This window comes from Natator depressus, chromosome 1, assembly GCF_965152275.1.
Source record: "Natator depressus isolate rNatDep1 chromosome 1, rNatDep2.hap1, whole genome shotgun sequence".
Taxonomy (NCBI): Eukaryota; Metazoa; Chordata; order Testudines; family Cheloniidae; genus Natator; species Natator depressus.
Genome location: NC_134234.1, coordinates 260,670,439 through 260,813,688, shown reverse-complemented (window position 1 = coordinate 260,813,688; position 143,250 = coordinate 260,670,439). Strand labels below are relative to the sequence as shown.

General features: G+C 45.3%; 4 protein-coding genes, 1 long non-coding RNA gene and 1 other non-coding gene across 7 annotated transcripts; 3 read left to right on the top strand and 3 right to left on the bottom strand.

Moving 5' to 3' along the window:
* The first annotated feature begins 8,373 nt into the window (after positions 1 to 8,373).
* LOC141986185 (retinoic acid-induced protein 3-like) lies at positions 8,374 to 12,995 on the top strand. Its single transcript, XM_074950439.1, has 3 exons — positions 8,374 to 9,441; positions 10,498 to 10,556; positions 11,301 to 12,995. Exons 1-3 carry the CDS (start codon positions 8,511 to 8,513, stop codon positions 11,391 to 11,393), a joined length of 1,083 nt encoding a protein of 360 aa, XP_074806540.1. The 5' UTR covers positions 8,374 to 8,510; the 3' UTR covers positions 11,394 to 12,995.
* Positions 12,996 to 43,839: 30,844 nt separating this feature from the next.
* HEBP1 (heme binding protein 1) lies at positions 43,840 to 52,511 on the bottom strand. 2 transcript variants are annotated; one of them, XM_074941774.1, is made up of 4 exons: positions 52,384 to 52,511; positions 50,802 to 50,940; positions 49,189 to 49,369; positions 43,840 to 46,016 (listed from the first exon to the last, which is right to left on the bottom strand). In XM_074941774.1, the coding sequence occupies exons 1-4, from the start codon at positions 52,459 to 52,461 to the stop codon at positions 45,845 to 45,847; spliced, it is 570 nt and encodes a 189-aa protein (XP_074797875.1). In that variant the 5' UTR covers positions 52,462 to 52,511; the 3' UTR covers positions 43,840 to 45,844. The 2 variants fall into 2 exon arrangements, with proteins under 2 accessions (XP_074797875.1, XP_074797876.1); XM_074941775.1 differs by having other exon boundaries at positions 52,453 to 52,493.
* A 9,894-nt stretch (positions 52,512 to 62,405) lies between these two features.
* On the bottom strand, positions 62,406 to 74,632 carry LOC141986182 (uncharacterized). Its single transcript, XR_012639222.1, has 3 exons — positions 74,214 to 74,632; positions 63,754 to 63,890; positions 62,406 to 62,632 (listed from the first exon to the last, which is right to left on the bottom strand). It is a non-coding gene; the product is annotated as an uncharacterized LOC141986182 (long non-coding RNA).
* Positions 74,633 to 82,577: 7,945 nt separating this feature from the next.
* On the top strand, positions 82,578 to 111,293 carry FAM234B (family with sequence similarity 234 member B). Its single transcript, XM_074941773.1, has 13 exons — positions 82,578 to 82,722; positions 92,701 to 93,093; positions 94,256 to 94,354; positions 96,581 to 96,769; positions 98,746 to 98,876; positions 99,679 to 99,826; positions 100,234 to 100,375; positions 100,978 to 101,121; positions 103,973 to 104,054; positions 104,218 to 104,373; positions 106,552 to 106,669; positions 108,553 to 108,776; positions 109,133 to 111,293. The coding sequence occupies exons 1-13, from the start codon at positions 82,686 to 82,688 to the stop codon at positions 109,136 to 109,138; spliced, it is 1,869 nt and encodes a 622-aa protein (XP_074797874.1). The 5' UTR covers positions 82,578 to 82,685; the 3' UTR covers positions 109,139 to 111,293.
* Positions 84,345 to 84,449, top strand: LOC141981140 (U6 spliceosomal RNA). Its single transcript, XR_012637682.1, has one exon. It is a non-coding gene; the product is annotated as a U6 spliceosomal RNA (small nuclear RNA).
* A 615-nt stretch (positions 111,294 to 111,908) lies between the features above and the next one.
* Positions 111,909 to 124,637, bottom strand: GSG1 (germ cell associated 1). Its single transcript, XM_074941771.1, has 6 exons — positions 124,530 to 124,637; positions 123,003 to 123,321; positions 119,137 to 119,184; positions 116,071 to 116,223; positions 115,523 to 115,634; positions 111,909 to 112,685 (listed from the first exon to the last, which is right to left on the bottom strand). Exons 2-6 carry the CDS (start codon positions 123,319 to 123,321, stop codon positions 112,373 to 112,375), a joined length of 945 nt encoding a protein of 314 aa, XP_074797872.1. The 5' UTR covers positions 124,530 to 124,637; the 3' UTR covers positions 111,909 to 112,372.
* Between the last annotated feature and the right edge of the window lie 18,613 nt (positions 124,638 to 143,250).

Genomic DNA, 143,250 nt, shown 5'->3' with positions numbered 1-143,250 from the left:
CACTGTTGACTCATATCCAGCTTCTCGTCCACTGTAACCCCTAGGTCCTTTTCTGCCGAACTGCTGCCGAGCCATTCGGTCCCTAGTCTGTAACGGTGCATGGGATTCTTCCGTCCTAAGTGCAGGACTCTGCACTTGTCCTTGTTGAACCTCATCAGATTTCTTTTGGCCCAATCCTCTAATTTGTCTAGGGCCCTCTGTATCCTATCCCTACCCTCCAGCGTATCTACCTCTCCTCCCAGTTTAGTGTCATCTGCAAACTTGCTGAGGGTGCAATCCACACCATCCTCCAGATCATTTATGAAGATATTGAACAAAACTGGCCCGAGGACAGACCCTTGGGGCACTCCACTTGGGATGGCATGATGGGGGGGTTAGCTCAATGGTTTGGGCACATACACACTTTTAGGAAGCTTCCGCCACTCCTGCTCCCCACACTGGGAATCATACTTCCAGCTCAAAGTGTAGAAGTACCCTTAGGTGCCTATGTTCCATTGAAAGTCAATGGCACATAGGTTCCTAAATCACTGAGGTGCTTGTACAAATGTTACCTCACATTTTCACAAGTCTGTACAGCCCTTTGGGTGCTGAAAGAGTTATTCATAATTTGTGTGGCATCCTGGAAAATGTCATCAAACATGACACTGTACCCTAGTGAGGTTCGCTGTCTCTTTTAAATACATGTAATTAACTTTCCACTTATATCAGTCATGCATTATATATTATGCATATACCCAGGAATAGAGACAGGTGAACTTCAGATGGTTCAGAGGGTTGGTTCAGATAGATACAAAACCAAGATCAGTTCTGTGAAACATACCCTCTTGGGTCTGGAGAGTTGGTGCTGAAATCTTCTTGAGAGAAATCCCCTTTCCTCTCCTGTGATTTTCACTATTGCCTGCTTCTTTCCTAACTCACCAAAGCAGGGACCTACAAGGACTGATTTTAAGAAACTTTAAATCCCTTTTCTTAAGTGTACACTGAAATGAAATTGGGATGGATCAGTGTAACTCTCTGATCATTTGGACGGGCACCCCTCTCTCCCTCCTCCACTATATTAGTGTTGGCCAGAAGTCAGATGATGAAAATACAAGTGGACTTCATGGGAGTGTCAGATTTTCAGGTAAGGAGCTGCCTTTTACTGTGCATCTCTTACTATGTATGGCTGCTAGCGTGCTGAGACCACAGCCTACCATGCTGACCAACATTGTCGCATTGTTTCCTTGTACTCCGCTATCTGCCTGGCTGTATCCATCCATTGGCTCTTGTCTTATACTTAGCGTGTGAACTATTTTGGGACAGGACCATCTTTTTGTTCTGTGTTTGTACAGCTTCTAGGACAATGAGGTCCTGGTCCCTGATAGGGGCTCCTTGATGCTAGGAAAATACAAATAATAAATAATAGTAATAAGATCCAGTGCCTTGCATGATGGGGCCTGATCTTGGTTATGGCTTCTAGGTACCTACTGTACTGCAAATAATAATGAGACTATTCCCAGGAAGCACCATTCAAACTAAATAACTCCATAAATAAAATGAAATAACGCTCACATTCCAATTACCCTGTTGACCTTTAGACAGGCTCCTTGTTATAGGTGTGACGGTTCAGAGCAAGACCCTGGGAGAGGATATTTGTCATGGAGACCTCCTGCGCCCTGAGTTATAGTTTTTATCAGAGCAATAACTGTGGCAAAGTGATTCAGATTCCTGATAGCGCACGAGGCATTGTCCCCAAGTCCTCCTTTTATTGGGGCACCAGAGCTGAGTAACGGGAAACTCCTCTTTCCAGGGAATGATTATGGGCTTGTGGGTGCAGTCACAGGTTATAGTGAGAGGTAGTGGCCATGAAGGAATCGGAAGCAAGGGAGGTCTGAGGTGGTCTTATCTGTGGACCTAGCTACATGACAGAATTCCCCTCCCTGCCTGGGACAGAAGAGAAGGGAATTCATCTCGGTTTGGAGTCAGAATCAGAGGGATACAGAGTACAAGGGTCAGAGTACAGTTTGAAGGGTCATTCTCATCACAGGGTTTCTTGTACTTACAACCCTTGCCAGTGATTAGCTCCATGGCAGGGAAGCATATGTAGGTATGATGGCGTGGGGCTGCACTGTTATGCTTGCCCTAAGGGCTCCCACAGTCATCTGCCCTGCTGGTGCCAGGACTCTCAGGGAGGTGCAGTTTATCAGTTGCCTTGATGAATAGTATTTGATTCATTCCTGGGGCTGGGCCTGCCTGAGGTTCCTCCACCCAGCTGCAGGGTGATTACCCCACTGACATCAGAAGTTTTTACTTCATCTCCTGGCACCAGGACCTTATTTTCATAACAGCACCAGGAGTAGTGGAACTGGAATAGGCGTGTCCCACTCCCCGCCCTCCCCATCCTGGTTACTTTTAAAGCTGCCCTTAGAGAATGAGTGCAGACCTGCTGCTTGCCCGAGATTACAGGAGCTGCCTGGCATTACTCTCCACCTGGGTGAGGTAGGAATTTCCTTCCTTCAGCCACTATTTCTGAGGTCTCAGCTTTCATACAGAATACCGATAACGTAATTCAGAGCTGCGCAGCCAAGGCTAAGCTATGGGGTTGGGGTTTGCTAACAGCCTCCGAGTGGAGGCAGGGAACTCAGACCTTTCTCAAGGGTGACCAAGTTGAACAGCCTGGTATTGTGGACAGAGCCTTGGCTGGGGAGTCTGGCTTCTGTTCCTGATCCAGCCACTGACCTACTGTGTAATTTTGGACAAGTTACTTTGCCTTTCTGGGTATGTCTACACAGCCTTTTGGAGCCCATGGCAGCTAGCCTCCCAGCCCAGGTTGCCAGACTCAGGCTAGCAGGGCTCCTGCTAGCACTATAGCTGTGTAGACATCATGTTGAAGTTATGGCTCAGGCTGGAACATGGGCTCTGAAGCCCACCCCCTTGCTAGACTCCCTTTGTGACTTGGTTTCCCCACCTGTTACCTAATAATAGTGCTTTCTTTCCGTGCAAAGTGCTTTGAGATTGACAGAGGTAAAGCCCTTATAAGTATTGTATATTACGGTATTAAAATGAGCGTGTAGTGGGGAGCAGACATAATCCCAAGAGAAAAGATTTAGAGGGGTCATGTCTCATCCCCTTCAGCTCAGAGGTGTCCCTGAATCTCCAGCCTAAGATGTGGGGGACAGAGGCATACACCCGGAAAATTTCACACACACACACACACTCTGAAAAGGGTGCCTTCCCATTTTAAAAGAGATGTCAGGTCTCAGGGATGGCTGTGGACTGCTGTACATATCAATGCTATTACACAAGTAATCACTGATTATAAAAAATATGTGTGAGAAGAGAAATTAGCAGGTGACTTCTGACCCCCATCTCAAAAATTTTAGAACTCTTCCCATCCCATCTGGTCAGAGCTTGGCCAATGCTGGGTGCTGCACTGGTGAATCTCTAATATTTCTTTCACTACCAGCGTGTGCTGTTCAGTGTATCTCATTGTCTGCGTGTCTCATGCCTGTGTCTGTGTCCCACGCTTGCTCTTTGCGATCTCCAGCTGTCTGTATATTGTGCCTCTGTCTGTGTGTCTGCTAGAGCTGGTCAAAGAGTGAAATAATCTGAGGTGTGAATATTTATGTGAATACAAGTGTTGAATTTACTTCCCTGAAATTCACGTTATTCCTTACTCACATGTGTTTGGACAACTGCCAGGCATTTGTACAAATAATCAGAAATCCCCAAAGTTTCATGAATGACAATTCATCTGAAAATCTCCAGTGGACATGCATTATCGGGATTCACTATTTGTGACTGGTCATTGTCCTGTTTAAAATGGTTCAGCCCTCCAAGTCAGGAATAGAAACTCTACTTTATGACTTAGGTAGCCAAACACAGAGTAAATAGCCCTAGGGAGTAGCTGGAAAACATCCTACAGAAAGAAAATTCGTCATCCCAATTCACAAAATACATTAGAAACAAATCAGGATTAGCTTGTGAACAATTTGCTAACCAAAGGGATTAAATTCATAAATAATATTGTTTGTAGTGACTGTGGTAATTCAGGTTTCAGAGTAGCAGCCATGTTAGTCAGTATTCGCAAAAAGAAAAGGAGTACTTGTGGCACCTTAGAGACTAACAAATTTATTTGAGCATGAGCTTTCGTGAGCTACAGCTCACTTCTGAATGCATCCGATGAAGTGAGCTGTAGCTCGCGAAAGCTTATGCTCAAATAAGTTTGTTAGTCTCTAAGATGCCACAAGTACTCCTTTTCTTTTTATGGTAATTCAGTCAGTTCTGGTGTCTGGTTTAGTGGTAGGATCTGTGGAGACAACATCACACCACAGTGCTCTCCACCTGGTACCAGTGGCCTTGATTCTATTCTCCCCAGTTGCTTCCCACGGACTTCCAGATTTCCTGTATATTTACATACTTATCACTTTTTTAACCATTGTTTTTTTAGAGACCAGTACATTTTGCATTTCCCTGAATGTGGGGTGAGATGCTGAGAAGAGATACAATACACCATTACCAGACAGTTCACCCTGGGGCATGCATAGGTGTGCTTCATGTGAAATTCAAGGGTCCCACCCTTTGTTGGATTTTCTATAATTTTTTTTTTTAAGGACTCAGTCCTGTTTCATTGAAGTCAGCGGAAAGGATCCCAGGACTGGCCCACAAATGGAGAAAATGGTCTAGAGAAAACAAAACCGTGGGCAGGGGATTGCACCTAACAAGGAACATCATGGGATCACTCAATATTTCTTTACATGTCAGAAAGTAGAGTGCAAAGGCCATTTCCCCCTTTGAAGTCACTTTTAAGACTTGATAATAACAACAGAGCTTGAGCATATTGGGGTGTTAGAGACACATCCTACATAGGATCTTGAACTGCGGACCCTCAAAGCAGCATCACTACTGCCTGACACAAAGAAGAATGTTTCTGAGATGTTAACAACATGAGCACAGACACTCTCTTTCAGGCCTCCAGCCACTGTAGGGCAATGGGGAAGCATTTGGGGTGAACAGGTCTCCTTTGTATGTTTTCTATTACCAGACTGACATAGAAATAATAGAAATGTAATGCAGGACTAGAAGGGACCTTGACAGGCCATCTAGTCCAGTCTTCTGTATTAAGGCAGGACTAAGTATTATCTAGACATGGGGTTCTCAATCTTTTTCTTTCTGAGACCCCCCTCAACATGCTATAAAAACTCCAGGGCCTGGGGGAGGGATCAGGGGAGGAGGGAGGACTCGGAGCTCCAGGCCAGGGGTGGGAACCTTGGGCATAGACATAGTTTGACTTCTGTTTTGGGGGAGCAAGGGCCAGCGGGCCTTGAGCCACCTCCACTCCCTGACTCACCTCAGCAGGCCACCCAGCCTGCCTGGGCTGTGCAGGGACGCAACCAAAAAATTTAATTCAAAGTGGGGATTCAACTCAAAAAGTTTGAAAACCACTCAGGGTGCAGGCAGGAGGGTAGCTAGGGGCTGTGTACAGATGGGGTGTAGCTAAGGATGCAGGCAGGCGGTAGCTAGGGGCTGTGTGTGGGCAAAGGGGTAGCTCAGAGCGCAGGGAGGGGGTAGCAAGGGGCTGTCTGCTGGGAGGGCTCCCATTGCGGTGGCTGCTCCCTGAGGGCTCTGCTGGCCTGGAGCCAAGCCCCCCTGCCCAGGCAGCTCTTACTGGCTGAACGAGCAGTCAGAGGGGGCTGGGAGCTGTGGAGCAGCCACAACCCTGGGCACCAGCAGCAGATGGGGGAATGCCACGACTGCCTGCTCCATGGCACCACCAGCCAGAGGAGCAGCTGCCCCGCACTGCCTGGCTCCAGCTTCCCCTCTGTCTATGACCTGGCAAGAGGGTGGGGCCTGAAGGGGGCTGGGGGAGAGGAGGAGGTGGTGGGGTGGAGCTGCCCCAGGACTGCCCCACTCTGGGTAAGGCACTGCAGTTGTGGTGGCAACACCCTCGTGCCCCCTCAACTCTGTCCATGGGCTCAGGGCGTCTGCCTGCATCGAGGCTTCAGCCCCACGCCGCTCCCAGCTTCAGCCCCGCAGCTCCCAGCTTCAGCCCCACGGGGGAGGGCGGGGAGCCAGGGCTCAGGGCTTCAGCCCCACGGCTCCCAGCTTCAGCCCCGTGGGGGGGAGCTAGGGCTCAGGGCACTGGGTTTCAGCCACGGTGCCCCGCAGCCCCCCTGAAAGGGCTCACAGACCCCAAGGGGGCTGTGGACCACCAGTTGAGAACCGCTGATCTAGACCATCCCGGAGAGGTGTTTGTCTAACCTGTTCTGAAAAACTTTCCAAAGAAGGAGATTCCACAGCCTCCCTAGGTAATCTGTTCCAGTGCTTAACCACCCTGACAGTCAGGAAGTTTTTCCTCATGTCTAATCTAAACCTCCCTTGCTGCAATTTAAGCCCATTGCTTCTTGTCCTGTTCTCAGTGGTTCAGGAGAACAATTTACCACCCTCCCATTCATAACAACCTTTTACATACTTGAAACAGTTATCATGCCCCCCCCCCGTCAGTTTTTTCTTCTCCAGACTAACCAGCCCAATTTTTCCAATCTTTACTCACAGGTCATATTTTTTAGACCGTTCATATTTTTTGTTGCACTTCTCTGGACTTCCTACAATTTGTCCACATCTTTCTCAAAGTGTGGTGCCCAGAATTGGACACAGTACTCCAGTTGAGGCCTTATCAGTGCTGAGTAGAGTGGGAGAATTACTTCTCGTGTCTTGCTTACAACACTCCTGCTAATACATCCCAGAATGATGTTTGCTTTTCTTGCAACAGTGTTACACTGTTGACTCATATCTAGCTTGTGCCCCCCAGATTCCTTTCCGCAGTACTCCTTCCTAGGCAATCATTTCCCATTTTATATTTATTCAATTGATTACTCCTTCCTAAGTGGAGTACTTTGCATTTGTCCTCATTGAACTTCATCCTATTAATTTCAGACCCTTTCTCCTGTTTATCCAGATCATTTTGAATTCTAATCCTGTCCTCCAAAGTGCTTGCAACCCCTCCCAGTTTAATTTAACTGTCATCCCCTCCCAGCTTAATTTAACTCCCATCTATCTGACACTGTCTACACAAGAAGTTTGATCAGTATAACTGTGTCACACAAGGGTGTGGATGTTCCACACCTCTGAGAGATCAGTAGTTATGCCAACAGAAGTTTGTGGTTAAGACCAGGACTGAGTAATTCTTAATTTTTTCTTTCCTGTGTTAGCCTCAGATCCTGCCCCTACTGATGTTCACTATGTTAGGCCTTGTCTGCACTGGCACTTTACAGCGCTGCAACTTTCTCGCTCAGGGGTGTGAAAAAATACACCCCCTGAGTGCAGCAAGTTCCAGTGCTGTACAGCGCCGGTGTAGACAGTGCCCTAGTGCTGGGAGCCGCGCCCCTTGTGGAGGTGGGTTTTTTAGAGCACTGGGGAGAGCTCCCTCCCAGCGCTCTGCCGCGACCACACAAGCCACGTTAAAGTGCTTTAATGTTGCCAGTGTAGACTTCGCCCTGAGTCATCCAATCACTGTTAACCTTTCTGAAAAGTGAAACAAAAGAGGAATTTAACACTCTGGCCATTACTGAATTTATGTTATTGTCTCTCCCTCCTCACTGAGTAATGGAGCTACCCTGTCCTTGCTCTTCTCTTGCTTATAGTATATTTGTAAAATGTTTTCTTGTTACCCTTTAGGCATGAAAAATAGGAATTAGTTTGTGCCCCTTGGTTGCTGGCCTTCCCCAAAACTATTTAGGTTGGCCGGGAGAACAGTAAAAGGAGCTATGATGGAGGTATACAAAATAATTAAGTGAATGAAGAAAGCTAATTGAGGGCTTCAGGTCACACAGTCCTATCAAGCAAGGACAAGAGGGTGCTTTGAATAAGACAACAAAGTGAAAACTAACAAAAAACAACTCCATTTTCATGCTATGTATAAGTAACCTTAGCAACTCATTGCTGCAGGGCTATGGAGGCAAATACTGTAGCTTAGTGAATTTCAGGAAAGGATTAAGTATGTCTATGAATAACAATAATGCCTGCAGTTCCATTACCAAGGATAAGAGTTGCAAGGCTTATCAATCTTTATGCATCACGGCATTCAGCTAGAGTCCAGAAGAAAACTCTCCCCGTTAGAGTATTGCACAATTAGAGACATTCTTAGGTGGGGCTAGGGAGTGATTCACATTCCTCTAAGGTCTGCTTGGCACCTGCCACTGTCAGAGATGTTATGCCAGACTAGACCAACCATTGGTTAGTTGTCATGAGGTAATTCTTACAAATAGCCTGACTTACAAATAGAAATAGGTATCGGATCCTATCCTCCTTCTTTCCCCAGCTGCTGTAAAACTTAACAAGGTTTATGCTACATTGGTGTCTCAACTTCTTCTGCAGATCTTTGGAAGAATATTCATAGAGTCATAGAGTTTAAGGACAGAAGAGACCACTAGATCGTCTCGTCTGATCTCCTGTATATCGTCGGACACCAGCACTACCCAGCTCCACACGCTAAACCCAACTCCCAGCTGAGAGCTGTTCTGTGAGTCACCATGGCTTCCATACCTCGTCCAGGCTGCAACAAGAACATTGACTCTGACTATTATTTACTCTGTGACACTGAACAAGCCTGGGGCATCGTCCTGGAAACACTGGCTACAGCTGGTGTCATTGTCACCATCAGTTTCATTCTCTTGCTACTCATCTTCATTGGTAAGGTCCAAGACTCCACCAAGCGAAGCATGATCCCTATCTATTTCCTCTTCCTCTTAGGCACCCTAGGGATCTTCAGCCTCACTTTTGCTTTCATCATTAAACTCAATGTCCGGACCGGCCCCACCCGCTTCTTCCTCTTTGGTGTCCTCTTCGCCCTCTGCTTTTCCTGCCTCCTGACCCATGCCTTCAACCTTGTCAAACTGGTGAGGGGGAAGGCCCCCTTTTGCTACCTGGTATTGCTAGTTATTGCCATTAGCCTCACTGTAGTGCAGATTATTATAGCCATAGTGTATGTAGTCGTCACAGTGGCCAGACAAAATATGAACTTTACTCAGATGAGTCCAGAACAACGCAATAGCGACTTTGTCATGCTTCTGATCTACGTGCTCCTCTTGATGGCGCTCACCTTCCTGGTCTCCATGTTCACCTTCTGTGGGACATACAAAGGCTGGAAGAGGCATGGAGCACACATCTATGTCACTGGCCTGTTCTCCATAGCCATCTGGGTGGTGTGGATCACCATGCTCATGCGAGGCAACCCAGAATTAAAGAAACAGCCCATCTGGGATGATCCTGTCATCAGCATCGCTCTGGTGTCCAACGGATGGGTCTTCCTGATGATGTACATGGTGCCTGAATTCTGCTTCTTCACCAGCCCACGCAATCCTGAGGACTACCCTCCAGAAAACTATTCTTACCAACCTAAACTCATGAAGCAGAGCTTTGGAGTGGAGAACCAAGCCTATATCAAGGAGGAGACCACAACAGGTATGATGAAGTGTATTGTTACATAGCATCCTTGCTTGCAGTGCCATAGAATGCAGAAGAGAGAGAGAGAGCACCAACCATGAGTTGGAAGGTATAGAGTCGTTTTAAGAAGGGATTTGAAGACGGTAAATGACGGAAAAGGGAGAGTTCCAGATGGATGGGGAAACCACAGGTGAAAGAGAACTTCCCAACCTGGACAGAGGGAAAGGTTATGGACAAGAAGGAGGCTAAGAATGGGGGAGAGGAGCGAGCGAGCAGGAGATTACATGAATATCAGGACACAGAGGTGATCTGGGAGGGACCCTGTTGAAAGTTGGGAAAACCAGGAGGGTAAACATTCTGGGCAGTTTTTTTGTTTGTTTGTTTTTCACTAGTATCAGCATTGGGGACTTGCAGAGCTATCCAGATCACTCTGGTAAACTGTTCCTCCCAGTTCTGATCTAGTTTCCAAGACCCACTTAGAAAATAAAATTATCTGGGGGTGAGGGAAATCTTTTCTGTGGAAATTTCTTTTCCAGTGGCACAGGGCCAAATCACATGTCAGTTCATGCTTCCCAGGGCCAAGGGTAAGGGAAGTGATCACTCGCAGGTGTGGGTCTGCTGGTCAGAGTACACTCATGCCCTGGATGGCAGACTCCCATGGCAGTCTCCCAGGAATTTATTAGGGAAAGGACATGCCCTCCCACTGAACACTTCAGTGGGGTCATGCAGTATGTGTGTGTGTGAGGAGCTCTGGGGTGGAGGGCTCTGTTGAAGTCTGCATACGGGAGGATTTTTTGTGTGTAGGGATCTGGGATGTGAGGAGGACAACAGCTATGGAAGAAGAGAGAGTAATTTCAATGCCCCTAGCCCTAACATGTCCTTTTACTTAAGATACTTCCCATCAGTCTCTGGTTGATAAGAAAATGGGAAACGGTAAAATCACCTGTGGAATTCACACTCTTCCTGCCTGCTGGTTACCTAGAGGACAATCAGAGGCAGTTCTCTATACACCTCTGTCATGGTGGCACAGTGACACTTACTGTCTGCCTTCGTCTCTTTTCCTTTTTTTTTTAGGCCCAGGATACAACGGGGACACACGCTACATCCCACATTCTGCTCACTTTCAGATGGAGGTAAAGTCATCCCTTCCTTCATCTATTTCACCAGGGAAATGGGATGAACAGGATGCTTTATATGAAGCTGCCTTCTGTATGGGATAGGCAGAGCTGGGCGGGCCCTGGGGCTGAGGAATCTTTGGTGGAATTGGGGTTGATGTCTTCATTTGGCGAGAGGGTGGCCCCGTCTGAGTGAGGCTGTGGTGTATCCCCGTTCACTGTTCATTGGCTATTGGGAGTGGTAGTGTAATCAATCCTGGGCAGGCGAGGGGCTGTTCCTAAATTGTGTAACACATAATTTTGGTGACTGTCAGGACCCACTACTCACCCCCTTGGAACACTGAAACAAACATGCAAAATTAAGGACCCATCCATCCCTAATGCAATGTGTAACTTACGGACAGCCCCCTACCTGCCTCAGTGAAAACTCACTATCCCACCAGGGATGATAGAATCTGTCAGAGCTGGGCTAGGCCTAATAGTTCATGTCTTAGCCATACTCCCTGCCCTGCACATGCCCTGCCCAGTACAGGATTGTTCTCCATAGTCTATTCTAGAGTACTTTGTTCAGTCCTGTTTCAAAGGGCTCAACAAGCAATGTGGCTTCTGTCATTTCCCTTGGGAGACTGCTCCACAGCCTAACAGCTTGTGCTCTCAGGAAGTGTTTCCTGATACAGTGTACCAGGTCCCCTTTTACTCATTCTCATCCCATTTACTCTTCTCCAGCTTTGATGTTTGATCGTGTGATTGTTTCCTTTTCAGAGCCTCAAACCCCAGCAGGAGTTCTCCATCCCCCGGCCTAAAACCCGGGTCAGTCCATACGAGAATTACACCGGTGGGCAAGGCACCAAGTAACAGCCCAGTGATGAGCCAAGAGACAATGTACAGGCAGTAGGGGCTCAGGGAAAGGCCATTGCTTCTATCCTGCTAAACAAAGACAGAACCAGACTGCTAGGACTGCGGCTGATGAAAGGGACGGGCCCTTTTTCTTCCCCACCTCCCTTTGGCTTTACACACGCAGCACTTTAATTTCCTTACACTCATCCAGCAGAGCACTTTGAACATAAATCCCCCTGCCTGCCCCTGTTCACTCAGTTCCCTGCCCTCAGTCATGTGACTGAGCTCAGCTGTTCTTGTCCAGAGGCAATGGGTTCCTGATAGCACCAGAGCTTCCTGCTGTAAGGCCCAGAAACCAGGAACCTTTTCAGCAGAGACTTTGACCCCAGGCCACTCAGTCCTGATCACCTTGGCATTCTTGTGCACACTGCCGGCTGGTAAACTGAAACAAGCAGAAATTTTCAGCAATCACCTTCCGACTGCCTCCCCACCCAGGTACCAAAGTCTCATGTATTGCTGAAAGTACCTGACCCATACAGCACTGATCCACCCAAGTACTGCAGCTTCTCCCATCTCCAGTTCCATAGCACTGACTCACAACTAGAGCTGGCTGGCAAAGAGAATTCTTTCTTTCTTTCTTTCTTTCTTTCTTTCTTTCTTTCTTTCTTTCTTTCTTTCTTTCTTTCTTTCTTTTATCCCAACTTTATCCCCCAATAGAGCTAGTTGGAAAATGGCAGGGGGGGAATTAATGAAAAGTTTTGGGGACATTATTTTTCACTGAAATTTTGAAACCTTCCACATTTCCTGACCAGCTCTCCTAATAGCTCCCTCCGTAGACATGCTGCTCACCACTGATTCCCAAATTCTGCCCCCAAGACAACCTTCCCAGCACTGACCACCAGCACCCCCACATTGCTCCTTCCCAGCACTGATTCCTATTCCCTAGAACTCCCATCTTCCTAACACTGATTTCAGTGTCCCAGACCTCCTTTCTGAAATTGACTTCTGGTTCCTTCCAGTAGTGATGAGTCTGCAGAGTTGACTCTTCCTGGAGTCTGCGATGCATTTTGTAAATAGTCTTGTTTGCATTTATATATAAATACACAGACATCTCCAAGTGAACAGGCTTGGTATGTTAGTGGCTGACGATTCTATATTTATTTAATACTTTGTATGCGGAATATTTAATAAAAGCCTGGCTCACAGAAACTGTCATTCTTCATCAGTGAAATGAACCTTCTAGTGCAGTGGAGGAGTAGGGGCCAGTATTTGTCATTTGTGACACTCCATGGGTTGTAGTGAGAGAGTTGGCACAAGTCCCCACCCTGCTCCCTCTGTGGGGCAACAAGCACTGACCCCCTTAGGAGTTGTCATTGTGGATCAGGGTTAACTTTGTAAGGTGATGCGCTGTTGGAGAAGAAGATTTAGTAGTACTGGCTTCTCTGTGCTATTGTTCCAGACGGAAAAGGCAATTCAGATTGCCCGTTGCCCAAGAAATGAAGAACTCTAGAACCAGGCCCTACAAGATATGTGTGCAGAAGGCTGCGAGCATTGCAGCTTTGGATGTGCATGTGTGTGGGTCTGGATTATATTATTTGTGTCTTGTTCCACACTGAGCATACTGTCAGAATGTAACTAATAATAAATAAGAAGAAATAATAATGTGTATCTATTTATTTCAGTTTATAAAAATGCACCTGTCTAATGCTCTGGGCACATGTATCATATTTATTGAAAAATCTACAGACTGCGGCTAGAAGCCAATGTCCTAATATGCAGAGACCTCCTGGATTCCCCATCTCCCCCTATTTACTCAACCCTAAACGCAATCCTATGTACACTCACACTCTAGAAAACACCTCAGGAAACAAGTAGGCCTTGCAGTGTCAGCTGAAGTCAACAAATTCAGGCTCCGGAGAACCAACAGAAGAAGCAAACTCCACAGTAGTGGACTCCTCACAGTTGCCTCCTTCTCTCTAATCCCCTCACAATTAAACCAAGGGAGCTGTTATCTGAAGCACCTCAGATAATCTTAATTTCTGTGGTTTTAAAACAAAGGCCATGTCTGCATTAGCAAAATTCAGACACGTAATTCACAACCAGCGCTAACTAGCAATGGTGGAAATGCTAATGTAAACCAGTCTCAGGTGTCTAACCATGGTCAGAGCCCAGTCTACACTAGCATTTCACCTGCTGCTTTCAGCAGTGGAGTTGCACTAGTGAAGAATCACAGGTGCAAATGTTGCTAGTGTTGACACACTTGGATAGACGTGTGGTCTCTTAAGGAAACCAGGACATAGCCCAATTAAGATTTTATTACTTAAAATAGATACCTGGAATTGCACACGGAAACCAAGGGTTGTCAGAACTATGTGCGTGTGAAGAGTGAGTAGGTTAGTAAGTGTAGAGAGAGGGAAACCAGTTAGGGATTGTAGTGTGCTAGAATACTGTAAATACATATAAACCAGGGAATTGCACAGAACCTGCCTGTTTTATAAAGCCAGCCTATCGTACAATTTAGGACCAAGGACAAGCATGGCAGTCGGCAGAGCTTCACATCATGGGCCCAGGACATCCCGGAACCAAGGAGAAGAAGGGCAGGGTGGTATTCCCAGCACTCATGCAAGTGCTGGGAATACAGTGCAATGGGAATAAGAAGAGGCGTTACAGGGCTTCATGCACACATGTAATAGGTGCAATAAAGACTGTATGTTTGTAAGGCCATGATTTCTGTGACAAACAAAAGCTGTGACTCATAGACTTTAAAGCCAGAAGGGACCATCATGATCATTAAGTCTGACCTCCTGCACATTGCCGGTCACAGAACCTCACCCAGCCATTCCTGTAATAGACCCATAACCTCTGGCTGAGTTACTGAAGTCCTCAAATCATGGTTTAAAGACTTCAAGTTACAGAGAATTCACCATTTACACTAGTTTAAACCTGCAAGTGACTTTCAGAGTTTGTTGTCCGTTTTTAATTAGCTACTGAGCAAGACTTATCCATGGATTCCTCACTTATCCGTGTCTTAATGATCTCTGAGCTATCTGGGAAAGACCGAAATCTCTGACTAGTCTAGAATGCAGCCACTCACCTTCTATGTGAGATAGGCCAGACTGAGCGCATGAGATCTGTGCTCTACTCTCCATGCTGGCAGCCAATCAGCTGCTAAGTGAAATTCAAGATATTTGTAGGTATATGCAAGGACCAACGTGGATGAGGCCCCACATTACCTTAAGTTCTAACCCCAACCCTCCATGTGACCTACAATCATCCAGAATGATGAAACGTGATGTCTCATTGCTGAAGCTGGCAGGTGAAGGAGTTAGGTCATTCTCAATAACAATCCGGGGCCTTTCAAATTGGCTCGTGCCAGAAAAACCACTTAAGTATGAGCCTAGACATTTAGAGTTGGAAGATGCATCTCTTTCCACTGATTAAGAAATATAAAATCCTGGGAGCTTAGCTGACTGGGCTGGTAATCAGAGAGCAAGAGAGAGTATTTGTGCATTTGTCACACATTGAGCTGAGCCTTTAAGCAAAGTTCACGTCCTAGCTCTGACTTGTGCCTATTTTCTTCCCAGATCAAGAGAATTCTGGGACTTGTAGTCCAGGGACCACTGTAGTTGTAGACCTCAGAGCAAGGCCTCTTCGGAAAGGAAGTGAGTTAAAGGATAGCCTCTTTTCTCACTCTGAGAGTGTGTCCTGGAGGGAGACGCTGCACTGGTTGTTGGAGGAACTGCAAGCAGAGACAAACGGCTGGGAAAGGATAACCCAGGACATGATGGTGTTTGGTGGACAGATCTTGGAAGGGATGAAGAACCCTGGAGGAACGGAGAACAGCTTCTATCCACTTCCAGGTATCAAGGGGAGAATAGTTGAAGGTGCAGGGACCTTGGAAGAAAGGCTGACAGAGGCTGACAGAGACATGGAGACATTTTGGCATTTATTTTGGACTTTGTTTAACCCTAAAACTGGAGGACACTTTACTTTGGTTGAGGGCTAAACAGGAGAGGGAAACTGAGGCACAAAAGAGGGAAACTGATGCCAAAGAGGTAAGCCACCCTCTTGTTGCATAATGGAAGACCTTTTCTTCTGTGAACTTGCAACACTGAGGAGTGTCATCTAACATGCAGCAAATAACTCAACAACCCATCATGAAAGGTTCTACTGTTGTTAATGGTCGTTGTAGCCAACGCTCAAAGGTATCAGGTATATTTAGGATATAGAGGTGAAATATAAGTATTGATTAATGTTGTAACAAAGGGCCGACAAGCCTCCGGCCTGTAAGATATTTAGCTTTGCCAAATTAGGCCATCAGACTTGGGCTAAATTAGCATAAGTAAATTAATAATACACCTGCTGAGCTTGTGTCTATGTCTGTGATACGCCGAGTGTCTACGAGAGATCAGCAGCCACCCCAAGATGACCGGTGGTAGGTGGGGTGAAGTGTTAAGAGACTGCCTTAGGGTAAGCAGCTGTGACTATGGTGATAAGGTGACACAAATGTTAATGAGTATCAGGGGAACTAAGGCGTTATTCTCTACAGTGGCAGCAGTACTCTTGGGGAAAGACTGGCCAACTCTATTTCCCCCCCGTTGTCAGGAGTCTTCAAAGGAAAGCTCTGTAGTCCTCCCCTAGGACTAGGCCATAGTACAACAGTCGTCGCTGCTTCCTCTGGCTGTGTTCAGACTGTTAATCCTGTGCTGGGGAATCTTAGGTGTGACGTCACAGAGGCTGGAGCGTCAAAAGCTCCCTAAAAGTGTGGGGCGGGCACCAGTGCCTGAACTGTGGCTCCGCCCCCTGAGGCCCCGTGCCTCCCCCCTGCCCCTTCCCCCTGAGGCCCTGCCCTCATGCCGCCCCTCCCCCCAAGCCCACCTATTCCCCCCAAGACCCCACCCTCGCGCCACCCCTTCTCCCTGAGCCCCCTCCCTTGCACTCCCGCACCGCCTCTTCCTGCGAGGCCCCACCCCTGCTTGCTTCTTTCCTCCCCTCCCGCACATTGCTCGCCCTTATGGCCGGTAAAAAGTGATGGCACCATGGTCCCCTCCCTGCCCCCCCCCACCCCCAAGCATTGTTTCTAACTTGGCTAGGGAAGTTCAGTTAGGATTCAGGCTTGGCGCACAGAAGATGAGCCCTACGGGTTGACTTCAAAACAGGAAGGTGAGGGCCAAGTCGCTGGGGCGATGGAAGGAGACTGTGTGGGGAGAACCTGAGCTGCTTTGTAATCCTCAAGAAAGGAGGACTGGAGACTCCATTTGCACAGCTCCTCCCTGATCCAGTGAAGGAATGGTGAGCGCCAGCTTGTGTCCAAATTGTCTGTGTGAACACACTGCAGGAGGTGTTCGGGATGAGCTGAGAGACAACTCTGCGAGTCTAGTCTCACTATGCTACATAGTTCCATTGCAGAATCTATTTACAAGGGGTTTCTTGCTACAATTCCTGCTCCTGTCTCTACAGTTTTTAAATAATTCCCCTTAAACTAAAGTTACTAAAGCAAAAACATCAGTAAGACAAAACCATCCTTCAAACAGCCTTCCCTCTTCACCCTGTTCCCCATTACAAGGCCTGTGCAAAGGCCAGGAACAGTTGCAGACCCTGCACTCAGGGCGCAGGATGGAAGCAGTGCTGTGGGCCCTCTTCACTAGCCTGCAGAGCAGGCTGAGTGTATAAGGGGAGCATGTTGCCCCACCAAAGCATGATGTGCCATGTCTGTATGCTTCCAAAGTACCCAGGGGTGCCCAGGATGAGTCTGTTTCTCCCACATCCCTCCCTGGGCTCCCCCAGGACGGCGTGGCGCTGCTGTACTTTACTGGCAAAACATAGGACTCAATATTAGTTCCAGAGTTGAATTTCAGTATCTGTCACTTTACCCTGTGTGGGGGCCTGTAACCTGTACATTCCCAAACTGTGCTCTGCAGAGAGCGGCCTGGTCACATGATACTGCCACTGGCTCTTCCTTCAGCTGTTAAATTGCATCACGACAGCTGCAATGCATTGAATATATTCCTAATGTCACTTTTTCCCTGCAGGCAATTTCTGTATTTGCCAAAGGAGCAGTGGTGTGGCTGCAAACAGGAGAGGAAGCGGCCTGTGCAATCCTGTTGGGAGGGGAGGCATTTCACAAAGCAATCTCTCTAGGGTGTGGCCTGGACACTGGGGAAGTCCGAGAACCCCAAGTGGCCGTGTTCCCTTAGTAGGAAAACAAAACACGTGGGCCACATAGGGGGCCTTTGTTGGGTGTTGCTCAGATGGGATTTGGTGAGCACAGGTTCACGTAGGCCCATCTGTTTCTGCCCTGTGCAGTGTGGTGAGGGAGAGTCCAGTCTCCTCAACTCAAGTGACTTGTCACTGCAGCACTGAGTGACTCAAGCAGACCCAATGCACCCTGAGTAACCCTGTGCCAGTGGCTGAGGATCCACTGCTGAGGCCAGGTGTTACCTCTTAGGCCTGAGGTCAGACTACATAGAATCATAGACTTTAAGGTCAGAAGGGACCATTATGATCATCTAGTCTGACCTCTTGAACAACGCAGGCCACAGAATCTCACCCACCCATTCCTGTAACAAACCCTAACCTATGTCTGAGCTACTGAAGTCCTCAAATCGTGGTTTAAAGACTTCAAGGTGCAGACAATTCTCCAGCAAGTTACCCATGCCCTACACTGCAGAGGAAGGCAAAAAAACCCCAGGGCCTCTGCCAATCTGACCTGGAGGAAAATTCCTTCCCGACCCCAAATATGGTGATCAGCTAAATCTTGAGCATGTGGGCAAGACTCACCAGCCAGACACCCAGAAAAGAATTCTCTGTAGTAACTCAGATCCCACCCCATCTAACATCTCATCACAGGCCATTGGGCATATTTACCACTAATAGTCAAAGATAAATTAATTGCCAAAATTAGGCTATCCCATCATACCATCCCCTCCATAAACTTATCAAGCTTAGTCTTGAAGCCAGATATGTCTTTTGCCCCCACTGCTCCCCTTGGAAGGCTGTTCCAGAACTTCACTCCTCTGATGATTAGAAACCTTTGTCTAATTTCAAGTCTAAACTTCCTGATGGCCAGTTTATATCCATTTGTTCTTGTGTCCACATTGGTAATTAACTTCAACAATTCCTCTCCCTCCCTGGTATTTATCCCTCTGATTTATTTATAGAGAGCAATCATATCTCCTCTCAGCCTTCTTTTGGTTAGGCTAAACAAGCTACGCTCTTTGAGTTTCCTTTCATAAGACAGGTTTTCCATTCCTCGGATCATCCTAGTAGTCCTTCTCTGTACCTGTTCCAGTTTGAATTCACCCTTCTTAAACATGGGAGATCAGAACTGCACAAAATATTCCAGGTGAGGTCTCACCAGTGCCTTGTATAACGGTACTAAAACCTCCTTATCTCTACTGGAAATACCTCTCCTGATGCATCCCAAGACCGCATTAGCTTTTTTCATGGCCATATCACACTGGCGGCTCATAGTCATCCTGTGATCAACCAATACTCCGAGGTCCTTCTCCTCCTCTGTTACTTCCAAGTGATACGTCCCCAGCTTATAGCAAAAATTCTTGTTATTAATCCCTAAAGGCGTGACCTTGCACTTTTTACTATTAAATTTCATCCTATTACTATTACTCCAGTTTACAAGGTCATCCAGATCTTCCTGTATGATATCCTGGTCCTTCTCTGTATTGGCAATACCTCCCAGCTTTGTGTCATCCGCAAACTTTATTAGCACATTCCCACTTTTTGTGCCAAGGTCAGTAATAAAAAGATTAAATAAGATTGGTCCCAAAATCGATCCCTGAGGAACTCCACTAGTAACCTCCTTCCAGCCTGACAGTTCACCTTTCAATATGACCCATTGTAGTCTCCCCTTTAACCAGTTCCTTATCCACCTTTCAGTTTTCATATTGATCCCCATCTTTTCCAATTTAGCTAATAATTCTCCATGTGGAACCGTATCAAATGCCTTACTGAAATCGAGGTAAATTAGATCCACTGTGTTTCCTTTGTCTAAAAAATCTGTTACCTTCTCAAAGAAGGAGATCAGGTTGGTTTGGCATGATCTATCTTTTGTAAAACCATGTTGTATTTTGTCCCAATTACCATTGACCTCAGTGTCCTTAACTACTTTCTCCTTCAAATTTTTTTCCAAGACCTTGCATACTACAGATGTCAAACTAACAGACCTGTAGTTACCCTGATCACTTTTTTTTTTCTTTCTTAAAAATAGGAACTATGTTAGCAATTCTCCAGTCATATGGTACAACCCCTGAGTTTACAGATTCATTAAAAATTCTTGCTAATGGGCTCGCAATTTCATGTGCCAGTTCCTTTAATATTCTTGGATGAAGATTATCTGGGCCCCCCAATTTAGTCCCATTAAGCTGTTTGAGTTTGGCTTCTACCTCAGATGTGGTAATATCTACTTCCATATCCTCATTCTCATTTGTCATCCTACCATTATCCCTAAGCTCCTCATTAGCCTCATTAAAGACTGAGGCAAAGTATTTATTTAGATATTGGGCCATGCCTAGATTATCCTTAACCTCCACTCCATCCTCAGTGTTTAGTGGTCCCACTTCTTCTTTCTTTGTTTTCTTCTTATTTATATGGCTATAGAACCTTTTACTATTGGTTTTAATTCCCTTTGCAAGGTCCAACTCTGCATGGCTTTGGCCTTTCTCACTTTATCCCTACATGTTCTGACCTCAATGAGGTAGCTTTCCTTGCTGATCCCTCCCATCTTCCACTCCTTGTAGGCTTTCTGCTTTTTCTTAATCACCCCTCTGAGATGCTTGCTCATCCAGCTTGGTCTCCAACTCCTGCCTGTGAATTTTTTCCCTTTCTTGGGATGCAGGCTTTTAATAGTTTCTGCAACTTTGACTTGAAGTAATTCCATGATCTCTGGCCTTAGAATCTAACATCTCTGTTCTTCACCCCCTTCTCTTTCAGGCCAGGTACAGGCTCTCCCTTGCTTGATTCTTCATTCCCCTCTTTTTCACTGCCTGAGCCCCAGGAGCTCCCATACTTCCCTCTTTTTCCCTCCATGTGACCCACCCCTCCCCTGGATTCACTGAGTCTTTATGATCTAGCCTCTCCTCCCCCACATGTCATTCTTAGGTCTGATACTCGCCCCCCTATTAAAGTCAGCATGCCAGTATGGGGTGAGCCAGACATTTCCAAGGAAGCTGGTGTTTGCTTTCCCTTCACTATGGTGATCCTACATCATTGTACATTATGTCATGAGTAGCACCCTCTTGCACATTTCCAGCATGAACATTACTGCTTAACAATTTGTAAGTCTTTCCAAACCAAACCAAAAGTTTATGGCTCTGGTGAGTGATAACCAACAGATGCAGCGGAATCCTGAGAGGGGCTGGGTGTCTGTAAATCTGGCTTATTTCAGTAGGCATTTGAAGATGCTCTGTGTCTCTTGGGTTTTAGCCCATGCTCTTTCCAACAGTGGATTGAATCTCATCACACTGTCAGTAATGGGTGTATATTAGAAAAAAGTGGAGTTTAAAAGAGAGTTTTTTGTTTTCTAGATAATTATTCAGTTGTGAAAATACAATATATTGCTCTACCACAGAATTAACATGGTCCAGAATTTTGTACTGAATCTACTATGGAGTTGATGAGGATACAGATGTACGCTAGTTCTTAAAACTGTTGCAGGAATCCAGGCAAGAGGAGTGCTGGAAAATGTTACTTCTAAGCAGAAGATCTACAGTGAAGTGGGGAGAGAGATTGAGTAGCTTTTCTTGTTTTTAATAATGTTCCTTGTTCAGTGTTGGAAGGAAGCAAAGCTTTCTGTGACTGATTTCTTACCATTGTCCTAGGATTGGCGGGGGAGGATCAAATATTGGACACATGGGGCCTGACCTAGCAAGATTTTCAGCACCCATTGACTGCGGTGCTGAGCAGCTTGTAGGGTCAAGCGCATGAAGTGACTTCTGGAGAAGGGACACAGGGATTTAGTATTGAAATGTTCCACGAAACATCAACACCCCCAAGTGAGTGTCCTAATGTATTGAAGGTTTCAGAGTAGCAGCCGTGTTAGTCTGTATTCGCAAAAAGAAAAGGAGGACTTGTGGCACCTTAGAGACTAACCAATTTATTTGAGCATAAGCTTTCGTGAGCTACAGCTCACTTCATCGGGTGCATTGAAGTAGTTTTGATTTGTAACTGTCAGTGGAAAAATTGCCTGTAGAAATTCATCATCTTAGTCATTTTTGTTAAGTAGTAATAGCCCCGATCTCATCACTAACAAAGTGAATAAACAGGTGGACATATTTACTGGGTGGCCTGTAATGAGTGCTGGCTCCCATTCATGGAACAGGTGATACAGGAATAAATCCCAACTGCCTGTGGCCTGTGCCACTGTTAGCTGGTTCTCATGCTTACTGCTTCACTGTGAAATTTTGTAACTGGCCACTAGGTGGCAATCTTGTATCAAGGAAATGCAGCTGTTTTCGAAAAAATTGAGCACAAAGTGGTTCTGAAATACAGGAGAGAACATTGAGGAGTCTGGGAGGTGGGAAATCTGCTTGACTGGCCACACACACCACCATGAGTCTGTGATGGACCCTTCTCCATTGTCCGTTTTAAAAGCTGTCCTTTAACATTGCTTTTAATGTATAATTTTCTACTAATTCTCATGCTCTCTCTGTGAGCCTGAGATTACCATGCTGAGACTGAGAAGTAGAAATGTTGCCAGACTTTACGATTTTATTGAGAGTCTCACCATATTTGGCTGGGTTTTGGTTGGCTTTTTTCCCTTAAAGCTCCAGCTCCTGGAATCCTGTGATAAACAGGAGACTCTCAGCTTCTTCATTTTTTTTTTTTTTTAATTAAAGGGTTTTTTCAGAGCTGGTTGAAATTTGGGTATTTCCATTCCACAGGAAATTCTGCCATTGGAAATTTTCCTTTCATCCTGGATCAGATGAACAGTCAAAACTTCCCACGAAACAAAATTTCCAAAAGTTTTCGCTGCTGTAAGGTTGAAGTGCTTCCTTTTGACTTTTCTCTATTACATAATTATAAAAGTCAAAATGAAGAACTTTCATACAAATATTTGACAAGAATATCGAATCAATGTGTTTCTGCAAAACATTTTGTTTACATCAAATCAGCATTTTCCAATGGAAAATTGTTCCATTGGAAAACGCTTGACCGGCTCTAGTCTTGTCTACACAAAAATATTGCACAATTATCATTTTAAATCTGTTCTGAAGCCAGTACGAAAGGCTGTTTGGACACATTTATTTTGATAATAAGAGGGGTTTATTTCAGCTTAGCTGAGTTGAACTAGCTCCTCCCACCACTTGCTCACCACAGCTTGAGTTAGTGCACTAGCTTGATCGCCGCTCGTGAGGCTATGTCTCCTCGAGCTGGGAGTGACGCCCGCAGCCCAAAGTGTAGACGTATGTATCCTAAGGATAAGTCTACACGGCAGCTGGGCGGTGTGATTTCCAGCTCAGGTCAACATACACGTGCAGTGCTGCTCGGGCTAGCACCTAAAAATAGTCGTGTGGCCATGGCAGCAGAGGCAGCTGCTCTGGCTAGCTGCTCAAGTGCATGCCCAGAGGCTCAGGTGGGATTGTTCTCCGGATATGCTCACACTGCAGTGAAAAACCCCTGGTTGGCTTGGGCTCGTGGGGCTCTTTCATCGCAGTGTAGACTTCTGGGCTTGGGCAGGAGCCCCGGCTCTAGGACCCTGCAAGGTGGGAGGGTCCCAGAGCGCAGCTGCAGCCCAAGCCCAGAAGTCTACACTGCAATGAAACAGCCCTGCAGCCCAAGCCCCGCTAGCCCAGGTCGGCTGGCATGGGCCAGCCGCGGGTGTCTAATTGCAGCGTAGACATACCCTCAGGCAGCTAACTTGAGCCGCCACCCCGGCTGCTGCAGCCACACTGCTATTGTTAGCGCCTAGCTTGGGCAGAGCCAGCATGTGTATGTTTCTTCAAGCTGGGAATTACACCTCCCAGCTGCTGTGTAGTAGACATACCCTGAGTGACTGACCCAAGGTTGCATATTAAGGCTGTGACAGAGCCAGGAAGTGAACCCAGATTTCCTGAGTCCCAGTCTAGGGCCATAACCTCACAGAACGGAGTTTAGTGACATACTTTATGTGCTGGTTTGAAATTTGTACAAGGAATGGTGAAACTAATAAGGCTGTGAGGCTTCCATGACAATGTACATGGTATAGGAAGGTTTATTTTAGAAATGGCCCTTATGCAACAACTCCCCATCTGCGCACCATGACCTTTGGGAAAGTCCAGATTCACATCTGGATCTGGACTTTGCAGCTCTGACTCGCTGTGGGAAGCGCCTGGTGTGGAAGGGGATGCTGAATGCTCCGAGGTCAGACACAGGAAGATCAAAGCTGTGTAAGCTTCTTGCCCTGGAGACAGTCTGCTCAGAGAGAGGAGGGATGCTCCCCCAGAATCCTTGGCTGGCTTCATAATGAGTAGTTCCAGAGCATGGCCCCAAGTCTTGTTTATTTGTAATTATATGCCCAGAATAAAGCACATGACCCGAATTACTGTACAAGGAATATGTAAAGCAACCCAGATGTGTAAAGCAACCCAGCTATGCAAAACAACAACATTCCAGGTGTTTTTCATCTAGTCCACCAGATGTAACAAATAAGAGAGTTAAGAAAATCACTGATGCTCTTTACCTTTTCTGATTGAAGTATCAGTGCCAGAAAGTTAGTTTGTCATTGCTCAGCTACACAACCACGCATGCCTGAACTACAGATGAACTCTCCTTTCACTGGCTGAACTTAGCAAATTCATTTTTCAGATGAAATGCAAAACTGAAGTCCTGACCACAAGCAGTCCTTAAAAAGCCCATTGCACTTCTTGCAAGTCAATTTATTATTTGCATTGCAGTAGCACTGAGAGGCCCCAAATGACATTGGGGAGGGAAGAAAGATTGTGCTAGACATTGAACAAACACCTAGTAAGAGAGCACCTGCTCCAGAGAGCTTATAGTCTAAACAGACAAGCCAAAGTGTATAAGAGGTGAAGTGCTTTGTTCAGGGTTACACAGCAGCAGAGATTTTCTCCTTGGTAGATGGTCCAGGTTTGATTTAGGGTATTTATATTCTGTTTAAACCCTCCACCTACCCACCCACCCACACCCACACCCACACCCACACAGAGTTAGTGAGATGTAAAACTCCTGCAGATGATGAGTGCTGCATCAGAGAGCTCACAAAGCACTGGGCAAGGAGGGTAAACATAACTGTTCCTTCTTACAGATCCTGAGGCATAGGAAGGTGATGTGACTTGTCCAGGGTCACATAGCAAGTAAGTGGTGGAGCTAGGAATAGACCCTAGATCTACTGATTTCCTCTCTGTGCCCTATCCTCTGGACCATGCTGATCTCCCTGTTCTGGAGAGGGAGAGAGGAAGGGATCTGGGAGGTCTGGGGCCTCTGAGGTTGACCTTGAGGAGTTTTCATGAAATCATTCCATTGGAGTGTGGGGCCTTGCTCCTCTCCACCCCTCACTTGTTCCATATAGGGGAAGTCTACTATACAGCAGATCTCAGGAATCAACTGGAGGCCAGAGCTATCTACATGAAGTGCAGGTCCTCTGACTCAGAAGAAGGTTGGCCTTCTGGTTAAGGCACCAGAATATAATTTGGGAGAGCTTCCTTTTTCTTCCCTACTTAGCCTGGAAGCTCTTTGGGGGAATGGTCTGTCTGTGTTTTTATACAGTACTTATCACATCAGGGCCCTGACCCTTGGTGAGACTGCTAGGGGTTATGGCAACACTGATACATATTAAACAGGGTCCCCATCCCGCTACCCCTGCAATCCCGAGCAGCACAGCTCCAACAGAGCCTCATGGTCGGGTGTTCCCTGGCCTGCTGAAGCTACCCTAAGGGGAGATCCACAGGCTGTAGATAATTTTTTCTAAATCCTGAGATGTTTTCATTCTCTATGTAAGGCAGTGTAAGATAGATAATCTATCTTGCTTGTTTAAGATTTAATTTGTTTTTATTGTTATAATTTTTGAAAATATGAGAAACTGTTTTTTGGTTTTTTTTTTAAAAAGGAACGCTGAGGCTGGAAGTGACTTCAGGGCATTGAAGGGATGAGATGTTGAAAACAGAAAAATGTTCCTTAAAAAGACAGACCCATCAGTGCTTTCTCTTCTGGTTTCCTCCTTCAGAGTACACTCTTAAAATGCAGTTAGACTTGTGGAGCATATTCTGCCTGCACCTGTGCAGCTGTTGCTCACATTGAAGTCAGCTGGAGAAGAAAGATGTCGTCAGAGTGGGGAAATGGCCCATCCATGGGAGAAAAGTCAAGTCCTTACCAATCAAGTCAATGACAAAACTCCTTGTGGCTTTAAGCCTTGAATTATATACTTCTAGTGATTTAATTATCCTTATGGACAGGTTTCAGAGTAGCAGCCGTGTTAGTCTGTATCCGCAAAAATAACAGGAGGACTTGTGGCACCTTAGAGACTAACCAATTTATTAGAGCATAAGCTTTCGTGAGCTACTGCTCACTTCATCAGATGCATAGAATGGAACATATAGTAAGATATATATATATACACATACAGATAAGTTGGAAGTTGCCATACAAACTGTGAGTGGCTAATTTGTTAAGATGAGCTGTTTTCAGGAGAAAAAACTTGTGTAGTGATAATCAAGATGGCCCATTTAGACAGTTGACAAGAAGGTGTGAGGATACTTAACTTAAGGAAATAGATTTAACATGTATAATGACCCAGCCACTCCCAGTCTCTATTCAAACCCAAGTTAACGGTATCTAGTTTGCTTATTAATTCAAGCTCAGCAGTTTCTCCTGGGAGTCTGTTTTTGAAGCTTTTCTGTTGCAAAATTGCCACCCTTAAATCTTTTACTGAGTGGCCAGAGAGGTTGAAGTGCTCTCCTACCGGTTTTTGAATGTTATGATTCCTGATGTCAGATTTGTGTCCATTTATTCTTTTGTGTAGGGACTGTCCGGTTTGGCCAATGTACATGGCAGAGGGGCATTGCTGACACATGATGGCATATATCACATTGGTAGATGTGCAGGTGAACGAGCACCTGATGACGTGGCTAATGTGATTAGGTCCTATGATGGTGTCACTTGAATAAATATGTGGACAGAGTTGGCATCAGGCTTTGTTGCAAGGATAGGTTCCTGGGTTAGTGTTTTTGTTGTGTGATGTGTGGTTGCTGGAGAGTATTTGCTTCAGGTTGGGGGGCTGTCTGTAAGCGAGGACTGGTCTGTCTCCCAAGATCTGTGAGAGTGAGGGATCATGTTTCAGGATAGGTTGTAAATCTTTGATGATTCGCAGGAGAGGCTTTAGTTGGGGGCTGAAGGTGATGGCTAGTGGCGTTCTGTTATTTTCTTTGTTGGGCCTGTCCTGTAGTAGGTGACTTCTGGGTACTCTTCTGGCTCTGTCAATCTGTTTTTTCACTTCAGCAGGTAGGTATTGTAGTTTTAAAAATGCTTGATAGAGATCCTGTAGGTGTTTGTCTCTGTCTGAGGGATTGGAGCAAATGCGGTTGTATCGTAGAGCTTGGCTGTAGACAATGGATCGTGTAGTATGTCCTGGATGGAAGCTGGAGGCATGTAGGTAGGAATAGCGGTCAGTAGGTTTCCGGTACAGGGTGGTGTTTATGTGACCATTGCTTATTAGCACAGTAGTGTCCAGGAAATTGACCGCTTGTGTGGATTGGTTCTAGGCTGAGGTTGATGGTGGGATGGAAATTGTTGAAATCATGATGGAATTCCTCAAGGGCTTCTTTTCCACGAGTCCAGATGATGAAGATGTCATCAATGTAGCCCAAGTAGAGTAGGCGTCTTAGGGGACGAGAGCTAAGGAAGCGTTGTTCTAAGTCAGCCATAAAAATGTTGCCATACTGTGGGGCCATGCGGGTACCCATAGCAGTGCCGCTGACTTGAAGGTTTATAGTGTCCCCAAATGTGAAATAGTTGTGGGTGAGGACAAAGTCACAAAGGTCAGCCACCAGGTTTGCTGTGACATTATCGGGGATACTGTTCCTGACGGCTTGTGGTCCATCTTTGTATGGAATGTTGGTGTAGAGGGCTTCTACATCCATAGTGGCCAGGACGGTGTTTTCAGGAAGATCACTGATGGATTGTAGTTTCCTCAGGAAGTCAGTGGTGTCTCGAAGATAGCTGGGAGTGCTGGTAGCGTAGGGCCTGAGGAGGGAGTCTACATAGCCAGACAATCCTGCTATCAGGGTGCCAATGCCTGAGATGATGGGGCGTCCAGGATTCCCAGGTTTATGGATTTTGGGAAGCAGATACAATACCCCAGGTCGGGGTTCCAGGCATGTGTCTGCACAGATCTGTTCCTGTGCTTTTTTTTATGGACATGTGGATCTTAGCAACAGCCATAGAAATAAAAACATGGGATTTTTTTTTCACAGAATCATAGAAGTATAGGACTGGAAGTGACCTTGAGAGGTCATCGAGTCCAGTGCCCTGCATTCAAGGCAGGTAGGGTTGCCAACCCTCCCAGTTTGGCTGGGAGCCTCCCAGAATCAGGCTCTATCTCCTGGAGGCTACAGAAGCCAAACTGGGAGATTTTCGGCCATTAAAAGCCTGATGGTGCAGCGGGGCTAAGGCAGGCTCCCCCAGGGGCCACCGGGATGTGCCGGCCGCTTCCGGGAGCGGTGTGGGTCCGGGGCCGGGGCCAGGGCAGGCAGGGAGCCAACCTCATGCCCCAGCCCGGTGAAAGTGAGTGGGGGTGGGAGAGTGAGCAATGGAAGGAGGGGAGATGGAATGAGTGGGGCGGGGTCTCAGAGAAGGGGTGGGGCCTCAGGGAAGGGACGGGGCTGAGGGTGTTTGGGTTTGTGTGATTGAGCAGTTGGCAACCCTAAAGGCAGGATTGTACAATACACTACTACATTAATTGTAATTAAGAACCAAAAGTGCACTTTCTTTCTTTCAGTTTCCAAGAACTCCAGCTTCCCATCCCTAAAATACCAAGAAGGAGATCCAAATGCAAAGGTAGCTTGGACACCAATCCTCTTAGCCTGACTTTACCCCAGGTGTCCTTGCTGTGTATGTATTTATCTCCAGAGGTCCTGTGGGAGAAGCCAGGGAGGGGGGAATGTTGGGTGGCATGTAATTAAAGGCCACATCATAATACATATACCCAAGGGGTTGGAACTGATGCCGTTCTGGGAATCTTAATGTTGGCACTTATTAACTGTTCCCGTTATTTTAAATCCATCTATATGTCTCTCATTACCAAGGTAGCTAAGCACCTCATCATCTTTGATAGGTTTAGCCTCACAACACCCCTGTGAGACAAGGGACTGCTGTTATCTGCATTTCACAGCTGAGGTCCAGAGAGACTAAGTGACTTGCCCAAGGTCACACAGGAAGCCCTGTAGCAGAGCAGGGAAGTGATCTCAGGTTTCCAGGCTAGTGCTCTAACTACTGGCCCATCCTTTCTCCCGCCTTCATGGAGGTGATGTACGGATAAAATCCTCCCATGCACTCTTCCTGCCCCACTGCCAGTCCTTTATGCCCATAGGTAGCAATAGCTGATCACGAAGCCATGCTGTGCCAGCTTTTGCAAACCCACACTTGCTCACAGGCATACAGGATTAGGCCATGGCTCATCAGTTTTTTGCAGTAACCTGATGGAAACTCTAGCAGGGGGCTAAACCCATCGGGACCTCAAATAGGTAGCGCATCCTGGGAATAAGGGGAAAAGGCTAATCAAGCCATGGAATGGCTGGTTCTTTCTCTACGTCCCCTCAGGAGAGCTACAGTTCATTTGAATTCAGAACTTATTTTGTAAAGCAAAGGTTTCAAGATCATGGGCCTGAAATGATCGTACCCTGCTCTCAAACTGTAAGTAGGGCAGCAGCCTGCCTCACTGGCATGGAGCCAGGCATGGGGCGTGAGCGTCCCAGATTCTCGCTGCTCCAAAGCACTAAAAGAGAAAATCCAATGTGACTATAAGGCATCTTCTGCACAGCTGTGCTCCCTGCTTCCCCACTGCTCCCTGGGCCGGGGTGTGTGTGTGTGAGTGTGGAAATTGCCCGGCCCATGTGGCAAAGGAAGAACACCCATCCTTGTTGCTCTCACAGCTTTATTAAAAATCCCACTTGAGGCGAAGTGAATCACTTCTTACATCACTAGCACTTCCAGCTGTTAATGTGCAATGGGAACCCACAGGGTGCTTGTGTTGTCTCTAGGATCCTGTTGGCAGAGATATTTATAGAGCACATATGAATGGCCCCAGTTCAGGAAGACATCCTTATTCAGGAAGAGGGCTTAACATTAAACCTTACCTCTCATTGAAGTCAATGAGGCTTAAGCAACTTTTCTGAGCCTGAATTATTATAAAACAATTCTTTAGCACCATCAATTTACGTTACGCAGTAAATTCTCTTGGGAGGGAAAGGGGAGATTAGCTATCTCCTCATAGACTTTAAGGTCAGAAGGGACCATCGTGATCATTGAGTCTGACCTCCTGCATATTGCAGGCCACAGAACCTCACCTGCTCCTGTAATAGACCCCTCACCTCTGGCTGAGTTACTGAAGTCTTCAAATCATGATTTAAAGACTTCAAGTTACAGAGAATCCACCATTTTCACTAGTTTAAACCTGCAAGTGACCCCTGCCCCATGCTGCAGAGGAAAGCGAAAAACCCCCAGGGTCTCTGCCAATCTGACCTGGGGGAAAATTCCTTCCCAAACCCAAATTTGGTGATCAGTTAGACTCTGAGCTTGTGGGCAAGACCTGCCAGGCAGATACCTGGGAAAGAATTCTCTGTTGTAACTTCTGCTGGAATTCATGGTGGGGAGTTGATCTGGCTGGGACACTCAGTGCCTGTGCTTGTTGAGAAGGTCCAAATGAGAGAACGGAGTCGGTGAGTTGGAGACTCAGCCAAGTATCCTCCTGGCTCTCAGCCTTGCCTGCCAGGAGTCCTGGTACCGTAGGTGGGATACCATCTGCTTAGCCATCCGAGATGTGAAGAATGGTCATGTGACCAAAAGGAAGCTTGTGAGTAGGGAGCCAGTGAGATTGATGAGTCATATGTTTGAAAGAGGTTTAATAAAGTTGTGACGGATTCGGACACAGAGACCCCCCTTGGGACTGTCACCTGACATGCTGAGATTACCTCTGAGCCCGTTTTCCCTGCCAGCTTGGGACTCCAGAACCCTGCCTTGTTGAGCCAGACACACTAGCCTGCTGCAACACAGACCCAGGGTACAGTCCATGTCCCCAAAGCTGCAGACTTTAACCAAAAACTGATCAGCAGGTCGCCTATCTCCAAAGCTTATACAGGGTAAACTCATAAATTGTCCACCCTCTAGAACACTGATAGAGAGATATGCACAGGTATTAATCACTAACTCTGGGTTCAATAATAAACAAAAGTGATTTTATTAAGAATAAAAAGTAGGATTTAAGTGGTTTCAAGTAATAACAGACAGAACAAAGTGAGTCACCAAGCAAAATAAAGCAAAAACACACATGTCTAAGCCTAATACATTAAGAAACTGTTTACAGGTAAAATCTCACCCTCAGAGATGTTCCAATAAGCTTCTTTCACAGACTAGACTCCTTCCTACTCTGGGCCCAAATCCTTTCCCCTGGTACAGTCCTTGTTAGTTCCAGCAGGCATCTTAGGTGAAAAGCAGGGACTTTCTCATGACTGGGATCTTCTTTGTTCTGTTCCACCCCCTTTTATAGCTTTGGCACAAGGTGGGAATCTTTTGTCTCTCTGGGTCCCCACCCTTCTTTCTAAATGGAAAAGCACCAGGTTTAAGATGAATTCCAGTTCAGGTGATATGATCACGTCACTGTAAGACCTCCTCCTTCATTACCTAGGAGCTGGCCGACAAGTACACAGGAAGGCTTACAGGTAAACAAACCCATTCACAGTTCACTGATTCTGAAGCACCCTTAATGGCTTCCTCTTAATATGTCTACATCAGTAATACAAGTTTATATCTTATTCTCCTAACTCGAGACATAGAAATAATACATGCAAACGAATAGGATGAACACACTCAGTAGATCATAAGCTTCGTGATGATACCTTACAAGAGACCCTTTACATAAAACATATTCCAGTTATATCATATTTACACTCATAAGCATATTTCAATAAAACGTTATGGAGTGCAAGTCGGTGAGGTTGATGAGCCATATGTTGAAAGCGGTTTAATAAAGTATCTTCTGATGAAGGCTCCCGGGGAGCATAAGAGGGTTAATGTGCTACATCTGTGGAAGCAGGGTGGGGAAAGGAACACTACCCCTTCGGTCAGCCCTGGTGACCTCTCCCTGATTCCAGCTCCTGGTGGCAGGATTGTTGAAGCATTGCTCTATGTGCGCCTCTACCATCCTCTCCATTTCTCCTAGGCCTCTGAATTTCTCTCACTGCCTGCTAGTGACATTGCAGCTGAGTGCTTTAATTTATTCACAATACAGCATCATTATAGCTTTGGTTTTCTCTTACATTCATGACGTCGGGTTTTTGTATTGTGACTTCTTTGGGGCAATGACTGTCTTTTACTATGTGTTTGTACTGCATCTAGCACAGTTAGGCCATGATCCTAATTCAGAGTCCCTGGACATTTTCACAATGCCAATAATAATAGGCATATCTGCTGGCACTATGCTGGAAAACCTGAATCCCATGAAACAGAAGAGTACCAGGTCAATTGACACCACATAAGCAGCCTTTTAGTGAATGGTAAAATGGCTAGGCCGGTAGTGACATTCAAACTAACAAACAGAGACGCTTCAGACACATACTAGCATGGAGTGACCAGAAAAGAGATGCAGAGATGGGACACTGAAGCAGGTGCCAGACACATGGGCATGGGAAATCCTCCTGTGGCACAGAAGAAGCAAAGAGTACAAGAAGCAATTGGCAGTAAAGCAGGTGGCAGCCAATGTTTCCCAGACTTCAGTCTGTAAGGATGGGAAGAGCAGTAACAGCTTTGATATTTGGGCTTAGGGTTACCTGCTGTTAACACTGTGCACCACCCCCCCCCTTTCATTAATGAAAATTCCCCATTCCACCATAACATGTGTGTCATTACATTGGTGAGCAGGGCTTTACCTGTCCTGGTTATGTGCTAGTAAGTGACGGCACTGAAAATGACTGAAAAGTTGATCCAAATACCCCCTGTATTCTCCCCTACAGTTGTGGCTTTGGGATCACCAGTGAATGTAAAACGTGCTCTATGAACTGGCCAGAGATGGTTGTATCTACAGCATCAGCGACAGGCAGGAGGAGAGTTCTCTGCTCTGTACAGCAAAAGCTTGAAGCCCAAGTATAAAACAAAAAGAAAAGGAGTACTTGTGGCACCTTAGAGACTAACCAATTTATTTGAGCATAAGCTTTCGTGAGCTACAGCTCACTTCATCGGATGCATACTGTGGAAAGTACAGAAGATCTTTTTATATACACAAACCATGAAAAAATGGGTGTTTACAACTACAAAAGGTTTCCTTTCCCCCCACACCCCACTCTCCTGCTGGTAATAGCTTATCTAAAGTGATCACTCTCCTTACAATGTGTATGATAATCAAGTTGGGCCATTTCCAGCACAAATCCAGGTTTTCTCCCCACCCCCCGCACAAATCCACTCTCCTGTTGGTAATAGCTTATCTAAAGTGATCACTCTCCTTACAATGTGTATGATAATCAAGGTGGGCCATTTCCAGCACAAATCCAGGGTTTAACAAGAACGTCTGGGGGGGGGGGGGGTAGGAAAAAACAAGGGGAAATAGGTTACCTTGCATAATGACTTAGCCACTCCCAGTCTCTATTGAAGCCTAAGTTAATTGTATCCAATTTGCAAATGAATGACAATTCAACAGTCTCTTGCTGGAGTCTGGTTTTGAAGTTTTTCTGTCGTAATATCGCAACTTTCATGTCTGTAATCGCGTGACCGGAGAGATTGAAGTGTTCTCCCCGACTGGTTTATGAATGTTATAATTCTTGACATCTGATTTGTGTCCATTTATTCTTTTACGTAGAGGCTGTCCAGTTTGACCAATGTACATGGCAGAGGGGCATTGCTGGCACATGATGGCGTATATCACATTGGTGGATGTGCAGGTGAACGAGCCTCTGATAGTGTGGCTGATGTTATTAGGCCCTCTGATGGTGTCCCCTGAATAGATATGTGGGCACAGTTGGCAACGGGCTTTGTTGCAAGGATAGGTTCCTGGGTTAGTGGTTCTGTTGTGTGATATGTGATTGCTGGTGAGTATTTGCTTCAGGTTGTGGGGCTGTCTGTAGGCAAGGACTGGCCTGTCTCCCAAGATTTGTGAGAGTGTTGGGTCATCCTTCAGGATAGGTTGTAGATCCTTAATAATGCATTGGAGGGGTTTTAGTTGGGGCTGAAGGTGACGGCTAGTGGCGTTCTGTTATTTTCTTTGTTAGGCCTGTCCTTTAGTAGGTGACTTCTGGGAACTCTTCTGGCTCTATCAGTCTGTTTCTTCACTTCTGCAGGTGGGTATTGTAGTTGTAAGAATGCTTGATAGAGAGCTTGTAGGTGTTTGTCTCTGTCTGAGGGGTTGGAGCAAATGCGGTTGTATCGCAGAGCTTGGCTGTAGACAATGGAGTGTGTGGTGTGGTCAGGGTGAAAGCTGGAGGCATGTAGGTAGGAATAGCGGTCAGTAGGTTTCCCGTATAGGGTGGTGTTTATGTGACCATCGTTTATAAGCACTGTAGTGTCCAGGAAGTGGATCTCTTGTGTGGACTGGACCAGGCTGAGGTTGATGGTGGGATGGAAATTGTTGAAATCATGGTGGAATTCCTCAAGGGCTTCTTTTCCATGGGTCCAGATGATGAAGATGTCATCAATATAGCGCAAGTAGAGTAGGGGCATTAGGGGACGAGAGCTGAGGAAGCGTTGTTCTAAGTCAGCCATAAAAATGTTGGCATACTGTGGGGCCATGCGGGTACCCATAGCAGTGCCGCTGATTTGAAGGTATACATTGTCCCCAAATGTAAAATAGTTATGGGTAAGGACAAAGTCAGAAGAGCGAATACAGACTAACACGGCTGTTACTCTGAAAGTATAAAACAGGAACAATGGCCCCAATCCCTCATGGTCCTGGCCTGCAGACCCAAAGACTTGGAGCTAATGGGTTCTAAAGCTACCCATCAGGCTCTTCTCCAGGAATTAGCTCCAACTCAAATGTCCAGATGACATCCCTGATGCTCAGAAAGGTTCCACGTCCCTGCAGCCACCGCCCCCGTTAGCAGAGAATGTCACATCCTCGGCGGTTCTGACTTACCTTCTCTTTGTCCTTGCTGGGTGGGGGCTGGAGCATCAGTGGAAGTGGCTAACGTAAGGGAATTCTTTTTGCTCCCAAATGAGGATGCAGAAGATAACGTCAGCTGCTGGAGACCTTAGCAAGGCTCCGGTGGCACTATGAGTGTTATGTGATTTATGTCTGTAACGTGTTGAGGAGAAGAAGCCCTCAATAAGGTGCTAATTTATTATTATTAATAATCATTCCTTGAGCAACCAGGCAGCAAACACACACTCCCAGGGCAGCTAAAAAGCACCATGGACAAAGAAGATGCACCTCTTCCAGTACCACTATGACTTGGACCACTGGGAAAATAAAGCTCCTGGGCCAACTCCTCCACTGGTGTAAATGAGCCTAATTCCATGGGCTTCAATAGCACTACACTGATTGACACCAGCTGAGGATCTGGCCCCCAATGCCAGGAGCTGAAGTTGAAGCCTTCCAATAGCAATACTGGGGGCAAACAACCAAACTAGGTTTAGGATGGAGCCTGTCAAATGATGAACCTACATGATAGGCTTGCCTGCAATAGCAGGGGACTGGACTTGAAGACCCAGGAAGTCTCTTCTGGTCTTACGGCCCTCTGAAATATTCTGGCATCAGCAGGACATTCACCCAAGCAGCAGGGTGGAGAGCAGACCTTGCCCTTGAAATGAGTCGAGTATCTTCCATCCAGGCAACTACTAAGTGCACTTTCTCTTAAGTCAGGTCGCTGGAACGGGGTGTGTTGATGAGACCCCCTTAGAGCAAGAATGACTCCATCCCACCCATCCCCACAAAGTCCCTATGCTTCCCAATGAGTCTGGCCATCAGGTGATACAACCAAGCAACTGCAGAATGAGCCTGACCTCCTTCTGTAACGTGTATATACATGTCTCCATGAATCCAGTCACTGGAAGGGAGAGGGACTGTAAATCAGAAATCCCAGGGCAAAGACAACTGTAAGCCCTCCGTACCTCCATCTTCTTTCCTTTGAGCTAAGCTGCTGGGAGGGGAAGATGATGTGGCTACAAGACTCCATGGAGAGAAAGACTCTGCACTGCCCCCCACTATCAGGCATGCTTTTCTATCAGGCTGAGTGCTAGGAGGGCAGGGGGATGTGTAAGCAGATGAGAGAAAAAGGAATAACAAAGTAAAAAGAGAAGACCCAACCTATAGAGAAACTAGGGCTGCTTAATTAAAAGAGACTATTTTTACACAGTGCCAGTTTCTCTCCGGGCTGGATCTTTTCTTTCTTCTTTGCCTTGAAGCCATCACAACAGCCATGATCAGCGCTAGTTGACATTTTTCTGGATACTTTTTTTTTTCAATTAAAAGAAATAGCCTTTTCTGACACCCACATTTTTCATGTAAAATTGTTGACATTACAACCAACTGTAGGGTAAGGGTAGTCAATTATTTTTTGTCAAGGTCCAAATTTCTTGGTCAAGATATAGTCAAGGTTCAGACTCCAGAAAAACTATATAATTATAATAAATAAATAAAAAAATATTTTGGAGTCCATTCAAAAGTGTCTGGCAGTGAGGATTTGGCCCACAGTCCACCTATTGACTACCCTTGCTGCGGGGGGGGGGGTGGTTGTTATTTTTAAAGCAAAACTTTTATTAAAATGATTATTGAAATGCTTTGTGTACTGAAAACTACATTTCCTATAAATTAAACATTTTGGTAACACTTTTAAATAATATCATGAGAGTTTTCCTGACAAAATGGGTCCATTTTGAGCCAAGCAAAATGAAAACACCTTCCAAATGTCAAATAATTCCAAAGAGATAAAGATCAGCTTTGTAAAGAAAATCAAGTTCTTAATCTATTTATTTTTGTGGAACTAGGTATTACATTTGTTGAAGTGCACTGCACTGCCAGAAGCTCTGGGTACACACACGGGGTCTATTTTGGGTATGCTCATAATATTGTATGAGTTCCACTATAGTTTGTCATACCAATGGGTCATGCAGTCGTTCTTTATGATAGATGGGTTACAGAACTGAAAATGCTGGAAAATTTTTTTACTTTAGAGTAGTTTGGAGCAGACTGTCAATATCCACAGTGCTTTGCCAGAGTTTGGGTATCACAATGCTATAATGCTCAAATTCACTACTGGTTAGTGCAGTATAAGCACCTAGATAGAACAGGTTTCAGAGTAGCAGCCATGTTAGTCTGTATTCGCAAAAAGAAAAGGAGTACTTGTGGCACCTTAGAGACTAATCAATTTATTTGAGCATAAGCTTTCGTGAGCTACAGCTCACTTCATCAGATGCTGTGGCTCACGAAAGCTTATGCTCAAATAAATTAGTTAGTCTCTAAGCCCTGGTCTACACTAGGACTTTAGGTCGAATTTAGCAGCGTTAAATCGATGTAAACCTGCACCTGTCCACACGATGAAGCCCTTTTTTTCGACTTAAAGGGCTCTTAAAATCGATTTCCTTACTCCACCCCTCACAAGTGGATTAGCGCTTAAATCGGCCTTGCCGGGTCGAATTTGGGGTACTGTGGACACAATTTGACGGTATTGGCCTCTGGGAGCTATCCCAGAGTGCTCCATTGTGACCGCTCTGGACAGCACTCTCAGCTCAGATGCACTGGCCGGGTAGACAGGAAAAGAACCGCGAACTTTTGAATCTCATTTCCAGAGACTGCGGGAACTGTGGGATAGCTACCCACAGTGCAACCCTCTGGAAGTCGATGCTTGACTCGGTACTGTGGAAGCACTCTGCCGAGTTAATGCACTTAGAGCATTTTCTGTGGGGACACACACACTCGACTATATAAAAACGATTTCTAAAAAATCGACTTCTATAAATTCGACCTAATTTCGTAGTGTAGACATACCCTAAGGTGCCACTAGTACTCCTTTTTTAGATAGATCAGAGGCATTTCCCTTTAGGAAGACGTGAGAAGAAACACATCCTTCTCCGTGCTGCACCTTGCTGCTTTAAAATAAAGTTTTTTTCTGAATTCTGCATGTTTGTAGTGACATTCAGACTTCACCCACACAATTTTTATTGTTAGACTTTTCCCTCCAGGGCCAGTGAGACATACACAGAGCTAACCCCTCCCAAACATCACTTCCTCAGCACCAGGAACAGGAGAAAATCCTGGATGTGAAAAAACTGCAGATTTCACAATTTGTGTCTCTCTCCATTTTTTGCTGCATTTCAAAAATTCTAGACTTTTGTTAAAATAACTGCAAAAAACATCGTAAGTTTTCTCTCTCTTTCTGTTGCCAAGAAACTGCCATCAAAATGTAAACAGATGGGCTGCTGCCCTATGTTATTAACCCAGCTTGGGAGAAAACTGCCTCCGGCCAAATGATTGGGAAAGGATAGTTTTGTGGTTAAGGTCTGCACATACCTGCAGACCTGGCTTCAATTCCTGGATTTGCTACAGGCTTCCTGTGTGACTTTGGGCAAGTCACTTAATCTATGTCTCTTGGTTCCCCAACTATAAAAGGAGGGTAATGACCCTTCTTTTGTGTGTCTTGCCTATTAAGACTGTAAGCCTTTTAGGGTAGGGACCATCTCTCACTCTGTGGATACCGTGCCTATCACAGTGATGCCCCACACTCAGCTGGCACCTATAGTATGCTGCTGCAAGGCAAATAACAAGCAACACTGGCAAAGACCTGCCCCTCCTCCACTCCATTCACCTCAAGGGGAAGTAGAATAGCTCCCTTCTGCAGCTGAGCCTACCACAATACGGTGCGATCTTCAAAATGTAACTGGGAAAGCACAAATGTTATATTATTCAGGGCAAGCAGTTTATGTTTTGTTTTCCTTCTAAATTTAAAAAAAAAATGAAAAAGCTCTTAGTGCAGTGTTAAGGTTGCACGGTTAACATTTACAAAAAGTCAGGAAAGGCAAGAGTTAATGCAACATTAACTCCCACACATTGCACAACCGACCCCATGGAGCAGGGCTGCCAATTGGCCAGGAGTCTCCAGGAATTAAAGATTAATCTTTAATTAAAGATTATGTCTTGTGATGAAACCTCCAGGAATACGTCCAATCCAAACTGGCAACCCTAATGAGGGCTTGCTTCTCCACTGCTTTGTGCAGTCACTTACACCCATGCAACACTAGTGTAAATGTGCTATCACGCTGATTTGGATGTGGTTTATACTCACTTTACACAGATGTAAAATCACTGCTCAAAGGCATAAAGTAGGGGAAAATCAGGCCCTTGCTTTGACTATGGCTTTAACCACCTAAAATAAAGAACATAAGAAAAACAAACAGGGTGCATACTACATATATGCCACATGGCCAAGTAACATTGCTCTCGCCTAGGAGCCTTCACTTGTATGTTTCTTGTGACTTTAAATTCTAACTCTGCAACCTTAATGTTGCATTAACCTAGTTTTTTCCCCTTACATTTAATTATACCTTGGTTAAATAAAATTAGTTTGGGAAAGGGATTTTAACTGTCCCTTAAATGTTGATCCAAGATCTTTCCTTACTGAGCTTGGTCAGGAATTAGAAACTCTTCACTCTTTGATTAAAAGAGCTGGGATTAGTAGAGACCAGACTGTAGGAAAACAACCCCAGAACTGTCATGTTGCATGCTACTCTCCATCTGAATACGCTGTCTTGGGTAACATTTTTTGCTTGCTTTTGCCTTATAATTGTCTTTAGAGTTTTAGATGCACTTTGTTTCTGGTCCTCTCGCCTCTTTTACTAATTACAGGATTTAGTTATGCTGACTCGGTATTTCATCAAGATTGGAAAAGGTGATCTAGGTGTCTCCTTACATCGAGGAGGTTTCTATTACTTGCTCATGCTCAAAATAGGGAATGTCTTCACATTAATACAAGGGATATTACAAGTCCTGGAATGGAACGCAAAGCTTTTCAAAAGCTAGCTGGGGACAACCAGTTGTTTGGTTGTTTGTTGTTTTGCAATAGGTATTAAAAAAGAAACACGAAATGAAGAGATTTCCAAAAGGTACAAATGGCAGAAGTTAGGCACAAACAGCCATTCAATTTTTTATAGAAATTGGGTGTCTAACTCCTATTTGTGTCTTTGAAAATCTCCCAAGCTTCTAGTTCCCAAGCACTGTCTTAGAAATCAAACAGTATTTACACAGATTGATCTCTTAAAACATCTGAAACTCAGAGCACTAGGAAACAAGAATTTGGCCTGACCAATACCCATTCTGTGCAGTGTATTTTATTTTGAGCTAAGCAGAAAGATTATGAATGGGCTGACAAAAATAGTAAACTGCTGGCTTGGATACTCAGGAGAGACTGAGTAGATAGACTCCTGCTGCTCCATCTATCATTGTCGAGGATGGTACTATTACCAGTGATCCCGCTCCAATAAATCAGGTTTGGGAACAGTTTTATAGTAGGTATTATACATCTATGGCTACTTACAGTCCAGTTAGAGGTGATGTGGTTTTAGATAAATGAACTCAAAATACTTAGGGAAGAGCAAGCAGTTGCACTTGATAACCCTACTACAAAAGAGGAATTACTGTAACTATAGCTAGTCAGGGGGCAGTCTAGAAACACCTGAGGCAGCCTGGCAAAACTATCATGAAAATTTGCCGCTTCCAACCATAAAATCTACTCTCCTGCCTTTATCACAATAACTGATGAGAATGAAAAAAACAAACCCTGAATGATATGTTGTTCGCCCATCCAAAATCACCTGTCCCCTCAATGGGAGTAGAATGCTGTAGAACAGCCCAGAATTAAATGGTCTATCCATCAGATTAGCTCTTATTATTCTCTTATTATGCTCTTATTAACGCAATATTAGATATATTTATGTGTTGTCAAAACAGATCCTTCCTTCATACATCAACAAAGCTCTGATTCTTGCAAACGTAGAGCCAAAGCCTACAAACACACACGTAGGAAAACTCATGAGTTAAGTTACTGGTGTATGTCTCAAAGAGCCAAGACGGGTGAGGTAATATCTTTTATCAGACCAAATTCTGCTCTTGAGACAAGCTGTGACGTTGCACCCCACAATGCTTTATAGAAATATGCTTATGAGTGTAAATATGACATAACTGGAATATGTTTTATGCTAGATATGGCCTGTAACGTATCTTTGCAAAGTTTATGTTCTTCTGCATGTATTCACCCTATTCGTATGCATGTATCATTTTTATATCTGAATTATTAAGCGTTGGCTCTATGCTTGTATTTAAAGCGTTTGCTGTAGAAAGCACCTAAGGCAGATTTGGTCAACGTAGTGTGAAGGGGTTATTCAAGTAATTGGGAGTACGTGGTTAACAATGGACCTTGATAGACGCCAATCCACATCTGAGCTTTCCTGCGAATGTCCTGCAGAAAACTGAGTCATGCATGGACATCTGACTTGCCCACGTGACTCCAAAACTCCATTTTGTAGCTGGATTCTACACAGGGAGAGAGAGGGGTTTCCACTCACAAGAGAGAAATTATATAAGCCCCTGGGAAAACCCCTCCATTTTGTCTTCAGCTGGCTCAAGAGGTAGCCTTTCCCCCACAAAGGAGACTTGAAAGAAACTGGAACATAGGACAGTAACTACAGGGGTGTGAGAGATTGCTGGATCCAGACTAGAAGGAGGCTTATTGGAACATCTCTGAAGGTGAGATTTCATCTGTAATCATTGCTTTACTGTATTAGGCTTAGACTTGCATGTTTTATTTTATTTTGCTTGGTAATTCACTTTGTTCTGTCTGTTATTACTTGGAATCACTTAAATCCTACATTTTGTATTTAATAAAATCACTTTTTACTTATTAAGCCAGAGTATGTATTAATACGGGGGGTGTGGGGGGGAGCACAGCTGTGCATATCTCTCCATCAGTGTTATAGAGGGTGAACAATTTATGAGTTTACCCTTTATAAGCTTTATACAGGGTAAAACGGATTTATTTGGGGTTTGGACCCCATTGGGAATTGGGTACCTGAGTGTTGGAGACAGGAACACTTCTTAAGCTGTTTTCAGTTAAGCCTGCAGCTTTTGGGGAACGTGGTTCAGACCTGGGTCTGTGTTTGTAGCAGGCAAGCGTGTCTGTCTCAAACTAGGCAAGGGACTGAAGTCCCAAGCTGGCAGGGAAAACAGGCTCAGAGGTAGTCTAGGCACATCACGTGGCAGTCCCAAAGGGGGTTTCTGTGATCCAACCCGTCACACAAGCTTTCAAGCTTATGCAGCTTACCGGCTTGAAAAGAGACAGCTTGAAACCTTGTCTCTCTCACCAGCAGAAGTTGGTCCGATAAAAGATATTACCTCACCCACCTTGGCTCTCTAAGATCCTGGGACCAACATCACTATAACTACACCGCATGCAATGATGTATGTGTTTGCAGGATGAGCATGAGTTACCTGTTTGCTCAAGCCAGTACGGTCAAGCCAGAGTGACTGGTCCTGTAGGTGCTTCCTATCTATATTGGGTTTTTTTTTTTTAATGTGGACCTTCATATTTTGTCTCTATTACTATTACATTGCAAGCTGTTGTCCCAATACATGAGAATCAATCTGCTCAGCCTTCTGGCTGGTCAACTGCACAGAATGAGAGATTCGGCTAAAATATCTACAGATTCTTTATCTCTATTAATCAAGAAAAAAACTATTTGCTTCTGCAGAGTGGGATTTTGTTAGCGATGCTGAAGAGAATAAATGTTAGAGATGTTTTTTAATTAGACCAAATTGCTTCATGCAGCTCCTTCACATTTAACGGGGAGATAGTTTCAGGTTTCTAAATGTTTTTGGCTGCACAGCAAGATCCATGGAGTAACAAAGTTAGCTTCCAATTAATTCTTTGCAGTTGAGTCTGGGATAGAGAGCTGAGAACTGTAATACCTGAAGTACGCAAAAGGAGATATAAACAATAAAAAAAACCTTTGTCATTCAAATATGAGGCACTAGAAGAAATTAACAAGGTAAATCCAAATGGGGCTGGTTTTGTATCATCCAATAGAAACAATCTCCTTTTACATTTTATTTTCAGTTAACATTTTTTAAACGCATACTCTGTTATTAACAATATCACTCAGTTTTGAAGATCAGAAGAGCATAAAATGTGTCATTTTCAGCGTTCATGTGAAGCACAGATAAGGGCACCTCCCGGGCACAAAAGAGGTTACATGACATTTTTTGATGAGATTAATTGTATTGTTCTCCTACAAGAAACGTGTTTAAAAGGTACAGAGAACATAAAAGAAAAGAGGGAGGACTGTGCAGTTTTAAAGTCAATTAAGGAGTTGATCAGTGTGTGCAATGAAGTGGGTTTTCCTGTAAATAAAAGCAAGTTTGTAATTTTATTCAGGTGAGTAGCCCCATATTATTCAATGGCAATACTCACATAAGTAAAGTTACACAGGAGTTTAAGAGTTTATGGGGCATATGATATAAAATGTTATAATGGAGTCATATCAACCCTTCATTATCCACACATACACTTAGATCAGGGGTTCTCAAACTGGGGGTCAGGATCCCTCAGGGGGTCACAAGGTTATTACATGGGGGGGTCGCAAGCTGTCAGCCTCCACCCCAAGCCCCGCTTAACACGATTATAAATGCTGGAGGCTAAGTATATAAAAAAACGTTATTAATTTATAAGGAGGGGTCGCACTCTGAGGCTTGCTATATGAAAGGGGTCACCGGTACAAAAGTTTGAGAACCACTGACTTAGGTAATGGAAAGCCAAACAGTTCTTTATTAAAAGAGGGATCAGTGGCTAAGTATAGGTACTGTGACATGATCTGTATCCCAAACATATACACAGGCCAAGATTTTCAACCTAAAATCAGGCTCTTCAATCAGTGACAAAGCACCTTAATGGCCTGCTTTTCAAAAGGGCTGAGCAATCAAAAGCTCCCACTGCCTGCTCAGATCCTTTGATCAAGTCAGGAAATTCTAAGTTGCAATTTAAAAAGTCATGATTTTTTAAATGTTGCAAAGAATGGAAAAACAGAGTTTAGATACTTTTGCTTGTGAAGTAAGGCGCTATTCAATTGGAGTAATCTCACTGAAGTCAATGGGATTACTCATGGGATAATGTTCTGTTTAGTTTGCATAAGGGCATCAAAATCTGACCCCTAGGAAGTCTATGGAGGCAAAGCCTGTGGATTCCATAACTCTCAGTCTTTAGTCACAAGCTCCCTTCACTGCTTGATGTTAGGAAGGTGCTTATACATTTTGTGAACTCCTCAATCTTCTACCGTATGCTGCTGCAATCTGGAGCATGATCACATCAGGTTTATTATTAGTCGCTATACATTCTAGAATTCATCAGCTGTGGGTTCACATCACTGTAGCACACCTGTCGCCTTGAGCCAGAGAGGACAGTTCTTACACTGCATGCAATTCATACGCAAGAATCCCCAAATAAACCCTAGAATTTAGAAACTCAACCCCTCCATTCCCCATGTGGTTAGGTAAGAATAAACATGTGCATATACAGGTTCCTTTTGTCGGGGAGAACCTTTTAAAGGTAGCACCTGCTCTTTAACAGTTCTTCATATTCATTCCTACCTATTGTTTTAGTGTCTTAAAAGCAAAACCTCAACTTTACAAATATAACTTTGTCTACCTATTTCTTTTTGGTCCATCTCCCCTTCAGGAATTATGCTCCAACGTCTTACTCTAGCCAACTGTTACTTTATTTATAGCTTTTCCTCTCTTCTGCAACAATAAGCTACCCACCTATTCTTTTTCCTAAACCAGCCAACTGTTCTGACAGTAAAGGGCCTGATCAACTTTCACTGAAGTCCAAAGCTCTTCTTTAACTTCAGTGGAAGAAGGATCAGAACTTTAAACTTCCCCTCCCCCTGAAAAACTTTCATCTCAAGAGGATCACCTTAACATAAAACACCTTGACTGGCCAGAGCCTGACTTCCATCTGAACAGCTTCTCCTCTGGCTTTCAGGATGAAGCTGTTCCTTTTAGTAAGCACCCTTGGGCATTCATGCTCAGAGACGTTATCAGAATGTTGTTTTTAGTTTGAGTTAGCTGAAATTATAGACACACCCTGTGTAAGTGTAGTATGTGTGTCCGTCCACCTGTCTCATACTTTCCGACATCGTTTGGCAGGATTATTGAGAGCTGAAGTGTTGGTTTGATATGTACCGGTTAAAGAAATTACAGTGTTCATAGAACTAGTTACACCCTTACACACACCTGAATGCCAAGAGTTGCAAAAGTGTCTACCTAAAATTAGACACCCAAATCCATATGTACAAGAAAGCTGGGCCAAGAAGCTTGTGCTCACTTCAGTGGGAGCTGTTGTGTGTGCACAGCTCTTCTGAAAGTCAGATGCCTAAATAAGAGGTACCAACTGTTGAGAATCTTTACCCCTCTGTACACATTTAGGCCAATACAGATTTCACTGTCATGTCCAATTTTGACCCCTTCATAGGCTAGTTTCAGAGAAAGCATATTATAAACACTTAATAGTCACAAGATTATGTCATACATTATCCAGTGATTAATTGCAACAGGTCAGTAGCTGACAATGAAGAGCACCATCTCCTAGTCAGAAAGCTGTGAAAATAATCTTGGCTCTTCCTCTCGAGCAAGTTTCTGAATCAGATTGTTGGCATGCTGTTCCCTTGTGCGCTACTGGGAAATAGAGATGATGCTATCTTCACTGCACAGCGCCTCAGCAGCAGCAATCTAGCCCCTTTATACTCTTTTCCAGAACGGAACAGATAAAAGCATCAGTGTAGCATTGAATTAAGCTATCGTAACACCCCATCAAAGTGGAAAAGCCACTTGTTATAAAGACTTTGGTCGGCAATAGGCATCTCTCTCCTGTTTCAGAGGAGCATAACAGGCTGCCAGTGAATGCACGCAACACTCACCTGTTAGCGAGTGCTGATCCTGCAAACTCCTTTGTGCAGCTGGCTCATTTCCCCACCTGAGAATAAGGGAGTCTAGGAAACAGGAAGAGCACTAGTGCTTGAGACAGTCAGATCCTAAAGCAAGGGGATCCTAGGAGGAGATAAGCCCGGGCAGAAGGTTTTGTTGGGCAGGGTTCATGTTGTATTATTTTTAAATTATATTTTTGTTAATAACTGAGACCCCGGGAAGGGTGGCACTTCCCTATCCCCTTCCTTTTTGACTCTGCGAGCCTGTGGTTTTGTTTGGAACAGGGCAAGAACTCCACCTACATACAACAACCTGGAGAAGATATCAGCCTCAGCCTACACCTTTGCAAGCCAGTGGCTCACTCCTTCACAAACCAGACTTCGTTGCGTCGCCAGTACGGTTTCATGGGGGGGTCGTAGCCATTACACAAGTAGAAGTCCTTGTGGTAGGCTGCCTCGCTCCCCAGGGCAGAGCGCAGCTTGGCGGCATAATTCACATAATCCTCTTCTTTGGCATAACCACCAAACTGCCTGCAAAGGAGCCAAACGTGGAGACACTGAGTGAGACAACCCTGAAATATGGTGACAAAGGGGAAAAAGGGAACAAGACGCTAAAAACACATAGGGATGTAGATCCGTGCTGCAGCTTTTTCCCGAGCTATCCTGTCTGAATCTAATGCAGGCAAAATGTGTTGGCTTGAGAGCCCCAAAGACTAGGCAGCTTTAGTCATCCACAGATATATAAAGCATGGGCATCACCTGTACTAGCCCCCACGTCCTGCCCCACATCTCAACCCCAAGCTGAAGGGACAGCTTCTTGTAGTGAAGGGATGGGTATCTTCAAGCCCATTAAATTCTTGGCCTTTGTGCTAAGCCTGCCAATACAGATGTTAACTGCAGGGCAAACACCTGCCTGCTGGAACCTGCACTATGAGAGGAAGCCAAACGCTAGCTAGTTCAAGTAAGAGAGGGATAAAAAACAACAAAGGGCTGCTACTGATTCCTGCAGGAACAGCCAACAGCATGCAGCTCATCTTTGTTGGCAATGCAGCCTGTCCCCATGGAGGCAACCAAACACAAAAGCTGGATCGTGACAGCATTCAGGCAAACAGCAGGAGCCTGCAGATTGCAAAGGGAAAGGCCAGGCCAGACAGAAACATTTCACCAAGGGGGAACGGATTTGAATCCAGCATAAGTGTATGTAGCAACCAAAGGAAAATACCCAATGGCTGTTCAATCCTGAATGACAATTGATGGTTTGATTCTAATTTCTAGAGGACACGTGTCCACATTACCATGTGGCACTAACTGACGCCTGGGTTAGACAGCTGGTGGGCCATGACCACTATTTATCAATCTGCTCCTAACTCTCTCATTGTTACTGGCGTACCCTCTTACGGTCTATGGCCAACATCTGTATCAGCAATAATTTCAACAGAAATCTGCCGAAGGACCTCCAGACTGATATGAGAGACAGAGGAGTGTTCTGCTCCTTGAAAACTAACCATAAAGGAAACGGGAGAGGAGAAAACCCTAACGTATTTATTTTTACATTATATTTACTCCTTTGTGCCTATTTCCAGCCCCTGCCTCCCTAAAAGAGATGTCCAGCCTGAAATGCCATTCATAAGTGGCAGCCCAATCACAGCAGCTGGACAAAACAATGGTTTTCCTTGGCACAACAGTGACACCCCAGTGGCCAGTTAGGCCGACAGAGTGTTATTTCCTAGGGGTTCACAACCCAGTTTCTTAGCTGAAAGTGGCAGCTGGAATTTATTCAGGTTTTCTCTCTTCAGTTTACAGGAGCTGCCTTATAGGAAGTGATGAGGAACCTATTCTGAAAACATTTGCTTTTGTTAGCAACAGGTTTAGGACCCTGGCACGACCCAGGTAGTGCCTGAAAGTTGTTCTTATCTGACAGCAATTTACTGACTTAGGTTAAATAAGTTGATGATCTCAGTCCAGTTCCTAATAGGCAGGTATTCACTCCTCCCATATTCACACAAATTATCACCATTATCAGAGGGGTAGCCGTGTTAGTCTGGATCTGTAAGAGTGGCAAAGAGTCCTGTGGCACTTTATAGACTAGCAGATTTATTGGAGCATGGGCTTTCGTGGGTGTCATGCATCCGACGAAGCGGGTATTCACCCACGAAAGCTTATGCTCCCTTACGTCTGTTAGTCTACAAGGTGCCACAGGACTCTTTGTCGCTATCACCACTATTGCTCTAATATGCCACTTTAAGAGCATAAGAGCTGCCAGACTGGGTCAGACCAGTGACCCATCTAGCCCAGTATCCTGTTTCCAACAGTGTCAGTACCACAGCTTCAGGTGGAGTGTACAGAACAGGACTCTTTTGGAGAAATCCACCCCTGTCTTCCCCTCCTGGCTTTGGCAGTGAGAGGTATAGGGTTGCTCTGAGCATGGGCCTCATAGACTCAGACTTTAAGGTAGGAAGGGACCATTGTGATCTCTAGACTTGTGTCCCTGACCATCTTGGCTAATAGGTTAATCAGTGGCTATCCTCCAAGTACTTATCTAATTCTTTTTTGAACCCAGTTATACTTTTGGCCATTACGATATCCCCTGGCAATAAGTTCCACAGGTTAATTGTGCATCACTTGAAAAAGTACTCCTTCTTGTTTATATTAAGCCTGCTTCTGCCCATCAAGTTCATCTGGTGGCTTCTGGTTTTTGTATTGTGGGCAAGGGTAAATAACTTTTCTCTATTCACTTTCTCCACACCGATCATGATTTTATAGACCTCTATCATGTCTCTCCTTAATCATCTCTTTGATAAGCTCAACAGCCCCATCTTTTTGGTCTCTCCTTGTATGGAAGCCGCTCCATACCCGTAATCATCTTTATTGCCTTTCTCTACATCTTTTCCAGTGGCACAATATCCTTTTTGAGACGGGGCAACCAGAACTGCACACTGTATTCAAGTTGTGGGCTCACCATGGATTTACATAGTGGTATCATGATATTTTCTGTCTAATTTTCTATCACTTTTCTAATAGTTCCTAACGTTGTTAGCCTTTTTGACTGCTGATGCGCACTGAGCTAAAAGTTTCACTATCTGTGATGACTCCAAAATCTCTTTCTTGAGTAGTAACGGCTAATTTAGACCCCATCATTATATATGTGTAGTTGGGATTATTTTTTCCAATGTACATTACTTTGCACTCATCAATGTTGCATTTCATCTGCCATTCTGTTGCCCTGTCACTCAGTTTTGTGAAATCCCTTTGTAACTTTTCAGTCAACTTTGGACTTAACTATCTTGATTAATTTTGTATCACCTCCAAACTCTGCTACTTGACTGTTCACTCCCTTTGTCATCAGTCTCATCCCCACTTCACTGGTGTGAAAAAGAAACTTGCACTGCTAGTGTCCATGTTACGTACAGAGACCACTCTCATCTCCAGGACTGCAAGCTGCCATCTTTCACAGACACTACATTTGCTCTGAAAGTTAAAAGAATTCCGTTTGCTTTGTGCTGAAACATGAACAACTTTAAGGGGGAAGCTTTTTTGTTATGTGTAGTAGGCTCCCTCAATCTTCCACTGTGGCACACACATCTATAACCAATGATGAGTCAGCTGGCAAACATAACTGTATTCTTTAGAGCACCCTGTTCTTTAGGGCATCCAAACCCCAACACTTTCCAGCTGCCTGGGAATACTGAGATCTGCCCCTTACGTGGAGTAAATGGTCATTCCTTCTCGCTCTTCAATCTGAATGCTCTCATCACCAGGACGGGGAGGGCTGTCCTGATATAGGCTCGGAATCCGGAGTGAGACCTTCACTTTCTGCTGTAAAGAGCCGTCCTCATCAGGAAAGGCAGTGATGGAAACTGGCGCAGTCATGCCCATCCCAACCCCTAAGGCAGATACAGACAGAGGTATTACAAGCAGAGTCCAAGCCCTTGAGAAACTAAGCATTAGGGGCCGGATTTTCAGAGATGCTGAACATTCACAACTCAGAGTGAAATCAGCAGGAGCTGCCAGGGCTTAGCACCTCTGAAAATCAAACCCTAACAGCACAGGAGTTTCAATAATGAGACAGACCAGCGACCGATCTGGGCCAGGATCCTGTGTCCTTCAGTAGCCAGTGCCAGATGCTTTATGGATAGTTTAAAATTCTGTGATGAACTCAACCGTGGGAAATTTCTCACTGACTCCACTTGGTAATCAGTGTAGGCCCTGAAGCATGAGGCAGCCTACGAGCCTCAGCTGGGGCAGCACAAAACACTCCCTGCAGGAGCCAATGACTCAGAACTCTGAGCTGTTCTAACTCCGTCCAGGACTGTGTGTGATCCCACCCCAACATGGTAAGCTATTAATTTGTTGTTCTCAGAAGGTATATCCAGCACGTTATGACTACAACTCGCACAGGAGATGATTGTTTTTCCTTCTCTCCAGGCTGTCACTGGTTGTGAAACCTCAAATCACTCAAAGAGAAGCAGCAGAATAACAACAACGATCTAGCTGTCATACAGCACTTTTCATCAGTAGATCTAAAAGCTCAGGGTCATTATCCCCATTTTACAGACAGGGATGCTGGGTCACAGAGAGGTGAAGTGACTTACCCAAGGTCATGCAGCAGGCCAGTGGCCAAGCTAGGGATAGAACCCAGCTCTCCTGAGTCCCAGTCCAGTGCTCTGTCCTGGCAGTGCTCTCTTACCTGTTCATACACTTAGGTGCAGTACTTCTCATTTCAGTGCTATGGATTATGGCTAGAGGTACCTTCCCTCATCACCACACTTACTAACTTTGTGCTGGTGCAATTGCTGTTCTTTCCAGAACTGCAACCTGCTTCCTCTTCCATTCATTCCCCCTCTTCCTGCCATGTGCTACTGAAGTCTGTATACCTGCCTTCCTCAGACATCTGGGAAAGATGCAGGAGCATTTTTAGGTGACTTGTAATTACGCTGTGACCCTCCCCCCACACCCTTGTTGTGGGATATTACTGAAGCACCTTGCTTAGTACCATGAAAATTGGAAATTAATGTAAGTACTTACATAAAGCAAGTTTATTATTTATTACACTTTATTATTAATTAGACTAGCCTGTGCAATTACACTAGCTAAGATAAAAGCTACAAAGGTAATCTCTGCCATCACCACATAAAAGGGTGGGTCCCCCACACATACAGTGAGTTAAGGCACAAAACCCACACACCATATGCATACATGCTGGGAGTTCCCCTAAGAAGCCACTTAGAATGTCCTTTAGAAAATACAATTACAAATCCTTCCCACAGACAAGATGAAACTAGAAGTTGAACAAAGGAGGTCTGCAAAGTTTCTGACCCTTATCATTGGTTCCTCCCACGTATTTCAGAAGCTTGAGCACCGCCTCCTTGGAGGCCTCATCAAATTGTTTCCCAGCTACCTCCACTGTAGCAAATTTCCCACCTTCGCATGTCCTTTCTTCATAGGTTACCTCCTCCTGGAAAGAGAACACAGGCAGATAACACATTCACCTGAGAAATGCAAAGCTCCTCACCTCAAGGAAATTGCCTCCCTGGGGGAAATTAGATCCTAGGAACATACACTGCCCCCCACCCCTCCCCACATAACCCTCCTATGCAAAGACTAGTTTCAATGTTAGGTGGAGAGAGACTGACCATGGAGTTGTCAGTCTCTCTCCTGAGTGGAAACACTTCCTGCCTCTCTACTGGTGGCCTACTTAGCAGCATGTAACAAACAGCTCAGATGTCATCATGTCTTTGCAACAGAGCAGATCTCAATGTGGGGTTAACCACCGTTTGTGGTACCAATGATGATGGGGGCAGGGAAAACGAAATGGAGATAGAACAGGACAACGTAACCTAGACTTGAAAGGCATGGGCGAATTAAACGTGCTAGGTCACCTTGCTCCCGTTGGAGCAGCCCTGCAAGTGAAGGCTCCCCTATCCACCCTGCACCCCTGGGAAGCACCATCATCATCTAAATGCAGATCAAATCAGTTACACACAGCAGCAAGCCCTAACAGATCACATCAGAGTTCTTTTGGAACAATGAGCAAGTTGGATTCTGAACAAGGAAAGACCTGAGCAGACCAGCTACTTTCACATTACTATCCACTGAGAACTCAACACCCTGCTGATTCTCTGGTGTGCATAAGATATTAAGGGAGGAGTGGTAGAACTTGATAGGCAAGTGTGTGTATGCATGAATGCACACATGTGTTTTGGGGGTGGGGGGGGGAACAGGTAAAACCAGAACACTCTCTCCTTGCATGGATACAGTTCACAGCAATGGATATCAGCCAGAAAGAGGGTCACAATGCAAGGCCATAGTTTCTCAGCGTTTGCTACATTAGCTTAATCCTCTGAAGCCCTGTTTGACAAGCGTGCACCCCGTGCAGAGATAAGGCAGGCAGGCAGGCCTCCGCGCCCAAAACACTGGATGCAGGCGCTATCTGCAACTTGGCCAGTTGTGCAATGGCAGTGACATAATTCCTTTAAAAAGGAAGGAGAAATAAGTCACATCCTGGACGTCTGTGCAAGGTGATCGGTGCTGGGGCTGCACACCCAGGGGGAAAAGGCCCATACTGACAACACCAACAAGCGGGACTACTGGAGGCTTAGGCGTGAGCAAACTTGGGGTGAAAGGAAAGGATCCCGACTCACTGCCCGCAGCTTCTTTGTGTGTGTATCAACCCCCAGGAGCTGGATGATTAGGGGAAGGAGGGGCACACGCTTCCCTGCTAGGCAGCTTACAGGGGGGGAGAGGCGTCCGGGGGGCGGGGGGAGGAGAAGGCGCATCCCCGTGTAAGACCCCAACCCAGTCACCCTGCCCCCAAACTCCGGGGCAGATCTCTGGGAGGGGGAGGGGGCAATTCCTCCCTACCTCGCTGCCCTGCAGCTCCCGGGCAGCCCGCTCCTACCTTCTCCCCTCTGCTCAGCACCTGGCAGGGCCACCCCTCCACCGACCCGAACAGGGAGTTCCTGATCACCCCAAACATGCTGCCGGGGTAGCGCGCCGTCCCCCCCGCGCCGCGCCTGCAGCGGCTCCTCCTCCCCGCGGGGCCCCGCCCCGGCAGCCGTCACCTGCCCCCTCCCCGCCCTTGCTGGCGTGCGTGGGGGCTGGGGAGGGGAGGGGAGGGGAGGCGAGGCGGGGGGGGAGGGGGTGCACCCGACGAGTCCGAGCAGAGGGGCCCTTTCAGGGGCCCTCCCACTCCCGGGCTTCCGCGGGGGCGGCCCTCAGCGGGGAGCGGGCTGATCCTGGGTGATTGGTCCACGTGCCTTGGATCTCCGGCACCGGGAAGGCCAGAGCCGGGCGCTGAGCCCCGTCCCCTGCGCTTTCAGCCCGCGTGCGCCCGCCGCCCGGGGCACGGCATCATCCTTCTGCCATCGCCCCCTCGGTGGCGCCGTCTGGGGGCTAACTTGCAGGACAGGCAATCAGAAGAGCTCTTGCGAGCCCTGCCACAGTCTTTCCAGTGTGGCCTCGGGCAAGTCACTTAAGCCTAGGCTGACCAAATGTCCCAATTTTATAGGGACAGTCCTGATTTTGGGGTCTTTTTCTTATATAGGCTCCTATTACCCCCACCCCCGTCCTGATTTTTCACATTTGCTGTCTGGTCACCCTACTTAAACCCAGATCGTCCAAGGTGTTTAGGTGCCTTAATGACTTCAGTGACAGGTGCTTACATATCTTTGAAGATCTGGGCCTTCAACTCTCTATACCACCTTCCCCCGTATCAGTAGCACTGGGCTATGGGGTAATATCTGCTCCACAGTTATTTCTGTTTGTGTTTTGAGATTCTCAGGGCCTAGGTGTGTGTAAAGGAGTGGCTTGTACAAGGATGTAAATAGTTTAGCTGTAGATTTTATTAATATAGGAAGGATTATAATTTGGGGTTTGGAACTGGGAAAAGCTGATGCCTCTGAGGGTGAAGCAATGGAAGAAATTGAGAAACTCTGGCATAATAAAGCACAGGATCAGATGGTATTCGTCCAGGAATGTCGTGATAAATAAAGGGGGGAGAGGGATAGCTTCCTTTGATGGACACCCAGCCAGACAGTTAACTGTAAAATCCCTCTTGGTAGTTAACCTTGGGAGTTTAATACAAGCCTGGAGTGGCAAGTATTATTTTTTAAAATCCTTGCAGGCCCCACTTCTGCACTTGGAGTGACAGAGTTGGGATTCAGCCTTGACAGATGTAGAGGGGGATCTGAAGGAAATAACAGGTGAAATACAGGAAATACAGACAAATATGTGTAATATACAGTATACGCTGAAGAAAGGTAAGTGTTCCTTAAGGCTGTAAAATCATGAAGACGATGCTCATTTTTGAATGAAAGAAGCCAAGGGGATGCTGGGGATTACAGTTTCTTTCTAGTTAATAAATGTTAGCTAAAGCCCTATAATTTATTTGGGTTTTCCAAAATCTTTATGCAATAGATTTTTAAAGGTACACATGGAAGTTAGGTGCCCATCTCCCAATGACATTAATGGCATTTGAGTGCTTAATAACCTTAACTCCTTTCAAAATGGCAGACTGTCTGTCTAGATACTTATATGGTCCCCTTCATCTTGTTATCTGACTGTCTCATGGTCATTAATGAAATGTATCCTCCCAACACACTTGTAAAGTAAAGTATACCCCATTTTACAGGTGGGGAACTGAGTCACAATGTAGATTAAGTGATTTACCTGAGATCACTTAGAAAGTCAGGGTGGACATGGACTCCACCAAAGAGACTTAGGAATTGTGACATTGAGCATCAAAATACCTAGATGCCTAGAAACTAGGGCTGTCAAGCGATTAAAAAAATTAATTGAGATTAATGGCACGATTTAAAAAATTAATTGCAATTAATCGCACGGTTAGCGAAGAATAGAATACCATTTATTTCAATATTTTTGGATGTTTTCTACATTTTCAAATATATTGATTTCAATTACCACACAGAATTCAAAGCATACAGTGCTCACTTTATATTTATTTTTATTACAAATATTTTCACTGTAAAAAACAAAAGAAATAGTATATTCAAATTCACCTAATACAAGTACTGTTGTGCAATCTTTATAATGAAATTTGAACTTACAAATGTAGAATTATGTACAAAAAATAACTGCATTCAAAAATAAAACAACGTAAAACATTAGAACCTACAAGTCCATTCAGTCCTACTTCAGCCAATTGATCAGACAAACAAGTTTGGTTACAATTTGCAAGAGATAATGCTGCCCCCGTCTTGTTTACAATGTCACCTGAAAGTGAGAAATGCGCTAAAGATTCATATGTCCCTTCATGCTTCAACCACCATTCCGGAATACATACATCCATGCTGATGATGGGTTCTGCTCGATAACGATCTAAAGCAGAGCGGACCGATGCATGTTTATTTTCATCATCTGAGTCAGATGCCACCAGCAGATGGTTTATTTTCTTTTTTGGTGGTTCGGGTTCTGTAGTTTCCGCATCGGAGTATTGCTCTTTTAGGATATCTGAAAGCATTCTCCACACTTCATTCCTCTCAGATTTTGGAAGGCACTTCAGATTCTTAAACCTTGGGTCGAATACTGTATCTATCCTTAGAAATCTCACATTGGTACCTTCTTTGCGTTTTGTCAAATCTGCAGTGAAAGTGTTCTTAAAACGAACAACATGTTCTGGGTCATCATTCGACATTGTTATAACATGAAATATATGGCAGAATGCAGGTAAAACAGAACAGGGGACATACAATTCTCCCCCAAGGAGTTCAGTCATGCTTATTTTTTGAATGAGCATCATCAGCGTGGAAGCACGTCCTCTGGAGTGATGGCCAAAGCATGAAGGGGCACATGACTGTTTAGCAAATCTGGTACGTAAATACCTTTCAACGCCGGCTACAAAAGTGCCATGCAAACACCTGTTCTCACATTCAGGTGATGTAAATAAGAAGCAGTCAGCGTATCTCCCATAAATGTAAACAAACTTGTTGTCTTAGCAATTGGCTGAACAAGAAGTAGGACTGAGTAGACTTGTAGGCGCTAAAGTTTTACATTGTTTTGTTTTTGAGTGTAGCTATGTAACAAAAAAAATCTGTTTTGTAAGTTTGTAAGTTACATTTTCACGATAAAGAGATTGCACTACAGTACTTGTATGAGGTGAATTGAAAATACTATTTCTTTTATCATTTCTACAGTGCAAATATTTGTAATAAAAATAATAATATAAAGTGAGCACTGTACACTTTGTATTCTGTGTTGTAATAGAAATCAATATATTTGAAAATGTAGAAAAATATCCAAAAATATTTAATAAATTTCAATGGGTATTTTATTGTTTAACAGTGCGATTAATCGCGATTAATTTTTTAAATTGCAGTTAATTTTTGTGAGTTCATCGCATAAGTTAACTGCGATTAATCAACAGCCCTACTAGAAACTCATAGGAGCAAGACTATAATCAACAAAGCCAGAGCTAGACACTTAGGCTTCTATACCCTGAACAGGGAGAGAGGTGCCTTAAAGAAGGCTATCCACAAAGCCAGCACCTATGCTAGCCAATGGGAGATGCCGATGAGAGAAGTGTGTGCTAAGTGCCTAAATCCATGCTGCAGGGAGGCACCTAGTGATTAATAAACCAGGGGAAGATGATGGATGCTCAGCTGCCTAAGTCCTGTGTGGAGTCTGATCTGATAGGCATACTCAGAGGCTGTTTACCAAATTGGGCCCCTCAGGTGAGTTCACCAAAAACAGCTGAGATGCCCAGTTTTCCTTATGCGCTCCACAATCTCTGTGAGAGTAAGGGGGAGACGTTTATGGCGGGGTGGGAGGTTGAGGCAAATTGCCTGGCCGCTGGTTACGCGCAGCCTGACACCAGGGCGGTTAGAAGAGCACAGGAGGGTGCAGTGCGCATCAGAGAAGCTTTGAAAACCAGTTTCATGACTGGCCAGGCTACGGTGTGAAAGTTCTGTTTGTTTCTCCTTGATGAAACCCCTCCGCCCTTTGGTTCACTCTACTTCCCTGTAAGCTAACCACCCTCCCCTCCTCCCTTCGATCACCGCTTGCAGAGGCAATAAAGTCATTGTTGCTTCACATTCATGCATTCTTTATTAATTCTTCACACAAATAGGGGGATAACTGCCAAGGTAGCCTGGGAGGGGTGGTGGAGGAGAGAAGCACGGGGAGGGGTGGTGGAGGAGGGAAGGATAAGGCCACACAGCACTTTAAAAGTTTAAAACATTGAACGCCAGTCTTTTGTTGCTTGGGCAATCCTCTGGGATGGAGTAGCCGGGTGGCCGGAGGCTCCCCCCACCATGTTCTTGGGTGTCTGGGTGAGGAGGCTATGGAACTTGGGGAGGAGGGCGGTTGGTTACACAGGGGCTGTAGCGGTGGTCTGTGCTCCTGCTGCCTTTCCTGCAGCTCAACCATACGCTGAAGCATATTGGTTTGATCCTCCAGCAGCCTCAGCATTGAATCCTGCCTCCTCTCATCATGCTGCCGCCACCTTTCAGCTTCAGCCCTCTCTTCAGCCCGCCACTTACTCTCTTCAGTCCGCCACCTCTCCTCCTGGTCATATTGTGCTTTCCTGCACTCTGACATTGTCTGCCTCCACGCATTCGTCTGTGCTCTGTCAGTGTGGGAGGACAGCATGAGCTCAGAGAACATTTCATCACGAGTGCTTTTTTTTCACCTTGTAATCTTCATTAGCCTCTGGGAAGGAGAAGATCCTGTGATCCTTGAAACACATGCAGCTGGTGGAGGAAAAAAAAAGGGACAGTGGTATTTAAAAAGACACATTTTATAGAACAATGGGTACACTCTTTCACGGTAAACCTTGCTGTTAACATTACATATACAGCACACGTGCTTTTGTTCCAAGGTCGCATTTTGCCTCCCCCCATCACGTGGCTAGCCCCTCACCCCTCCCCGTGGCTAACAGCAGGGAACATTTCTGTTCAGCCACAGGCAAACAGCCCAGCAGGAGCGGGCACCTCTGAATGTCCCCTTAAGAAAAGTACCCTATTTCAACCAGGTGACCATGAAAGATATCACTCTCCTGAGGATAACACAGAGAGATAAAGAACGGATGTTGTTTGAATGCCAGCAAACATACACTGCAACACTTTGTTCTACAATGATTCCCGAGTACATGCTACTGGCCTGGTGTGGTAAAGTGTCCTACCATGGTGGGTGGAATAAGGCTGCCCTCCCCAGAAACCTTTTGCAAAGGCTTTGGGAGTACATCCAGGAAAGCCGCAAATGCCAGGGCAAATTAATCATTAAACATGCTTGCTTTTAAACCATGTATAGTATTTTAAAAGGTACACTCACCAGAGGTCCCTTCTCCGCCTGGCGGGTTCGGGAGGCAGCCTTGGGTGGGTTCGGGGGGTACTGGCTCCAGGTCCAGGGTGAGAAACAGTTCCTGGCTGTCGGAAAAACCGGTTTCTCCGCTTGCTTGCTGTGAGCTATCTACAACCTCCTCCTCATCACCATCTTCTTCTTCGTCCCCAAAACCTACTTCTGTGTTGCCTCCATCTCCATTGAAGGAGTCAAACAACACGGCTGGGGTAGTGGTGGCTGAACCCCCTAAAATGGCATGCAGCTCATCATAGAAGCGGCATGTTTGGGGCTCTGACCCGGAGCGGCCGTTTGCCTCTCTGGTTTTCTGGTAGGCTTGCCTCAGCTCCTTAAGTTTCACGCGGCACTGCTTCAGGTCCCTGTTATGGCCTCTGTCCTTCATGCCCTGGGAGATTTTGACAAAGGTTTTGGCATTTCGAAAACTGGAACGGAGTTCTGATAGCACGGATTCCTCTCCCCATACAGCGATCAGATCCCGTACCTCCCGCTCGGTCCATGCTGGAGCTCTTTTGCCATTCTGGGACTCCATCATGGTCACCTCTGCTGATGAGCTCTGCATGGTCACCTCTGCTGATCAGTTCTGGCCAGCGTGGCAAGCTGCAGGTGACCATGCAAACAGGAAATTGAAATTCAAAAGTTTGTGGGCCTTTTCCTGTTTACCTGGCCAGTGCATCTGAGTTGAGAGTGCTGTCCAGAGCGGTCACAATGGAGCACTTTGGGATAGCTCCCGGAGGCCAATACCATCTAATTGCGTCCACAGTACCCAAATTCGACCCGGCAAGGCCGATTTAAGCGCTAATCCCCTTGTCGGGGGTGGAGTAAGGAAATCGATTTTAAGAGCCCTTTAAGTCGGAAAAAAGGGCTTCATCGTGTGGACGGGTGCAGGGTTAAATCGATTTAACGCTGCTAAATTCGACCTCAACTCCTAGTGTAGACCAGAGATCACTTTCTTCCCAAAGCTAGCAAGAGCAGAAACACTGCAGGGAGGGTGACTAGGGAAGGAGAGAGTGCATCATTTTCCTACAACTTCCTTCTGCTATTCAAATGGAGTTTCACTGATGAACTTCAAAAGGGAAGTCCTGTGAGTCAAGGAAATTCCTGAGATGTAAGGCCTTAAGAGGAGAAGTACTTCACAGAGGTTTACTGGAAAGAAAATCTTCCATTTTCTCCTGAATCAAACCAGCATCTCTCTCATAACAGCTAAGCATGCTAACTATCTGACTGGTCCAGAAATCCACATTTAAATCAAACAAAACTGAATATAGTGGTTACAAGGGTATGTATCATATGCTCACTGAGTGATAGACCTGTGCTAGAACTGAACCAGGAAAGCTCCTCTCAGAATTCCTTGGTTAATCATCTGGGGACAGACTGGAACCTGGTGAGTTCGGCACCTAACCTATGGAGGCACTTCTGAGAATCCAACTAGGCACCTATCTGCATCTTTAGGAGCCTAAATGCTTCTGAAAATCTGGCTCCTGGTCTCCAAGGCCCAGATCCTCAACTGTATTTAGGAGCCTAAATCCCACTGAAATCAGTGTGCGTGAGGTGCCTACATACATTTGAGGATCTGGGCCCAAGTGGCTTGGTTGGCAGTGCAGTGTTTTAAAGACTGCTGTCAAAATCAGGGCCTACATTGCAAAAGTGATTAGTGATTTTTGCACGCCTAAATAGATGCCTAAAAGGGACCTGATTTTCAGAAGGTGGGTGCTCTGCACTTTATCAAAAAACAAGCCCCATACAGTGTCTTAAAGTGGGCCCCCCAAAACTGAGGCACCCTAAACCACTAGCAATGTTGGAAAATGTAGGCACTGTTCCCTGTTATCCAATGCCTTGTGAAGGCCCTCCTCCCTCACACTCTTTAAAAACACCTGCTTATCAACAGAACATGCTTTATATGTACAGTTTATAGATTGAGGCCAAAATTTTCAAATGTAGCTGCTTAATGTTTCGCATCTAAATAAAAGTGGTCTGGTTTGTTTTCAGTGGAGCTAAGCAAGCACAATTCTCCCTGAAGTCAAATGCTTAGCACGTTGAAAATCAAATCACTTTTATTTTGGTACCTAAATGTGAAGTTAGGTGCCTAACATTTGAAAATTTTGGCCTAAGTGTCCATCTGTATACGTGATCCCCCAACCCCTGAGTCCATAGTTCTCTGTGAAGTAGGATAAAGAGAAAAAGGCATCTGATCTGTATAGAAGGGATATAGTTGGCAATCCAAAGGAAATGTGGGGACGACTGTATAGGGGAAATATACAAACGCTTAACTGGATTGAGATCAACAACTCATCACACATGGGTCACCACACAGCCATCATCACAGAGCTGCACGGAATTTGACCCAATGACCTAGATTTGCAAGGCAGCTCCATAACCCATAATTGCCAGTCTCCTCAGGCATCCAGACCCTCACTCATACATGTGTTACTTTATTCAGTCTAATAGTCTCTCATTGATAAAGACTTGCAGAAAAGAGAAAGATAGAAATGTTTGTTGTTGTTTTTTTGGAAGAGAGCTAATTCCGCTGAACTCTCCTGCGGATATACATCCTCCTCCTCTGAAAAGGGAGTCTTCTCAGCTGCATACTGCTGAGCCTCTGGCCCCTCAGGGCATTGAATCGGGTCGGAAAGAAGGCCCTGCTCATTACACTGAGTCGTTCGTTCAGCTCTTCCAGCCTCTTCTTCATTGACCGTACTTCCTTCAGAAGGTCATCAAGTGCCTCGGAGACAGGATGGAGGCTGTAGAAAGAGGGGACAGCACAGGTAGCATGACCACAGACCGGGAACCACTACTTAAGACAGAAAGTAAAACAACTAATATCTTACACTTTTATAGTGTCTTTCATCCTGACAGATTCCCAAGTGATATATATAATGGGCTCTAAATTTTCAGAAGGGACCGGTGATCTAGAGTCCTTCAGTTTTTGGGTGCCCAACTTGAGACACCTTAAAGGGGCCTGATTTTTAGAGGACAAGTGCTCAGCACTTTCTGAAAATCGGGCTCCTTTAAGGTGTCACAAGTTAGGCTTCCAAAATCACTAGTTACTGTTGAAAATTTAGACCAGTGGTGAGCAAAGGGATATATATCTCCAAATACTGGGCTATGTAGACCACTTCACAGCCTTTTAGGGCAGGAAGTGAAGAAAATAGCATTTTCTACTGAAATTACCAGAGTAATTTGAGTGGGCAGAATGGAATTATCCAAGCTGAAACTTGCCAAGATAACCAGGCTAGCACCCCTAGTCTTGTGAAAGTGTCAGGGGATCTTTAATGGGCACAAATGTCCCGGACCAAAGTCTTACATCCTGTCTGAAAGACAGCACACCCCTTAGCACCATGCTGGACCATCTGGCTCAGTACAGAGTTAGAGGGAAGAGAGCTGCCCTGAATCACTAACGCTGCTAGCTATACCAGCATCTAGTTTCTTTTGGAGATCTTCCATCCAAGTCTCAACCCTGCCTAACTGAGGAGATCTGATAACTTTAGAGTCTCAACTGTTATTTGTTATTATTGTTGTTATTAATCCAGTAGCAACCATCATGTGTTAAGATTCCCACCCCCCCCCCCCAGGTATTTAAGTCACAGTCCATGCCCTGAAGAATTTACAATCTAAGAACTGTAATACTATGCTATAAAATTGGACGGGGAACAAACTATATTGATACCAGTATTTAGAGGGAAATTCATGCCCTTTTTGAAGAGCCCACACGTGACCTAACTACCAACTAAATCCCACTTAAACCTTAATTTGAATAGACATTGTACAGGCCTTCTGCACAAGTGAACTTCACCCTGATACCTAGAGCTGGGTTGAAAGTCAGAAAATAAACGGCAAAGATAGCGATGATATTTTTGCAACAATGTTTCCTTTTTTTTTTTTTGGACCAGCTATAGAGCTTGTCCATTTTTTTTTCTAACTTGAAATTTTTGAAACAAAACAAAGCAGGGAGAAACCTTTTTGCAAATCCCCGCCCCCCCCCCTCCCCCTTTTCAATTCTGGCATTTCCCTCTGATTCTACCATTTCCTAGACAGCTGTTTCTCGTTAGAGAAAAGCCTGTGTTATGAATGAGAACTACTTGTTCTGCAATGGCAGCATTCAGTAGCATTGCTCTGAGTGAGATTCGACTTTTTATACATTGTTTTATTTCCTTTCCTCTTTCTCTCTTCCCTATGGTTAGACTCATGCTTCACTATCTGTCAGTAGCCTGGGGCTACAGCAACATAAGAGGACTGTGTTAAACTCATAGTGGTTAGTAATTTCTGAAATACGAGATGGGAAAATGTGAGTTGATGGACTAGAGAGAAGTTTTGTGTAACTAGAGAAGTTCCATAGACTAAAATCATAGAGATTCCAGGTCTCCCCTTCACTGCCCCCTGGCCAATTCTAGATTTTCCTTGCAGCGTATTCCCAGCTCAACTACTTTGTCCAGCCAAGCTTTCTATGTCTCACATAATGGGGCTTCCTGCTCTTCCTTTGAGATAATTTTTCCACAGTCTAATAATGGTTATTAGGAAATATTTAGCAATATTTAACCTACAGGATATTCAGCTATTCAAAAATTGTTCAGGGAGCATTTTGTAGTACGTGCTATTTCCTCCTGCTTTGGGATGAGTAGGAGGATGCGGACAGTGGAATGATGCAACATACACAGAGAGAGGACACTGATCTGAACACTGAATCCTGCCATTAGCTGATGGGAGTTACCTGGAAAACTCGGGCAGCAGAGTGTTAGGGTGACTCAGTAAGGAGTGTTTCATTTGCCAGAAGATGCTGTTCCCCCATTTCTCCAGCATACGAGTGACACTGTTAATGCCGTGGATGTTGACTTTGTCTGCTGTGTTAGCAGAATGCCATGGGAGAGGAGATTTGAGGGAACAAAGAAACTCATTAGCCATTTATCTCATTTGGTAGGACGGACCTTCACATTTCCCCACTTAACTCAGAGGGCACCCTGGATGAGAACCATATGCTCATTCTCAGTAAATTGCATTGATATACTCCTCTTGAGAGACTATGTATGAGAGCTAATGCTTCCCCAACAAATACCTTCCACCGCCTCCCACTGCTTTACCCTCCTACTTCACCGGACACCCCTCTTCCCGAGCCCCACTGCACTGACTAAGATAAGAACCTCTCAACCTGACTCCCAGTTGCCAGGGTCCTCCTACTACTTCTGGACAAAAATTCTTCACCAATCTCACTGGGTTCCTATCTCCTAAACATGTACTCTACCCAGGCCTCCTCCTAGATGCAGGAACTCTCTTGTTTTCCTCACACATGGAGAACAATAGACCTTTTTCTCAGCTGTAGGTTTCTCTGTATTATCTGCTTGAAAATAGGGTAGTGCGCTCAGGGCTACTTGCCTCTCTCAAAACCCCTGCATCAAACTGACCCATCCTCCCAGACAAAGAAGCCCCAATTTAGCCTTGCCTCACAGACCTTTTATGCTCTCTCTCACAATGTAAGGGATTTGTAAAGCATCAGTCCCCTGGAGATTTCTTTTTATATAATGGGAGTACCGGTCAGGTTTGGAGTCAGTGGAGCCTAGAGTATTTTCTGTGGATGTTCCCTGGAGGATATAGATGTAGTTGAGAGGCATTCGTATGCCATGGCTATTGCCAGCTGCTACAACAGCCAGAACCAGGAAATGGAGAGAAAACCACACAATGGTTGTGCTGGGCATGGAGTGAGGGGGTGTTGGTTGTGTTTTGAGTGAAGAATTATATCGGTTCATATTTTTATCCTGACCACCTCTCTCCTGTTCCTAAACAATGGATGGTAACTCCGCTCCTACCCCACACCTTGTTCTGTCAGTAGGACCCTAAAACGAGCAGTCCAGATTGCGGATTGCAGGTTTTACTAGGGATAAAATAAGAACTAACCTAAACCTTCGTCAGCCACTTGAAGATAATCTTCTCCATACTCTCTCTGATGCCCCCTGTCTGTGTCTCTTACCTCCTTCTCTGTAGTTCCACCTCTGAAGCTGATTCAGAAAGTCCTTCTGACAACCACAGTTGAGCAGGAGGAGGAAGAAGAGGAGAACTGGGAGAACACCCATGATAGAGGCTAGCTGGACCTTCAGCTCCTTACTTCTGCAGTGAGACAGATAATATCATTCATCCCTTTAATCCTTCCTTCTCTCTTCTCTTTCTATCCCTCTGATGGCAAATCCATTTAAGAGAATGCTGAGGTCAATTCAACTTCTATATAAGCAATGGGGCCTATCCTGCAATTCCCTGCAATGTTTTTCTCAAACAATTGAGGGGTACAGGGCTCCCATAAATATGAAGTAACTAATACAATATTTTTTCTTAATAATTCTTTGCAGTTTGATAACACCTTCCACCCAAGGACCTCAAGGCACTTTACAAATACTAGCAAAGTAAGTCTTACTAGACCACCATGAGGTAAGGAAACATATTCCCATTTTACAGTTACAAAGATTAAGGTATGAATTGGTGAATTGATTTGTCAAGCTTTAGAAGATTATGGTAGAGGCAAGAATGCAAATCACATCTTTTAGGGACTAATTCAGTGTCCAATGAAGTCAATGGGTAGGGTTTTCCATTAATGTCATTGGATGCTGGATCAAGCCCTGCATTCCCTCGCTTGTGTCTTACCTTCTATATTGTCCTTCCTTCCTGCAGACGATCTGAACTATGAAGAGTTAATTTTTTAAGCATAATTTGGTGCTGGGTGAAAGGTACTAAGATGACTACCCTTGCAAACCAAAGTCCTCAGTTTATCTCCAGGATGTATATAACATATAGATCAGAGGGGAAAGCTCCTCACATTCCTTCTACTCCAGGATCTTTCCCAGTATAATTTAATTCATCCCTAGCCTATAGGATTTACTGTGTAGGGATTATGTATAAATGTAAGAGGAAAAATCAGTGTCTGTGACCTTTTCTTTCTGCCCCTTTGTTAAGACTGCCAACACAGGAGTCAGGTAATCCCAGCTGGTGATGCCAATAGTTTTTGTAACATGGACAGCTGTCCATCTAGGAACTGACTAGAAACACCAATTCTGCACATACTGTGTATAAATAGAAATCTGTTCCATTGATGCAATAGTACATTGCCAAATTCATGTTACCATTCAGGATTATTAGCAGTGATTTATATTCTAGTTATTAATCATAGTCATGGAGGTGCCATTTCAGAAATGGGCACATTTAGAAAGCCCAAATTACTGTGACATTCAGGTCATACGTCAAATCGAAGACCTTACTGCAAACTTTGAGGAAATTAAATTACCTTTCCAGTGACATATGACCTTCGTCTCCTAGTAGCCTGGGAGAAGTTTCAATCCAACCATTTAGCATTCTCAATGTATAGCAGAAATTGAGACAAATAAGGAGGAATCTGAGTGCACCATTTTATTTCATTATATTTAAATAACTAATTATTTTTTATTTTACATCATGCTTATTTTTATTCATAGTCACATTAGCAATATAAATACAGCGATATTAATATTAAAATGACACACTATTTAAAAAGTAATGCATTTCACATATCGGGGATTTGTGATCAAAATTCACCCTCTTAATCATTTTTTAAATGGAAAAAAGGGAATTGTCCTTCCCGTAACACCCACCCACCCACATGCATGCACAGAGCTATTCTCACCAAAGGCTGCCAAAATGCAGAACTCTTTTTAAAAAGTTTGATTTTTACCAGAAATGCATCACTGTGGCCTGTGGTAAAAATACCTTCACTGACCTTCTCTGTACTTTTCATTGTTGGAACCATGGCTCCCCTTTCTCTTCTCCTTTCTGAATAAATGAGCCCTAGCCTATTGGGCTCATTTTGTTTATTGTCTACATAATAAAATCTCTTTCTAAGCTTTCCCAATAGGAAAGAGTTTACTAAACTCTGGGGCTTCTAATTTCAAACTGTCTTACAGTGCAGCTCAGATCAGGGAGGCTGGGTTGCTTTTCAACTCATTTAAAAAAAGAAAATCATCCACCACAATCCTTATCCCCAGACTCTGCCTATTTCAGTACCGGGTTACTTTGATCAGTCTAGATGTATGAAATAAAAGGTGATAATAAAACCTCCCCACATCTGGTATTGAAAACCCAACCTATTTGATCTCAGGCTCTTTGAAACATCAAATGTTCAAATAAAATAAAAGACCCAGATGTTTTATTTACAGGGCCCCTTAGACCAGTTCCCCTTCTGCCCGATTCCTTGAATTCTTGAGAGTCAACTACAGTATTATTTATTATCCTATAAGTATTATTGCATAATAATAATTGATTTAAGGTCCCATATCTCGGACCCTTACCCATGTAAATAATTTTTACTCCCTTAGGTAGTCCCATGGAAATCAATTCACTAGTAAGGACTACTCACACGAGTACAAGCTTGCAGGATCATATTCTTTATAGGCCTGAACTAAAGAACTTTGAAGACATGGGCTTTGGATCAGGCATTATATTCCGAAGGTCTATTGTTGCAGTTTAAAACAATGCTAGTAGACTGTTATATTTGTAATAAAAAAAATCCTAAATGCTAGAAATTCAGAAAATTTGCTGTAAGATTCCAACTCCAGCCTTAGCCTTCATCCTCCCCACTTTCCATTGATAGGCTAGAGACCCTGACCAGTTGCCAAGTCTACCCTGTGTAGCATGGTGTGTGAGGTCCCCAGTACTTTTTCTGTGTGTGTGATGATATAACCCTTCAGCCTACACCAGGTCTGGGACATTGTCTGCAATGTTTCACCTGGGAGACAGAGTGAATTAAGAACAGACCTTGCCAGCCTGGAAATTTGAACCTGTACTGGAAAGGCCCCCTTGATTTCTTAGCAGGTATCTTAGTACAAAACGGATTGCTGATGGCCTGCTGCCAGTGCCACTTGGAGGGCATAGATTGAAAGACAAGAGAAACGGGTTGTGTCTCAATCACACTCAGGTTACTCTGTTTGATGTGGTGATTGACTGAGAGAATGGAGGTGGGATAGATGGACATTGTCAGTCACATGCTGCCTGAGATGCAAGGAGGCTGCCAAGCAGCTTTAGGACACACTCACCAGCTCCACTCTCCCTTCCAGAGAAGTGGCAGAAGTAAAGCCCTCATTTGAGTGCATGGGATACTCTAAGGTCTGCAGCCAGTATGTGTAAAATGGACAGGTCAAAGAGAGCTCTCTGTATCTGAAGGGCATGCTCCCCAACCTCTGTCAGGAGGGGGGCCAGGGGCGGGTACTGTGGGTTTTCCAGCCTGTGCAGAAAGGGAGGGTGTGGAAGGTAGACTGAGATGTCTGGCCCACAATGAGATGGCAGATGAAGAAGGGGGAGGGTTGATGGACTGTATACGAAGGGCAAGATGTTAAATGTTGCAGTCTCCGGTGTGTGCCAGCTGACTCGGGCTCGCAGGGCTTGGGTTGTGGGGCTGTAAAATTGCCTTGGAGGTGTTTGGGCTGGAGCCTGAGGTATGGGACCCTCCCCCTCAAGGGGTCCCAGAGCTTGGGCTCCAGCTGAGCCCAAATGTCTACACGTCTACACTGCAGTCTTACAGCCCCGCAGCCTGAGCCCCATGAGCCTGAGTCAGCTGACACAGGCCAGTTGTGGATGTTTAGGTACAGTGTAGACATACCCTGACGTGATCAGTGTCTGAAGATTAGACAATTTTGTCTAAATATTAGGGCTGTCAATTAATCGCAGTTAGATCACACAGTTAACTGAAAAAAATTAATCGCGATTAATCACAGTTTTAATTGCATTGTATATGATAGAATACCAATTGAAATTTAGTAAATATTTTGGATGTTTTTCTACATTTTTAAATATATTGATTTCAATTACAACATAGAATACAAAGTGTACAGTGCTCACTTTATATTATTTTCATTACAAATATTTGCACTGTAAAAATGATAAACAAAAGAAATAGTATTTTTCAGTTCATCTCATACAAGCACTGTAGTTCAATCTCTTTATCATGTAAGTGAAATTTAAAAATGTAGATTTTTTTTGTTAAATAACTGCACTCAAAAACAAAACAATGTAAAACTTTAGAGCCTTCAAGTCCACTCAGTCCTACCTCTTGTTCAGCCAATCGCTAAGTCAAACAAGTTTGTTTACATTTACAGGAGATAATGCTGCCTGCTTCTTAATTACGTCACCTGAAAGTGAGAACAGGTATTTGCATGGCACTTTTGTAGTTGGCATTGCAAGGTATTTATGTGCCAGATATGCTAAACATTCGTATGCCTCTTCAAGCTTTGGCCACCATGCCAGAGGACATGCTTCCATGCTGATGACACTCGTTAAAAAAATAATGTGTTAATTACATTTTTGTCTGAACTCCTTGGGGGAGAATTGTATGTCTCCTGCTCTGTTTTTCCTGCATTCTGTCATATATTTCATGTTATAGCACTCTAAGATGATGATCCAGCACATGTTGTTCATTTTAAGAACACTTTCACTGCAGATTTGACAAAACGCAAAGAAGGTACCAATGTGAGATTTCTAAAGATAGCTACATCACTCGACCCAAGGTTTAAGAATCTGAAGTGCCTTCCAAAATTGAGAGGGAAGAGGTGCGGAGCATGATTTCAGAAGTCTTAAAAGAGCAACACTCTGACGCAGAAACTACAGAACCCGAACCACCAAAAAAGAAAATCAACCTTCTGCTGGTGGCATCTAACTCAAATGATGAAAATGAACATGTTGGCCCGCTCTGCTTTGGATCATTATTGAACAGAACCTGTCATCAGCATGGAGGCATGTCCTCTGGAATGGTGGTTGAAGCATGAAGGGACATACGAATCTTTAGGGCATCTGGCATGTAAATATCTTGCAACGCCAGCTACAAAAGTGCCATGCGAATGTCTGTTCTCACTTTCAGGTGACATTGTAAACAAGAAGCGGGCAGCATTATCTCCTGCAAATGTAAACAAACTTGTTTGTCTGAGTGACTGGCTGAACAAGAAGTAGGACTGAGTGAACTTGTAGGCTCTAAAGTTTTACATTGTTTTATTTTTGAATGCAGTTATTTTTTGTACATGATTCCCCATTTGTAAGTTCAACTTTCATGATAAAGAGATTGCATTTCAGTACTTGTATGAGGTGAATTGAAAAATACGATTTTTTTTGTTTTTACAGCACAAATATTGTAATAAAAAATAAAGTGAGCACTGTACATTTTGTGTTCTGTGTTGTAACTGAAATCAATATATTTGAAAATGTAGAAAATATACATAATATTTAAATAAATATTAACAGTGCAATTAATCGCACGATTAATTGCGATTAATTTTTTTAATTGCTTAACAGCCCTACTAAATATTAAACTGTAATAGTCTCCCCCCTTCGGCCTGCTAATTCCGCACTCCCACATAATAAGAGAGCTGTGTGAGCTCACTACCTCAAGAGCAGCGCTTCCAGGATCAACACTTGCGCTTTCCAAGTCTCCTTGAATCCATGCTCTACAATAAATTAATGCTGCAAGCATTTCAGTTTCCAGCCCCACGTTCCCTGCCAATTCACCGTCTCTTGTTTGCGTTAAACATTTGTCCCCGAGATACTGTATTTCCAATGTGCAAGGCCCTGTGTTTTGGGTTTTTATTTTGTTTAAAATTTCCCAGGAATGTATCGATGTTTATTATAAAAACAAAAATCAGATGAAAATCGGTGCAAAAAATTAATATCAGTTTTCTGGTAAATACTGCGGCTAATACTGGGGCATGGAAGGACAGAAAAAAAGCAACAAATAGAGAAAAGTGAGAGTGTTTCTGACCCTGCTCCCCACTCTGGAAGGAGAAATGGCAACTCAGTAAACTGGGCAGGTTTCTGAGCCACCATCTCTCCTTCCAGAGCAGGTCCAGAAGTGGAAGAGGTTGAGGAGGTGAGAGTGCCATGTCCTCATGCTGCCTCCTCCATCTCTTCCACTTCTGGGCCCATTCTGGAAGGAGAGACAGGAGCAGTGGTGAGCTGGAGCCGGTTTGCCCCGGTTTGCATGAACCGGTTGTTAAATTTTGAAGCAGTTTTAGAACCGGTTGTTAACCCGCTTCCCTGCAGGGGGTGCTGAGGCTTTGATGGGCTTCAGCCGGGAAGTGATGTAATCAGTGATGAGCTGCCAAAATCTTAACAACCGGTTCCCTATAAAAAGTTCTGATTTAAGGGATGTGCCCCAGTATGTATTTTTTTGTACCAACAGGGTTACCATATGTCCGTGTTTTCCTCCCGGACGGCGATTTAAGAACCAAAAAGCCTGACCTGTTTGGGAAAATACAGATGTATGTTAACCCTGCCTAAAGTTCTTTTTTAAAAAGATGGGCCTGAACTAGAAATGAGCTCCGTTTCACATGTGCGGGTCCCCGCCACTCCCTGGGGGTGTGCTAGGGTGACCAGATGTCCCAATTTTATAGGGACAGTCCCGATTTTGGGGTCTTTTTCTTATATAGGCTCCTATTACCCCCCGCCCCCTGTCCTGATTTTTCACACTTGCTGTCTGGTCACCCTAGGGTGTGCACATGTGTGGGTCCCAGCTGCTCCCTGCCCCCCTCATTGAAGCAGGTGTGCAGGGTTACTGCCCTGGGAACTGCAGGGCACCAGTGGACGTGGGGCCAGCTGCAGACAGGGGCGTGGGGCAGGGCTAGTTGGAGGAAGGGGGTGCAGGGCTGGCTGCGGGCAGGGCAGGGGGTGCGGAGCTGGCTGGAGACAGGAGGGTGCAGGATTGTCTGGAGGCAAGGGGGTGTGGGGCTGGCTGGAGACAGGGGCTGGCTGCAGGCAGGGCAGGGAGTGCAGCAGGGGCTGGTGCGGGCAGGGCGGGGGGTGTGGCAGAGGCTGGCTGTGGGCAGGGGGTGCGGGGGTGGCTGGAGGCAGGGGCTGGCTGCGGGCAGGGTGGTGGGTACTCACGGGGAGAGCAGCAGGATGCAGCCCAGGCCCAGCAGAGCAGCTGGGGACCCACCAGGCAGCAGTGGGAGCCCCAGGGCCAGGGAAGCAGCAGCAGCAACAGGGCTCGTGCCCAGGGCCAGGCGGCAGCCCACATGGCTCCCGCAGCGCCCCCGAGGAATAACAGGAGCTCGGTTTCCTGGGCTGTCCAAGTTACAAAGCCACCCTCTCTCCTTCCCAAGCAAGGAGCCAGGTCCAGGGAGTTCTGGCACTTCATTTTTTAGAAGTTGAGCACTGACGTACACGTGTGTGTGTCTTCCAATGCATTGCCTTGCTTTGACAGACAGCCTCACATTTACACCTAGACTAATTCATTACTAACATGAACACATGCACCTAATGGAATGGATTGGATTTTCTTAATGTAATCGGTATATTCTTGTACCTGAGTGGTCCAAAATTCGCATGAAAATGGGTAAAAAATTAAAAATAACTTTTGCAAAACCCAGGAATTTTTCATTAAAAACTGAAAACAAAGGGCCTTGCTGATGTGTTCTAATCCCTATAAATATCAGGTAAACAGAGACAAAGATATAGCTAGGGAGATTTCCCTTGTGTCTGCCCTGAATCCCACAGAGAGAAAACATTCAACCACTCAGTTCAGTACTGTACACAACTAATGTGTTCTGCTAGTGCAGCTGGGAATTTTCTAGGTTATGCAGTCCCAGTGCCAAATACAGCCTCCATTTCAAAGAGGCCAACGCCTTCGGAAGCCTGATGAGTACATACTGTACTCATTACATTGGATCAGGACTCTGAGATTGCCTTATAACAAGATGGGCTGAAATTGTTAACTGCCTTTCCACCTGCTGCTATATGCATATTGTCTTCTGATTCTACTTCTGAGCATACTGGGGTGGTTGATACTGGCTCAACCCTCGATTCAGTTTGAGATCAGGATTTCAGTGACTAGAGGTAGCAATTATTATAGTTATGTCTAAAATGTGGGGCCTATGCCCCCACTGTCATTTACACCAAAAAAAGTGAATGCAAAGTAGGTGTAAAATGTTCCCATTCTGATTTCACTGCAGAAAATGAAGGGCAACAGTGAATTAGGCTTGTGCCTTCTATGTGAAACTCCTTTCCCTTTGTTTTCAGTTGCTCATGACTTTCTCAAATTCCTTTTAAGGCTGACATTTTCTCTGTTTATTTTTCGCCCAAAGTTCAATTTTCTTGAAAAATGTCAGCAATAGCGAATGAATCCTTTTGTGTTATTTGCACAGGAATAAAATACACATAGTCTTATCAGAAATGTTGTGCTTGAGTAAATCAGAACCACCAGAAGTTAGAAAAATCAAGCTAGGCTCATTTTGTAGATTTAATGGACACTTATGCAGCAAGACAAATTTGCTTTTAAAAAAAATAATTTAAAATGTTCAATATGTAATTTCTGCACATTCTTCTAGCCCTTTTCTATTTTTTGTTTTTTAATGTGCAATATTTTGAGGATGCATTTCTTATTGGACACCCAGCTTACGCCGTCTTATTCCACAGGTAAAGCCAAATGAGCTTTTAAAGTCCTCCAGCCAAATAGCTCCATATCTGGGAGCATACAAGGTGAGTAAAGAACACATCAGTTAAGGACAGTTCCATTAGAACTGTGAGAGCCAGGATGTTGAAAACACTGACAGTTCCACAGGAGAGAAAACTGCCAGGCTGGGAGGTCTTTAACATAAGCCCACAATCAAAGAGTTTACAAGCTTCGCTTAAAAAATGATTCTGTTTATAAGCTCCCCAAGTAAAAAGCAGGGAAATATAAATATAAACTTAATTATTTATAGTTGAAATACCACAGAAATGTCCGAAAAAATCCCACAATATTAACTCAGCACTTTGTATCTCTGCTGTGTTTTCTATTTCTATTCCTTGTTAAATGTTAATTGTAATTCGTATCATTTGTTATATATATATATATATAATAACAAATATATATACTGAGAGAGAGAAAGAGAGAGAGAATGGAATACCTTATTGAGTTCAGGTAGGAGTAGGGTGACCAGACATCAAATGTGAAAAATCGGGATGGGGGTGAGGGGGTAATAGGAGCCTATATAAGAAAAAGACCCCAAAATCTGGACTGTCCCTATAAATTCGGGACATCTGGTCACCCTAGGTGGGAGTAACATTAACTTTTGGAATTTCCTGACTTTTAAGGGCTTGCCATTTCCGCATTAACTCCCCATTGACACTAGTGGTGTTTTGCATGTAATTATAAACAAATTTGTTCATTTTGCATATGGTCATTTGAAAGCAGACCTGACTGATCTTGCAAATAGACTGACCATCCTGATAACCAGACAGATCCTCTGACCTTAATGGAAGACCTGCAGGCTGGCAGCTACAGAAACTGATGCTTTAGACCAGGGGTGGGCAACCGTTTTGGCCTGAGGGCCACATCTTGGTATGGAAATTGTATGGTGGGCCATGAATGCTCACGAAATTGGGGTTGGGGTGCAGGAGGAGGTGAGGGCTCTGGCTGGGCTGGTGGGCTCTGGGGTGGGGCCAGAAATGAGTTCAGGGTGCGGGAGTAGGCTCTGGGCTGGGGCAGGGGGTTGGGGTGCGGGAGGAGGTTAGGGGTCCAGGCTCTGGGCGGTGCTTACCTGAAGCAGCTCCTGGAAGCAGTGGCATGTCCCTCCTCCGGCTCCTATGCGGAGGTGCAGCCAGGTGGTTCTGCACACTTCCCTGTCCGCAGACACCACCCCTGCAGCTCTCATTAGCCGCAGTTCCCGGCCAATGGGAGCTGCGGGGTGGCGCATGGGGCGGGGGCAGCGCAGGGAGCCCCCTGGCTGCCCCTAAATGTAGGAGCCAGAGCAGAGACATGCTGCTGCTTCCAGGAGCCTCAGCACACGCTTGCGGAGCAGCCTCTGACCCCGCTCCCCAGCAGGAGCTTGAGGGCCGGTTTAAACCAGCTGGAGGGCTAGATGTGGCCCCCGGGCCGTAGTTTGCCCACCCCTGCTTCAGACAGATAGGCATACTGACTGAAAGGAGTGATACTAGGCTGGTACCAATAAAGGTATTGCTGCAAAGCAGAGCAGCAGTGAAAATATTGTTGGTCCTTCCTGTCCTGAGGATGTGTACACAGTTTCTGCCCTTTCTTCAGAATGTACACACACTTTTTCAGAGTGCCTATTCTCTCTCTCCTTCAGAACACATTCCCCCTCTCTTTTAAGTCTCAGAACATACACATGCAGACTCCTTCAGAACTTGCACTCTATTTCTCCCTGTCTTTGGGATTTGCACATTCTTTCTTTTCTTCCTCCTTTCATTCTGCACACTAGTACCCTCTCCCCTCCAATGCAATCCAGTAGCACTCATACAGCCTTCAGGTCTAAGCCAGTCCAACAAAGGACACAGGTGTTGAGACAGATTTTCTCTCCTCTTCCTGCATCTTCTTGCAGGTTCATTCACTCCCTTCTACTGACCAGGCTTTTTAGAAGCTCAGCTGTGTCTCCTCATGAAGAAGGCACAACTTCTTCCTGGTAAGGAGAGCAGAAAATTGTAAATAAACTTTACCTGGACTCCAGAGGGCAATCCTGTGATGAGGCTTCAATGTATCTCTCTCTCTTTTTCTTCTCTCGTCACCGCCCCCTTTGGATTTCAGCTTGTAGTGTGTGACGTGTTCCTCTTCATATCTCTGCTTCACACATTTCCCCAATCTTTCTTTGGAACCTCTTCTAGCTGCTCTTTCTTGCCCTCCCCTCCTATCCATTCAAGCTGAACATCTCCTCAGACACATGGGAGCCTTACGGAAGTGAAAACATCGATCAGTGGAGTTCCTTTTTAAAGTGGACCCTCTCTTGAGGGGTCTCCTCTTATCCGTGACCTTGGTTCCCCGTTGCACAGCACACAACTCTTTGGCATCCAGCACAGCTGTGCAACCTCTCTTACCATCCATAGTTTCCACTATGCCGTGTTCCTTTCTGGCAGCTTGAGCCCCCTGGAGCCATCCAGCCTGGGATTTGTTCCTCAAGTTGTTTCTGCCTTTGAACAAACATGCCAATTAATTCTCTGCCGATTAGTTCATTCCTGAGCCATTGTGCCAGATCTATTTTGGTCAGAGTAAACAAGGAGGATATATTGTCTGCAGTGTTTTTCTCTGCTCCCAAGTTACTTGGCTGCCAAGCCAAACGGACTCGGGCTTGGACAGTACTTGACTTAGAGACCTCCAAAAAAAACATCAGGTGTCACAATAAGTGATGTTGGTGACTTAGTAGAGGGTGACCTTGTCCCTCCCTGTGAGTAAGAATTGAACAAGTACTGTCTTAGGATGTGCTGAACTACTGCAGGTGCTATCCTTTGGATAAAACTTTAGTACTATGTTCTGGCTTCCTGTGATCATTACCATATCCATGGCATGATTTGCTAGTTCCCTGGCCAAATTTGAATTCTGCCTGATATTACTCCTATAGTGTCAATTGGCTGCAGTGCTTTTCTCACTTCCTTTTCTAAACCGTTTGATGATTTTGCTGTGTTCTCTTAGATAACTGCATGTTCCACCCCTGCTGCAGCTGCATTTCAGTGGTAGGTACAATAATCCCCTTGCATAGAGTGAAGCACTTTACGATTGCTCAAGACCAAAAGCAGTGTGTGCGCGCGCATGCACACGCAATATATAGGGCCAGATCCTCAGCTGGTGTAAATCAGCAGAGCTCCTAGATTGACTTTAATGTAGTTATGTTGATTTACACCAGCTGAGCATCTAACCCGTGGTTTGTAAATCAGTAAAGTGCTTTGGCTCCTTCTGGGTGAAGACACTAGAGATGTCCGTCATTATTATTACCATCATTTAGTCAGCAGTTCAAACGTGCTAATCTCCAATGGAGAGGTGCCCTGACAGAGAGAGGATTGTGATTACAGAGGACTGGCTCTCCAGAGCTAGACAGTATCAGAGACACATGGTGCCAACATTTCCTTCACTCCATCTCTTAAAAAAAAGTGCCTGCATGGCGAGTGAGGTTTCTATGTCAATGTTATTGTCCATAGCACTGAAACAGTGGGACACTTACTTACGGAGTTATACAACACCAATTACATAAAGCAACCCACAATCGGAAATATTAAAACTACTCATACAGCTCCCAGAAATGTTAGCAACCCATGTTGTCAGGGATAAAAACAAACAAAAATTATACAACTATAACCCTAACACTGATCTACATCACATGGATTTCTCACAGCTGTTCCCATTTGAGAAGGGACTAGCACAGTCCAGATGTGCTGACACGACAGTTCAATGGAAAGAAGAAGAAACAAACTCCTGGAAGGACTCACCCCTTGAAAGCTCAGGGCATGGGCACTTGATGGTGCAGTAGATTGGGAAAGGGTCCCTGCAAAGCTCTGATGATCTACCCAAATCCTGATCACTATTTTTCATAGTAAATAGTGTCTTTCAGGCCCAGTCGGGCTCCCAGCAGAGTCAATGGCAAAACTTCCATTGACTTCAGTGTGCAGGACTTCAGCCTCTAAATTACCAGTTCAAATGCAGCCTGTTTTGTTACTGAATCAGAGTTATCTGTTGGCCCTTCTGGCCTTGTGCAATTAGTTGTTAGTCTCTTGGCTAGTCTTCACCAGTGGCTCTCAACCTTTCCACACTACTGTTGCCTTTCAGGAGTCTGATTTGTAATGAGTATCCCCAAGTTTCACCTCACTTAAAAACTACTTGCTTACCAAATCAGAGATAAAAATACAAAAGTGCCACAGCCACACTATTACTGAAAAATTGCTGACTTTCTAATTTTTACCATATAATTATAAAATAAATCAATTGGAATAGGAATATTGTACTTACATTTCAATGTATAGTATATAGAACAGTATAAACAAGTCATTGTCTGTATGAAATTTTAGTTTGTACTGACTTTGCTAGTGCTTTTTATGTAGCCTGTTGTAAAACTAGGCAAATATCTAGATGAGTTGATGTACCCTGTTGAAGACTTCTGTGCACACTCAGCAGTATGGGAACCCTTGCTTGAGAATCACTTGGTCTACACTTCAAAGGCTCTGCAGATACAGCTGTACAGTTACCTGTATAGCTATACCAGCAGAGCCCCTCTAGTGGAGATGCAAAAGGATGTAGTTAAACCATCTCCCTGAACAACATAAGCTATACCAGCAAACGGACTCTCTAGCTGTGTCTACATGGGGGGGTGGTTGCTGAAATACTTATGTCAGTCTGGGGTGTGTGTGGTTTTTTCACACCCCTGACCAACACAGCTGTGCCAGTAAGCCTTTGCAGTGTAGACCTGGCCTCAGTCCAATTCTTAGCAAATGGGGGTCCATATTACAAAAATCCTCTGCTCTGTTGTCCTGTGTTATACATCACTAAAATGACACTGTAATAAGCATCAATCATAAACTGTCTGAGCAGAGAGGTCAAGGATCTTTTTTAAAATTCTCCATTATGTTTTTTGCCACATCTCAAAAATGGTGCTGCATAGCAACTGCAGATGTTTTGTTCTATTCTCCTCAGTGAGGAGTGGGAGCTGGCTGTTTTCATAAGCCTTTGTGGCTTAAGTTTAAAGTTAGTTTATATGGGTTTTTTCCCACAATCTATGAGAACTCAGGAGAGTTTTTAGACTGTGAACTCTTCAGGGCAGGACCAGTGTCTTTGTATGTGTTTGTGAAGCGCTTAGCACAACGGGGCTCCAAATTCTGAATGGAGCCTCCAGGCACTCTGTAATATAAATATTTAACAATACTAACTGCATAATATGAGACAGAATTGTCTGCAGTTACAGGCTGTGTACCTCTTAAAACCCCACATGAACCAAGAGGGGAGTCAGGTTTAAAGATGTCTACAGCCACAGGCTTGGACTCTCCTTAAAAGTCCACTCATGAGTCACCAAGGATGTTTACAGAATTGATAGGTTTCAGAGTAGCAGCCATGTTAGTCTGTAGTCTGAAGATGTCATCAATGTAGCACAAGTAGAGTAGAGGCATTAGGTGACGAGAGCTGAGGAAGCGTTGTTCTAAGTTAGTCAAAAAAAAGTTGGCATACTGTGGGGCCATGCGGGTACCCATAGCAGTGCCCATAACTATTTTACATTTCAGGACAATGTATACCTTCAAATCAGCGGCACTGCTATGGGTACCCGCATGGCCCACAGTATGCCAACATTTTTATGGCTGACTTAGAACAACGCTTCCTCAGCTCTCGTCCCCTAATGCCCCTACTCTACTTGCGCTACATTGATGACATCTTCATCGTCTGGACCCATGGAAAAGAAGCTCTTGAGGAATTCCACCATGATTTCAATAATTTCCAGCCCACCATCAACCTCAGCCTGGACCAGTCCACACAAGAGATCCACTTCCTGGACACTATGGTGCTAATAAGCGATGGTCACATAAATACCACCCTATACCGGAAACCTACTGACCGCTATACTTACCTACATGCTTCCAGCTTTCATCCAGACCACACCACATGATCCATTGTCTACAGCCAAGCTCTACGATACAACCGCATTTGCTCCAAACCCTCAGACAAACACCTACAAGATCTCTATCAAGCATTCTTACAACTACAATACCCACCTGCTGAAGTGAAGAAACAGATTGACAGAGCCAGAAGAGTACCCAGAAGTTACCTACTACAGGACAGGCCCAACAAAGAAAATAACAGAATGCCACTAGCCATCACCTTCAGCCCCCAACTAAAACCTCTCCAGTGCATCATCAAGGATCTACAACTTATCCTGTAGGACGACCCATCATGCTCACAGATCTTGGGAGACAGGCACAGTCCTTGCTTACAGACAGCCCCCCAACCTGAAGCAAATACTCTCCAGCAACCACACAACAAAACCACTAACCCAGGAACCTATCCTTGCAACAAAGCCCGTTGCCAACTGTGCCCACATATCTATTCAGGGGACACCATCATAGGGCCTAATCACATCAGCCACACTTTCGGAGGCTCGTTCACCTGCAATGTGATATATGCCATCATGTGCCAGCAATGCCCCTCTGCCATGTACATTGGCCAAACTGGACAGTCTCTATGTAAAAGAATAAATGGACACAAATCAGACGTCAAGAATTATAACATTCAAAAACCAGTTGGAGAACACTTCAATCTCTCTGGTCACTCGATTACAGACCTAAAAGTGGCAATTCTTCAAGAAAAAAACTTCAAAAACAGACTCCAATGAGAGACTGCTGAATTGGAATTAATTTGCAAACTGGACACCATTAAATTAGGCTTGAATAAAGACTGGGAGTGGATGTGTAATTACACAAAGTAAAACTATTTCCCCATGTTTATTTTCCCCCTATACTGTTCCTCACACATTCTTGTCAACTGCTAGAAATCGCCCACCTTGATTATCACAACAAAAGGATTTTTTTTCTCTCTCTCCTGCTGGTAATAGCTCACCTTACCTGATCACTCTCGTTACTGTGTATGGTAACACCCATTGTTTCATGTTCTCTGTGTATATAAAATCTCCACACTGTATTTTCCACTGAATGCATCCAATGAAGTGAGCTGTAGCTCACGAAAGCTTACGCTCAAATAAATTTGTTAGTCTCTAAGGTGCCATAAGTACTCCTTTTCTTTTTACAGAATTGATAGGTTCCACAAAGATTCCTTTGTTGTTTATATGAACCTCAAAGTCTACTGAAGTCTTTAGAAATGTCCCAGGGACCCCCAATGAGTTTATAATCTCCTCAGGAGTACCACCTTCTCTGCTCTAAATTGTAGCAAAGCCACCTACATCAATGTTATATAAAATCTGTCAAAAATGTCCAATTTCTGTCTAATGTCTTTAAGCACTGAGCTCCATACATGCCTCCTTCACAACCACTCCTCCCATCCTCTTTCCCTAGATAAAACTGCATGGGACTGATTCACCTCTCATGTACTCGGGAGCAAAGTTGGAGTTAAGCCACTGAAGTCAAAGGGCTCAATTCCATGTTGCCCTGTATCTTATGTAGTAATTTACCCCAGTGCAAAGTGGGTGTCAAATGTTACCATACCAGAATGACAGCATTTTACGTGCACGTAGCACTCACCTTATACTGGAATAAATGACTATACATGAGGAAGGGCAACACTGAACTGACCCCATGGGGTTATTCTGGAGTACAGCTGGTGTATGGGAGAGGAGAATAAGGCCATATATACCTACTTGGAAAGTGAATCGTACCCACTAACTATGGGCTGAAGACATGACCCTGCCCTACCCTCATGGTATGGGTCAGAGAATACGAACTTCTCACTAGAGCTACTAAAAGAAAAAAAAAGACACTTTTTTAAATGAAAAATGCCTTTTTGACCAAAATAAAAATTTAATGAACAAATAATTTTGATTTTTTTCATTTTTCAATGAAAATATTTGAAATGAAAAATTCCACCTGCTGTCTCTTCCCCGCCCCCAAAAACACACATACACACAAAAACCCTTGTGTTTTGATTCTCAAGAGAAATAAATACTTTCTCACACTTTCACTTCCTCCTCCCCCTTTTTCCGGGGGGGAGTAAAAAATGTGTGAGAAAATGGTTTATTATGCACTGAAACAAAACACACTTTTTTTGGAGGGGGGAAATGGGAATTTTTTATTTTAATTTTTTTATTGAAAAATAGTGTTTTGACCAACTGAATTTTTTGAATGAAGTGAAACATTTTCACTGTTCAGTTTTTCCATGAAATCTACTAACCTTGTTTCGACCAGCTCAGCTTCTCCTATATAACCCTTCACACATGGTACAGACCTTATTCATCGTTCTGTTGTAGGGAGAAAACCTCACTCAACCCTATTTAACTTCCCAGTATTGGTCAGGGACTTCAAACTTTAGCTACAGCCCAGAGATCAACTTTTTGGTCATGATCCTAAACATATGAGTGTTGGACCGTCTGTTATGAAAGAGATATGTAATAGCTCACTTGTTATGGGTTGTTGAAGTAGTCCTCCAGGGAGAAACCATAGGCAGTATGGATTCAATTCAGGTCACTACCTCATGAGTTGTCAGCGGGGACACATGGGACATATGGGTTAATGACCCATTCTTATTTCTATAGGCTGGCCCCAGAGGAGGGAGTGTGAAGCTAGCTGGATTTTCCAGGTTCCAAACACAGGGGCTATGGGCTGCCACAAGCAGTTGAAGTCAGCAAGCAGACGTCTCTGTGTCCCTGGAGAGAAACAAAGGCAAAAATGGCAGCTCCTTGTTGGAACTGGGTTTGGAGTGATTTCAAAAGGCACAGCATCTGCCCCCCAAAACCAAACTCAGTTGTCAGGACAGACTCAATTTCTTTCATGTGCAGTAAATAGGGTCTTCCCTCTAGGCAGAAGAGAATAATAGAGGGTAAGGCTGCAGAGTGAGCATTGGTGGTGGAACTTGAGCAAATATTTCCAGACTTTCTGGCACTTTAGTTTTATGAATGGCCTTCTAAACTCCTGACATTGAAACTTTTAACTTTTCAAGCTTAACTGCACATTTCTTGACTTTCAAACTTTTTTTTTGAATGACATTTTAATATTGTTGTAAATTAATGGTCTGTTTGCAACCTTAGTGTTATTTTAGCAAAGTTTGTTGCTTGGGCTTAGTAAATTAGATGTGTCCAATTTATATGTAAATCAGTGCATATCACTAGCTCACATTCACAATGTAAAGTAGGTAAATTTCATTTTTCATGCTTGGTACATCACTAAAATCCCGAACACTATGCTCTGCCATCCATGCATCAAATTGCATGAAATTGCAGCACAAACTATTTGCTCTTGCTGGAATTTGACCTCACATAGCACCCCTGCCTAACTCTGAAGTTGGAGTAAGAGACTTTTTTGCATTTATTTAAACTTTGGGATGCTGCGGGACAAATTGACAAGTATTGTAAACCATGGGATTGCTCAGGGCATGGGAGCCAGATGTCCGGAACACAGAAATGAAAAGTCCAGATTCTCCGACACCTCTATCTGTCTGCCTTCTGCTTGCACTCTTGCTTTCAGCTCTAATCTGTTCCAGAAGCTGGTTCTTAGAAAGTACTTCTCTGCGGGACAGCATTTGACCTCCTCTATCACAAGTTTCCTTAACGAGTATAAGACTGACGCTGTCGGATTCTCTTCAACAAAGCCCTACATTTCTATGATTCTAAAAGGCTTACATAGTCACAAAACTGTCGCGGGTTTTTAACATTACCTACATGGGAGTCCTCCTGATTTCACCACTACTCCTGTGACTAAGTTAAACATATGTGTAAATGTTTACAGGATTGGGCCTCACAAACTCACTAGCGTCTGCAGCCCCACAAAAACCTCATCTGCAGCAGTAAAATGCTGCCACCACTCAACAACACTACCAAGTCTTGTACACTGTAGTGATTTACTAAAAGATCCAGCTGCCGGAATGATTTGATTATGTGAGAATCTGCGTTTGTTTGTTTTTAAAGTAAATTTCTAGCCTCACGGTTGTGAAAAAAACCTGGAAAATGTGAACCCTAAGGCTCAAAAACCAGAAGGCAAATACAAAGAACCCCACATTTCCCATTATTTAAAGCACAATCTCATGATTTTTGAACACTTGGGTCTGGTGCTGCTGACCGATGGGAAAAAAAAACTGCTGCGGTCAGTTAGCATGATCCTGGTGGCCTCTCAGTGTGGCTGACATTTGATCCCTGTCTCTCTGTATAGGGCAGAGATCAGCAGTTCTGCCTTTGCACCTTGTACAGCGGGGAGCCCGGTCTCGCCCAGGGGAGTCCCACCTTAAATGTGACTGGTGGTTCTTGTCCCCCTCACCCCGCCCCCCCATCGTTTTATTTTATAATAGAGCTTTAACTTTAAAATAACAATGAAAGAGAAATAGAACAATAGCAACTACCAGGAGCGAGGGGAACATGACCCGAGGGCCCCGTGGGCCAGGGAGGGGTCTCTGCCCCGCCCCGCGCCTCCTGTGCGCAGCGTGAGCCCTGTGTGGCCACTCGGCTAGAGAACTACACTTCCCAGCAAGCGGCGGGCCGCCGCGCATGCGCACCGTGAGCTTTCAGCATGGCCACGGTGCTGTCCCGCGCGCTGAAGCTGCCAGGTAGGGAGCGGGCTCCACAGGGACAGGCCGAGGGGGGAGGGCGGGGCAAGGCAGGGACAGCTCGGCGGACCCTGCGCGCAGGGGGGCCGAGACCGACCCGCGCGTCCCTCGGGGGCCAAAAACATCCGGGTCTTTCTGCGTGGAGGGAGGGACCCCCCCCCCCGGGACATCCTGGTTCGGGCAGCTTGGGTGGGGGTCAGTGTCCGTGCCCTGAGGTGGGGAGAAAGGAGGGGGGGGTCACTGCCCCTGAGGGTGGGGGGAGAGAGAAGGGGGTCACGGCTCCTGGAGGGGGGGGGGAGAGAGAAGGGGGTCACGGCTCCTGGAGGGGGGGGGGAGAGAGAAGGGGGTCACGGCTCCTGGAGGGGGGGGGGAGAGAGAAGGGGGTCACGGCTCCTGGAGGGGGGGGGGAGAGAGAAGGGGGTCACGGCTCCTGGAGGGAGGGGGGAGAGAGAAGGGGGTCACGGCTCCTGGAGGGAGGGGGGAGAGAGAAGGGGGTCACGGCTCCTGGAGGGAGGGGGGAGAGAGAAGGGGGTCACGGCTCCTGGAGGGGGGGGGGAGAGAAGGGGGTCACGGCTCCTGGAGGGGGGGGGGAGAGAGAAGGGGGTCACGGCTCCTGGAAGGGGGGGGGGAGAGAGAAGGGGGTCACGGCTCCTGGAGGGGGGGGGGAGTGGGGATCACTGATCATAAGGTGTGGGGAGTAGGACCTGAGTTGGAAACAGATGGCAGAGGTGGTCCATTTGCTCATCGGATGCCCCTGACACTGTTTCTGTTAAATATCTTAGTCTCTCTGCACCCTGTCATGCACTCTTATAGTGCTATATTCTGAGATTAAGTAACAATACATTTTTGCATACTCTTTGCAATACTTTGCTCTCCATTTCCTACAGCTCATATTATTGTGGAACATATTTGATTTTGAACAGTTTTAGAACAATGTTTAAATTGCTGCCTTTTAAATACCTTTTGCGGTAAACTGATGCAGCGTGTAAAAAAAATAAATAAATGAAGGAGAATGAATACCTAAAAAAGATAAAGAAATGTTTGTCTTTGTCTTGTCTGCTAGTATGTGTCATTCCTATAAATAACCTACTCTTGGAAACCAGGCTCCAAATTAAAGTTCTGTCTCTGCATTTATCTGGGTAAATATGAAAACCCTGCCAAATTTGTCTGTATAATTTCCAGTAATCTCTATGTTATCATTTGTATTAAAAATGGAAGAAAAGAAATATATCTACACCCTGGTAATAGGATATTCAAGAAAAGGGACTGTTAGTTTAGAGAAGCACGTATTTTCGGAGGCATAGATACAGCCAACTGTACGTTTCTGTGAGGACATTAAAAGGGACTTATGCTGAAAACACATCTTGAATGTCTGTATTTTACTGTAGAACAGGCTGCCAATGTTTTGCTACAGAACGGGTGGAGCCAATAGAGGTGCCAATATTAAACCAATGGGAAAGTGCCCCATCAACCTTCATGTCTATTGCTTGCACTCAGGAAAACTGGAACAGAACTAGTACACCTGCTGCTGGGGCTGGGGCTCCTCCCTCCTGCTGGGTCTCACCAGCTTCTTAGTGCTCCCATGGCTTTGAAGTGGAATTCAGTAGGCAGTTGACATGGCCTTCCTCTTCAGCAGCACATATACTAAAATTGGAATGATACAGAGAAGATTAGCATGGCCTCTGCGCAAGGATGACACGCAAATTCGTGAAGCGTTTCCACTGGCCCATGAGAACCGACTGTGATGGCACCTATAAGGCCCCACCTCGAGCATTAATCAATCCAGGGCAAGGTCTTCTACCAAACTGAAGCTTGGCTCTAGTGCTTTTTTTCATTTACAGAACAATTTGTTTGTTTGATTAAAGAGGATGGAACAGTTGTTCAAAGCTGTTTACTTGGAAAAAATAAAAGTACAAAATGGGAGAGTTATAAATATGTGAGAAAAAGGAGCATTTTGCAACTGCAAAGACAAACTTCTCCCTAAATTTCTTGACTTAACTAATAATGTATATCCACCTGCAACTGGACGGCATTAATTTGGGTACACAAAGTAAGCTATTTTTAGTTGAACGAAGGCCTTTCAAGTGCACGTACAAAAATAATCCTTCTATCTGTGCTCAAATTAATTTGTACAGCTAAGACACTACTTGTGTGACTAAAACATAGTCAAAATGTAGCTTTCAACAGCCACGAAAAGTCTGAACTGTTTTTCCTATAGCTGCTTTTTCTTTCACTTTTCATTAATTTTGCAAATATGTGCTATCTTATCTCCCTAAGGGTTTAGATAGAGATATGAGCAGTGCCCGGAGAGGCATCAGCCAACTCCTAACAGCAAAAAATAGAAAACAAAGTATGGCACCAAAGAGGGTTCAAAGACTATTGGAAGCAGATTCCTGTTTTTTAATCATCAAGAAAAACAGGCATTGAAAATTACACTGGTCTAAAGTTCAGGATTTGCTCTCTTCACTCTAAAACTAGTGCTAAAAAAGAGCATAGCTATTGGCCATGAGACCAGTGATAGCTTGGTATCTCTCAAACCGGCAAACCTTTAAACTTTTCATAATGTTGACGTAGTTTTAATACAGGCCTTACTGGATGCCTCACCTCCTATTTATAATTGCATGAATGGAGCACCTTTTCTCTCACGTGAGATCACACAACACCCCTATGACAACCACAGCAGTAGCTTACATAGAAAAGTAATATTAGGAAAGTAGGAGATTTTTAAAGGCACAAAGGGCTGTTAGGTGCCCAGCTCCCATTGAAAGTCAGCAAGAGTTGAGCTCCTAACTCCACCTTCTGCCTTTAAAAATATCAAATACTAAGGGGGAGATTTTCAGTGTCTGGAAACAAAAAGCCCAGTAGCATGCGTTAAGTATCTTGGCCACAGACGACCTGCAATTGGTCTATGGACCACAGTTTGGGAACCTATGCTTTATATCATTGGAAAGCTGAAAACCATTTTTGTATCTGATACCACACAAGGTATTGGATTTTCTGATCACTGATAAATCAGAACCAGACAGTGCTGGATATTCTTTTGAAGACCAGTCAACTTCTCCAAGTGCTGGTCCAGGACCAGTAATCAGAAAGCAAATACTTTGATCTCTGGAGAGCTTCTCAGTAAATCATAATTCCTTAAATGGGTGAATGCTTTGACTTATAGAAATCTTAGTGCTATTTATGTCTCTCTGCTTACAATTCAATTGGGGGCTTAAATAGATGGTTTGAAAGCATGGCTTACCCCCTTATTTTCATGCTTGTTTGGTCTACTAGTGGGCTTTGCATCTTTAAGTATGGTGAGTTGAAAATGTAGCTGCACAAATGATCTTGCCTGAATGTAAAACTCGGGCACATCTCTATGAAAATTTGGTCCAGCCCTTGGAGCGGCACTGACATGTCTGCTGCAAGAAGAGCAAAACTACTGACAGATTGTGACAATAAAATTAGAGCTTTGACTTTGTAGAGAATCACATTTCATCAGTAATGGAAAATAGAGCCTGTCACCTTTAGGTTGTCAATTTCAGACTGGACTGCGGTCAAGGGAGATAGTAGATGGCTCAAAGGATTAAGAATATAATATGGAACGTCTAACCTATAAGTCACTGGTTCATTTTTACCCAGGTCATTAACAGCTAAAATCCATTATTGCATCCATTAGCTTGTGTCAAATGAGTTGGGGACGTCAGACCAGTTCATAGCAGGAAAGGTGTCCTCGTCACAGAACCTGCACCACCGTTGGCATCTCTGTGGGTGCTCCCAACAGGGAGCTCGTGGACTGATTTAGTTATGGAATCTGAGCTCTTCTCTCTTCCCTGGAGGTGACCCTTCCAGGACAGGGGTGATTGAATGGAGGAATCTTACACTGTCAATGTTGTAACTGCTCGATAGATTTCAGTCTCCAGAGTGGACAATACAAAACCTTTTATCAGCCCTGAATTCTCTAAATTAAAGTGCCACTGGGTGAAGCATAGCGTGCAGGCACAACAGGAGAGAGAGATTTATATTTGTGGAAGTATATGTTCCTGTTTTGCATTGTGGTCTCTCTGGGCAGACTGCTTTCCATGCACCGAGCTTCATGGCAGTCAGTGAGGCTCCATGCTGATGCCAATGAGGCACGGGGAAGTAAGAGTTAGTCTGTATACAGGCTTGTACCCAAATGTCCACAGGTGTGAATGAAAACTGGTTTAGTTTGGTGCAAGTCTGTGTGTGGACCTGCATAGATCACAATAGAAGTGGCTTTAGAAGTCAGTTTAGATAACTGACCTTAGCTAAATGTGACACTTATCTCTTTTGGTAAGAATACGTCACCTAATGCAATGGCAAAAAAACTAAATTAAGGTAGAGGCAGTGTTGCCTGGTGGCATGTCATCCTGTTGCAGAACATTGAGTTGAGCAAAACTCAAAACATTTGAAAATCAGGAAATGCACAGTTAAGGTTGCCCGTGCAATCTTAACTCAGCCCTCTTTCTGCAATGCCCCACTGTGCCCCATTAATATACATACCTTTACTCTGCCAATCCCACAGTTGCTGAAATGTAAAAGTAGGTGAAACTCTTGTACAACCCATTCACTCTAACCCACAGGATTCCAACTAACACTTGCTGGGAGTGGGAAAGGGTTGTCCATGCCACCTTCCTCTAGCCTGTTTTCGCAACATCTAAATATGCACATACACTGAGCCTTGGCATTATAAGATTCAGGAGGTTGCAGATCCTGACACACTCACACCCTTAGCCAACTTCCCAGAAAGAGTACTCGCAGGATACCATCTCAACCTACACTTTCACTTAACCATCATTAAAGCACTAGAATCCCCTCATATTCCATTTCACTGCTGATATCCTTTGTAATAAAAGCTCTGTGCCCTGCTACTGACAAAACCTACACACTTCTGCATAGAAATGGTGCATACTTCATCCTGAAGGTACACATGCACCTCTTCCCTTTCCTCACACACATAAGAGGGTGCAAAACATGGAACTTCTCATATCACAGTCACTGCTGTGTCACACTCCTCAAAGTAATCCACAGATCTCACAAACACACCTTTACCAAGCAGAGCTAACTACTGCCTCCACCATTCAGTACAGCTACACCTGACACACACGTTACCTGGAATGCATGCAGATAATAAATGCTTAGACTGTAGTCATATTCCAACTTGCTATTGATAATACCCTTTGTAATAAGAACCCTGTGCCCTGCTAATGATAGAATGTACACAATTCTGCATTGAAATGGTGCATACTGGATCCTGAAGTTATACATGTAGCTCTTCCCTTTGCTCTCACACATACTGGAAGATGCAAAACATAGATTTCGTTATATTATAACTACAAGTCTGACACACACCTCAAAGTAATCCATGTCCTCCTATCACAAATACACTTTTACCAAGCGGCCCCAACTATTGTCTCCACCGTTTAGGGAAGGTATATGTAACACACTGACTGCACTTTCAGTGTATGCAAATAATTCCCATTGGCTACTGTCAGCTCCAAGGGAACAGAAGGAAGATTACATGGGCAACCTTTTTTGTCCTTTAATAGTGTAAGATGGAATCCTGTGGGTGAACATGAATGGGTTGTCAAAGGAGGTGAAGAGCTTGTCTATTTCAGCAACTATGGGGGTTGGCAGAGTAAAGGTATGTGTATTAACGGCATATTGGGACATTGTTGAAAAAGGGCAGAGTTAAGGTTGCTTAGGCAACCTTAACACTGCATTTCCTGGGTTTTAGAAGTTTTGAGTTTTGCTCAACTCAGCGTTCTGCAAGGGGACAACATCCTACCAAGCAACCTTAACTCTCCCTTAAAGTACATTTTTCCCTTTGAATTTTCTAGTTTTTTGAACAGGAAAAGGTATGCTGGTGATAGGAGTTAGGAGTCATTTAGGCAGTTGTCCATATCATGTCCTGCAATTTGCATGCTGAGTCAGCTTGCCTCCACGCACACACATCAGCTGGACCCCACCAGTCCAGACCTCGCCAGCCATGCCCCTGACCCGTTCACTGCATTCCCCATTCCAACCTGGCTTTCCATCCACTACTGTACCCAGGACCTCCCACCACAAGCAAGGAACACATCTTCCTGAAGTCTTAGCTCCCTGGTATAGGAACACTTCTATTGCTTTACTTCCTCCCCTCCTATAACTCAACTCACATGCAGTGCCTGGAGCGAAGGACAACTGTGTTACAGTGGAATGGTATTCCTGTTCATGTTTCAGAGTGGTTGGAGGGTGGAGTTTGTGGCAGGACTGGAGAGAGAAATTACAGACAGTGTTTCTGTTCCAAGGTACTGACAGTTTTATGTTTGAGAGAAAGATCCTCTGACCCCTGTCCAATAAATGTATCCCATTGCCAAGAAACTGTGAGATGTCAGAGTTTGTAATGTTTCTGTGTCATACAATACCCTTTTCCCAGGCAGCTATAAACCCTTCAGTTTCCCAGTTAATGTTATTCCAGCACTTATTCATAGCTTTCATATTATATATAGCAATTATTCAGGCGCTCAGCCAAATCAGAGAAAGCTATCAAAGATCCTGGATATAGATCTCTGATGCAGTTTAAATCTGCTCTCATACCCAGATTCTGCCTGAGTGAATCTCCACAAAGTCCAGTAGATCATCTCTTAAATGGCCTGTTAGACACTGCAGCGATTCTTAAGTAACCGGTTGTTAGACACTGCAGAGAGGGCAAAATAAGGTGCCCAGTGCAGGCCACCTCTCTCCACCCAACTCAGTCTGTACTCAGCAGTCCCCATGTCATGGTGTACTCCTTGCTTTCCCACAAACTAATGCAGTCTCATAATCCAGGAATCACCCAGAATCCACACCTATTTCTTTTCCCTCAGCAGTCAAGGCATAGGTGCCAACTCCGGGGGTGTTCCAGGGCTGGAACACCCATGGAAAAAAATTAGTGGATGTTTAGCATCCACCAGCAGCCAGCTCCCCCCCGACCCGCCCAGCGCCTCCTGCCTGCCACAATCGGCTGCTCTGCAGCATGCAGGAGGTGCTGGGGGTAGGGAGAGGAGCGGGGACGGGACCTGCTCAGGGGAGAGGGCGGAACTGGGTGGGAAGAGGCAGGACGGGGGTGGAGTGGGGGCAGGGCCTGGGGCGGAGTGGGAGTTGAGCACCCCTGTAGAAAGGAGGAAGCCAGCGCCTGTGAGTCAAGGTACCTGTGCTGTCAGTTCTGAACCTTTGTGCCTTTGGAAGCACCACATTAATCTGCCCTGAGATCAGGAAGTAGCCACTTGCTCCCCTCCCCTGTGTCTAGTAAAATACAGATTTTTCTCAAACCACCAATCCAAGGTTTGCCTATGTCACCTTCTCCAAAGCCACAACCTTAACAGTGCATTTCCTGGGTTTCAGAAGTTTTCAGTTTTGTTCAACTCAGTGTTCTGCAAGGGGACAACATCCCACCAAGCAACCTTAACTCTGCCTCAGGACAGATTTTTGTCATTGAATTTCCTAGTTTTTTGAACAGGAAAAGATATGCTGGAAATTGGAGTTAGGAGTCATTTAGGTAGTTGTCCATATCATGTCCTGCAATTTGCATACTGACCGCAGAAAGGCAAGACCTCCCATATCCCAGCTTATATGGGGGGCTCAGACTGCCTTAGTGGTGCAAGAGTCCATCCCCTGCCACCCCAATCTGGGCGCACACATGGGAGGGGAAAATGTGGGGCTGACAGGTGCCCTATTTCACCCCACTCCTCTACCCCTCCCCCAAACATCCACCTTCCCAGTATCCCACCCCTCCACTGCCCCAACCTCCATTTCTCCCTCACTTGAGCCCCCAACCTCTCTCCACTCTCCCTTACCACCTGTCCTCATTTGGCTCCCTTCCTATAACCCCCCCTTTCTTCACTGCAGCACCAAATCCCTTTCTCCCACTTCCTCTCCCCTCCCTGGAAGCATTCATATGTCTATTTTTCCCCTCAAAAACCTTGATTACATTTCCTCCAGAATAAAATTGCCATCCATGACTCACAAATTGCAGCAATCTCTGGTCACTCAGTCCAAAACTCCTTGCCTCCTTTGGTTTTAGGTGGGGGCTTGTGATTAATTTATCCTTCATATGTTAATTGAAGGATGAGTTCACAGCCGTGAGTCTCAATGAGGTCTGTGATTCATCCAGTCATTAATACCTCTCAGTTTAACAGTACAAGGCAGCAGAAGGAAACTGGGTTTCCAGAGGAGCCTGTAAGGCAGGAATCCCTTCGTCAAATGATCCAAAATTTGGGTCACTAACCCTACTCTGCACTGTCCTGAGGCACACAAAATTTCAAAGGAATCTGATTAAACATGTAGATTTTAGAGACTTAGAAAGATCAACCTTTAAACAGAAGTTGTGGCACAGCTTTAACTATAACAGCGCTTCCATGTCACTATAATGTTGCCTTAGCTAAGTCTGCTTCTATTTAGAGTGAGGCAGTTAAGGATTTACTGTGACTTAACAGTGTTATTTGATTGGCTTTTACATTAAAAAATCCTATAGTTTACATTAAAGTTACAATTTCAGACATAAGAAAGGAAAAAGTGAAGGTTCTTTTATGGTAGACTGGGTGCACTTCCAACATTTCTACTGGTTGGAGAGATATTACTGGTTTGGCTGCTAAAACTGATAGAATCTTTCCAAACTGAAGAATTTAAGGATGGCTGTTGCAATGTCAACTCTGCTGTGTAGCACAGACTGCATATTTTATACATTTAACAACATGACAGTTACGTACTAAGCTGTGCATTTAAAGAAAAAAACAGAAATAGGAAAAATTACTTCTGAGTAGTATGGTTGAATTAACTTTACCATGAGAACCTAAAACTTTCTGATTTCTCTTCTTTGGATCATTCCCATTCATCATAGTATCGGAGGGTGAATACAATACACGTTTTTGCAATTACCATGTATATATTATTTATGTCTTGCAAAGTGTTCCTTTAAACGCCTGGAGGCACAGTTTAGCATCTGGCATCACAGCTCGTTCCTGTGGAAGCAGCTATGATGTCACAGAAATTTAGATTGTGACATCACTGAGTGGATCAAGGAGGAGGAACAGATGAAAAATGAGATATAGAGAGAGGACCCTGCCATGGATACACTATAAAGGCTACCAAGTGAGGAAGGGCTCTTTCATGATTAGAGCTTTGAATTAGGAGATTGCTGAGGAGAGTCTGGGACTTAGGTATGCAGAGGGTTAAGCATGAAGATATGTAGGGTTGGCAGAATTCAATTTTTTTTAAAAAAATTTTTGACAGATATTATCGATGTTTATTATTAAGCATTTTTTTATTCTTATCAATTTAAATTTTCACAGGTGTGGAAAATTATGGGGGGGGAATCCGACATTAGTGGGGGTCCACCAATAATTGTTTAATGACACTAGATGTTAAGATTGAAAAAGTTAAAGTTTTATAACCGCTCAAACACAAATTGTCAACGTCACATGTCAAAATACACAAGATAAATATCTTTAAATCCAAACTCTAATAAGCTCACAAGTAGCATTTTTCTTACTGTGCCTTTCTGTAAATTTCAGCTGTTATCGATGGAAATATTTTTTCATGGGTTTGTGTGTGTACGATGAAATCAGCACTTATCAACGTATACAAATGAGATTCTAATCTTTCCAAGCCTAAAGATATAGTATGGTAGCTCCATGGAACTGTTTCTCATTACAGACCCAGAAAGCATTAGAGGAAATTAAGCAAATCCTGAATTGTTTTTTGCCTTGGGGAGCTAAACTGTTCGTTTTCTTGTAGTCCCCACTCTGAGACCTGGTGGATGTGCATTGACCCCACCTTCTCCCTTACACCTCATCGCCTCCAACCATGCCCATCGTCTGAGTAGACACAAAATACAGACATCCTGTCTTCTCTCTCGCACTCTCCTCCCTTTGGGACCCAAAAGTGCAGAGAGCTTGTTCTTTCTTTCCTTTCCACCAGCCATGCTTGATTCTCTCTCCCTGCTTCTCTCCTCAGGAAAAAAGAGCCCGGACCTAGGGGAGTATGACCCCCTCACTCAGGCTGACAGTGATGAGAGTGAAGATGACCTTGTGCTCAACTTGCAGAAGAATGGGGGAGTCAAGAACGGGAAGAGCACCCTGGAGGAGGTGCTGGACCCAGACTCAGAAGTGGAGGTCGAGGTGACAAAGCAGCGGCTGTCAGAGAGTGTCCCAGATGGGTACCCTGCAGAGGCCACTGGCAGCCTGGAGCAGAAGGCAACCTCCTCCCTGATGCCTTACCTGCGCACAGCAGTCTTTTTGCTTACCATGGTTATCTCCATGATTCTGGTGCTGGTGTGCGCCTTTCTCATTCCTTGTCCTCCTAGAGACTTGCATAACACCTGGAACCGCAACCTTGGCCAGGAAGCAGGTGAGAGACCATCAGGAACAGCAGCTGTGTGAGATTGGGCAGGGGGTAGCTCACAGGGTGGATGTGGGGGAAAGACCCACCTGGGAGAGTTTGTTTAGAGCAGAGGAGCAGCAACTTAATCCTCTTCACCACTGCAGATGCTCTGAGGCCATAAACAGGCATATGGCTGATGCACCCAGCCTTCCTCTGATCCCTGTTAAATATGGTACATGTCTCAGGCCAGTCGGAGATAAATCTGTTGTCCAATAAGGTCTTACTTTCTCCAGTGCCAAAAAAATAGCAGGGTTCTTCTGACTCTCCTCCCATGTCACCCCTCTGCCTGGATGGCGTTACCCATTTTGGAATTTGTCCCAGATATAGATGGGCTAGTCCACTTTGGTCCCCATCACTTCCTTATCCAGAGATTGCACTCCACAAGCTCCTCCATTCACGTGGGGTGGGGGGAGGCAGAGACAACCCGAGCCTGCCAATAGTGGGGGGGGGGGGCAGAGTGAGGTCAGCTGGCTTCAGCAGTGTTAATGAGCATGCTCAGTACAAGCCAAGCAGCAAATCTGGGTGGGGGGATATGACGCGTCGCCTGGGGTGGGGAGGAATGGATTTTCCTTTGAGTCTGCAAATTGGCTTAACTAATGTTATTTCCTCTGCATATTTCTCTCCCTGTTAAATCTATAAATCAATAATTTAAATGTTCTGAGGCCTTTGTCTCTCCTCAAACAGTCATAGAATAGCTAGCTAATCTGTGGTATTTTCTAAAGTGCTTCCCCTCTTGATATCTCCATTGAGACAGCAATGATCGGTGATGTGACTCTGTTAGGCCCTGATGTGATACTATTCCTTTTCCTTCTTTCCTCCTCCCATTTGTGGGCTCTGAGAAGCCAGTCAGATGTGGCGCCAGATCACTGCAGTGGGTGCAGATAACTCATCTCTGCTGGCTCCTGTAGGCCCCTGCTGGATCTCTGGCTGAGCCTGGTGCTGGAGCTGTGCTGTGTGGGGAGGGACATAACAGCTGGGGGAACAGCGCTGCTTCGGTGGTCTCCTGTGGATTCCATGATGGCTGGTTATTCAGACCCCTTTTCATTCAGGCTTGTCCTCATCCCCATTGTACAGAGTGGGTTTGGCAGCCATTCTGATAGCAGCTCCTGATTTGCTTTGACTGTCACAGGTGGAGTGCTGTTCCCACTGGAGCTCTCCGATGTGAATGGTGATGGGCTCCCGGACATCCTGCTCTCCTTCACAGCCCTGATGAATGCTAGCGTATTGGGTAAGGTGTTATCTGCCGACTTTGCTTCACCAGGGGTGCCAGCCTTGATGGTTCTTTTGTTGGGTTGTCTAGTGTTTTTTTCTTATTTTTCTCCCTGTGAGCCTTCATGGGAGGAGTTCCCCTAACCATCTGCGGAGCTGCCACATTGTCCTCCTTCAGACCTCTCCTTAAAACAGCTCACTTCTGCTGTGAAAGTCCCAGCTGATATATTGATTGACAGTAGTAATGTTACTGCACCTGGCTGTTTAATGTTAAACAGCCCACTCCCCCTCAGCAGGCTGCTTTTCATTTCTCTGCTAACATTTGCATGGGAACACATGGGATAACCCATCAGAAGTCTAGAAATAACTTAGCTTGTCACTGAGTGCTGCTGGTTTCCCACTGCTCCAAGCTTCCCGTTTCTGGAGCTTCCCAGCTGCCATTGTACTACATCTCCACAGACTGTCTTCACCTCGTAGTGACATGAAATCTGTTCCAGTCCCAGAGAAACAGTCAAGAAGCAAGGCTCCATTATGCTGGAGTGTATTGGCAATATCTGGTGCCTAATTGCAATGATTGGTGTAATACAAATACAGATAGGAAGGAAATTTTCCCTCCCCCATGGCAGAGTGCTCCATAAGTAAGGCCCCATGTACTCCATTACAAGTGAGATGTAAATTCCACAGCAGGGTCCCTGGAGTCCAAGGAATTCTGGTGCAGCAGATAGAAAATCCAATGGCACGTTCATTTCAATTAAAAAATTGTGATTGTACTGAATTAAATATGAAAATGAATCATTCAACCTGTGCAGTATTCCCCGTGTTCTTTATTTTACACTGTTCTCACATTTTCAGTTTTCAACATGAAGCAGATTTTTGTACTGGCCTCACATTAACTGCACTGTAGATGCTGTTAGGGAGAGGCTGGAAGTTTTGCCATCTGGATAAGACCCATGTGGGGCTCTTAGCACCTTGGAAGATGTGGAGACTAATAAGCACATTAGCTGGATGTTTCTGCTAAAATGATCAACAGTATGTCTGATGTTAGGCTGACATTAAACTTATCATCATTAGGTATTAAAGTCAACATTTGATTAAAACATATTGGTGTACTTCATACTCCATTTAGCTATTATTTTGTGCTGTCTGCAGACTCAGGCAGACAACACTGTTTGACACTGATTGCATGCTTTCAAGGTGTTTTTCACAACAATGAAGGCTAGAAACATAGGGGGGGGGTTTTACCAAAAAATAAAAAGCCTAGATTGTGGAGCAAAATTCTGCTGCCACAGAATCACAGAACATACAGGACCCTGTGCATAACTAGCCAGGTTCCTAATAGAAGGGTAGTTGCAACTTCCAAGCATTAACCATTGGCCAGCAGAAGAATAAGCATTAAAAAGAACAATAGTCTAGTCTGGTGTGACAGCAGTTAGGGTGATGAATTGAATGGACCAATAGTTGCTCGGGTAGGGCAAATATTATGTTCCTTTGCCAACCAAGAACAGAAATGTAACTTCAGGTGTTTCTATGGACAGTTACTGCCAGTCCTATTCCTGTGAGCTAACAAGGGACTGAAATAACAAAACTCATGGGATTCTTGTGAATGTTACCACTTTAATCTTGTGGCACCTTAGAGACTAACAAATTTATTTGAGCATAAGCTTTCGTGGGCTACAGCCCACTTCATCGGATGCATAGAATGGAACATCTAGTAAGAAGATAGATATATATACATACAGAGAACATGAAAAAGTGGAGTAAGAGGCTAATTAATTAAGATGAGCTATCATCAGCAGGAGAAAACAAACTTGTGTAGTGATAATCAAGATGGCCCATTTAGACAGTTGACAAGAAGGTGTGAGGATACTTAACTTTAGGGAAATAGATTCAATATCATCTTAATTAATTAGCCTCTTACTCCACTTTTTCATGTTCTCTGTATGTGTATATAGATATCTTCTTACTAGGTGTTCCATTCTATGCATCCGATGAAGTGGGCTGTAGCCCACAAAAGCTTATGCTCAAATAAATTTGTTAGTCTCTAAAGTGCCACAAGTCCTCCTGTTCTTTTTGCGGATACAGACTAATACGGCTGCTACTCTGAAACCACTTTAAGCTTGTCCACTTGGGGACAGCACAGAGTAGCAGCATAATTGAACGGCGTGTCCCCCTGAGATCATTCTGCCTTTTTCCTCTCTCTCCTTTGATTGCAAGGGACCTCACTGCCCCTCTTGTGTGTCTGCAGGTGTTTCTAGGCCATCGGTAACTGTCATGGCCCTTTCTGGTATGAACGGCAGCACCCTGTGGTCCAGCCACATTCCAGAAGAGACTCGGAGTGTGCAGTGTAAAGGACTGATTCTCACCACCCCAGCTGAGCCTGTCTGCCTTGTGACTGGAACATCCAAATTCCTCAGCCTTCTCCATGCCTCCTCAGGTAGTTCCAGGCATGAATGTGTGGATGAACTGATCACCTGGAATAATTCAGCACCATGGTAGCAACAGAGGAACAAGTCCATAGCTAAAAGAAAACTGCAGAGTAATACAGAAGATGATCTAATCCAGGGGTTCTCAAACTGTGGGTCAGGACCCCAAAGTGGGTCGCGACCCCATTTTAATGGAGTTGCCAGGGCTGACTTAGACTTGCTGGGGCCTGGGGCTAAAACCAAAGCCTGAGCCTCACCGCCTAAGACCAAAGTCCAAGCCTTGGGCAGTGGGGCTTAGGTTACAAACCCCCTGCCTGGGACACAATCCTTTGGGCTTTGGCTTTGCCCCCCTCTCCACCAGGGACGGTGCGGCTCTGGCTTTGGTTTTGCCTCCCCACCCTCCCACCTGCAGCAGAGGGGCTTGGGTGGGCTAGGGCTTCAGTCCCCTCTCCTGGGGTTGTGTAGTAATTTTTGTTGTCAGAAGGGGTTCACAGTGCAATATAGTTTGAGAACCTCTGATCTACTCATTAACAAATATTGAATTACAAGAAATAATATGTAATGTAATCCTTTGCACTTCATTAATGTAGCCCTATAACATCCCTGTGATATAGATAAAGGATATAGGAGTCATTTCACCTACCATTGAAATGTAGCCACCTCTTGAGTGGAATGCAGCAGCTGTTTCACAACAACACAGATGTACTAAACATTATATCTAGAGAAAGAGGTGAGGAAGTATGCTGTAGCCAGTTACATCTTCAGGAGAATTTAGGTGGATAAAAGTATTTACTAGATCTGAGTGAATATTGCATTTTTAGTCATTTTGATTATGTTGACGCTCTTTTTATGTTTACTCTTAATGGACATCCTAGCAACTGAATTTGCTCCAGAAATGTTCATGGGGACAGTGAATTTTAGGCAAATGTTGGAGAATATTCTTGGAGCTTGAATGAGTATTTGCAGTGGAACCCTGGGTCTAAGAGTTTTACTCATGCAGTTGGGAACATAGAAATGTTGCATGACTTCTGTGCCCAGTGAAAAATAACCAACACAGCTTGACTTTCAAACGGTTGTTATGAATTAATCCGGTGAGACTGTTTACATGCATAAGTGTTCGCAGGGTCAGGGTAGTCTCGCTGGTGTGAGTACAGTTACTTGTGTGCATAAGCATTTGCAGGATCCGGCCCTAACTTTGTTCTGTACTTTGGAGGGGTGTGGGGGCTTTCCCACAGCAGAAGCGGGAGAAAAGAATGTTAAAATGTGATTGTAAAAGTATAGTAATTGGCAGAGGGACTCAGAGGGCAGGGAGAGCATCTGGAATTACTTTGAACTTGTTTTTTAATTTGGTTAAAAAAATTGCGAATCCTCTTTTACTGGGCCCATACGCGGGTCCCCACTGACAAACCGTGTTTAAAATCACTTCTGCTTACATGCCTTTATCCCCCCATGTGGAGAAGATAAAGATGCAACAGGGGCTCTTTCCGGTTGGAAATTTAACTGAGACACAGATTTCCATTTCCAAAATCTGTCCCTCCAACTATGTGTTCCCATCTGTTCCGTTCCCTGGGAGTGTCTGCATAGCTGTGACATCAACAATCACACTTTACCACTGGCCAGTTAGGACAGCTGGTGTCCTGCAAAGCCTCTCTCTTACTTAGGATCTGTTCCTGGCAGTTGAGCCCCAGAAGAGTTGCAGTTTCAGAATCAGACCCTGATAGAGATGTCAGAACGCAAATAAAGCAAAGCATTGGCAGGGTGAGACTCAAGAGCAGTTCACAGCAGTGGGGAGGGAAGAATTCCACTTTCCACTGTGTGTGAATTCCACAGCCACCGGTTCTAGGTTGGGCTTGTTACTCATGCTGTTGGGCGACAGTGCCTTCTCCCCCTTCCTCCTTCAGGACGGTTTAGTTGGACTCCCTGGGGATTCTCATGAATTCTGCTTTCTTGAAGTGCTGCAGCGCTCAGATGTTCTCTCCTCCTATAGGGAAAACCATCTGGACGCTGAACCCAGCCCACCTGCCAAGCGGGACCCTGGCTGCACCAGCCGTCATGCTGCCAGATTTGGATGGGGATAAGGTTGGAGATCTGGTGGTTCTGGCCATTGGAGAGACCCAGGTATGATACATCCCCACCAGAGCTCTGAATGGGCCTGAATCTTTGGAGGGGGAGCAGGGCCATGGTCTAAAGAGAGTATAGTGGGGGAATGGTACAGATTCCTTCATCCAAGTAGTTTCCTTACCGCAGATTCCCCTTAGGTACAAACCTGGCTTCCTTCTCTTGCTCTGAAGAACAGGATCAAGTAGTAATGACATTATCTCTATCTTTTATCAGCTGACAAATGAATGTCATTGTTGAAGCAATTAATCATTGCCCACCGGCTGAGGCTGAGACGTGAGAATCACTCTCTTTCTCCTGTGCTTCCCCCTTTAGCAGTTACTGCTTTTGTTTTTAAAGTGTTTTTGTAGCACTAGTGAAAGCTGACAATTTAACAGCCCAGTGATGTGCTCTGTTTAGCTACAGAAGAGACGTCCCTGCCTGGCAATCATGGTGCAAACTTCCCCTGTGCTGCTCCGTGCACAATGACTTAGAAGGTACTGCCTTTAAGGTTGATGAGGGAGTTCAGGCTCCAACGTCCATTCATTCACTGGCACCTCTGCTACTGACAAGGGTGCCTAGCATGTTGGGGGGGTTGTGACAAGGACATCGTAACAGAAGGAACTAGACCAAGATTGCTAGCTCACACAGGAAACAAACAGAGGAAGTGGGAGGGAAGGAAAAAGATTCCAAATGGTTTGTCACTTGATACATGCTGCTGTGTGGGGAGGGAATGGCAGAGCTTTTCATTCTGGGGAAGAGAGGCTGCCTACTGTGTGTGAGTCAACTCCCAGAATTCCCTGCATCTCTCTCACCTTTGCAGCCAGACCTGTGCTTTATCCTGGTATCGGGTAAGACGGGAAACCCTCTGGGTGGGCCCGTGAAGTACAGCATCAATGGAGAAGGAAAACTGATCGGCCCCCAAGCCCACATTACCAGCCGAGGAGCCATCTATATCCTGTTTGGCTTTGGTAAGATGGGCCATGGGCCTCTGCCACTTCCATTTGACCTCTTTTCTAAGGCACTTTAAAGCTGGGATTGCTGTGAGCTCTGCCAGGATGTTCCTACCATGCCTTCCACTGGTGGAGGCTCAGATTTGGAGAAGATGGGAGCTCCCCACACCAGTGTAGGAAATGTCACAGGAACAGTGATACCTGCTTGCAGCTCCTAGGACTAGAGTGGCTTGGAGCTCCCCAAAGCCACTGATCCTCCTACACCTCTTCCTACATTATGTCCTGCTGGGAGAGGCCGACACTCTCCTCCTGCTTTTGTTTGATCACTTTCCACCTGCAAGTGGTCCCAGCCTCTTGTGCGCTGAGGACTGTCATCCAACAAGTGAGAATCTCAATCTTTGCTCTCCCTGTCATGTATCTGCTAGGTAATGTCCAAGCAGTCGCCCTGAGGGATCTCTTTGCCCAAGCCAGAAACCGTGACAGCTTCCCTCCTGTGCTGCAGCAGGAGGAGCCGGAGTGGGAGAAGCGCAGATCTGTCAACTTATCGGAGCTCATTGACATTTACAGGTGGGTTGTGGTCTCACCATTCGGGCTAAGCTGTAGTTCTGCCTGGGCACTGTTGGGGGTGCCCCTTCCACTTGAATATCTCTGTTCATCAGAGTCGCCTAGGCAATGCCTGTGTTATCAAGAACTCCAATTCCCTCCCTGTTCCAGTGATTGCAGTGGGCGAATGCCATGTGTTATAAAGAGAACCTCTTGTTCCTCTGAGCCCTTGTTCCCCCCTTACAGCCACACGTGCATTTGAATATGCCCGCACAGAGGAAAAAAGATGTGTTTTTAAATAATTAAGAGTCCAAGTTAGCAGCGCTGTCTGTGCACAACAGAGTGGGCCAGGGTCGTGTAGCTCCTGGGTGTCCCTTATTCTCCACACAGTGATTCAATGCCCAGCAGAGCCTGGGAAATCCTTTAGTGTGGCTGGGAACAAGGAGAAAGCAGCAGGCCCCAGTTTGTATGAGGCCGTGAAGTGGGGATTCAGTCACAGGAAAAAACCTGGATTAGACTCTCACATATTCAAAGGTTTAGAGCTTGGCATTGTCTGCTTTTATTTCAACAAGTAAATAAAACCTGTGAAGCCCAATTGCCTCATGTCGGCTTTTTGCCTCTCCCAGCGGGGGCGTTGAGTTCCTGCAGATGGTGACGGCTTCAGATACCAACTGCAGCGACCTCCTCATCACCACAAAACACAGCCTGACTCTGCTGCGAGGAGAGGACCTGGAGCCCCGCTGGAACCTGGAGCTGCAGGACATTCACAGGTTAGTTACACTTCTGTTTTTTCTGTCTCTCCTTTTTCTCTTTCTCTCCTCCAGGCACACACACACCTGTGGGAATCATCTGGAATTATTCCCCAAGCTTGCAGAGATACCAGGGAGCTGGAGTCATGTGTGTGTCGGTATGTTAGTGCTGTGGGGAGGGGAGAATGGGAGGGGGAAGGAACGAATTAAAGGGACGGACTGAATAGCCAACATACTAGATTCAAAGAGTGACATCCATCTTAGTATGCTGAAAGGAAGAAATTCATCCCTGTGCAGGCAGCCAGCATGTGGTCTATGCAGCACTTAAGCCCCTCGAAATGACTGCATATGCTCTGTGCTGGCCCTTGCACAAGGGTATATTTCACTCAAAGAGCTTAAGGAAGTTGCAGAATCCCCTGGGACAATAACAACAAATGATTTCCCCAGCAACCGCAGCATTAACTGGTTGAATATACACCTGGGCGTAGTTGGCAGAAATAATTTGTTGACAGCATAAACCAAAAACTTGTTTTGGTACCTACAAAGGTGGATACAACTGTGAACTTAGTGTTAACTAACAGGTAGGAATTTATAGAGGAGGTGAGTGTAGAATCTTCATTAACCAGTAATGATCACTGTACAATTGGGTGTGATGTCCTAATACGCCTACGAGGACACAGTGATTACTTTGAAAAGGGCAGATTGCAAAACTTATGCAGGAAAATGGTGAAGAGGAAGTGAAATATAAAGGTGGAAACATGGTTAGATCATGGAATCATTCTGCAGCCTGTACAGGACTACTGTGCTAACGGCCCAGATTGGCTGTTTTTTCTCAGTGGGTAGATACAAAGAGTAAAAAGGGGGATAAAGCATTCATAGTAAAGTAGAGAAGGGGATGAGTTTATTAGGGCTAAAAGAATATCATTTAATAAATGAAAACCCTGCTTAAACAACATAGCACGAAGTACAAACTCTGCCAGGAAGTGTCACACATGAAACAGCGGGAGGGATGGTGTGTCAAACATACAATGTCTAAATCCAGCAACTATTCCTGAAGGCTGAAGAATTTTGGAAAGGGAGCAAAGGAAGATTCTGGGGGTAACAGACTGGGAAGCCTCACTTCACTAATGGGGATAGTGAGGGCAATTCTCAAGTCTTGTCTTCATTGGAGATTGGCTCCAGTTACAGCCGCCAGTATAGCCATACCAGCACAGACACATCGGGGAGACAGGCTCAGCTGCAGTTTCCAAATGTGCAGCTTACACATCCCAGGTTCAGTCAGGGACAAGCTCCACAGTTTATAGTGCTTTTCCCATTTACACCAGGGTTTTTGTACCTGTGCAGCTACATTGGGGGCTGGAATCCGCACAACCCCCCAGCATAGACAAGGCCTAAGGATAGAATAGTAGTACACTTGGATAAGTGTCACTCAGTAGAGTCAAACCCACACAGCTTCTGTTAGGGGAAATCTTGCCCTTTTGGAAAAAGGTAACAAAATACAATCATTGATAAAGGTGTCCTGGTCGATATAATTTTATTGGATTTTCAAACAGCTTTTGATAAGATCCTTTAAGACCAGAAAGGAGAATGAGTAGCCAGAAGCTAAGGGACAAAGTTTGGTGGACTAGCAATTGATTAAGCAATCGAAAATCATGTTGTAAATGGGTGATTTGCAGAGGAGAGAAGGTTTAATAGCAGGCTATCCGAGTAATTAGTGTGGTGGCAGAATTGGTTTGATACACCGCTGATTTTGAAGAGGAAGTTGATGTCGATTGATGGACAGCACCTAAAGTATGTTTTCAGTTTGGGGAAAATTCCAGATGAATTCAAACCCACAGGGGAATCAGGAATCTTGATGGTAGAGGAAATTCACCTTAAAAAAATGTAAGGTAACATTCACAGGCACAAAGTAGCCTCCACTTCTTGTTTATGCCAAGATACAGGATTCTCCAAGGTAAACGACTTGGGAAACATTGATGCTAGTTTAAAGATATCTGCCACCGGGTTCAGAGGCAGTGAAAAAGGAAGTGGCATGCTTGGTGCACTACAAAGGGGATGAGCAAATACAGAACACACTGTGGGGATATTGTATTGAAGAACTGTCTGCTCTTATTTGGAGCATTGTGTCCAGATCTGTCCACTTTAAGAAAGATAGAACTCAGAGTCAAAAAGCCAGAGACGCAAGCTAGATGGTTAGAAAACTCAGGAGTTTACATATGATGCAAGAGATCCAAATCTAGGATTATATAGCCTAGAAGGAGAAGAGTGAGAGGGGACTTGAGCTGAACTATTAAAGGTTAAGAAGGGTTTAGTAAAAACTGGCCAGTGACTCTTTCTCACACTGGCCCACAATAAAGGAACAAGGAGTAATGTGATAAAAATAACGGTAGGTATATTTATAACCTCTGCTGCCTCACACATCATATAATCAGTCTGTAAAACTTACTGCTGCAGGCGGTCAGACAGTCAAAAACTGTTGATGGATTTTAGAAGGTCTCGATAATTTTATGACTGCTAATACAAATGAGTAGTTGTGCATGCTAAGGAAAGGGTAATAAAATGTCAGGCTGCATTATGATAAACTGATTGATTACCATATGACTCAGCCAGGAATTTCCTCCTGTGTTTATGGCACTGAAGAATTGCTTAGGAGCATTGTGGTTATTTTTCCCTCCTCTGATGTATCCGTGAATGGTTGCTGCCGGTCAAGGACTATGCCTGGTGGATTAAAGGCCTGATCTGGTTTGGCAAATCCTGTGTAAATAGAAGTGGGATGAGTGTCCATCAGGGGAAGATTACCTAAAAGCAGGTGCACTGTCTCGCTCGATATTCTGTGCTTTTCCGGTCACTGTTACTTTCTCAATATTCACAGCCAGCCTGCCCCTGGCTACTTCAATGCTGACCAAACCCTGGACTTCATGGTGCAGGCGCAGAGCAACAACAATGTGAAAAAGGTAAATCCTAGGAAAGCGAACACTTGGGGAGGACTGTGGTGGGACAGAAGAGAGGGCAGGGTATGTGCTAGCTGTAAGGTCCCAAGTCTCTGCCATAATCATCTGTCTCTTCCCATTTCGATGGCTGATGGTGCTCACGTTGTGTCCCCCTCCCTGTTTTCAGATGCTGGTGGTGGATGGTAAATCAGGCCTCCCTGTTTGGAGCTATGATCTCCCGTGTCACATGCAAGAATCTGATGCACTGTCAGTGATGACTTTGGAGAGGAAATCTGTTTTTCTCTTCTGGGCTGACGAAATGCAGCCTGCATTACAAAACTTGGTAAGCAAGAGCCCTGTTCCCACTTGGAAGCTTTCTGCCTGAGGAGTATTCAGTCTCTCCCCCTTTTCTTATTTCTTCTTCAGTTACAATGTTACCGAACTTAAAACCTTCCATATGGGATGTGTGGTGAGACGGGGTGGTCTCTTGGTTCTAAATTCTGAACTGAGCATGTGCGCGCGCGCGCACGCACACACACACACACACACACACACACACACACACACACACACACACACACACACACACACACACACACACACACACACACACACACACACACACACACACACACACACACCTTTTAAATCTACGACTAGATTATTAATATTTTTCCTTAAATAGCTGCCATTTTTATAGGCGCCACATAAATGTGAGCTCTCCTGTACCTGTTCAGCAGTTCAGATCCATTCTGTCATTGGTAATGATGTGGAACGCAATCAAGACCCCGCACGTATTAGTTTTTGTCATGGGAGACAAGGTGAGAATAAATTGTATGTAGGCCAAGAGGGAGAACAGAAGTGAAGGAAATGCATTTTAGGTGGCGTTACGCACACCCACATCTACACGAGGAGGAATAACATAATGAAATCTTCCACCTCTCTCAGGTCCGGTAAAGTCAACCATCACCGTGGTATCTGAGTGAAGGGAGAGAATAAGTGTACAAGGCCTTCAAGCCAGCTCTGTCTAAATTCTGCAGTGATTGTCCATAGCAGTTGAGTCTCACCCCTCGTGGTTGTAGCTAATGGCTGCAGTGCTTGCTGTATGTCTAGGGGAGAAAGCAGTGAGAGAGCTCTGTAGGATGCTGCAGAAGCCTTTCCTAGCCCAAGTGTCACTGGGACAGTGTGCCCCCTCCTAAAAATATAGTGTTCCTAAGCCCAGAACTCTTTTATATGGAAGTGTGTGTGGGAGGGGGGAGGGGGTGTTGTGCGAACGTTCAGCTAAACGTGTGTTTTCCAGGAACCCCAGGGCTTAGCTTCCATAATCATTTCAACTAGCATTCCACAGCTCAGTGGGCAGGCTGCTAGACTGGTCCAGGAGAGGGGAGAGCAGTGAGGAAGGGAGAACTAGGTGAGTCAAAAAAAGCTGCATGATCTTGGATCAAAACCACAGCCGTCACTTGCACCTGTGACAGTTCTTAATGGAGACAGCCCCATGAAAAGCTCACATGAACGAGCTCAGACAGCAGCCTGCCAAGCCAAGCCTCCCTTTTCTGCTATTCAGCATGCTTGCAAAAGCAGGCGCAGCCTGGCACTATGAAGCCACCAATGGAGGGCAACACCCAAGAGAATGTAGCTTTCCAGATGGAGGGTGGCAAGGGAGGAAAAGAACAAGAGCAAAAAGAACTTTAAAAATGTAAAGCAAAAAATAGACGGAAGACAAGAAAGGGGAAAAAAGAACAGAGAGAATGAGGGAAAGGAACGAGAAATGTGCCAGGGTGTGGCGTGAAGGGACATAGGGATGGGAGGAGGTGTGCCTCACAAAAGGAGTTCTAGCTAAAGAAAATTGATAACTGCTGCTTTACGGCTTCTACAGAGCCGTCTGTCAGGACAGGAGCCTGTGGACAACTTGCTCTCTGAGGAAGGGATTCTTGTTTGCTCTAGTGACTTGTTCTCCTGGTAGCTGGCTTACAGTGGTCCCTGCCTACTGGATGGTTGTGCCAGTTCCTATAGCTTCTGTTGCATTTGCAAAAGTCTCACCTGCCGCCCTCTTGCCGCACAGTGGTGGTCCCAGTCCCCTAAGCTAGTTCACCAGCTTTCCCTGGCTGGCGGAGAGATGGGTTCTCAGAATGTTTCTTTCTTTGCCTATCTCCTCCCTCGGCATGAGTCCATAGAGGAGCTGCTTGGGCTCACACGTTATTCTAGACATCCTCCAGGGGCTCCTTTTCATACTGAGAAAGAGCTTTGGGGACAGCTGCTGTGGAAGAGCTGTGCAATCAAAGGGGAGACTGGCTGAGATAAAGCATTGTGGGAGAGACCTCATGTGTGAATGGTTCTCTCTGGAGCAGGAGAGTCCATCCTGGAGAAGAACCGAGCTTTTCATAGCAGCAAGTCAAGGATGATTACTGTAGCTCATGCCAGTCAGTGTAAGATGGGGGTTCTCAGCAAATGGAGGCTTCTTCCAAAGCAGGGGTTGTTGTGGAAGATGTAGCCATCCCTTTTCTGCCTTTCTTTCCAATAGGAGCCTGGCCCAAGAAACAAGCGTCCAGGGCTACACCACCTCTACCTCCTGCACCCTACCTTTCCTACCATCCTTTTGGACCTCACCAATGTAACAGACACAGTGACTGCTTCAGCCAGTAAGTATACAAGGGCATGGGGTGCTGCTTAGTCTTGTCTGAAAGGGAAACTGAAGAAAGCCAAATGGATGTTAAAAACCCTTCCCTGTTCTGAAGGAAAAGTTGGCTGTGACATGGTATGAGGTTTTGCTGTGCTTCAGATTAAGCAGGACCCTTGGTGTCCACCAAGTATAGGCCAGCCACAGAAAATCAGTGAAAACCGCCACCGAGGTTCAACTCCCACTCCTCCTCTCTTGCCCAACACCAGGTCTATAGGTTGGCAAGTAGAAAACTCACCAAATCACTCTTAACATATGATAAACACTAAGGGCCTGATTCTGGTCTCACATTAGTTTTACTTTGGAGTAGATCCATTGATTTCAGTGGAGTTCTTCAGTATTTACTTCAGTTCAAGAGGAATCAGATCTGATCATCTTGCTGCTCCAGTAGTGTGCCCGAGAAAGTCACCTATTCTGCGCTATGCAGGGTGACCAGACAGCAAGTGTGAAAAATCGAGAGGGGGGTGGGAGGTAATAGGTGCCTATATAAGAAAAAGCCCCCAAAATTGGGACTGTCTCTATAAAATCGGGACATCTGGTCACCCTCGCGCTATGTGGTAGAACCTGCTCTGCTTCCTCCTCATTCATTTGAAGAGGTGATTTAAATTAAATACTTTGTTTAAATATTCGTTTTTCCTTGGGTGGTTAAACCTGGATTTGCCTCCATGCAAAATTACACAATCAGGGAAGTGGAATGTGGGAGTTTAAACTACCTCCTAAGAGCATCAGCTGGACACCCAAGGGAGCATACCAGACCAGTTGCACCAATAATGGCCTGGCTGGTGTGGCAGGAGGCAAGATACGGGATTAGATGAACTGGCATTGAATCTAGTGTGCCAGGAGCTGGGGCCCAATGCTAGATATGCCACAAACAAATCTGCTGGGGCATAATGGTTTTAATATTCATAGCACTGTTGAAATAAATGGCTGTCTTGAAAGTAAGTGTAAATTTGTTGTTAAAGCAGGGAATTGGAGATGGTAGTTCCTGGGTTTTGTTCAGATTATTCTATTCATTATGGGGCTTTGGACAAGTCTGTTACCCTCCCTGCCTTGGTGCCCATTTCCCTGTCTGTAAAATGAATAAAATGCCGACTGACCTGCAGAAGAGCTCCGTGTAAGCTTGAAAGTTTGTCTCTCTCACCAGCAGAAGCTGGTACAATAAAAGATATTACCTCACCCACTGTGTCTCTCTAAAATGCCTACTTACAGGAGTACAGAGGATTAATGTTTGTAAGGTGCCTTAAGATTTGGGAATGAGAGGCTCTTCAGAATGTATTACTTTATGCAATTACGTGTAGCTGCCAGCATGAGACTCTCAAATGCCAGTTGAGTTGCAAACTTCCTATTCTGATCTGCATTGCAATTTATTTCCACTGCAGATTTCCACCTTCGAGATTTTTGAACAGAATGATCCAAATTTATATGTGACTAAAGATCCACAGTCCTTACGCAGGGTCTGTCTACACTGCCGTCAGAGGTGTGACTGCAGCACGTGTAGACATACCCGAGCTAGCTCTGATCCAGCTAGCTCCAGCACCAGTAGCAATGCAACTATGGCAGCACAAGCTAAAGAGCCCGGTTTGGGGCCCTGAGTATGTACTCAAGCGGCTAGCCTGTGCTACCACTGCTGTTGTTAGTGGAGCCAATTAGATCAAAGCTAGCTCGGGTATGTCTACATATGCTGCAGTCACATCTCTAACTGCGGTGTAAACAGACCCTCACCCAGACATGACTCACACTGAAGTCAGTGGGAATCTTGGCTGAGTGAAGACTATAAGCTTTTGCCTGAAGGATGTAATTTTCTCAGTGTTCACCAGTATTTTCTCTCCCTTTCTTATCAATCAGTTGGAATTAATGATCTCCAAAAAGATGCGTTTTACATCACCGTGACAACGAGCCCTACCTCCGAAAACCAGCCGGGCCTGCTGTTGGTCAGTAAGCTGAGCCTGCGGTGGGCCATGCTCACTCAGAGCCGAACGGTGCCGCTGATGGAGACCACCTCAAAAATCAGCCGTGGGGAAGTGAGGAGATTCCTCTCTAGGCTGAAGTTTATTAATTTTCCTCACAAGGTGAGACAACTCAGAGGGAATCTTTGCTAAGTCACAGGGGTCAGACTGGGCAGTGCCCCTCCCCTCATGGGCAAGGGTCGGGATCTTTCTGCGCTGGCATTTGCAGGATGCCATCCCTTCGAGCGTAAATTGAGTGGATTGTCAGGGCCTGCAGATGCTTTGGAAGTTAGGACGTGACAGTTGGACTGGAGGAGTCTTGGGAGCAGGACAAGGACGGGATGGTAGCTGGGGAGGGGACGAAGGGCAGTGGGGAACATGGGGAAGGCAGGGGTCCCCTGCCTGGACTTGGGGCTAGTAGAGTCCTGGCCATGAGCCCGTTTCTCTGCCTGGCTGATGACTTTTCTCTCTTTCTCCAGTTCTAGCATGTTGGCCCATCAGGTTTCAATAGCCAGGTGGACGTGTGGTCTGGGTGGGGCACGGGGAGCTGCTCGGCGATTCCTCAGGACGTCCGCTGTGCCCAGGGAGTGGGGACTCAGCACTCTCTCTGTCCCTGCCCCCCGCTTGCTGTGGAATGGCAGGGCCGGGTTTGCCATTGCCAGATGCCACCACTGGGAGTAACTGTGTGTGACCCCTTCCCCCCCACACCCTGCCTGCATGCTTCCTTCCAGGTAACATGGCAATGAGAAGGCAGAGCGGTAGAGCTGTGAATAGATACATGTATATTTTTGTATGTTTAATTTATGAACTGGTTCCAGGAAGCTCCCATTTGTATCCATCCAGCATTTCCTGCCATTCTTCTCTAATCTCTTTATTTTTGTAGTGGAGCCTCTGCCTGACTTATATGTGGCAGGGCTGGTCACGGAGGCTCCACCAGCTGTCCTACCTCTTTATTTTACAGTCACCAGGGCACTCCCCTTTTCCATGTCCAGTTCCCAGTCTCCTGAACCGTCCAGCCCTCTCTGCCCTTGGCAGGTTGGGAATGTGTGCTCCAGAGGAGAAAGGTTCCACGTCCCCACTCCAATTGTCCCTCCCAACCAGGTTGAAGTAGTTGGTGGAGCAGCTCCCCATTCCTAGGTCGCCCTTTCCCCTTGCTTTGTTTGCGGGCCCAGAGCTCCATAGAAACATGCCCAATATTCACAAGAACATCACACCATTTGGATCCCAAAGCAAATTTGTTAACTGAAGTGGGCCAGATCCTCAGGAACAGGGGAGTGCAACCACTTTGTGTCGTGCCTCTGGCAGACTTTAGCCTGGATATGTGGCCCCAGGAATATCTCAGCAGTGTGAAGTGGTTCCTCAGATGGTGTAAAGGCTTTTCTGAACCCGCTTGCTTCTTGCATAGGAGGAGGGGCTGGAGGCAGGGGGTAGAGCCAGGAGACCCTTTTCTGAACTGATCCCAAGCTGCAGTTTTGGTCCTTTATGGCCATCACCAGGTAGCATAAGTTAGAATAGCCAGAAGGCTGCTCTGACTTAACAGTGGGGACCTGTGCTACTCCCAGCTGCCCCAGAATCAGGAGAGGATTAAGATGGGCTTTATATTATCACTTTCCCCCCAAACTTCCTCGCAGTGCAAAAGCCAGATCTGTCCCCAGTATATTTTAATTCTGTGAAATGTAATCTCTGTGTCTCGGGGTGTGCGACGGCCTGTGCTCCAATTCTGGAGTGTGTCCGTAAAGCCTCCTGTGACATAGGAACAATGCCTCCTTGGTGATGTCTGGCCCCTACTAACTTTCCCCGCTGCAGAGTGCCCTCTTATAGGAACTGGTTTCCCAGCACGCCTCTCTCAGGCTGGCCCTTTACATTTGGCAGAGCCAAGGAACTGTAGCCCTAAAGTGGCCAATTGGCTGCTGCTTGGTACATTTTTCTCTCCTCCAGCTAGTATGTCCCCTTTGTTTTCCTCCAGTTCTTCTTTTCTTAGTGCTGAGGAGAGGGCACAGTTTGGCACCTCCTTTTGAAAGGGCACGAGCTATGGGTGTGGTTGGCTCTGTACCCTGGGCTCTTGGCCCAGCTCCCCACTGCTTATTTCTCTTGCTCTCTTTCCAGTGAAATGCTTCTGTGCAGTCTCTTCAGGGGTAGCTGCAACCCCGAGGCTGGGCCTTGGGCCTCTCCTTATTAATGCCAGAGCCTTTGAACAGTCTGTATATGTTTAATGGTATTTGTGTGTAAATAGCTTTGTAAATATTAGCACAACTGTAACAAGGGGCTCTGGTCCTGGCGCCTGCCTGGCCTCTATTCTCTTCTAGCTGGGTGTGGTGTTTATATGTGTTGGTTGGTTTGTAAATCGGGCTGGCTGGTAGTGGCTGAATGTAAGGACCAGTAGGCAAGTTAGGAACAGGGATGTGCTTCCTCCTCCCCCGCCACCCCATCTTGCTGGGAAAGGCTGGTGGGTCACTACCCGAAGGAGTAATTCCCCTGAGGTGCTTCCTTAAACTCCTAGGCGTGATAGTCAATGTCCAGTGATGCTAGCTCCCCCATACTGTGAATTTCTCCCGTGCATTCCCACTGTGAATAAAGACTCTGTCTGTATATTGTTGGGAACTGTGAACTGCAGTGAAACAAATAAATGTCATGTACAACATCCCCTTTGTGTGTGACCGTTGTTTTCCTTAGCCTGGAAGGGAGACTGCTTTTTGTTACGGGCGGGGCTCCCTCAAGGGCATTTGGGGAGTGAAGAGCGAGCAGGACCTCACCACTGCACCTCTGAGGGGATTGTGTGGGAACGAAATGGACAGGGGTCCTGAAGAGGGAAAGAATGGAGCAAGGAGCATAGACGGGAGCCCCAAAGAGAAGGAGGTTGGGTGCACAGTGTGTAGAAGGGCGCCTCAGCGGGGACGGGAGCAGACAGGACTTGGCTGGGAGTGATGGATACCACAGGTGATGGGTGCTTTAAAAGGGGGATTGGTGGGTGGAGGAGGGAAGAGGTGACTGGAAGGCAAGTGCGGAATGAGACCCTCTTTCTATCCCTGTTCCAGTGGGAAACTCCTGGTTTGAAGCGATTTCTCTGGCTGTTCTTGGGGAGGGTCTGGAGCCAGTTTAACTCAAAAGGAGTTTGACTGTAAAATCCAAAAGGGCCAGACGTGACATTCTCCAGCCCACTGGGTGTTTTGAAAAATGGGACCCATTTCAAGTTATGTGGCAAACAGAGCTGGGCATACATAGCCCAAAGCCTCAGGGGTTTATTAACATGGAGGTCAAAATGCCATGATCAAAAGGAAAGTTCCAGACTCTCACCATTGTAATTGCTGACAGCTGGTACTGTCCCCCTGGGTGTACCCTTTCCATTTTTGTGGTACTGTTGGCATTGGAATGGCTCCCATAGCACCCCTGTGGCAGCGCGGGAGCCTCAGGATACAGGTGGCATAACAGTTCCCAGTGGAAATGGCCTGTGCGTTTACCATTCCCGACTCACATGGTACCATTGCCCTCAAGAGAGCAGACCAGCTCTAGTAGCACAAGCCCCAATGTCACTGTGAGTGTCCCTGCAGTGCTGCCCAGAGACATCGATAGCGGTGACCACATGCCTTCCCCTCCTCCCAGCCCCCCAGAAGCGTTAAAGAAAGGAACCAGAACCCTAGGGAACTTGTTAACAGTGATACTAGTATTTGGTTCAGACCTCAATCTCCCTACCACTTCCCAAACAGCCTGCTCCCCACTCCCTAACAGTGACCTTCCCCGATGGACTGTCCCAAGACCTGGTCTAGCTCAGGTTCCTGCTGCAGCTCGGAGTAGAAGTCGACCCCCTCTGAGACGGAGTGGAGGGGCTTGTCTGGCTGCTGGTAGTAGCTGCTCAGCTGCTCCCTGTGGTGCGGCTGCTGCTGCATGAAGCACCGGTGGTGCTGCGACTGGTCCTTGACGCTCCCATCGTAGCCTTTGATATGGTTACGCTTGAACTCCAGCACGGTCTTGGTGTAAGTGTTGAGAGTGGTAACAGCAGAGGCCATGCAGCAGGTGAAGGAGGCCCAGGCCATGCTATGAGAGGGGAAGGAGAACAGCACATGCAATGAGGACCTTAATAAAGTCTTCCATTGTCAGAGAAGCATGATGGGGTCAAGAAATGAACCAGATGCATTGCAAGGAGCTAATGGCCTTCTTCTGGAACACCAGGCAGAGGCCACTAACTGGAGATGGACATCAACTAAATAGACCAGAGCTGTAGCCCAGACCCAAACCATTCTAGCCCTTGAGCTTTATCCTGCCTCCGTTACCCTTCCCTTCCCCCAAAAAATGGAGTAAAATGTTGCTACATCCATAACATACAGTAGAGAAAGAGGTGGGGGAAAATGCCGTAAGGAAAAAAGTGGATGCAGCGAGAGAAAATGACAGGAGGATGCTGGAAAATCTGCACCTGGAAAGCATGATCCCGAGGCAGACCCCTTAGAGTAACAGGCCAGCCAGGGAGATCCTGAGTATCTTGTTCATTTTGCGGTCCTCAGTTACATTAACCACGCTCTATGGCACCTGTTGGATACTTTGTTTTGTCTTGTTTTCAAATAGCTTTTGATACGGTCTTTTCATAGGATCATTACAGAAAGAAAATAACCCTTCACATTCAAGTAAGCCAATATTACGTACATGGAAAACAAACCCTAAAAATAAAAAACTTTTTATATGTATCTAGGTTTGAAACTCCAAGGAATAAATACTCAGGACTCATCATAGATCACTGAGGATACTGCCCAGCATGCAACTGCAGTTAAAATGGCATTTTGGAAAACGTCATAATGGACAGAACAATGTTAATCATTTGTATTCAGTTTTGATCACATTATTTTGAGACAGAGCTGAGACTAAGAAGCTCCACATCAGGGCAGCCAGGCTTGCAGAGATGAAATATGTAAATAAGATTATTTAGAGTGGCAGAAGTGAGGGACTTCTCAGAGAAGAGATTGAGAAGGGCACCGTGAAAACTGATCAGGCCATCTTTTTTTATACTGTCCCATACTTTGACCTGGAATTGATTTGAAGTCCCTTGAAGTTAACGGCAAGTAAACTTAAAACCAATGCAAAAAATACTTTACACAGTAACCAGACAGTCAGTGGAATAGAATGCAGCTAGAGGTTCCAAAGCCAAACATCGCAACTAGATTTAATAAGGTCTGGATCATTTTATGGCCAATAATGTAGTTCTGATAATCTAATCTCATGCTTCAAGCTATAAACTGATCACTGTCTGGGTCAGGAAAGAACCTTCCTGCTTCCCTCCTAGCCCTGCAAGATAGCACCGTTGGCCAGATGCTTTTATTGGAGTTCTGTGTTCCTCCAAAGCACTAGGTATTAGCCACTGCTAGAAGAAGGATCCCAAATGTAATGCATCAGTGGTCTGATCAAGTCTGATCAAGTCTTGTGTTCCGGTTGTGTCCCTCAATCCCAGAGTTTCCCAACACTTCTTTGAGCCATACCCTCAAAACACCATTATCGGGACTACACGGTCTCTAGCACTATGCCTATTTCCCTCTTAAATAGGTGGCTCCTGTTATCCTGTGGAAGAGACAATGTTCCTGTGACTTATGACTGTATAGGGACAATAGTGAGCAGTAGACACTGTGCTCAGTATCTTGGATGCAGCAGTACCAGCTTCCTTAATGCATGTTCGCTACATTTATGAGGAGGATCTTGCACTGTGCATAAGTGGTGATGGAACTTTGTAGAGCCATTATGATGCTGTATACGGAGAAGTATGTTGGATTTAGCATTAAGGTGGCTATGGTCAGGACTGCAGACTCATAATTACAGCAGAAGTGTTATACTGACTGATGCAAGCAACAGGAGGCCCACGTAGAAGGTGGCAATGGAGACAGATTGTGAAACCACAGGAAAGGAGGGATTCTGGTGAATCATTTCAGCAGAGCGCCAGGCACTGTAGTTTCTAGGCACGAGTTTATAGACAAGATGCAAAATAACACCTAAACCATCCGCATTGATGGGTTCAGATGGCCATGTGGGATGTGATGGGAGGCTGAGCCCTAAGCTTGCCCCTGTTTATATTCAAATGCGGGAGTGTGTCAGTTTTATGAGCAAACCATGATGAAATGGAGAGGATGGATGAATCCAATTCTAGAGAAATGGCTGGTAGTGAAGGTCAGGGCACTTACTCTAGCCCGCAGCTCTAGGTGGTCATCAGATTGCACAAGCTCAGCAGGATTGAACCTGGTTGGTATTTACATGGACTAAGCAGGGAACATCGGGAACTTAATTTGGTGATGCTTGCCCCTCTGACTCAGTACTAAGCCAGTGCCCTAGTATGCTGTCAGGGGGAACTGTGCTGCTGGAGAAGTTGGCGTTTAGGCTACATGTGCACTATGAACGAGGGGTGTGATTTCCCCTGCTCGTGTACACATACTCACACTAACTCTCATTGAGCTAGCGTGAGTATAAATAGCTGTGTAGCCACAACAGCACTGTCAGCAGCAGCAGAGGCATGACTGAGCTTCTGAAATAGGGAGGTCTATTAAACTGTAGGATAGTTTCTCAAGGTAAGGGGTGGAAGCTCCATATCCTGGTTCATTTAAAATTGGACTGGACAAAAAACTCTGGGGAATATATGTTTCAGGGAGCAATCCTGCACTGAGTCAGGGGAGTGGACAGATGTGACCTAGCTGGTTCTCCTCCATCCCAGATCTATTACATTAACCCGGGTGAGACAAGGGTTGAGGCAAACACCTAAGGATGACAGAGAAGCAGCACTGGGGAAGCCATATTGGAGCTGTCTTCAGGGGCAAAGGGGCTAAGTAGAGGGGTTCTGGAGAGGTGGAGTGTGACTGAAGCCTACAGCCATAAGGATGTGGAGAGCCTCACAGTTCACATACTAGAAAGCCCAGCCATAGTCCCACGAGTGCGGTCTCCAGTCCTCTGGCCCCAGATTGACAGTTGCTTGGAAGACTTGTGAGTACATCATGTGAGCCACCATCCCCAGCAGGCCTAAAGCAAGAGGACAGGAAGGCACAATTGTCACAGTGGAGGCCAGGGCCAGCTGATTTGTTCTTCTGTCTAGGAACTAAGGCTTAGAACCAAATCCATCCTTCCGCTCAGCAGGTTCAGCAGCTAAGTAATCTCCACCCTTGGGCCCTGTTCGCTCACCCTGTGTCATTGTCTCTCCTCTAATTCCTCATTATTCTCCTCAACGCTGCCCATTTCCTTCTCTCTCTCTCTCTCTCTCTCTCTCTCACTACCACATTCTCTCCATGGCCCCTTTCCCCTTCTGCCCCCCATTGTCACTCTGAGGTCTTGGCTGCACTTTCTTCCCTGAAGGACTTCTTGAATCCTTTCCTTGATGAGTTTCACTCCCTGCCCTGAGCCACTTGTGCTGCCACCCCAGAATGCTTTCATGACCCCATGTCTGCAGTGGACCACCAACCAGACAGCACAGAGGAGACAGCAGCGAAGGCATTAAGCTTCAGCCCGCAGACTGGATTCCCAGAGTACAGCATTTCTATCAGCAGCAGGATGAAACTAATGAGCAGCAAGCTGATGTAGACCATCTCTGACCCCAACGACAGCCACAGGATTCCTGCCACAAACCAGAGGAAAGAAGAGACCTCTCGAAGTCAGCACAAAATGGGCTCATGACCTGCCACAGCCCTCCTGACCCTGACCCCCCAAAGGATCCCCACCATAAACTGGGGAGAGAGGGGAGACTCCAGACATTCCCCACATCCCGCTGAGCAATGTGGAGTGAATAGCCAAACATTGGCTAAAAAGAATGTGGCCATTCTGCAGGGATGACATTCACCCCTGTGCAGATGGCCTCAAGAGGATGTATATACCACTTAAGCCTTCAAATTAGGGTTTAAATTATATGCATAGGTCTTGTGTGGATCCTCTACACAGGTACATCTAGGGCAGTGGAGTAGAGCTCAGAAAAGTAGGAGATGATCTTATACACAGGGGTCCTGTAACATCTCTGTACTGGGATCGACTGTCTCCCAGTCCCCTGCTCTAACCACCATTACTACTAATAGACACTCTAGCCCTGAAATTGAGCTGTACCTTTCACTGCAAGGGAGCGGGAAGGTGGCTTTAGGACTGACCAATAGCTCAAATTAGCCAGAGGCCGGTGAATGTCAGCTATACTCCCTCCTTCTCCCAACATACCCACCTCTGGCATGACCCTATGCCAAGAGCTATAGGGTGAGAATGCAACATAGAGCCCTTATGCCAGCCCTGTGCCACCCAAGGAGTCCCCTTCACCCATTTCCAGATGGGGAGGACCAGTTGTTTTCCTGAAGTGAAAAGGGGATGGAATGCAGGCAAGATTTGGCACCCCATCTCTAATTTTATATTGTACTATATAATAACAGATGTGGATATTGTATTAAATAGTGTAGCATACAGTGTATCTCCTAACTTCTATAGACATTATTCTGCTCTCCTACAGGATGTTCTAAGCTACTCCAATTATATAAAATATTATGGATATTAATTAGGATCTGTACAAGACCATTTGAAAATCAAACATTTGGGAGCCCTGTTTCATCCCCTGGGCAATTAGCAAAAGCCTTAGTTTGGACTGTGATGGAGTTTGGAATCTTAGATGACAGGTGACATCACAGTGTCACCTGGGAGACCAGGAATTCCAGTTCCAGAAGCTTCTTTTCAGCCTTGGCTAAATAACAAGGCTCGAACAGGATTGCCTTTGAGCACAGAAGCTGAGCTCTTATGCATCAGGAGTCTGACTTTGAGCCAAGCACGTGAGTGCCAACTCCCTGGAGCTGGTGGAAAGTGATTGTATGGGGAAAGCCTGAGCTGCCTTGTAAGCCTCGAGCTAAGGAGGGCTCAAGACTCCAGTTGTCCAGCTCCTCCCTGCTACTACTCCAGTGAAGGAAAAGTGATCACTGGGTTGTCTCCAAATAAGCCATATAGACCCAATGCAGGAGAAGTTCAAGGTGAGCTGGGAGAGACTCGTCTCCCTATTCTGCAGTTCAGGTTTTGATAAGGAGCAGGAAGCATCTAGTTATACTAAGTTCTTGCATAATTGTTTCTGGATATCATTTTCCATTCTGTAAGTTCACAAGTAATTCCCACTCCTGGTTTTGGTGCATCTGTTGTAGAGTTGACTTAGCCTATAGTTCTACCTGTTAGAATAATTAATAACTGTAATTTAAATACAACAAGCTTTCTGCCTGTTCCTTTATAGTGGCAGGGAATCCTATTGTGAGGAAGGATTGAGCCTAGTAGTGGATCATGGATAACACACACTACTCTGTTAAAACTAATTAATACTGAAAGACTAGGAAGATGACCTTGTGCTTGAATAATGTATCCATGCAAAGTTGGTTGGGGATAGGCAAAGCACAAACATTTAAATTACCCTGTAGAAATAGCTCCCATTGTGACTGCAGGTCAGTTTTTAGCTAACAAGTGCCATCAGTAAAAATACAGGTTTGTTATTCCCAAGGAGACCAGGGTAGATGTATATATTTATTAATGTAACAGGATAAAACGAAACAGCAACTTACTGTCTCCCTGACTGCCACCAGAACTCAATCCCTCTACAACAAAACACAAAACTCCTCTCCCTTGCACAGATCCTAACCCACAGCAAACTCGGCCCTGCACAGCAGCCCATGGAAATCTGGCCACAGGCCCTGTCTATGTGTTTTATATTTAGTCACCTACAGTAGAGATTTCTGACTCAAACTAAGAATGAAAGCAGGTCTCTTGCATGCATCTGGGAAAGTAGCTTGTTAATACTAAGAATTCTTTGCTTACATATTCCGTTTCTCTTCCGTAGATTTCAAGGTGCATTACAAAGGTGGGGTATGCATTATTATCACGATTTTAAAGAGAAAGTAGGACCAACATTTTCAAAAGTGGGTACCCCAAAATAGTGGCCTTGAAGTCAATGGAAGTTTTGCCATTGGCTTCAGTGAGAGTAGGATTTCACCCTTAGGGTCCAATTTACAGATGTTCTGATCACCCACTGCTCCTATTCAGCTGGAGTAGTGGATGCTCAGAATGACTGAAATTCAGAACTCGAGTGTCTCAGGTTGGGACCCAAAAATTAAAGCACCCAAAATTGTGGCCATGTTTCAAATTTTTGACAGAAGTGACTTGCCCAAGATGATATGTCGAGTCGATGGTACAGCTCTGTTACTATTTATCATGTACACCGATTGCCTGTGTGCATTCTAGGTTATGACCAGGATTAGACATGCTGAAACACAGCAAAAGAGGCTGTCTTTGCCACATTTCCAGTTGGGCTGACAGCAGGAAGTACCAGAAATTATGTGAGGAAGGTTTAGATTTCTAGCTTTTTGGGTAGACATTTGGGGTGAAATCTTCAGTACTTTGACTTCAATAGGCCAGGATTTTACCCAACCCTTTAGGTGCCTACAGCATCCTCTCAACCTGCAGAAGTTCCCCAATCTCTAGACGGTGCATTGGGCAACGCTAGTGAGAAAAAGAAAAGACTCATTCTTACCTCTCTCTGCGGGGGGTGAAAGCTCAATGAAGCTACGACATTTCTCATCTGAAATGCAAACACAATCAAGCTCAGATTTTATGGATTCTCAAAAGATGGTAGGGGAGGATAGAGGGGAAAAAATTCCACCTTAGTTGCCTCTTTGATTTCTCAAGCTTGCAGGCTCTACCTATCTTAAGGTCTCCTAGAGTCTGCTGTCTTTCTGACCAAAGAGATGGTTGCTTTGATCTGGTTTAGGAGTCCAGTGCAGAAAGGTGGGGACGGAAGGACAATGGTCTGGCGAGTTCAGATGGGGCTCTTATGAGAAAGCTAGTGTACATTCAAAAATAATTAAGTACGGCTGAGTATAAGTAAATAGCTATAAATTCGAAACACTAAAAGAAAGCTATGATGAGAGAAAACGCTCCTTTGCTGTCATAGACATTCCACAAGCTGCTTTAACTCTATAACTTCACCCCTCCCAGCTTCAGCTCGGAGATCATAAACTTTCTTCTATCCCACTCTTCTATTTCATGATTTTCCAGTATCGGCTACAAACCCTCAAACTCATCACATGGCCCACGCTCCGTTTGCCTGCCTGTTATTTGCCAAACACACCAACTCTTTTCTTCTTACGCTCCATGAACAAACCAGAGGTGCTTCTTGTCCCACTCCAACTATGCTAAGAAAACCACAATATATATCCTAATCTCCATAGACAGGCCATCTACCTTTTTTCACTTGGAGACATGGAACTCTAATCTACCCCATCCACTTTCCATATATAGCCTAGGAGGACTTGTGGCACCTTAGAGACTAACCAATTTATTTGAGCATAAGCTTTCGTGAGCTACAGCTCACTTCATCGGATGCATCCGATGAAGTGAGCTGTAGCTCACGAAAGCTCATGCTCAAACAAATTGGTTAGTCTCTAAGGTGCCACAAGTCCTCCTTTTCTTTTTGTGAATACAGACTAACACGGCTGCTACTCTGAAACCTGTCATATAGAGACTAGAAACTCCATTATAATTTTCTGATGTGAGTCAGAGACATTGCTCCAGGCCAGTTATCAACTGCCATCCAATCCACCCAACACACACAGGCCAGAATACGCTAGGCACCAAACTAAGCTCAGCCATTGCTTCTTGACAATGGCAGAAAGATGAGCATTGACTTGTCTGTAGAATGTATTATGTTCTCATTAATTGGCCAAGATTTTAAAAATATCCAGAGTTGTATCTAGTCTCTGCTGCACCTATGAAGGAGGCTTAACTCCACCAGGGCCCTCATGCCAGCTATACTCTAGGCTGCATTCAGCAGGTTGATTCCAGCCCCTGCTAAGGAGCTCATACAACCGGCACTAGAAGAGTCAGCTCCCACTTAGGACATGGAATTTTCACTTGCCACTCGTCCCACAGAAAGTAGCTCACAGCTCCTTCCCGATGAAGGATGTACTTTTTCTTAAGAATAGGACACCCCTTCTCCAAAGGAAACTCTGACTCTCCCCTCAATACAGAATCACTATCACTTCCCCACCCTTAGGCATATACAATCCAAAATTGCTTTGGCTGCCATATCCCAGTGCAAAGTTTTGTCTAATCCGCACATCCATTATAACCCCTAAAACCTCTTAGCAAAACTGCTTGCCAGATTTCTCTTTCCCACTGAATCACCCCTGAGCAGATAATTTTCCCCATATATATTAGCTTGCCTTTTTTCTCCAGCTGAATCTCATCTTGTTATTTTCTGCCTACAATTCTAATCTCTGTAAACCCTTTATATTATATCTTTCCTCTCGGTGTTCAAGATTCCTTCCAGCACAGTACCATCTGCAGATTTCATTAACTCACTGTTCACTACCTCATCTAGACTTTAATGAAGTTATTAACAACACTGGCCGTAATGCTGAGCTGTGCAGTGGCCTCACGAGACACCTTCCCCCAACTCAATACTTTGCAGCTGATGATAATCCTTTGTTTCTGGTCCTTCAATCATAACAGGGGCTATATTCAAGCCAGTCTGAATTAATTTTGAGAGTCTGATTTCATGAAAAATTGTACCAAATGCATTAGTAAAATCCAAATCTATCAGATCTCCTTCCCTTCATGCCTCACTGTTATTCCAGTGCTGCCAAGAGGCCTGTTAAAGCTCTGAAAACACCTTGAACTCAGTCGAATGATGGAGTCTCATTCCCAACTCATCCCTGGTATTGCCATGGAAATTAATCACAGCTTTAAGCATTCCCACCTAAGTGCACCCTGTTCTGAACCATTCCTGACAATGCCCAGAACAAACCAGTCCTCTCACCAAGACCTGAGAGTGACTGAAGCTTTTTTAAATATTGTTGTTCTGCTTTTAATTTGTGACCTCTCTGTTTTCAAGCGCTGATCCCAGCAGATCACAGAAGGAGAAACAGTGCACAGAATGCCTTCTTTAACTGACAAGTTCCATTGTGAGTGCCTTTGAGGAAGGGGGAATGCTGGCTGGCACAGAGGAATGGGGATGGGCTAAAACACCTTTCATTTCTGTATTATTAATTTCAACCTAGCTGTTTGCTGCCTTTGGGGCTAGCTCTGACCCTGATATGCCAGGCCATAAAGATTGGCTTGGGGAGAATTCCTGCAGAGCAGGTGTGACTTGGGGCTGACAAAAGCCGCAGCACAGGAGTTGAGGCAGGGGTGGAGGTGAGCAAGTCAGGGTGATTTTTTTTTTTCTGTGAAATACCTAAGACTTTAATGACAAGCAGTAAAGAAATAAAGTTTGCAGATAATGATACAACTATGAGTCAAGCTACTGCACTGGCTGGCTGAGTAAGGAAAAATAAATATTACTGTAAACATAGTGTGACAGGGTCGGGCCAGATGGCTACAGGAGAGTAATTTTTTTTTTTTGAAGCAGAAAAGAATTTTATTTGCATAACACTTACAAAGACTCACCAAAAAGGAAAAAACAAAACTATGCAACAAAACAAAAGCAAATGCAAGGTATAACACAGCAGCCTTCAGGAGCAAGTCAGGGTGATGGGAGGCATGTTTAAAGGGCTCTGGGCTGCGGAGCAGTCCATAGGCAGCCTGGGTAAGGTTGCCATAAATTAGACCAGCACCACCAGTCTAAATTTCACTGGGGGCCACACCAGCCCCCCAGCACAGGCAGAATTTGGTTGGCACAAAGATGCCATGAAGCATATTGCCAATGCCAAGCATTCAAAAAGCATGACTGTGTCCTCCCCACCTCCCCCACAAACCATGAGCTTCTAAAGATAAGCCTCTTGTTCATACTCCCTCTTTTGCACCTTTGGGGTTCAGGTTTGCAAGCTTTTCTCCACAACTCTGAGGGAGAGAAACTTTGGTGGGGGGGTGTTTTTTAAATGACAGTTGAAATTCTCTCTTATTCACAGGACTCCAGGGCCTGGGGCTTTAAGAAAAACACCTCCTGTTATGGTACTTGCAATGAAAACAACAACAGTGGTCAGCCCTGCATAAAGCCATCACCTTGTCTCTCACCACATAGACTCCGTCCCCTACTGAACGTGACATGAACTGGGGGAGGGAGGCTACTCCAGTTCATGCTGGGACAGATGTGGACATTACAAAACCACCGCCTACCACAAATAGTGCCAAGGTGCCTTTTTGTTAACAGTCTCATCTTGTCTCCAAGGCCCATTCAACTCCCCCCACATCATTCCCCTCACCGAGGGATGAAGTATGGTGGTGTGGTTTGTGGGTATGGGTGGGAGGCAGGCACTGCCACTGCCCCAGCTATACCCATTCTGCGGATATGGAGAAGGTGCCTTTCCCTAGTGTTGTCAGCCTGGCACCTATCATTGATACTAAAGGCATTTTGCTGTAATAAGAATGAGGCTGAGGCTGCCTTGATGGAGATGCTACCTGGCCCTTCCATGTTCTCCTCACAGGAAAGCCACATGCCAGTGTGGAAGTATCGGAAGGCAAAGCGGTCGTCCCCGGTCTCCCAGCTGTAGTGCACTGCATCCTGGGATGAAGAGTTGCTAGCACCTCCGTCACTGGACACGTGCACACCGATGCATTCGGTGGCTTTGCCCTTGCCACACAAAGGCTTGGGCACCTTCTGGGTTCCAACACACCAGTAGCTGCCAAGCAAGGCTGTGGTAGAGAGGCTGAGAGCCAGCAGATTCAGGACAACTGCCAAGACAGCACGATGCCAGGGCAGGATCTTCAGCAGTTCCATCTGCAACAAACAAACATGAAGGACTCACATACCAGCCATGCATCTCCCTTCCCGCACACAATGGCCCAGACCCTCACCGGTATGTAGGCTCCTCACTTCCACTGATTTCACTGGCAGTCAGAACCTAAATGCCTTTGAGGAGCTGGGCCTATGTCGTATCCCACCAAAATGTGTAAGTGCGCGTGTGTCAGGGCAGGGAGGAGAAACAGGACTTTCTGCCATCCTCGGGGCATCTTATTCCCTCACTCAGGAATGAGAAACCATTTCCTGACAGCATGACCCCTTCGACTGTCGAATAGTCACTTGAGGGAAGTGGTTGCTTCAGCCAGTTAAAATTGGACTGGACAAAGGGACTGGAGAATAGACTCCAGGGAATACTCCTTCCGTGACAAAGTGAGTGGAGTTTCTCTCTTCAGCGACAGCTGTGTGCACAAAACTGATGAAACGATCAGGGCCATGAAATGCAAGCACCTGTGAGGTAGGTGGCATGCCGCAGCAGTTAAACAGCTCCCAGGAACACCACGCATCAGCTTTGGGCAGGAAGCGAGGAAGATGATTGTACCCCAGGACAATGCACATTTGCAATGCCCGGACACATTTTATTGGAGGGCTGCAAAGCATTTTTTTTTCAGATACTGGTTAATTAATTTAGCCCAACATTGTGAGAGGTAAACATGCATGTAGTCATTTTGCCGAAAGGGAAACTGAGGCAGAGAAAGGTTACATGAATTAACCAAGGTCACACGCCGGATCAGAGACTCAGGAAGAGAACCTAGGAACCCTGACTCCCAACCTAACTCCCTACTAGGCAGCACTTCCTACACTTGAAGCTACCAGCCCTTAAATCAGAATTTGAGTGGGGCACTGGGATGGCAATACCCCTGCTCTTGCAAAAAGTGTAATGAAGATCTTAAATGACAATAAAAGCCTCTATGTTACGATTCATTTGAAAGCCAGCAACTCCAACAGCACCTTAGTATGTCAGGGCACTGGGCCACTTCTCACTCTGAGGGAAGAGCACCCCCGCTGAATAATCCACACCACTTCCCCCCAGAACGCTGGGGTTTTCTCTTGAGGTCTCCCAGCAAAACACTCCATAGAGTATTTCAATGTTATCTGTCCAGCTGCCAGTTTCTCATGTGCCTTCTTCCATGGGGCACCCCCGACGCATGGTACAACCTCGCTGAGTTCATTGGCATGGCTCCTACCTTTCCATATTTAAGATTCTCCTGAAGACCTATTTCAGCTGTGCTGCTCACCGTGGGTAGAGGTGATAGTATATGAATTGCCTCCTGCTGTTTCCTTTCCCCTAACCTCTGTCTGCTTGTTTGTCTGCCTTTACACTGCAAGCTCCCCAAAGCAGGGACCACCCCCTTTTCAATGTTTGGGAAACACCAAAAATAAATAATACTGAGAGATGGAATGCGGCTTCACTCGTGATAACTTACAAGGACACGGCCCAAGGAGGCCACAACCCCTGCGCTGTTAACCAGAAGGCTCATTAAGTCTGATCAGTAAAGGACAGTGCCTGAGATGGGGCAACTTTCCCTCTTGCGTGGGAGTAGGATTGACTAGCCTTGCACCACACAGAAGGCCTTGTCTACACTGATTGCAGCATGCAGAGCGTGTATGGCTGCAGGCTGCAGTGAAAATCAGGCTGCAACCACACTGCAGTATGTAGCTACACAAGGCAATCCTGGCGGGACTGGGGCAGCGGGGAAAGGCTTCAGCAGCAAGGAGCCTCCCACCTGCCAGAGCCTTTCCCCAGGGCCGGAGTTTTTCCCTGTGGTGGGGAAGGGCTGCATTGAGGCAGCAGGACACTACAGTGTAGACATGGGAGGCACTGCCTGGGCAGAGAGCGACTGTGTGGAGTACATACCCTATGGTTCTGGCATGTCTTTACTCACCTAAGCAGTGCATCACCATCTACACTGCTGTGTATACCTGTGGTAGGAGGTGTGCAAAGTCCGTACTCTGTATGCCGCCGGAAGTGTAGACATAGCCTCAAAACACTGCCAGAGGCACAAATGTGCCCAAGCAGAATGAATTGAGCAAAGGTAAGAAACTACCCAACCACTGAGAATGCCCTTCCCTCTCCCTTCAAAGTCTATTGCTCAGGATTCTGTTTCCTCCTGTGAGCCACTCCATGGACAATTACTCAGCAACCTCCCTGTTTAATGACCCTGGGAAGGGTGTTGCCGCAACTACAGAGTTACTCATTCAGTCTCTAATCTGAAGGCATGTTTGACCTTACCAGTGTCCAGGAAGCAGATGATTGCCACCTGCACAGTATTAGTTAAGGGTTTGTGGCCAGGGCTGAGGGAAAAAATGTCCAATAACACTTTTTTCTGATGAAGATAAGATTGTCAAGAAAACAGATTCTTTGTAGAAAGTGTTTGCTTTCCTCAAAAATATCCAGGTTTTCATCTGAAGCAGAAAACCTGAAAACTGAAAATTTTCCACTGAAAACCAAGTTTTCCATTTTTCAGCATTTTTTTTTTTGGTCAAAATTATTCTGTTGGCACTTGCTAAAAAGGTATTTAGAATCAATCATTATTATTAAAATTTTTGTCAAAAACAATTTTTTTTATTTTCATCTAAATTTTCCATGAGAAAAAAAATTCTGTCCAGCTGTATTTGTCTCAGCATCTTAGAATCTGCATAATTTTCTAAATACCTTAGGACTGGGGCAAAGGGAAGAAGAAGGGGCAGAAAATGGTGGTGCCAGGAGGATGTAGAAGAGCTGAGAGAGAGGAGGACATTGGTTAGGCAAGTAAGAAGGCAACCTGAATAACTTCCTTAGACAAACACACCCGGAAAAGTTTCCTTCTACGAAAGCCAAGCACTTACTGCCAGTAACTGGTCAGACAGCTTCTGGCATCTGGAAAGCCTCTGCTGCTAACCTTCTGAAATAAAGGAGAGTAGAAGTTACCTTGCTGGTGGGTCTTTTACGTGCTGTTGTTTAGTTTGTGGATGGCACAGCTGTAGGACTCACTCTTTGCCTTGCTCTCTCCTGCATCTACCAGCTAGATCTTTCAAGAAAACAAACTGATTCTAAAGCTCTTTCTCCTTCATCTCCTCCCAACCCCACCCAGCCCCCCAATACCCTGTGATTATTAAATGCTCTCCCTTCCAGCCGGCAGCTGTTTTGAGCTGTTTTATAATCCACAATGCAATCACGGCACAGCTGTTCTGGGAGATTATACGGGAAGAGATTGGTGTTGCAGGCTGGGATTAAGCGCAAAGAGTGACCTGCATTCACTGAGGAAAAAGTTTCAATATAATACAGAGGAGCCTCCAATTACTCCCGTTTGATGGATGTTTGGTAGCCCGTACAAAATGAGTCAGAGTTTCTCAGCCTAATGCCTAGCAGCCCAAAAAACTACAACCACCATTGATACTAGCTGGTCCCATTGTTGGCAATCACAACAGAGTGGCGAGGGACTGAATGGGCTATGGAGGCTGAGTTCCCTTGATCCTTCGAGTAGTATTCTCCTTGGCAGAACTGAGGCATGTGAAAAGGAAAGAGCAGGGGAAGGGAAAAGCTGGTACTCTGCACCCGTTCTGAGGATGGAAGATTTGAGACTCCAAGGGACATCAATCCGGCACCTCTCACAACCTCTTCAAATTTTAATTAAAAAGAAATAACTGGATGAATATGTCAAACAGCCACTAAAGGGCATAGGGGAGCTCTCACTATGATGCAAGGAATTTGTTTTAAATTAGAACTTCATTACAGAAAAGTGCCCGTAAGGCATCCCATGCACGCCTGACTATCTGGGGTCAGGAGGAGTCCTTGTACAGAGTGGGCAAGTCTCCCAGTGTTGTTCGGGGTTGTCAGAATGGATTGTGTATGTAGCTAGCCTACTCTCCTGCCTCTTGTCATACCAAATAAAGCAATGGTCTATCTAGTCAGGTGTCCTGGTTCTTTTAAATCCCATTGCTAGATGCTTGAGAGGTAGATATAAAATAATACTTGGCACTTGTATAGTACTTTCTGTCTCCAAAGTACCACACTGACATTAATGAAAATGCCACACAATGCCCCTACCTGGTCAATAGCATAATTTCCTCCTGATCACTTATATCTTGAAGCAGGAGGACTGATAGCCCTTAGATCACGTTAGTCCTAGCTATTGCACAGGCTACTCTTATGTATATATTTCTTTCTGAGGTTAATTGGCAGCAGTACTAAATGTTTGGACAATCACTGTCCTCAGATCCTTATATTAATTGTTGAGTTGTGCTGAATGCAGATTCCTCTGTCTGAGTGAAAAGAGTGAGGCCCATGTATAATATTGGTTAGGAGTCTTCTTCTAGCGAGAGAGGCCATTCTTTCTGTAGGCCAAAACGTTCAAATGAGAGTACGTAAATTTTGGCATCAAAATCCATATTTACAGACCTCGATAAAAGTGGCCTGATTTTCAGAGGGTGAGTCTGAGAGGTGGGCAGCCCCTCTGAAAATCCTCTTGCAGTCCCTGAGTCAACTGTGGAGCATGCACCTAACTTTTAGCACGTTAGTAGTCCCATTATAGTACGTGGAACAACTCACGTGCTTAAAGTTGGGCACATGTTTAACTACATTGTGGAAGTGAGTTCTAATTTATGTGTCTAGATATGGATTTTAGGTGTATACCTTTAGGTCCCCATGTTTAAAAATACTGGACTTAAGGGCCAGAATTGTGGAAGTATTTAGCTGCATAAACACCTTTAAAAATCTGGCCCTTAGTGTTTTTGATGGCGACAGAATTTATCCTACCACCAGGTGGCAACTTTTCCTCACTCTTTTCTCTGGAAACCTCACTTGCTGCTCGAACTTGTATCATGTGTATCAGGGAAGCAACATCCCAGTTTATATCTATCTTCTCTCCCTTTTTTGTTCTGTCTTCTCTCAAAGAACAAATTCTCTCTCTGAGTCTCTGTCTCTCTCTGAGTCTCTCTTTCTGTGTTAGGTTTTTCTAAGGTGCTTATCTCTATCAGCTAAGCCCTGAAGAATTATAAAACCATGAAAATTATCAGTGGCAAAGATCTAATAGGTCACCTGCTCCATCTTTTGGCTAATGCCAGATTGCGCCCGGTACAGTATTTTCCAATGCTTGACCAAGTCTCATTTCAAATATCTTAAGCAATGGGGTTTCCATCTGGAGATTATTCCACCATCCAGTAGATTTCAACCTTGGAAAATATTTCCTAATATTCAACCTAAAATCCCCTTAGCTCAATTTCATGCCATTGCTACTAGAAATACTCTCCCAGACATCCTAAACGATTCTACTGCCTTAGCATGCTGTGGGGAGCACTGTTTCTTCCAGTTTTCTCCTCTCTGGGGTATCTGCAGCTCCACACCACTGACCATTTTAAAGGTTTCCTTTGCCTAGTGAAGGCAACACAGGAAGCACTCTGATTTCACTGTGTGATCAATCAGGTGCTTTTCTTATATGAACACAACGAGGGACTTCACTGCAAGACACAATATTAGTGCAACATCTTTGAGGCGATTGTTACATATACAAAAGTCAGGTCATTTAAAAGTTAAATTTCCCACAGCATTTTTAGCTTGGCCCCATTGCACATACACATTCAGAGCCAAATCCTGCAAGGAGGTAAGCACCCTCAGTGCCCAAGGACTGCCGTGGGATTTGAGGGTGCTGAGCATCTAACTGGATAGCACCCTGTGGCAGTGATACTCAACCGGTGGATCTCAAGAGGTGCATGGCTCTTCATATCCCTTTATGTAGTTTTCTTCTCAGGGGTAAGTAAGGCGTCATGCGATGGTCTGACATGGATTCTTCAGTTGCCCTGGGAGAAAATGGCAATATCAACGAAAACACGCACGTTCACTCAGCTAAACTCACGTAGACACACTCATACCCACAAACCATTCTGCAAGCTCCTCAGACAGTACACCTGCGTTACCTTCTACCCACAGCTCCTTCTTCTGCTTTTGTCTGAATAAAGTCCAGAGAAGTGGTCCCGTCCCTCAGTGACACATACACAGCAGATATCTCTGGGTGGTGGTGACATTAGAGCCAGACTTTTCAAAACCAGTGACAGACTGCAAATGCCAGATTTCTCCCTGAGCCCTAAGTAATTCTACTCAGATTGCAACCTTTATTTAGCTGTTTGTATGTATGAATTAACTCTTACTTTGCAATGAACTAGTTAGGCATATGTTTGGATTCTAAATCCATTTAAAGGTGAATTTTTTAAAAAACCTTTAATATTGGTTGTACTGTTAGGGACACAAGCTCACTAACAGAATATACGTGTCGAATATACATTGTTTACACATTACAAATATATTTTAAAGGTGAATAAACAAGCTTTTCACCTCTTAGGACCTGACTTTAAGTTCCTACATTTCTTCAGGAAAAGGTTCTGTTTGCGGGGGGATTGTTTTTTCTTCATTTATATCTTTATGATTTTGACCTGTTTCAGAAACACACAAGGTTACAGGAAACAAAGAAAAATTAAATGCAGCAGCCTAAATTTTCAGAATTCACTAGGGATGTTTGTTGCCTTGACTTCTAGATGCCCAACTTAAGATACCTTAAGGGATCTCAATTTACACAAAGCATTGAGAGCCTGCCTTCTTCAAATCGGGCCCCTTTAATGTGGCTCAGATTGGGCACCAAAAATTGAGGAACTTCTAAAAATTTAGGCCAACATATAATATATAGGGAAAAGAAAAAAACAGTGGATATACCTCTATAGCTATATTAAATAAGATCCAGAGCTTGCTTGTGTGAGCAAGGCATTCGGATACTACAGTGGATACTACAGTGGTGTGGGCCAAACAAGCCCATAGACAGATACATTAGATTAGGTAAAGTAAGCATTTATCTCCATCAGTTCTTTGGGGACAATACCCAAAATGGCACATATGAAAGAGTGGAAACATGCAGCTATTCTTTTTCTTTCATCAAGCATTCATCAATCATGAATCTCCAGGAAATCTGTCCAGCTGCCTTGAAATGCACCACATTTGTCATTTTGTTGATGGGTTAATTCTTTCTAAGCTTGCTAATTCATGCATTGTGTAATATGTCTCAGAAGCTGCAGGATTTCCATTTTTGCAGAATGTCTCTCTTTGCATTTAGAAATGCTCTTAAAACTAATTGTTGACCGTTTTAGTTATACCTATTATGGGATCCCTTCTAAGAATAAATATCCTCACAAACACCTAAACAGAGAAAAGAACTGTCATAGATTCATAGATTTTAAAACCAGAAGGGACAACTATGATAATCAAATCTGACCTACTGCGAAACACAGACCATAGAACATCAGCCATTAATTTCTGAATCAAGCCTACAATTTCTGTTTGAACTATAGCAGATATTTTAGAAAGACATCCGGTCTTGACTTAAAAGGACTGCAGGTGATGGAGAACGCACCATGTCCTTGGTAAATTGTTCCAATGATTAATTACCCTCACCTATCAAAAATGTGTGCCTTCTTTCAAGTCTGAATTTGTCTAGCTTCAGTTTCCAACTATTGGAACTCATTAGGCCTGTCATCATCTGTGCCACAGGAGATACAGAACCCTAAACTTGGCAGGTGACATGCAACAAAATGATTTTAAATATTTTATTTTAAATGCCACACATAAATGCATTTTATTAGAGAGGCTTAGTGTGAGCTAATGGTTTAGCAAGGAACCCAAATTCCTGAGTTCTCCTCCTGGTTCTGACACTGACTCTCTGGTAAAAAGAAAAGGAGTACTTGTGGCACCTTAGAGACTAACACGGACCCGAAAAGGATTGACAGATTGATAGCTCTTTCTCGATTCTGTGGGGGGTGGTGCATGGCCGTTCTTAGTTGGTGGAGTGATTTGTCTGGTTAATTCCGATAACGAATGAGACTCTGGCATGCTAACTAGTTATGCGACCCCCGAGCATGCTCAAATAAATTTGTTAGTCTCTAAGGTGCCACAAGTACTCCTCTTCTTTTTGCGAATACAGACTAACACGGCTGCTACTCTGAAACCTGACTCTATGGTAGTGGCTAAGTAATTTACACCCAATCTTAAATGAGATCTGTGTGGGCTCACCCCATTGCACATGAAGCCTCAATGAAGTCAAACAGGCTCTTCATAGGAGTAAAAGTTATCCCTGTGGAGTTCATTGCAGGATTGGGATTTAATCTCTGCCTCTGGTTATTCTGTCTTCAAAATTAATATTATTATTTACTACAGATTAGCATTGACAGTGTGCTCACTGATGTACAAAACACAAAGGTAAAGATTGACTCTGGTCCAAAGGGCTTAAAATTAGAGCTGGTCAGAAAACAGAATTTCCATGGTGTGGCAAATTCTGACTTTTCAAATGTTTTCATTCCAAATCAGACTGAAAAGCCACCATTATCCACAGAACAAAAATGCTAAAAACGTTTGATTCAGAACCATAGAAGTGTTTCCTTTACATGTTGTTGAAACATCATAATATACATGCAATATATATATACAATATTATATATAATATGAAAAGTAATTTAAATATAATATAAAAGTCAAAAGAAAATGTTTTTACTTTACCAAAACTAAAAGTTTTGATGTTATTGACATGAAACAAGAAAGTTGAAATGAACCGTTATGAATTTTTCCCCATCAAATTTTAATCCAACTTGTTTTGACCAGCTCTGCTTAAAATCTAAAGGCTCAGGCTGCATGTGAGTAACTTTACTCATTGATGGCAGTGGAACTAACCATGTTATTAAAGTTACATTCATGCATAACTGTTTGCAGGATCTAGACCTTAAAGAAAGACTCTGAGTTGACAGAAGATGCTTGGAACATTCAGAGGAGAGAGTAATGTAGAGAGTTAGCTTTTTGGGGTCAAAGGAGGTGTTATTGTCCTTTTGTTATTACAGACTGCCTACCTGTGGGTGTTCATGCATAAAAGACAGCATGGCAAGCGGTGCAGAGACTGGAGCAGTAGGTGGTGGCAAAACAAGTTGGCAGAACTGACAAAGTGGAGCAGGTGGAGAGTGCAACAAGAGACAAGGCCAGAGATGTCGGTCGAAGTGTCATAATAAGAATAAGCTGCCTGATGGAGGAGGATTAGTTCCTCTGATGCTTGCTCTGAAAACAAAAGGAGGGATAGCTCAGTGGTTTGAGCATTGGCCTGCTAAACCCAGGGGTATAAATTCAATCCTTGAGGGGGCTGTTTAGGGATCTGGGGAAAAAATTGGGGATTGATCCTGCTTTGAGCAGGGGGGTTGGACTAGATGAACTCCTGAGGTCCCTTCCAACCCAGATATTCTATGATTACCAAAGGTGCTGAATAATATTATGGCACATTTTAACTCACGTAATCTGTTAATTATCTGGGATTATAGCTTTTGGGTGTTTTGTTTTGTTTTAAATGAGGATTTTAAATCCCCTGTCATTCTTTTGAGGCTCTCGGAAGTCATCTGCTCATTGATGGTCTGCAGGGCTGGTAAATACTATGTGCTGGGTCACGGCATTAAATTGCACCTTTAACAGCACCAAAGTGTAACCCGGAACACTGCCTCTGTGAGTGCAATGGGGCCAGGATAACATGAGAGGGCGGGGTAACCTCAGCGTTTGAATCCCATAAATTGTGTGTGTTGGGAACTGTCCAGCTCAGTGCTGCAGTAACACAGGGTTTTTTGAGCCCCCACCCCCATCTCCATTAATGTGAAGGGGAAATTCTGTTAACCAAAAGAGGCTTGGGGAAACTTCCCCCAGCCTTGTCTTCTGGGGGAAGAGACACAGCTGTGAAGCCTCCGCTCCCTGCTTTGGAGTCCCCCTAGCAACAGGATTGGGGTGTGGTGCGATGAGCAGGAATGGCTTCCTGTCCATTTCCCAGCAGCTGGGAGAATGGCAGAGCCTGCCTCTGCACGGCCTGTGGCGCGCTCCCCTCACGCGGGCTGATGACTGAAATGGACAGAAGCTTGTGCAGGGGGAGGGAGCTGGAGACCTTCCCGAGGCCCCATGGAAAGGGAGCGGCCCACTCAGAGTGAGAACAAGGAACAGTCACAGGGCTGGGCGTCTCCCTCCCTCTCTCTGTTCCTCTCTCTCGCTGTTTACCATGGAGTTGCCTCAAAGCCAGCCATTCCGTTGCCAGGGCAACCCCAGGACCACACGGAACATGTTGTGAATTCTGGAGGCAGAGAACAGGCCTTAGATCTCCCGACTAGTCGGGCAGCAGAAGGGGGCTGAAATGGGTGTGGCGGGGGATGTTTCCTCCTCTCCATTTCCTGCGGCCGGTAATAACAGCTTTCCTGGAACACTCCCAAGGCAGACAGCGTCCAGAGGGGGGTAGGGAAAGGAGACTGGACAGAAATACCCCAAAAGAGTAGAGTTCAAGTGTAGCTGGACAAAAGTGGAGGGAAGAGCGTTCGATCAGGCTATGAAGGTGACATGTACAAGAAAGGCCAGGAGGCGATAGTGGCTAGGGTGACCAGATAGCAAGGGTGAAAAATCAGGACGGGGGTGGAGTGTAATTGGCATCTATAAACGACAAAGCCCCAGATATCGGGACCGTTCCTATAAAACTGGAACATCTGGTTACCCTATTAGTGGATAGGCTGGGAAACAGAGATCAAGGCAAAAGGGGCTTTCTACGGCTGCTGCTGCTGCTGTTATTGCTTTCGGAATGGCTGGGTGTGAGAACTGAAGGGAAACACCCAGCTGATCGTTCCTCACACTGTGCCAAGGGGAAGAGGGGGAGGGTTGCTATAGTAATGGTCTCTGTTGTGTAACCCCCTTCCTCTCATTCACTCCCTCCACTTCAGCTGCGTGTATGTGTTTAACTGAGCGAGAGTCATGGGTATTATTATTTCTTTATGCAGCACCACGTGTGCGTGTGATGCATGCATAATGTGTCACTGTCCTGCTCTGGGGCTCACACAGCCTAGGAGCACAAGCCCCCTGGTTCTTTTTGGGTATGTCTACCCTGCAATGTAAGCCCAGGGTTAGTGAGACTCAAGTCAGCTGACCCATGCAAGGGAACCTTGGGCATGATCATCTACATTGTATTTAAACTCCATGTTAAAACTTTTCTAACCCGTACTAAAACCTAGGGCTCTGGCATCCACACTGGGGTGCGCAGACCCTAGTCAAAATAACCATATCCCAGAGTCCCTAGCACCACCCACTCTCCAAAATGTGGTCACTTAGCCCAAAGATTGTGGTGCACTGTGGGTAAACAGGTAAACTGTGCCTGCCCTGCAGGGGAGTGGCTTCCGTTTTCACTAGAGGGGATTGCGGATAGTTGGGATAGAGAGGACTAAGGAAGTTGTCCCATGGAATTGTGGGTTACTTCCAGCTGATTCCCAGGACCTGAGTCAAGCGGGTTTGCATCTACATTGTAAAGCAATAGGGCTCAGACCCTGGGTCCCAGCTTGACTTGAATTTGGACCCTCCAGCCCTGCAGGGTCCTGGGACCCTGGGTCCGAGCCCTGGGTTAACACAAGTGCAGTGTAGACACAAGGGGGGCGGGTGAGGGGCTAGGCTTGAGTCCAAACTCAAGCATGGGCTTACATTGCAGTGTAGACATACCCTTAGAGGGCTTGTCTGGAGCTCATTAACTGAGGGGCCGAGTTCACAGGACAGGATTGCAAAAGTCTATGAAAAACCCCAATGACTTCAATGGTGCCGGACCATTTTAACCCAGCTTAGGATCAAGCTCTAGATTTTAAGGTACACACCAAAAACATTATTAAAAGCATTGTTAAGGTTGCAAGATCAATCCGTCAAAAGTTAGGAAATGCCTGAATGAAGCTTGTCTGTGCAGCCCTCATTCAGCCCCCTTGTGCAAATGCATGATGATATAGTCAATAATTACATGATTATGTCCTGGTTTTGCCACAGATCCCTGCCTCATTCATTGCACAGGATGGACGATACTCAGTTAACAAGCATCTATTCAATCTTTTGTTTTCTCTTCATTGTCAGGGTATGGCCCTAGGCCTTTTTTCCTGCGCACTATCCAAACCTTGCTCTGCAGACAGAATTATAAGTTTCCTCATGAGCTTTTCTATGGTGCTCACCACTGTACCATGTGAGTGCTCCACAGCCATTAATGATTTTTATTTTCACAACACCCCTGAGAGATGAGGGGGTGCTGCTATCCCCATTTACAGATGGGGAACTGAGGCATACGGAGATTAAGGTCAAAAGTATCTACAAATTTTAGGTGCCTGATTTGAGACACCTAGAGCCTTATTTTTCAGAGTACTTAGCAATATGTCATTTTATACAGTTCAAAGCACAGCTCCTATCAGTGCCGTTGGAACATTTTTAATAGTGGGGGTGCTAAAAGCCAGCCCCCTTACCTCTGTCTGTGCCCCCCCACCCCCGAGCTGGGGCCGGGAGCAGGGCCGTGTCTCCAAGGGCGGGGGGATCTGGACAGGGGTAAGGGGGCCGAGGCTGGGGCCAGCAGCCAGGACCCCACATGAAGGCCCAGGAGTAGAGCCCCGGGTAAAACCTGGGGGTGCTACAGCACCTCCCACACCCCTAGTTCCCGTGCCTATGGCTCCCACTGACTTAATTTGCAGCTGTGAGTCCTCAACACTTCTGTAAAACCTAAGTCCTCAAGCCAGGCACCCAGAAAATGAGGAATACACAATTAGTGTTCACTTGTGAAAAGCTTGGTTTAAGTGACTTGCCTAGCATCAGATGGGAACTCTGTGGCACAGTCAGGGATAGAATCCAGTTCTCCAGGGCAGCATTCAATTGTTTTAACCATGAAGCCATCCTTTTTCTTCCTGCAATCCCTGTCTCATTCACTACAGACTTTCCAATATAAGCACTGACTCCGTGGGTGCTCCAGACCTGGACCACCTACAGAAAAAAATTAGTGGGTGATTAGCACCCACTGGCAGCCAGCTCCCCTCCTCCCTTCCCCAGCACCTCGCGCCTCCCGCCTGCCAGCAGCCCCACCAATCAACTCCTCCCCCTCCCTCCCAATGCCTCCTACCCACCGCGATCAGCTGGTCCGAGGCATGCAGGAGGCACTGGTGGGAGAGGGAGGAGCAGGGATGGTGCACGTTTGGGGGTGGGAAGAGGTGGGTTGGGGCGGAGCGGTGGTGAGAAGAGGTGGGGCAGGCATGGTGCCTTGGGGGAAGGGATGGAGGGGCAGGTGGGGCCTGGGGCTGAGTGGGAGTTTGCACCCCCGGAGAAAGGAGGAAGCCAGTACCTGTGCCTTCCACCTTCTGCAATAAATACCGCAGGGTTCCTACAGACAACAGCCTCCTCCGCAACACAACCCTGATTCATCCCCAGAGCCTTGTCCAGTCTGTGCGCTGAATGTGACAGGAGTCCGATAGAAAAAAAATAGCAAGTCTTCATGTAACTAAAGTCTGTATCACAATGTACACACACAAGGGGGCTGAATTACGGTTGCACAGGTAACCTTAATTATGGCATTTTCTAATGCTTGGCTGCTTGACTTAGCATCCCTAATCTGCTTCTAATATAGTTTGTTGCAAGTAATTTCCTAGGTTTATAAAAAAAGCAAACTGAAAAAACAGAAATTCCATCATGTGGCATCATATTGACCCCCACATGATTAATCACCAGGGTTGGAACTTTTAGATCAACCACAGAGACCTCTGCCATTTCAGCTAACAGAGTAACCAATAGCAATAGCCTGTTGTCATCTTTTATATGGACAAGCACAAGAGGGGGACGACACACACACTTTGCCAGTGGGTTTCATAGATATTTTCTGACAGCAGAGGAATAGTGAGACTCAGGAAACTTGGGTTCCACCCCAGCCTCTGGAGAGGCAAATGGTTTAGAAGCCACAGACTGTTCGGCTTTTTCCCCCTTCTAGCTCATCCCCATCACACTATCCCTGTTCCAGTCCTGTCTCTTTCCTATCTATAGGTTCTTGTCCCTGTCTCATCCTACTAGTCTACTGTGACAGACCGTACCCGCTGTTCACCACTTTTACAAGACAATGATAAATTTTATACAAAGTATCCCTTGTGAGGTATTTAAAAACTTATAACCTACTGACCATTATTGTCCTGGTAAAATGTGTGTAGCAACATTGTATGTAAAGAGTCTACTCTATGAGATTGCTGAGACATGATCCAAGTTTAGAAAAAGCAGCCCAAATCAATTTCTCAGAGGTAAAAGGTTAGCCAGCACCTCAGTCAGGTGTCAACATAATCAAGTGGACTACTACTGGGTTGAGCAGCTATTCTTTGGCAAGAAGAAGGGTGTGAGCAAGAAATTTACATCTCAGCAGACAGACTTGCTGTCACCTGAACTCCAGCTGGAGATGATTCTCAAAGAAGAGAAATGTTATAAGAAGGAAGACCAGCGGACACAAATCACCTCAGTAGAATGGTTGTTCTCAAAGCAAAGCAGTGTAAAAGGTACCCCAATAGGAGAGTTAAGGGGACACAGCTGTTCAACAGTCCAGATTGTACCCTGGGGAATGTCACACCTACCCAGTCTCCACTCCTCAGGCTTCTTATTACCGTCTACTTGCCCAGCCAATCCTACTCTCCCTTTCTGGGCTTGCTGTCTGAGTCCCTGTCTTCCCCCAACTCCCAGCCTTTCTCCCTTCACACACTCAGTTCCAGTATCCTTGCCCAGTCAATTCGAGTTCCCCCTCCCAGATCATCTGACCTGCCTCTCCCCTCCCCACAATGGTTCCCAATCCTAGTCTCCCCACACTAGGATCCTCATCCAATCTCAGTCTCTCCATATCTCTTTGGCCCAGTCTCTGCCCATCCCATCCCAGTTCTCCCCCTGCACCCTAACTCTTCGTTAGATCTGTCTCTCCTCCCTGCACATGGCCCCATTCTCCTCCCAGTGGTTCCTACTCTCAGTCACCTTGTCCAGCCAGTCCCAGTATCCCCTCTTTCAGATCCTCATCCGCTCTCAGTGTTCCCATCCCAAGCCAAATTGTCCTATCCCCTTTCCCTCACCAGCTCCCAAACACAATCTCCACCTCTCCCGCATTGTTACTCATCACAGTCTCCATTCTCAACCAGTTCCAGCCTCCCTCTCTCCAATTCCCAGTCAGAGTTTCTCTTTGTCCTCCATTCCCAGTATCACCAGACTCTTTGTCCCAGTCTACTCATTCTCCTACCCTCAGTCCAACTCAGTTATTCTGTGGGGATGACACAGAAGCAATCCACTCAAAGGGAGGAGCTAAGAGAGGCTCAGTAAGGAGAGACTCTTCCAAGATGTTAGCTGTTAAAATCGAAGATATCTCCTGAGCACGTGCGAATTGTGATTTTACAAAGGTGTGTACCTTGACCAAACCGGGGCAGATTTCCATGGGGATGGTGACCGACTTAAGCATCCCTCATGCAAAGGCAACTCCCCTGTCAGAATTCAAGGCCCTGTTTTAAAGCAAGGTGGCACTAGAGCTATTAAAACAGAAGGCTGCAAAGAGTATTCTAACATAAGTAAAACAATGTGTTTTTTCCCCCTTAGCCTCATTCTCAGAAATGGCTGAACTGTTGTGGCAGATATTTTCCAAAACAATTCCGCCTCAGGCAGGCAATGCATAGAGAAAATTTCAGTCCAAAGTGTTAAAGTTTGGCAAAGTAATATGCAAAAAGAAAAGGAGGACTTGTGGCACCTTAGAGACTAACAAATTTATTTGAGCATAAGCTTTCATGAGCTTTTTTTTTGTGTGTGTGGATACAGACTAACACGGCTGCTACTCTGAAACCTGGCAAAGTAATATGCAACTGAAAACAGTGTCTCCTAATGAAAATTATTGGGCAACCTTAATAATAGGCGATGCTGCCAACCCTGCCTATAAAGTTCTGTACAAACACTAACTAATTAATCCTAACAACAATTCCCATAAGGCTGGCAACACCTATAATTGCCAGACTTCATAGCCAAACACTAAATAGCTTGCCTAATAAAGACTATATGAGAGACATGAGCAATATTTACAGCCATCTGCAAGGTGTAAATACAATGAACGACAGAAACTGGTTAGTGCATTATAAAGGTATAACTAGGAGAACATGGATAATACTGAGTGGAAAGCAATGTTCTTTCTACCCCCAATCCAGCAAAGCCCTAAGAGCTTTGCTGGATCAAGGCCTCTGGTCCCACCACATTATCTGGTTTCCATCCAAATGTGAAAATCCACTCCTGAAGGATTTAAATGAAAATGAAAATCTAGAGCGTAGCTAGGAAATCTTTCCAAACAGTGAAAGCTATTAGAGTGTGAAAGTCTCCTGAGGAAAGTGATGGATGCCCCATTGCATAAGCCATATAAAAAGAGACTGGACAGAGCTCTGGAAATGGTACTGTAAGGGAACAGTCCTGCGGGTTTGAATGTAGGGAGATCGTCAAGATGCTCTAACAGGACTTCCCCATCTCTAATTTCTATGATATGCTGTTTTTATACAATGCAGTTAGCATGGTTTGAGACTTTTCTGCATGAGCTACAGAATTTCAGAGGGGAAGAGAAAATAGATCTATGAACAGGCAGACAGGTGACAGAGACAGAGAGGAGAGCGTGGCTAGGATACAGTCAGAAGAAGCCTGCAGCCCTGCAGTTGCTGCGGAGGCAGACAGCCTACCTGAAAGGAACAAGAAGTCCAGAGAGAGGTCGGGGCAGCAACATCTGTGGCTGCCGCTCTGAGGGGCTGCTCCCAGTTGGGTGAAACATGGACAGCAAGACAAATGAGACTTGCAGTAAGGATTACATGTCACAAGAATGTTACAACAACTATGACAGGGAACAAGCCTACCCGTAATCAGGCGCTGTGATCTCCGGCCTTGCTCGGCCTGACTCAGACCCACTTCCAGGGAGAGCTGTAAAGATGTGGGGAAGGCACAATCCCAGCCTGGCTCTCATCCGTCGTTTTTCACAAGAGGATTTTTATTTTAGTTAACTGAATTTTTAATGATTTCCCCCATTTTCTCAAAGTAAAAGGGTTTTTAAATCAGGGATTACAAGAATAGATTAAAATCCAGAATGCACAGTTTGATGGCTCACCCCTTTGCTAACCCAGTGTGGGCACACCAAACAGCTCTGCCAATGCTCTCCAGTCCTTTGTTGTTCCAGGCCTGGGACTTGGCTCTCAGCTAGGCCAATGCACCTCAGTAGTGGGCGCCAACACCCAGACGTTACACATTTCAGCCTTGGCACTCTGTTATTCAGCAGCGGAGTATTGCGCTCCAGTATGGGCTCGTTTGTCTCACACAAAGATGATGGACGTACAACTTAACTCCACCATGCGTATTATTTCAGGCACACTTAAATCTACTCCTCTACCATGGTCACTGGTTCTCTGCAATATTGCTCCGCCCAGTGATTGTAGAGAGCAAAAGCATAGCAAAGCTTGTGACAAAACTGAGTGATATGCCACATCTGCTGTTAATTAAAGACTGGTTTAATCCATCACATGGTTGTCTGCCCTCAAGTCGCCTGTTGTGGATAAGTTTAGTGGTTGAGGATGTGTGGCGGGCTTCATGGTCCACAGAGAAAGTGACAAATAATTATCTTGTCTCGGACCTCACTCAGCTTCAACCCAGGTTTGATTTTCCACGAAGGCAATGGACCCTTCTGAACCGGTTTCGTATTGGACGTGGAATTTGTGCTGCAGCGGAATTTCAGTGGCATGCTCAAGACAGTCCACTATGTCCGTGTAGGCAGCCACAAACTATGACACACAATGTTGAGGACTGCAAAATGACTCAACTTCCTGGAGGTCTTCATGCCTTGAACATCGTTGATAAAGAATGCTGTGGCTTGGCTTGACCGGATTGCATACGCCAAATAAATAACCTCAGTTGTGACATTGGAAAACCTATTTCAGTCCTAAGGATGTCCTATGGCTCTGCCAACATGCATTTAGAAATCTGACCTGCAGCACTTCAGTCCTACTGTGCAGCATCCCCTCCCATTCTCTCCCTTGGCCTGCCTCCTCTTTAGAATTAATATGGGATTCTAGACCAATGCCCCATTGTTCCCTCTGACAATAGTGCTAGCGCAGGCTTGAGTGATTGTTACAGAATATTACAGCATTAGAGTCACAACAAAACTGTGCCAGAAAGTACTGGTGGGTTTTTTCCTGTCTCCAGTCCATCAAGGCCCTTAAGCACATGCATAAGCGCTTTGCTGGATTGGAGTGTCTGTGCCTACCCCGTGATCTGGTTTCCATCCAGAGGTGAAAAGCCACTTTCTAAAGATTTGAATGAAAATGAAAATCTAGAGAGAGTAAAGTTCCCCACAAGCCCCATTCGCAGCTGTTTCATCAGCTTTACATAAGGTCAGGAGAACTGGAGGCCTTTCTTCTGAAAGCCCATATGGCATCTGCAGGGTGCTTTGGGACCCTTTCAGATGGATAGTGCTAGAGAACCCTATTACGTGTTGTTATTGGGAAAGAGATTGTTTCCCCATCACTAATGGGTGGCAGCTAGCACAGCAAAATGTTTAGCTAGCACCTTCACATTTGCTTGTTGCCTCAGGGGTGCCCTCATTTTGGGCAAAGGGGAGGGACCCTGGGAAAGCCAATTCTCGTACCTGACCTTTGGCTTCACTTACTATATTACATCGGGCGGGGGAGGGAGGAGGGTGATTACTGTAACATTCTCCATCCATGCCCATCCCTCAAGCCCGTGGCTCAGATGCTTCACTGCTGGCCAACAACTTACATTTACATCCAGAGAAAATGATTTCACTTCTTCAGACTCCTGGCCAGCTATTTGATCACTGCTTGAAATGTCCAAATCCACATCAAGAAAGTTTTGTCTCCCATTTTAGAGGGCTCTGTGGCTCCTTTTTACTTCCAGAGTACGCCGGGGCTGCACGCTCCCCAGAGGATGGACCTGCAGGCAAGCGTGGCTTCCACCTTCTGCACACTGGAGCAGGTTTGTCAAGAGATTTTATCAGAGCACTTTCACTAAAGCTGAGAGCTCTGTTTAATTACTGTTGAGAATTAATTATTCTGTTTCCATTTCCCAGGGATTTCTTGAGGACTGTGTCCCAATAACCACACCTCCCTTTGTAATAAACTTGCTGTTCTGTGGGAGTTCATAGATTTTAAAGAGACCGTTGTGATAATCAAGTCGGACCTCCTGCATAGCATAGACCATAGATCCTCACTACCCAGTAATTCCTGCATGAAGCTCATTGCTTGTCTGAGCTCAAGTGTACCATTTAGAAAGAGACCACATCTTGATTTAGAAACTTCAAGTGATGGAGAATACACCATGTACCTAGGTAAGTTGTTCAAATGGTTTATTACCCTCACCAGTCAAAAATATGTGCCTTATTTGTAGACTGAACTTGTCTGACTGAGCTTTCAACTATTGGATCTTGTTAATGTCTTTTACTGCTACATTAAAGAGCCATATTCTATCAGAAATCTCTTCCCCATGTAGGTATTTGCAGACCATGATCACCTCTTAACTTTCTCTTGAATAAGCCTAATAGATTCAGCTTCTTAAGTCTCTCACTATGGGTGTGTCTACACTAGAATGTAAGTCAACCTATATTAGGTCGATTTTCAGTCACCACAGTGTGTGCATGTCCACACTACCTTGTGACGTTATCTGATTAAAATATGACCATATAGATCATTGTTGCATATTTGACCATATAGATCACTGTTATATATTTGCAGCAAATCTTGTACAAAGGTTGTCAAGTGGAGTGTCTATGAAAAGGTGATGATTTGCTGATTATGATTATGCTATCTGTATGCATGTATCATCTTTGTATTTGAAGTTATACGTATTGGCTCTATACCTGGATTTCAAATGTTTGCTCCTGGGGTACCGCCCACAAGGTAGCTAGCCAGCACATCTTGTAGGGACTATTCAAATGGAGTGGCCCATGGGAAGGACACTTAACTGACAATGGACCATGGTAGATGCCCATCTACACTTAATGGAATTTCCTGCTCTGACTAGGCGAAATGCATGGAGCCCACGTGACTCCAAACTCCATCTTGTTGCTGTAA

Bases quoted from the DNA above. Each gene is read 5' to 3' on its own strand.
- LOC141986185 (XM_074950439.1), top strand. From the start codon at position 8,511: ATGGCTTCCATACCTCGTCCAGGCTGCAACAAGAACATTGACTCTGAC. The intron at 9,442-10,497 runs GTATGATGAAGT...TTTTTTTTTTAG, and splicing joins CAAGGAGGAGACCACAACAG to GCCCAGGATACAACGGGGAC. The intron at 10,557-11,300 runs GTAAAGTCATCC...TTTCCTTTTCAG, and splicing joins CTGCTCACTTTCAGATGGAG to AGCCTCAAACCCCAGCAGGA.
- HEBP1 (XM_074941774.1), bottom strand. From the start codon at position 52,461: ATGTTTGGGGTGATCAGGAACTCCCTGTTCGGGTCGGTGGAGGGGTGG. The intron at 50,941-52,383 runs GTAGGAGCGGGC...TTCTCTTTCCAG, and splicing joins TGCTGAGCAGAGGGGAGAAG to GAGGAGGTAACCTATGAAGA. The intron at 46,017-49,188 runs GTAAGGGGCAGA...GCTCCTTTGCAG, and splicing joins GGAATGACCATTTACTCCAC to GCAGTTTGGTGGTTATGCCA.
- FAM234B (XM_074941773.1), top strand. From the start codon at position 82,686: ATGGCCACGGTGCTGTCCCGCGCGCTGAAGCTGCCAG. The intron at 94,355-96,580 runs GTAAGGTGTTAT...GTGTGTCTGCAG, and splicing joins GATGAATGCTAGCGTATTGG to GTGTTTCTAGGCCATCGGTA. The intron at 101,122-103,972 runs GTTAGTTACACT...CAATATTCACAG, and splicing joins GAGCTGCAGGACATTCACAG to CCAGCCTGCCCCTGGCTACT.
- GSG1 (XM_074941771.1), bottom strand. From the start codon at position 123,321: ATGGAACTGCTGAAGATCCTGCCCTGGCATCGTGCTGTCTTGGCAGTT. The intron at 119,185-123,002 runs GTAGCATCTCCA...TTTGCATTTCAG, and splicing joins GGAGAACATGGAAGGGCCAG to ATGAGAAATGTCGTAGCTTC. The intron at 116,224-119,136 runs GTAAGAATGAGT...GGTTTGTGGCAG, and splicing joins TTCACCCCCCGCAGAGAGAG to GAATCCTGTGGCTGTCGTTG.